The 144,179-nt window shown below is 43.9% G+C and overlaps 1 protein-coding gene across 2 annotated transcripts; it reads left to right on the forward strand.

Moving 5' to 3' along the window:
* The first annotated feature begins 5,110 nt into the window (after positions 1–5,110).
* pitpnbl (phosphatidylinositol transfer protein, beta, like) lies at positions 5,111–93,762 on the forward strand. 2 transcript variants are annotated; one of them, XM_080524391.1, is made up of 10 exons: positions 5,111–5,199; positions 27,985–28,015; positions 56,008–56,153; positions 75,634–75,739; positions 81,494–81,562; positions 84,623–84,706; positions 86,676–86,753; positions 87,700–87,807; positions 89,300–89,422; positions 93,065–93,762. In XM_080524391.1, the coding sequence occupies exons 1-10, from the start codon at positions 5,180–5,182 to the stop codon at positions 93,110–93,112; spliced, it is 813 nt and encodes a 270-aa protein (XP_080380517.1). In that variant the 5' UTR covers positions 5,111–5,179; the 3' UTR covers positions 93,113–93,762. The 2 variants fall into 2 exon arrangements, with proteins under 2 accessions (XP_080380517.1, XP_080380518.1); XM_080524392.1 differs by lacking the exon at positions 27,985–28,015 and having other exon boundaries at positions 5,115–5,199; positions 75,634–75,725; positions 81,488–81,562.
* Positions 93,763–144,179: the final 50,417 nt, after the last annotated feature.

Raw genomic sequence — 144,179 nt, forward strand, 5'->3', positions numbered from 1 at the left:
GTTTAGGACATGAAACTCTGCGAAGTGACAGGCCAACAAAACAGTTAACTAGTTCCCACTCTGAGATGCTGAATGGTTAGCGACCCGTGAGACTACCCGTCTCTACATCACGGTGCTTAGTTGATTAGCTAGCTAGCTACATCGATAGTAATCAGTGAACATTTGCTCTGTCGGTAATTGCACTGTCAAATCAAGTTTCCGAGCTGACTCATTATTTGGAGTAATGTTAAACTAGCTCAAGCGTTGGATAGCATCTAGCGAGGTAGCTAGTAGCAAACAAGTTAGGACGTTCTATGAATGATCTGTCCAACTAACCTCACCTGTACAATTTGATTGTCCATGTTTTCCTCCAGAGCTCCTGTTATAGACGTATTCATTCTCAGGAATGTTTTCAAAGTAGTGATGTTACGCTCGACGCAGTAGTCACGACACAGCGTCGATCTTCCGACACAATGTGAGTCGATACAAATGTATCGATGCTTGTATCAAATTGGCAAAAACTACGTGACTACTCGAACGAAGCGTCGTACGTCACACGAGCACCTCTGACCGGTGTGTCAATCATTCCGCAGACGAGGCAGTGTTCCAAGTGTCGTACTGCATACAATGTATATCCAGCTGCAGACATCAAATCCATCACCCAGAAACGTGATGGATCATACGTCATCATACCGCGCCTGCATATTTGCATAGACTACGTCATCGCCTTACTACGGTGGAAACTACGGTGGAAACCATGAACACATTTCCAGCAATGGATTTGGTCACAGACAGAATTTGTGTTATTTTAGCTGTTTACCAAAACATCTTAGTTACAGTCATACACAAGTTACAGTCATATAATGCATATGAATGAATCTTTATTTCGAACATGATTTAAAAATAAAAATAATAAATAACTAATAACTAATGTAGAGTACAGTCCTATCAATTGTTCGAAAAGGAGTAGGAAGTAGGGATACGCTCGACGCAGTAGTCACGACACGGCGTCTATCTTCCGACGCAATGTGCGTCGATACAAATGTATCGATGCTTGTGTCAAATTGGCAAAAACCACGTGACTACTCGAAGAAAGATTCGTACGTCACACACGCACATCTGACGCGTGTGTCAATCGTTCCGCAGACGAGGCAGTGTTCCAAGTTTCGTGCTGCATAAAATGACGTGAAACTCTCTCATATTCGAGGGTTGTAGACAGAGTGGAGACATACGGAAGCTAGACAGAATTTATTGACAGAGACAGAGATAGAGATAGAAATAGACAGGAGATTGCTAGATATTGATAGATAGATATAGAACATACAAAGATAGTCGTAGATTCATAATTGCAACACATAGGCTAACCAGATAGATACACATACATACATAAAATCTGTGGAGAAAATCGTTTTCCTGAATAAAAATGTGTAGACTAATCTGTCCCACACAACCATGTCCCACACATGTCCCTCCCACACTTTGCCTGTTCATGTACACAAGCAATACATCTTTTATTGTTCACATAAGCACATGTCTGTCCAGTTCCCACAATATAGCCTTGTTTTGCACTCTTTCCCTGTTCCACAAGCACATCCCAACACTGTGGCCCCTGTTATGCCATGTTGACCATCTATATCTGCCCCAATTATCAAACAGCCATGTCCCACACATGCCTAAATGTCGTTCAGATTTGTATCTTTACATAGAAATCAGAAATGGAAACATTTGCATTTATTTATTTATTCATTCATATATATTTATTATAGTCTACTAGACACATCAACATTTAAGATCGTATATGGCCACATACACATTGACACAGTTTATCACAGCACCTTTATTGAACAAGATATCACAGATGACTTGACTTGTGAATCAGTCGATACAGCCGCCATACCATGACCAGCAGATGTCATTGTGGAGCTGCTGTACCACGACCTGACCAGCAGATGGCAGTATAGGCAGTACCATGACCTGACCAGCAGATGGCAGTATGGAGTTGCTGTATCGACTGCATCGATAGATCGACACTTTTTCCGACACAATTGTATCGACCTGTCAATTGCGTCGAAAGCTTCGTTTCCCCCATCACTAGTAGGAAGAACCCTGTCCTACCCCTGTTTATACTTAACAATTATGTCTAGAGTAAAATAAGGGCCTAGGGTAGAGTGCACAATGTACAGGTGTGTTGCAACACAAATGCCCAAAAAAGTGTACAAGGGATCAAATCAATTCAAGTTTTATTTGTATAGCGCATTTCTTACAAGATGCGACTCAATGCGCTTCACGTAATGACAGATGTTCAGTGTCCAGTGTAGTGTAGTGTTCAGTGTTGTGTCCAGTGTCCAGTGTAGTGTTCAGTGTTGTGTCCAGTGTCCAGTGTAGTGTAGTGTTCAGTGTTGTGTCCAGTGTCCAGTGTAGTGTTCAGTGTTGTGTCCAGTGTCCAGTAGTGTTCAGTGTTGTGTCCAGTGTCCAGTGTAGTGTTCAGTGTTGTGTCCAGTGTCCAGTGTAGTGTAGTGTAGTGTTCAGTGTTGTGTCCAGTGTCCAGTGTAGTGTAGTGTTCAGTGTTGTGTCCAGTGTCCAGTGTAGTGTAGTGTTCAGTGTTGTGTCCAACCCCCAGTGGTCAGACACGGACAGCTCCGTTGGTGGCCAGTCATCCCTCTGCTCGGGACCACAGCTCGGCACCTGCAAAACGTCAGCTCTCAAAAACAAGAAAACAAGCAATAAAAATAGGGGGATAAGTAATCGGTAGACATCTGAGAATGTAGCTATTGTGAACTTTTAAATTACATTAAGTGGTTGAAGACAACGCGGCGTTTTTTAGCCCTACCAGCTGTACATCATTATCTTTGTTTTGTCACTATTTGCACTTCTGGTTATATGCATAACTGCATTTTGTTGTTGGTACCAGGGTTTCCGTTAGAAAAATTTGCCGCCGGACATCGTGTCCGGGAAGATTTCGAATTACCGGACAAACGTGATATATTCCGGTCATCATATTAAAATATAATATATTTTTTTTTTTTCAAAATCATATTTTTTTTTCTCCAAATCTAATATAGCTGTTTGTCGCGGTGATTACTGTTGTGTAGCGGCCTATATATGCCATTTAATGTCTATTTCTCATCCGATACGATTAGATGCGAGCTATATAATATATAATAATATAACATGATTCGCATGCGCGCTATGCCATTATGTCCAGCGCTGAACGGGCGCCTCACTGGGAACTGAACAGACAGCATCGATCAATGAACGGACTCCACATTACGTTAACTGAAGTTTGTTAAATTGTTTGGGATTAATGTGAGTTTTCTATTTTCTCTTTCCAGTTTTACCCTTTTTTTTAATCAATAAAACAACGTCATTTCTATAACCAGGGGGGTATTCCATCAACATCGCTAAAAGAAAATCCAGGTTTAGTCTGACAAAGTCTCGCGAGGGTTCCTAAAAATATACAGGCATATTCCGATAAATCTCGCGAGAGTTATCAAAAATAAGCCAGGATTTTCCTTTAGCGACGTTGATGGAATACCCCCCAGGTCTCGCTGGTTGGGAAGGCATTTCGTTTAGCTGCCTGTCAAATCATACTTAATCGGACTCGGGAGTATGACAATGAGGAGAACATAACTGTTTTTGTATGTCGTCCTGAAGACCGGCTGTTAGATCATATCGCTGAAGTTTGTCTCCATAGTGTAAATGTTGTCCGTTTCGTTTGTTATCCGCTCCGCTTCGGGACACCATTTTCAGCTGAGCACCAAACACACACACACAACACTGCCCGAGAGAGAAGGACCCGCCCCCTTTAGTTAGCCTATAGGCTATAGGCTAACTAAAGGGGGCGGGTCCTTCTCTCTCGGGCAGGCTAACTAAAGGGGGCGGGTCCTTCTCTCTCGGGCAGGCTAACTAAAGGGGGCGGGTCCTTCTCTCTCGGGCAGTGTTGTGCGTGTATGAGTGTGTGTGTGTTTGGTGCTCAGCTGAAAATGGTGGCCCGAAGCCAAATTGTGCTTAGAGGGAATTATTTTCACCGGACATTATGTCCGACGAGTTTTCAATTTGTCGGATTTCAACACATTTTACCGGACAAAGACCGGTAATTACCGGTTAACGGAAACCCTGGTACACATGCTATATTTCGGTTAACCTACACAATGTTTTTACTTGATTCCAGCTAATTTGTGAATGAATACGTTTTTGTTTGTGTATGGTCAATCCATTTTTATGTAAATATGGTTTCATGCTGTATTGATTTACAATAAATTCATTGCATTTCATTAAATCGTGTTGCTTTACTACAAAAAACACATCTGATTGAGGAAGACTACAAAACATTGAGAAAGGATTTGGTAAACCAAGTATTTCATGCGTCATATGGTAAGAAGAGGGGTGTGGCCATAGTAATTAATACATCTCTACCATTCTCTGAAGAGAAAGTGATAAAAGATAATAGGATAAGATATGTAATGGTTGACCCTATTACATTAACCATAGCTAAAGGTAATGCATCTTTTTTTCATTTCATACCTATTAGTTTACTCTAACGAATTAAAATGGTTAACAAGCATAATGGCACAGAGAATGCAGAGATGTGTATATATACAAAGGGTTGAAATATATGTTATTATTATTATTATTATTACTTTATTATCACATAACAGCTATTTGAAGCAAACTATGGAAAATGTATAACTGAGTAGTGAAATACTCAGAAATAGTGAAATACATTCTTAGAAATGTCTACCGTGTCATGATTACTTGAACACACACACTGTGACACATTGGTCACACGCGCGGGCACACACGCGCGCACGCGCGATGCGCGCGAAACACACACACAACACACAGTTTCAGATCTACTAACGGGTCTTCGTTGTCATCGTTGTCATCGCGAATCATAGCGAATCATAGCGCTACCTATGGCCGGAAAGGGCTGAACCTATGACCGGATCTGGTAGGGTCGGAAAAACCTCGCGGGTCGGAAATTCCGGTACTTACACCTGTACTAACACCGTCGCAGGGATCCCGTTTAACAGCTACCTCGGAAAAACATGACCTGGAAGTGATTGTTTGGCTTGGCTGCTGGTGTTCTTCCCTGACCCAGAAGTGATTGTTCGGCTTGGCTGCTGGTGTTCTGCCCTGCCGGTGGTCGAGCTGTGTTATTGAATGTAGCCAGCCAGCTACTATTCTACCCAGATTCGGGATGGTACTGATAAAGGAATAGTGAGTACATCTTGCACGCAAATTCTATTTAAATAATTGCGCTCATTATGACTCTTCCACATTTCCACCCAACACAGAGATCGGTTAGATATTAAGCTGGCTAATGCAGAATAACGCATGGTTCAATAAGAGAGCAATGCGAAGCAGTGATTTACGATAGGGGGCTAGTTGGCTATCGTTAGCCAGATACGTGAACGAGCGAGAGAGGTATATTTCAGTGATCTACATTCAATAATCAACTCTGTGTCTAACAAAGCCGGTAGACCCTCGTCAATGTAATCAAACACACGGCTAGTTTGACATGACTTCCATATTATATCTCGTCGTGATACGATCAATTCGCCATATAGCAAAGAAAACAGTGGCGCTGTCTTATGCCAATAAGGTCCAGTAGGTTAAGCTAACGTTAGATTGACAGGTTGTTGATGTTAGCCAGAACATAATAGCTTCTATTCCACCATACATGAGGTCCAGTAAGACATCCTAGCCCTGGCTGGACGTCAACCCTACGAGAGGGTCTCTGGCGGGTCACAGAGACATCGCTGCATTACTAGAAACCTGCGCCAAGACCTTAATATCCTCCATGTTCTGTTATGTTGTTCTTTCTTGCGGGAACTTGAGATGAAGTCAAAAGCTACTTTGTTCATGAGGCGGTGGTGTATTCATCGTGCCGTCTAATGCCAAGTGCACCCTTTCCCTTCCATGTGCATGTCAGAATAAGAGTCCTGCCCGTCACTGTCTGCCAGTGTTAGAACGATGCTTGATGCTAAGACTCTTATTTTGATAGCCGGTACCCATAACTATTATTTTGGTCGATTATTCCACCCCATTAATAATACCAATTGGTATTGTATTTTATATCGTTGGAAAGCCTGATTAGTCACCTTTACAACGAGGTACAACTTGTAAGGATCATGCATTCGTGGAAGAAGCAACACAGCTAAACGTGTGGGTAGCGGCCCAAAAATATTTGCCAAAATCCCCAGCAATATTCTTCTGTTGGTATTCACTCTCGTTTTCAGTTGCTTGGTGGATTGGATGATTGCACTCTCCCACAGTAATAAGGAAAAAACAACACATATTGGCTATTTTTACACTTTATTCATTTTACACTGTCAGGGACCTCAGTAGCGTGTGGAAGATCCATACACAGTCACAACAACTTGGCACCTCCTCCTCATGCTGGTCACCAGCCTGGTCACACACTGCTGTGGGATGACATCCCATTCCTCAACCAGGATTTGACTCAAGTCAGCCAACATGGTTGCGTTGGTCACTCTGGCACATACAGCACGCCCAAGCTGATCCCACAAGTGTTCAGTTGGGTTGAGGTCTGGATTCACGGCAGGCCATTCCATCCTCTCCACTCCCAAATTCTGGAGGTACTCTGTGATGATCCTGGCTCTGTGAGGGCGAGCGTTGTCATCCTGGAGAATGGAGTTAGTTCCGCATTCCACGAATGCATGATCCTTACAAGTTGTACCTCGTTGTAAAGGTGACTAATCAGACTTTCCAATGATATAAAATACAATACCAATTGGTATTATTAAAGGGGAGGAATAATCGACCAAAATAACGTTTCCAAACTTTTTTGGAGGAGTTAATAAACAAATAGATAATGAAACTTTCTTCAAGATAAGAACAATCGAACAAACAAATGAGGATGTCTTGAAGCAGGTTTATATTCAGTGATAAGAGAGTCAGTGTGTTTTCCTGTTTCAGTCAGTGGGCTGGAATGTGCCTCCACTAAACATCTGTGTTTTAATCTACTTCCATCAGCCGGCCAACTCTAATCAGCGATATTGTGGTACTAAAGTAGCAAGTAGCTTTCTACTATGAAAAGCCCAACAATATCTAGCTCTCGTCCAAGGTGCTGAGCCTTCTGTTCTGCCCTGTTAAGCCCAATGCACACAGCGTGCGATTTTGTCACACCGCAAAATTCCATTTTCAACTCACACCATTGAAGTCTGAGAAAATCATAAAAAATCGCATCCCAATGCACACGGCGTGCGATGCAATTTCTGTTGCACCTCAACATTCCATTCACAATTGTTACGTAGTCGGACCAGGCAGGCTGATTACAATAGGCTCTACCAATATTGCTTGCCTTGCTTCCACAATTTCTACAAGATACAACTGGACATATTGTGATAAAATATGTGGGTCCCCTGATTTAGGGGTATTGGTAAAATGTCAGGAGAGGGAGCGCACAAAACACACAGCCAGAAAGGTGTATTATAAAAGCCACTTTATTATTATGGGCGATGATCAGGCAGACATAGATTCGGAGGACTGAGACAGTCCAACATCTAGCTATTCGCCCCTAGGACTCAACTTCCACAACTGATCATGCATCTCAATTAATCATCATAAATATACAGTAGTACAAATTAATCTCATTCAAATAATCATAGGCCTATAAATAAGACAAACATTGGACATATTGGCTGAATAGTAAATAATTAAAAGGGCACGTAACTCGCCGGGTATTTGAGACCCCCCCGTGGGGTCTGAGCGGTGCACTGCCAACCGATGAGGCTCAATATGTAAGTCCGTCTGGCTGACGATTGTTCCTGCGTTCACGCTACAATATTGTGCCTACATGCTCGATTGTTATTATTATGTAATATAGGCGTCTTGTATGTGAAAAAAAAGACACAGATGTAGCCGCCCACTTTCAACTACTTCCGTATAATGTCACATGGTAGTTTAGGACCAATACGGAACGTTAATTCAATTAGCCAGAGCATCTGCTTAGACCCTCCCCTTTTTACCTAATATGAACTCCGGCAGGCAGGCGTGAATCTGCTTCCAACTTCAGCCCTAGACTAAAAACATAGCTTTTTTTAGTAGGGCTAAGTTGTAGAATTACCATAAGAAATATAAGTACCCATGACCTAGGGCTAGGCTATGTGCAAGGTGGTAAAAGGGAAGGGAAGGGTCTGGTTACGAACCCTGGTTAGGGTAAGGATGAGTGAGTCTTCCTATAATCAAATAGAGAAAAAAAGAAAAGGGAATAATCATAAAGCATGTGCGTGTGCTTGCGGGTGTTTCAAAGTGGCTCGGTCTGGCTGGCTAGATTAGATACCCAACTTTTCAACAAGTTATGCAACTTTTCAACCGCGAAATCGCAAAAAAGGAGACAGTCAAAAATGTATGCTCCAGTCTCTCTCCCCGTTATGAGTGACTCAATTAATTTAGATAGACCAGTTGAAGTTTTCCCAATTGTCCCATTGTGATGCAATAATCCGTCGCACCACAAACCTTTACAACATTTGCAAAATTTGACAGTGCGACAAAACTCGCACGCCGTGTGCTTTGTCCCATTCGAAATGAATGGAATCGAATTTTCGCCGTGCGATTAAAATCGGGGCCGTGTGCGTTGGGATGCGATGTTCTCATAGACTTCCATTCAAACTTCAAAATGGAATGTTGTCGTGCAACAGAAATCGCACGCTGTGTGCATTGGGCTTTAGACTGGAAACCTTGACTGGCTCATGTCTTTCCCTGGTCTGTTGTTCAGTGACTTTGCTTCAATATCCTTGTGTTACTCACCAAAGTAGATATGTTGCAGGAGAGTGCTAATACCCTGTTCAACCAGTCTGATTCCTCTAAAATGTGAACTAAAAGACAATCTCAGCACTTTTGTTTACCATGTTACCATGAGTCAGGTGGTCAGAGCAGGACAGCCCACAGCCATATTTTCAACTCCAAAAATACTAGGCCTACCTCTAGACAATACTAGGCCTACCTCTAGACAAAAATGCTCAGGTTGCTTTTTGTTTTATAGAAATTATAAACCTGTCCAAGGTGATACAAAAATAGAAAGTAACAAAATCACATAAAATGGATCACAAAATGTGATACTCCATATTGCAGAGATTTAAAAGAGTCCAAAAAAGCAGCACTATTGTAAATGGTCAGTCCGTGTTTCCCATTAATTACCTAGACTGTGACATCCTGTCTTATTTGTTCCACCACAGTTTCACCGAAACATAAATTTTTTACACTCATAATAACATAACAGATCCCTAACGTTGTGTTTTGCGCCGTTGCTTCAGCAAAGCATCTCTTACTCCCACCCCGCGTCTGGAAGCTTGCTCGTTCACACACTTTGTTTACTGATGTATTGCCATGCAATCAACTTGTAAGTACATTTTTCGGGACTTTGGTATTTTTGCTCTAGGCACAGGGTCCAGGCACAGGGCCATATGTGGTGTCTCTGGAGCCACTAGACTACTTCTATATTTCAGCGCTGTTGCGGGAAAGTGTTGGAGCAGGTTTGTGGCAAGGCCGGTGTTGTGTTATTTTTGTTTGTTTTTTAATATGTCGTCCACCCACAACAGTCTCACAAAACCCTATGGGAAACACTGGGTCAGTAGAGGCTTTCGCACATGAATGTGTGGCAATCCCTGGTACCGGCCGGGGGAGAAGCACACACCCAGTTCAGAGAACGACACACAGACCGGGGTACGTTTCAGCCACGCTGGGCGTATTTAATAAAACAAAGGGATAATCTGTATGCAACTGAGGTTCTTCCTCGTCTTGAGGGTAAAAGGGAGAGAGAGACCCAGTTATGGTTCTGGTAGGCCAGGTAGGCATCTGTATTAGGGATGCACCGAAATGAAAATTCTTGGCCGAAGCCGAATTTAAGGAAACACTTGGCCGAATACCGAATACCGAATGTGTATCGGCAGTTTTTAATTTTATCATTGCATAAACTAAATACATTTTGCTTTTTATTCATGCTTCTCAAAGAAAGAAATTGAGATTGAAAAAAAATAACTTTTATTGAACATTCCAGCAGACATCAGTCTATACCAACAAAGCACAATAAATAAAATAAATCAGTCAAATTAAATGTTTTTGTTTTCCCTGAATAGCTGCTGAAAGAAAATCTTTCATCAATGTAGGCCGAAGCTTTATTCATGACTTGTGTTAACAAGAATGATGTGCCATGATAATATTATTACAAAATACTTTGGAAGATTGCAAGTTAACTAATTAGGTGAACTCTCTTTAAAGAGATGCTACAGGATTTTGATAATGCTGTATGTTGTGGCTTAAGTATTGATGTCCGTATGGTTCAATGACATAGTGTTACGGCTGGGCCTTCACACACCCTCCCCCGCCCCCACACACCCTCCCCCGCCCCCACACACCCTCCCCCGCCCCCACACACCCTCCCCCGCCCCCACAGCTCGAGCACAGCGTGCTCTCCGCCGCAGCTGAGGCTTGTCCCCGCTAATTAGATCTTCAGCCAAACCTGCACACCTGTCTCCACTCCCAATCAACCCTCTGTCTCCACTCCCAATCAACCCTCTGTCTACATCTACCCTGGACTTCCCTTCACTCATCGTCAGTTCTTCCCTAATGACCTGGCAAGTATCATCAAAACACGGCCACTATTCGGTGGTAAACATTCGGTGTTTTCACACATTCGGCCGAATACCGAATGTGCTTTATTTTGCGATATTCGGCCGAATACATTCGGTGGCCGAATGTTCGGTGCATCCCTAATCTGTATGGATCCGTTGTTGGGGCGGCTGTGGCGCAGGAGGTAGAGCCGCCGTCTAATCATCGCAAGGTTGGCGGTTCAAGCCTAGGGCTGCACGATTTGGGGAAAAAAAATCTAATTGCGATTATTTGGACAGATATTGCGATTTAATTTGCGATTCTTTTTTTTTTTAAAGCGACCCAACAGAAGTTTTTGTAAAGTGTGGCCATATCTCCGGCTAGGAAGGTCGTATCAACGTGCAGTTTGTTTGTACGTCTTCAGGGGACTTAGGATAATTGGCTCCCTCCTCTAGCAGCCCCACAGCCCGAGCTACGAGTGGAAGAACTAAACTTACATTGGGTTGCTTTAAAGTTGGGTTGCTTTAAAGTCAAGCTTCAGATTAAAACATGTGATGGAGCATTACTAACCTGACTCAGATGGTTTGTTACACACAACCATCTAGGAAAGCTTCATTGGAAGCTGTTTGGAAAAGGGCAGGTACTTTCAAAAATACTTGGCAGGTGATTGGATGAATCTGTATGACTATCACCTTCTATCATGGGCTAATTTCATAGAGAATTACCACATGATACCATCAAACTGTTAACTGCTCTAATTCTAATGCAAGGATGATAACTTAAAAGATATTAATTGGAACAACATATTTATGTATGGGTTTTTTAAACAGCTGCCATTTTGTTTCTCTCAACAAGTATCACATTTTTTTAACAATTCCAATATGAAAATAAAATAGGACCTTTCTACAAACAAGGTTATTTAATTATGGCTCAGGAGCAGCATCTAAATATTGCACATACTGCAATCAAGTTAAATAAAGTGATAATACAAATGTCCAGTAAAAAAGAATAGGTGCTTTCTGTAAACATTGAAATAGATAAAGCAGGAAAGTATACCGTTTGCCGGCAACTCTTCAACTCGTCGTCGTAATGTATGAAGTGCACGGTGAGATTGAGACACGGCTCGGTCGACCTGCTCGACCGCAGATCGGTTGTTGTTGCATAGTACTCGTCATTTTTCAGCTCCGTCTCAAGTATCTTCCTACATTCCGCGTACATTTCTGGGATGGCCGCATGACTAAAGTACGTGCGGGATGGAATCACATTATCTTTTATCCAGCGTTTGGATGAGTTTTTTTAAACCCTTCGTTGCTCAGTGTTAATAGACACCATGTCTTTAGCGAGGTAGTGCGTGATGGAATTGGTTATTTCACGGTGCCTTCTTGAGCCCTTTTCATACGGAGCAAACGACTCTAAAACTCTAGTTTGCTTAACGTTAGACTGGGCTACGGGACTTTCACTTAACTCTCCGTTTCTGACCGTACATTCGTCATAGAGCTGCCCGTGGTACTTTTTCAAGTGCTGATACAGGTTTGTGGCGTTGCCTCTGGATGTAGCGATTGTTCCACGACAGGTTGTGCGCAACACCTGCTTTTGTTGCACATCTGTCCTCCTAAACCCGAAATACTTACAACAGAAGTGCTGTTTTTCGGGACTAAATCGTTGCTTCTGGCTCTGCTGAAGCCATTTATCCACACCATGAATGTTGCTAGCTACTGAAACGTCTTCACAGATTCACACCTGGGCGTTTCACGTGCAGTGTTGTTCTTGGGTGTGTGCGTTCATTGACGTTGAATCCGACGCGCTGTATAATGTACCGTATATTCCGCACTATAAGGCGCACTTAAAAGCCTTTAATTTTCAAAAAAACCGACAGTGCGCCTTATAATCCGGAGCGCCTTATATATGGATCAATTGGTTAATTGGTTGATCCATACTGGTTGTACACGGCGCTCAAGGCGCTCTGTCAAAATGTTTCAGTACGACTGGTAAACTACAAAGCCGCACCGCTTGCAGCATTACGGTAATCAGTAAACACCGGTACTGATGTGCTTACTCACAGTCCCACACCACAAGACCCCAAGTAAAGAAGACTAAACAGAGTTTCCGAGGGAACAAAGCGAGATGGCCACAGTTAGAGGACAAACTCGAACAGTGGGTTGTTGAACAGAGAGCAGCAAGTAGAAGCGTCTCTACAGTCACTATTCGAATGAAGGCAACAGCGCTAGCACGGGACATGAACATCGATGAATTTCGAGGCGGTCCTTCTTGGTGCTTTCAACTTGAAGTTTTAAAGTACCCACTCGATATAATAAACAACAGTTTAACGATCACTAAACACTTATAATTTGTATATTGGATTCATTATTCTCGTTTGCCGGAGGCTACCGGTAAAGGAGGGTTGACTTGTAAACATACTTTCGTTTTAGCTCGTGTTCAAAAGCAAGAACTGTGTGTTCATCTAGTTATGTGTAGTTATGTGTTTTTAGCATGTCGATGTTCTCCCAGTATGTTGTCATGTTATTAAAATACCGTTTAGACTTTCGTAGCGATGTGTTTTGTTAGCAGCGTTCGTAGCTGTGGCTGCGTTCATAGCTGGGGCTGTGTTCAGAGTCACTTTTCTCCCATTCAGTGTTTGAGGTGAACCAACATTCAAATACACCTGTCGTGTTCAATCTTTCTCTGATTTGAATGTATGACACATCATTTGAAAGCTTACAATCTGTAGTTTAAGCATGTGAAAAATATAAGGCGCACCGGATTATAAGGCGCACCTTCAATGAATGGCCTATTTTAGAACTGTTTTCATATACAGGGTGCACCGGATTATAAGGCGCATAGAATAGAAGATACTGCAGTCAAACGTTTGACTGGGGTTGCGTTACGCCCAAGCTCCACCTACTGCGTTGCGTCACCTCTCCATCGGTGTTGTGTCAACTTCCCGTTGTCCATGCTCCACCTGAGCGTTGTCACCGTCAACGTTCTACCTGCTCCACTGTCAAAAATATATATTTTTCCACCTCAAGTATCAGCCGTTCGTCATCCATTTTTGCAACAAGAGTCAAGGACCTGCGGTGATTCACAGCTGACTCGCGTGAATAGCAATTCGCAATAGCTGCGACCACGAGATATAGAGTAGTTAGCTACAAGCATTTTCAATCTGGTATTATCTCTATTAGTGGATTAACCGCTGTGGTGATTTAACAGCTGATAAAAATACATAAAGTAGACTACAAACAGAGCAAAACAAGAAAACAACACCAGAAAACAACCAATAGGCTATACAATTATAACCAACAACCAATATGTGACAGCTCCTGGTGAAATGTGCAACGTAATTTTTCAGTTTTTACACATGCTTAAACTACAGATTGTAAGCTTTCAAATGATGTGTCATACATTCAAATCAGAGAAAGATTGAACACGACAGGCGTATTTGAATGTTGGTTCACCTCAAACACTGAATGGGAGAAAAGTGACTCTGAACGCAGCCACAGCTACGAACGCTGCTAACAAAACACATCGCTACGAAGGTCTAAACTGTATTTTAATAACATCACAACATACTGGGAGAACATCGACATGCTAAAAACACATAACTACACATAACTAGATGAACACACAGTTCTTGCTTTTGAACACGAGCTAAAACGAAAGTATGTTTACAAGTCAACCCTCCCTTACCGGTAGCCTCCGGCAAACGAGAATAATGAATCCAATACACAAATTATAAGTGTTTACTGATCGTTAAACTGTTGTTTATTATATCGAGTGGGTACTTTAAAACTTCAAGTTGAAAGCACCAAGAAGGACCGCCTCGAAATTCATCGATGTTCATGTCCCGTGCTAGCTCTGTTGCCTTCATTCGAATAGTGACTGTAGAGACGCTTCTACTTGCTCCTCTCTGTTCAACAACCCACTTTTGGAGTTTGTCCTCTAACTCAGTGTTTTTCAACCACTGTGCCGCCGTTCAACACTAGTGTGCCGTGAGAGATCATCAGATGTGCCGTGGGAAATTATCAAATTCCACTTACCGTATTGACCCGAATATAAGACGGGGTTTTTTCCCCGGAAAAAAGTCTGAAAAAGTCGCATCGTCTTATATTCGCGCCCTAGACTTTTACACGTCAATATTAATTCACAACAACGTATGGCGCCAAAAGACTGTTCCCCACGCGAGCCACCGTGTTTCTCCCTCTCACACACACCCCAGTGACGGTGCCTGGAGAGATGGAGACACACTCACACACACACACCCGCGGAGAGACACTCACACACACACCCGCGGAGACACACTCACACACACACCTGCAGAGACACACTCACACACACACCCGCGGAGACACACTCACACACACACCCGCGGAGACACACTCACACACACACCCGCGGAGACACACTCACACACACCCGCGGAGACACACTCACACACACACCCGCGGAGACACACTCACACACACACCCGCGGAGAGACACCGCAGAGACACACTCGGACCAGCTCGAAAAAAGTGGCTCAAGTGGTTGGTCAAGTTAACAAACAACAGAGGAGGAGTTACGATGCCAATTTTAAGACCATGGTGGCCAATGAAGCAGAGGCATCAAACAACTGTCGAGGAGCCAAGAAATATGATATTACAGAGTGTAATGTTAGAAGTTGACGAGCACAAAAAGATCGGCTTAAGAATGGTAACAGTCAGAGAAAAGCGTATCGCCGCCCTCAAAGCGTCCTCTTCCAGGTGATTGACAGGAGGGTGTGTGAATATGTGACTGAAAAACCTAACGATTGTATGCCCATACCCCAAGATGATAAAAATAACCTACATTGTTTCATTCATTCATTAAGACGATTGCCAGACGCATTGATGACATGTCTGCAGACATCGAAAATGTTGTTTTGGAGAAGATACGTGGCAGTGGGCAGTTTGCTTTGCAACTTGAGTCTTGGCTCAACTCTTGGCCAATGCACGCTTTGTGGATGGAGACACAATCACAGAAAATGTCTTTTTTGCAAGACATTGCATAAAAAAAAAAAACAGGGGAAGACTTCAGTGGGACAGCTGCGTAAGTGTCTGCACTGATGGAGCAAGCAGCTATGTTGCCGAGACTTTACCAGCGGAGATAGCTGTTGTTCGTATGGTAAACTTTGTAAAAACAAGACCTCTGAAAAGCCGCTTATATGCAGCATTATGTGAAGAGATGGGAGCCCAGCATAAGACGTTATTGCTCCATACGCCGATGATTGTCCCGCGGAAAAGTGCCGCCCGCGTGTTTGAGTTACGGGAGGAGCTGAAAACCGTTTGAACTGATGAGAAGTGTGATGACGCAAAGCTGCTTGCAAGTGACAAATCGTGCGCAAGGCTCGCATACATGGCCAACATACAGGGCCAGGCTTCGCACTGAGTGAGTATAACGACAAGTTCATATAATGTTACCTATATGATAGGCTACTATGTATCATTTTGTAGCATTTGGGATGGCGGTGTGCCGTGGGATTTTTTCAAGGTAAGAAATGTGCCGTGGCACAAAAAAGGTTGAAAAACACTGCTCTAACTGATCTAACTGTGTCTAACTGTGTAACTCTAACTGTGGCCATCTCGCTTTGTTCCCTCGGAAACTCTGTTTAGTCTTCTTTACTTGGGGTCTTTATACACACACAAGTGGTGTGGGACTGTGAGTAAGCACAGTACCGGTGTTTACTGATTACCGTAATGCTGCAAGCGGTGCGGCTTTGTAGTTTACCAGTCGTACTGAAACATTTTGACAGAGCGCCTTGAGCGCCGTGTACAACCAGTATGGATCAACCAATTAACCAATTGATCCATATATAAGGTGCTCCGGATTATAAGGCGCACTGTCGTTTTTTTTGAAAATTAAAGGCTTTTAAGTGCGCCTTATAGTGCGGAAAATACGGTACTCAGCTATTGCGAATTGCTATTCACGCGAGTCAGCTGTCAATCACCACAGGTGCTTGAAAGCTTGTTGCAGGAATGGACGACGAACGGCTGATCCTTGAGGTCGAAAAATATTATTTTTTATATGCGACTAGTTGTTGCTGTTGATAATGTAACTAGATTTATGGTTAAGGATAGGGTTAGATTTAAGGTTAGGGCAAGGTTTAGGATTAGTGGTTAGTTAGTTGAAATGTTGTTGACAGTTAGTTGAACATCTACTGAACTAACAACTATCTATTTGGGAATATGTAGATAAAATATTACCCTGATTGGAAAATGTTCTGTATGATGTTGTTATTGTTGTGGACATATTGCAGTCAAGGGTGAAATTACTCCCGTATACAACAAATGCCAGTGGAGCTAGAGTAGAACGTTGACGTTGACGCAACGTTGACGCAACGCAGCAGGTGGAGCTTGGACAACGGGAAGTTGACGCAACGCCGATGGCGAGTTGACGCAACGCAGCAGGTGGAGCTTGGCCGTAAGCAGCCATTTGGCACTAGTTTCTGTAAAAGTTCTATAAAACTTTTGGTTCTTTAAAAGTCTTTATTTTTGTATTGACTGATGCACTTTATTTATTTATTTTTTGATATTTTATTTATGCATTTTCCATTTACAGGGATAGACAAGATGCACTTTATTTTTGATCTAATTACTCTTAGGTGAGCCTTTTTTGTTTTCATAAAAGGAGGCCAGATCTTGGCTAAAAAAAGCATTGTGCACTGTCTATAACAGATTCTGTTTGTTAGAGGAAATAATAAATGAACATTTGAAGAGTCAGAAGTGTTCTCTTTGTTGTGTTAACAATAGTGATGTAAGTTAGATTTGGTGAGATCACTATGGAATATTAAATCATCAATCTTTGCTCACTACAAAGCCTTTCTTACCTTCAGGTGTGCATGAACTACAGGTTATCAACTGTGAAATTATATCGGTTATCATATCGGTTATCGGCCACGAGAAGCGGGTAAACATCGGTATCGGTATCGGTTGGGAAAAAATGCATATCGTGCATCCCTAGTTTCTATCCATGGTAGCCTGTAGGGCAGGGGAGAAGGCCTCTATCCATGGTAGCCTGTAGGGCAGGGGAGAAGGCCTCTATCCATGGTAGCCTTCAGGGCAGGGGAGAAGGCCTCTATCCATGGTAGCCTTCAGGGCAGGGGAGAAGGCCTCTATCCATGGTAGCCTGTAGGGCAGGGGAGAAGGCCTCTATCCATGGTAGCCTTCAGGGCAGGGGAGAAGGCCTCTATCCATGGTAGCCTTCAGGGCAGGGGAGAAGGCCTCTATCCATGGTAGCCTGTAGGGCAGGGGAGAAGGCCTCTATCCATGGTAGCCTGTAGGGCAGGGGAGAAGGCCTCTATCCATGGTAGCCTGTAGGGCAGGGGAGAAGGCCTCTATCCATGGTAGCCTGTAGGGCAGGGGAGAAGGCCTCTATCCATGGTAGCCTGTAGGGCAGGGGAGAAGGCCTCTATCCATGGTAGCCTGTAGGGCAGGGGAGAAGGCCTCTATCCATGGTAGCCTGTAGGGCAGGGGAGAAGGCCTCTATCCATGGTAGCCTGTAGGGCAGGGGAGAAGGCCTCTATCCATGGTAGCCTGTAGGGCAGGGGAGAAGGCCTCTATCCATGGTAGCCTGTAGGGCAGGGGAGAAGGCCTCTATCCATGGTAGCCTGTAGGGCAGGGGAGAAGGCCTCTATCCATGGTAGCCTGTAGGGCAGGGGAGAAGGCCTCTATCCATGGTAGCCTGTAGGGCAGGGGAGAAGGCCTCTATCCATGGTAGCCTTCAGGGCAGGGGAGAAGGCCTGTAGGGCAACCATCCTCCTGGAGAGCCACCCTCAGTAGGTATACTATATCCTAAACCCTCAGTAGGTATACTATATCCTAAACCCTCAGTAGGTATACTATATCCTAAAGCGAAGATACCACTCAAAAAAACTACTAAACGTATCACTGTTCCCCAAAAACATTCTACCACCTAGGAGATTTGTGTGACTGGACCTTCACAAATTGTACTTGTGAGTACCCCTGTTACTGCAGTCTCCATCTCCAACACAAGGCATCTTGGGATATACCCCTCCTATAGGCCTATAGCTTGTGGGAAGTCCAGTGGAATGTACAGTGCCTTTTCTTTTTCCATATTTTGTTGCGTTTTTTATGGATTAAATGTAAAATAATTGAGTACGTTTTTTTAAAACAATTTAAATACATGTACATAAGTATTCAGACCCTTTGCTATGACACTCTTAAAATGAGATAAAAAATGTTGGCAACAAATTCTGTTGAATTGAGTAGCAGATCAGCTCATGAAGAACAGAGGCGAAGAGAAGGAATTGTTTAAATATCAACAAATAACTTGGATCAACTCAAAAATGTCTCTGATATCTTCTTATCCCCCTGTACTGTTTTTCCTAGGTCATACCCCCCCCCTAAACATCTGTATCTATTCACACTGTTTGTTTTGGTCATCAAGCATTCTCTCTACTGTCTCAATGAAGCTTTTTATCTGTCAAATTTAAACAGCCAGTTTTATATTTACACCACAGAGAAGCGGGTATTATTATTTTTTTATTTTTATTATTTTTTTTAAATATTTGTGGTTTGACAGGCAGTAGGGGTTAAGTGTACATATTAAGCCCCCCCCCCCCAAAAAAAGTGTTTTTTTGCCGTTTAATATCTCAACATATCAATGTCTCAATATTTCACCAATCCATCCATGGACCCTGTGCCTGTGACCCTGTGCTAGAGCAAACTAATACATGTTGTACTCTATGCAATGACAAAAAAAGTTGAATCTAGCCTAATGAAAAAGAAAAGGAAATCTAATCTGCTTGTGACGTCCACGTCAGATTTGTTGTTATTAAGTTATGGACGTTCATTTGCTCCAACTTCCTGGTGGTGATTTTAGAACTTGCAGGAAAACGTCCTGTAGTTGCGACATGTGGTGTGAGTGTTAGTTTTATGAACTATCTATTTGGCAATAAATTATATAATAATAATAATAACTTTTTATTTGTATAGGACTTTTCCTGCAAACGTTGCAGCTCAAAGTGCTCCAATCATTATATAATCATAATTGAATTATTTACGGCAATATTAAAAAGATGGGTTTTTAGTCTTGACTTGAACATATTTGCTGAGGTTGCATCCCTAATGTAAACTGGCAGTGCATTCCACAATTTGGGTGCATAAAATGAGAATGCAGCCTCACCAAATGTCTTCTTTTGTACATGTGGTACACAGAGAAAACCAGCGTCAGAAGACCTGAGAGCATATATGAAACATTCAAGTAACCTGGTAATATGCATGTATGAAAACAGTAATCTGTTAATGAAAAATTAAGTACAAAACAAGTACATAACATAGGCTAATTAAAAATGTATCTTCTAGCCCCGCGGTGGTGCAGCGGTCTAAGCATTAGCCTCTAGTGCAAGCTGCCCACCGGGGACTGGGATCGAATCCCGGTCTCGCCAGATCCAGATATGGCCGGGGCCCACAGGGAGCGGCATATTGAGCGGCCGCTCCCAAGGGGGGTATAGGACTATTTCCGGACAAGGATCCGTCGCGCAACACAGCCCCCGGGGTGCCGGAATAACGGTGTTGGGCTCGAGGAGCCAGACAGCTAGTCTGCCTGGCTATCTCCTCTGAGGCTGCCGGCCACGGGGTCGTGCGGCGGATCCTACGCAATAGGCAGGGGATAATTGGATACTAGGTTGGGTGCAATTGGATACCAAATTGGGTGAAAAAGGGATAACATCTGAATTTTTTTTTTTTTTACCACCAGGATGTTGGAGTATGAATTCTAGACACTTACCCTAGGCCTATTTGTGACTGTCTGAAGATTCACAATGACAACTCAAAGAAAAGAGGCATGCTTAGGGGTTTGGGTTGGATTGGGGGTAAGACCCTGCGACATATCATGTCCACGGAGTTTACTTGTACATCGAGCCGCCTCACGCTATGGAAACAGGAGATAGGCTCCTGCCCTAAGGGCCATTAGGCTACTTTTACTGTATTTCATGGGGTGTCCTAATTTTTTCACATTACTGTATGCTACCTATTATGATTCACGGCTCTAGATCAGTGTTTCTCAAACTTTTTCAGACCAAGGACCACTTACCCAATAAAAAAAAACTTGCGGACCACCTATCTAAAAAGCCCCGGAACAACTGTTGTTTATTATCTCTATACTTGCGTAGAATCTGTTTTCTGTCAATACAATACAATTTTTTTTTATTTTTGTCGCCAGACCCACAGCGTGGGAATACGAAGCGTGCGGATGAGAGACAAAAAAATAAGTGCACACTTATTAAGAAAACAGATTTTTTTTTGCCACGTGAAACGATACGATAATCGCTGTATCAATATTTTGTCCCACCCCTAAACAGTATATCATAAAAATTGCAGCCAGTTTTATATAGCACAGCTTACTCACCCGCCATCCTCTGACTTAGTGGGAAGAATGGTACTGCTTCTGCTGAGACATGAGCAAAGTGATGTGGCTCCAAACTGCAGAGTTTCAGTCTCATATCTGGCTCCACGTTGATCCGGTTGCGCTGCTTTGTTTTCAGACCAACAAGTGTGGAAAATCCAGCTTTTCCACAGTTATAGGTGGTTGGAAACGGCATCAATACTTTCAGAGCAGAGCCAGCCAGCTCAGGATGCTCAGGTTGGACATGAACCCAAAAGTCTGTCAAACATTTCTCTCTGAAAGTCGTCTTCAGAGTCCCATCCAGGGTTTCCGTTAACCGGTAATTACCGGTCTTTGTCCGGTAAAATCTATTGAAGTCCGACAAATTGAAACCTCTTCGGTCATAATGTCCGGTGAAAATAATTCCCTCTAAGCACAATTTGAATACAATTCGCTAAAGTTGAATTGTCACATTCTGATTCCTTCTATATTAAAAAAGACGAATATATTATATTTCTTTTATTATTATATGATTTGACGCCGGCATGATGATGACTCCGCGAAACAGCGGTGGCAGGGTTGCCAGATGGGATTTTACAGCCTAACCAGTCTATTACCGCTAAACCCAGTAGCCCATTCGGCGATAACCCGGCCCATCTGGCAACCCTGCTTTTAACCTGCAAACGTTGCAGCTCAAAGTGCACCGAGCGAGAGGTAAACATGGCAAGACAAAGTAAGCTTAACAATGACTTCATGAAACCAAGCTACAATGAGTCTGAGGAGAAGTCTGACTCTGAAGAGATGGAGGTAGTCGCTCCTCCAGCCAGAAAGTCTTGAGGGTTCCGAGTTGAATGGAAAGAAGATTTCCCCTGGCTGCGTTTAGATGGGGAAGGAAAAATGTTCTGCTCACCGTGCAAAAAGTCGGGGAGGAATAACGGATTCACGAGAGGAGAAACGAATATGAGAATGTCGGCTCTCACTCATCACATGCGGTGCAGTGAGCACATATCGGCGGTCAGGCCACTGTGAGCAGGCTAATGAAACGGCTAACAATAAGCTGCACTCTCAGCTACAAGTTGCATTTCACATGGCAAAAAATGGCATCGCATGTCATCAGTATGTGGGACTGACTGAGCCACTGAAAGCAGTTCATTTAAAGCCTATTTATTTTCAAAGACTTTTATTCTATTTTATTTTATCTGATAAAAGGCATATGAACGGAAATTAGGTTAGCCTATGTGTCACGCCAGAAGCCTACATGTAACCTCTTGCACTTTTCAATAAAATGTAATAAATCTAGACATTGTGGTATTTCTTTATATACGTATCCCAGCCTGCCTATCAATTGTTTCTCAATAAACAGTTATGTTCTCCTCATTGTCATACTCCAGAGTCCGATTAAGTATGATTTGACAGGCAGCTGAACTAAATGCCTTCCCAACCAGCGAGACCTGGTTATAGAAATGACGTTGTTTTATTGATAAAAAAGGGTAAAACTGGAAAGAGAAAATAGAAAACTCACATTAATCCCAAACAATTTAACAGACTTCAGTTAACGTAATGTGGAGTCCGTTCATTGATCGATGCAGTCTGTTCAGTTCCCAGTGAGGCGTGCGTTCAGCGCTGGACATAATATTATGGCATAGCGCATGCGAATCATGAAAGCCTATATTATATAGCTCGCATCTAATCGCATCGGATGAGAAATAGACATTAAACGGCATATACTGTATAGGCTACACAACAGTAATCACCGCGACAAACAGCTATATTATATTTTAATATGATGACCGGAATTTCTCACGTTTGTCCGGTAAATTTAAATCTTCCCGGACACGTTGACCGGCACACATTTTTTCTAACGGAAACCCTGGTCCCATCTGATGTGATGTCCACAAGGCTGTCAGCCTCTCTGGGTGGACGCATGGAGCAGACATGATTGATGTGTGCTTCGTCTCCGAATGGACTTTTGATCCACTCATGGCCTGCATCTAACTCTGGGAAATATCTTCCCAACTGCGAGTGAAGGCCTTGCAGATGTTCCTTGAAGGCTGCAACAGTGTCGCCATCCAGGTTCTCTTCGGCGGTAAGAAGAAAATCTGCGAGCGTCGGAAAACAGTCATATTCCTGCCGATCGAGACGGGCACACCACAGTTCCATCTTGAGGCGTGCAGCTTTGATTTTGTCCTGGACATTGAAAACTGTGACAGCTTTTCCTTGCAGCGCTAAGTTCAAAGCATTGAGAGTGCTGAAAACATCAGCCAGGTAGGCCAATTTTGCCAGCCACTGGAAATCGTGCACTTGGTCATACATTTCATCACTATGATGTAGGAATAACGTCACCTCGTCGCGCAATTCAAATAAACGGGTGAGGACTTTGCCACGGGACAGCCAGCGAACTTCCGTATGAAAAATAAGTTTTGTATGTTCACATCTCATTTCTTCACACAAAGCTTTAAAAAGACTTGTGTTCAGAGCTTTTCCTTTGATTGTATTAACCATTTTCACAGACTGGTCCAGTACTGTTTTGAGACACGGGGGCATCCTCTTGACAGCCAGCTGTTCTCTGTGAATGCAACAATGTGTTGCCGTGGCCGATGGTGCTAATGCGCGTACACCCGCTATTAGTCCCCTATGTTTTCCAGTCATCGCAGTTGCACCGTCTGTACAGATGCCAACGCTTCTTGTCCAGTCCAGGTTATTCTGTATAATGAAATCATTGAGTGAGTCAAAAATAGCCTCTCCTGTTGTGTTGGTCGGCAGGGAACGACAAAAAAGAAAATCATCATGCACTTCTGCATAAATGTACCTTACATAACAGAGCAGATTTGCCTCAGTCGCGATGTCGGTGGACTTGTCCAGTTGTAATGAAAAAAACAGGCTATGACGGATGCGTGTTAACAGCTGATCTTCTACGTTTTGAGCCATAGAGTGTATTCGCTGCTGGATTGTGTCACTAGACAGCGGTACTTTGTTAAATTCATCACTTGCTTTCCTTCCTAACAAAATATCAGCCATGACCTTCGCAGCTGGTTTAACACATTTTTCACCAATCGAATGAGGTTTCCCTTTTTTTCGCGATCAACAGGGATACCTTGTATGAAGCCTCTGTAGTCTTCGCATTTTCACCGGCAAAAAAACCCATTGAGGGCTCCTTCGTCATCTGTTGCTGGAGTTCATTACGTTTCCTCTCAAAAAATCCTATAGGTTTCCTCATGTACTCCTGCTTTCAAAATGCCGCTTGAGTTTAGCAGGTTTCATGCATTCATTAGCGAACGATTTATAGCACAAAACACAATGTGGTTTAGGATCCTCCTCGTCCCCAATCCAATGATGTAGTCACTGTGGTATTTTCGTTTTACCTTAGCAGTGGATTTTTCATGTTCAGGTCGAGTTGGTTGAGGGTTGTTGCTTGACGGCGGCAAACTTGCACCATTAGCATCCACGGCATCCTCGTTGCCCACTGCGGCTGAATCATCTCGCCGTTGCACCTTCTCCTTGGTTGTGTCAGAGGGTTTTTCATTAGATTTTATTTTTATTGTCCCCGTCTTAAGCCACCGATCCATGATTTTGCCTGTTGGCTCGTTAATAGATTAGGCTACTGTACTGTAGATTAGGCTACTATGCAAATGATCACAATTTACTCGCAGCCGTCGTGGACCAGTACGGGGGCACTTTGAGAAAGGCTGCTCTAGATGGTAGGACATGGTCATGGAAAAGTGTTTAATTGCTCCAGTTCCCCCTTCTAATCTCAACCAGTCAACAAGAATTAAAATTAGGGATGCACTGCATTTGTGAAAAGACCGAATGTTTACCGCCGAATGGTAGCAGGACAAAAGACAAAACAGGGAACCAGCCGACCAGCCAGCAACATGTTGCGCCCTGGCCTTGTGCACACGTCACTTTGTCAACTGTCAGAATAGTCTTTTAGGTCAACGTTATTTCATATAAAAAATCCTGGAAGTCACATTAGTTGGCTTGCTGTTTCATTTTCCAGAATGACAAGTTGAGCCTATACTAGCGTTAGTCGGTGCTCTTTTTAATGTATTATTTGCGAAATGATCAGTTTTGAAGTCTATCAGGTTTTTCAATCCCTGAAAAGTTCTATTGATCAGACAGTCAACAATAGGTTTTGGACTGGCTATTTTGGTATAGCCTAATGTCTGCTGGAATGTTCAATAAAAGTGATCAATAAAAGTTTTCACATTTTCGTTCTTTGAAAAGCATGAACAAAAAGCATTTATTTCATTTATGCAATGGTACAAAAATAAATGTAAAAACTGCCGGTACACATTCGGTATTCGGTAGGGATGTCCCGATCCCATTTTTTCACTACCGATACCTGGGCTTCAGGTATCTGCGATACCTGGGCTTCAGGTATCTGCGATACCGATATCAATCCGATATTTGTATTTATTGTTTTACTCCTGAAGAATGACAAATACTTCCCCAGAATAGTCCACAAGAACAGTTGGCTATTAAAGACTGCCAGCCTTTATTCAAGCAACAAAACAGTACTCTGCAGTACTCAGTGACCAACTGGTTTAAAGTTAAAACAATTTAAACAGCAGCATTCAGCATTGTAGTGACGCCTTCTGGTGAGAGCAGAAACCAGTTGGGGTGTCAACAATATCTGGTTTTCGTTTTTTTCATAACAGGCAAATTGAAGTACCCACTCGATATAATATACAACAGTTTAACGATCACTAAATACTTATAATCTGTGGGTTGGATTCACTGTCCTCTTACCGGAGGCTACCGTTAAGTGATACATGGCTTGTAAACATACTTTCGTTTTAGAACGAAACGTTAGCCGCTAGCTGTTAGCAGCGTTTTTAGCAGTCACCATTCTTGAGCTGTACAAACATGCAAATACTCGTGTCGTCTTGAATTTTTTTCCGATTTCAATGTATGACGCATCATTTGAAAGCTTACCATCTGTAGTTTCAGACTATGTAAACAACCGAAAAATTACGTAAGCAAATGGTTTATGATTTCACCAGCTGGCATCATGACATTGTCAGACTCATTAAACACAGGTAGCTACTGTCATGCACGCGACCACTGACTACTACTGTTGTCATCACGTGAGTGACACGCCAGATCGCGAGCCCCATATCGCTGCCTATTTTTTTTCTGGTGCGATCTGCGATCCAGCATTCAGGACCAATATCGCAGCGATATCAATATCGGATCGGGACATCCCTAGTATTCGGCATTCGGCCAAATGTTTCCTTCAATTCGGCTTCGGCCAAGGTGAATCCCTAATTAAAATAACATATTTCACTGTTCATTAATGGATTTAAAATACTGTTCTTTCAGTCCACTATTTTTAGTTTATATGTTACAGTAGGCTTTTAGTAGTAAAACAGCTTGTTGAAAACTTGCAAGGCGGAAAAAGAAGAGTGCTTTATTGGATCGGCACTTGGTATTGGCCGGTAGGCCTACTCAACTCGGAATTGTTTTCGACAATGAAAAAGTGGTATCGCTTTATCTACCATTTCCTCATATGTTCAACATAATAAATGTTGTGCAGACAAGTACGAACAGCTTCTCTAATCCATTTCTCACAAAATTCACAACATACAATGGGATTATACCACATACAATCATATGTGTTTAGGGGGATTCAGACAAACTGCATTTTGACAGCACGCTTCACCTCCTTATTTGTTCCTCCACCTTCACAGTGTACATGGCTACACTGAGCCCAGTCCACACAGGCTACACTGAGCCCAGTCCACATGGCTACACTGAGCCCAGTCCACATGGCTACATCTCTGGCTACGCTACACTGCTGCTACCTATATCACACTGCTGCTACCTATATCACACTGCTGCTACCTATATCACACTGCTGCTACCTATATCACACTGCTGCTACCTATATCACACTGCAGCTACCTATATCACACTGCAGCTACCTATATCACACTGCTGCTGCCTATATCACACTGCAGCTACCTATATCACACTGCAGCTGCCTATATCACACTGCTGCTGCCTATATCACACTGCAGCTGCCTATATCACACTGCTGCTGCCTATATCACACTGCTGCTGCCTATATCACACTGCTGCTACCTATATCACACTGCTGCTGCCTATATCACACTGCAGCTACCTATATCACACTGCAGCTTCCTATATCACACTGCTGCTGCCTATATCACACTGCAGCTACCTATATCACACTGCAGCTGCCTATATCACACTGCTGCTGCCTATATCACACTGCTGCTGCCTATAGCACACTGCTGCTGCCTATATCACACTGCTGCTGCCTATATCACACTGCTGCTGCCTATATCACACTGCTGCTGCCTATATCACACTGCTGCTGCCTATAGCACACTGCAGCTACCTATATCACACTGCTGCTACCTATATCACACTGCTGCTTTCTATATCACACTGCAGCTGCCTATATCACACTGCTGCTACCTATATCACACTGCTGCTGCCTATATCACACTGCTGCTGCCTATATCACACTGCTGCTGCCTATATCACACTGCTGCTACCTATATCACACTGCTGCTGCCTATATCACACTGCTGCTGCCTATAGCACACTGCAGCTACCTATATCACACTGCTGCTACCTATATCACACTGCTGCTGCCTATATCACACTGCTGCTGCCTATATCACACTGCTGCTACCTATATCACACTGCTGCTGCCTATATCACACTGCTGCTACCTATATCACACTGCAGCTACCTATATCACACTGCTGCTGCCTATATCACACTGCTGCTACCTATATCACACTGCTGCTTCCTATATCACACTGCTGCTGCCTATATCAGATTTGTTTTGCATATCTGGTACAGATCTGATTATTTTCTAACTGTCTAAAAAATCCCCCCAAAAACTTAACCTTTAGTCAAGTCTGCCAAAATTCCCCAGATATGACAACAAGATCAGATTTGGTCACTGTGCTCGCAGTGTAACTGTAGCCTAAGTGATAGCCTATCTTTGTGTCTAGCTGGTGAAATCTGTTGTTGATCATATTGTATTAGTAAGCTAACTTCTATCTCCTTCCTTCTTGCCCTCTCTTTCCATGCTAGCCAAGTGCTTTTGCCGTGTTCAGTTGAAGAGGTAAGAGCATGGTCATATTTCTATGATTTCTTCGTAGCTGCTAACCTATGCCTAGGGGTCAGTCCAATTTGTGGAATGAAATGGGAACGTTGTTTTACTACTTACAAATGAAAAGTTTCATGCTTGCATTTCTTTTTCTTCTGTATCGGGAGCTTCTGATCAGTAAGGACATACAGTGTATTGTGTCATTAATGGGAATGTGAAGCATTTATTGCTTCTTTTGGTTCTACACTCCCTCACACAACCTGCAAGGTTAAAATAGAGATTTGTTGCTTTCATTTGGTTATATTTGTGTACATATTGGTTTCACCATATAGAAATTACAACAATTTTACAGCCTGTCAGCTGTGTTCCGTCACATCAGTTGTCCAGGCGTAAGAGAGCTGTCAATGTCTAGTATTGATTCCAGGCTTTGCCTTTGAATTTGGAGTCTGCTATTGATGTTGTGGTATCCCTCTCACTATGACCAGGGGGGATTTGCACACACAAGCTAGAGAGACCAGGAGACAGTAGGTTTCTTTAGCCTTGTCAGCATATTTATTCCTAACTTAAAAGGATGGCGGGTGCCGCCCACTCTAAAGGACTGCTCTGCCGTAATGTTTGACACAGAAAAAGGGATTAACTGAAGATCCCTCCGCCGGAGGGACGCGTCGGGGAGGGTCGGCTGGCCCCGTGGGGATTAGGCGGCGTCCCGCCTCGCTCTCCATAGTCCGGGGGGTACTCCGTACCTCTCGCCGGGTAGTTCGGGGTTATCCGTCTCTGTCTCTTGAGCTCGGGTATCCCGGGGCTCTCCGTTCTGCTCCCGCCGGTCTGATGGAACAGACAGCCGTTATTACTAGGGATGCACGATATGCATTTTTTCCCTACCGATACCGATATTTACCCACTTCTCGTGGCCGATAACCGATATGAGAACAGATATAATTTCACAGTTGATAACCTGTAGTTCATGCACACCTGAAGGTAAGAAAGGCTATGTAGTGAGCAAAGATTGATGATTTAATATTCCATAGTGATCTCACCAATTTTTTTATTTTATTTTTTTAAGTTATTTTTTCTGAGTGGGGCAGTCCCACTCATATTTTTCATTTTATTTGACAGATACAGTGAAGATTTAGACAGGAGGGATGGGTGAGAGAGAGAGGAGGGATGACATGCAGGATATGTCCCCGGCCGGATTCGAACCAGGGACCCTGCGGTTACATGGTCGACGCTTAACCCGCTACGCCACCTAAGCGCCCCAGTGATCTCACCAAATCTAACTTACATCACTATTGTTAACACAACAAAGAGAACACTTCTGACTCTTCAAATGTTCATTTATTATTTCCTCTAACAAACAGAATCTGTTATAGACAGTGCACAATGCTTTTTTTAGCCAAGATCTGGCCTCCTTTTATGAAAACAAAAAAGGCTCACCTAAGAGTAATTACCGTATTTTCCGGACTATAAGTCGCGGTTTTTTTCATACTTTGGCTGGTCCTGCGACTTATAGTCAGGTGCGACTTATATATCAATAATTCATAATCTCTGACTGACATGAACTGACATACGGTAATCTCTGACTGACATGAACCAAGGAGTAAATCCGCTAGCGCCTCATACACGATAGAATAGCCATTATACTTGACAATGTGGACATTAAACACGACAATGTGGACATTAAACATGATGTTATGGACCTTATACACAATGTTATGGACGTTAGAAACGATATTAAAGTCATTTATTCCTTCCAGAGGCTGTTTAACGTTGCAATGTTGTACCCGCGAGTAGCATTTTGCTACTTCCGGTAGCGCTTCATACGCGATAGAATAGCCATTATACTCGACAATGTGGACATTAAACACGACAATGTGGACATTAAACATGATGTTATGGACCTTATACACAATGTTATGGACGTTAGAAACGATATTAAAGTCATTTATTCCTTCCAGAGGCTGTTTAACGTTGCAATGTTGTACCCGCGAGTAGCATTCTGCTACTTCCGGTAGCGCTTCATACGCGATAGAATAGCCATTATACTCGACAATGTGGACATTAAACACGACAATGTGGACATTAAACATGATGTTATGGACCTTATACACAATGTTATGGACGTTAGAAACGATATTAAAGTCATTTATTACCTTTTAGAGGCTGTTCAAAGTTTCATTTTTCCTCCGCGACGCCATGTTGTTAGCCCCGCGCTAGCTAGCGGACTTTACACTCGATAATACAAGTATTCCTTAACCTTTCAGAAGAAGTTTCAACGTGAATTATGTCCTTCCTGGGCTTACAAATCCTCTCATGTCTCTTCACAGTGCCAGACTAGAGTCAAGCTCAACAGGGTCTTCTTTCCCCGCTGATTCCGCCAAGCCCGTTCCCTTGAACCATGCGACTTATAGTCCAGTGCGACTTATATGTGGTTTTTTCCTCTTCATGGCCCATTTTTGGCCTGCTGCGACTTATACTCGGGTGCGACTTATAGTCCGGAAAATACGGTAGATCAAAAAAGTGTCAAAAATAAAGTGCATCTTGTCTATCCCTGTAAATTGAAAATGCATAAATAAAATATCAAAAAATAAATAAATAAAGTGCATCAGTCAATACAAAAATAAATACTTTTATAGAACCAAAAGTTTTATAGAACTTTTACAGAAACTAGTGCCAAATGGCTGCTTAGTCTGCAGATAAACAGAATGACACAAGGCACATAAAGCAACTGAAAAGGGCTGGGCTATGCTACTTTTAGTGCATGAGGATGAGGTAGGTTGTGATAAAACGTATCTGGCTTACGCTAGTATCGATCAGACTATGGATGTGTGTGGCGACTGTATCATACAGAGCAGGCAGGCACACGTCTGCAAAATAGCGGCGGCTTGGGGTGTATACCGGGGCTCTAAATGTGAAATTAGCTGGCGAAATCCTTTATCTTCTACTACAGAGAAAGGCTGGTCGTCGAGGGCCATAAACTCCATTATTTGTTCATTGATTGCTTGAGCCTTTGAGCTGTCTGCTGTCTTCCTGCAGTTTTCAAATGCGTGTTCAATAGGCACCGCGGCTAGGCTACCTTCTGCTACTAGTGCTTGATGTTCCTTCCATACTGCGTGCTTGCAATGGAGAATCTTAAGGTGACTTATGAGATTCGTTGTGTTGTAACTCGTAGACCTTTGCCCTCCTCTCCGAACTTTTGTCGAACATGTGTTGCAAATTGCAAACGCTGAACCTGCACTATCTGCCTCAGAAACTCTGAAGAATGTCCACACCGGGGAAGACACGTTTCGCTCTCGTCTGTACGCAGGCGCAGCATCATGAGCGCGGAAACCGGAAGCAGAAATATTTCCGGCTTCATATTATCGGCTCTATATCGGCAAACATTTTATAAAACCGATAAAAACCGATAAACATTAATTTCCCATTATCGGGCCGATAAATATCGGTGCCGATAATATCGTGCATCCCTAGTTATTACATTCATGTTTAAAAGGCTAACTCTCACTGCTCGGCACTCTGATCCGTAGGGCCTTGTTCGGGGTTTGTCCTTTGGACTCTGGCTCTGGGGTTGGGGGGTATTCCGTCCTTCCCCCTCGGTGCTCTGGTCCGTAGGCTGCAGTCGGGCTCCGTCTCCGGCTCCGTAATGTTGGGGGGTTCCTCCCACTCCAGGGTATCCCAGCTCTCTCTCTCTCGGTCGTTCGCGGTCTGTTGGACTCTGGCTCTGTGGCTCTGGGGTTGGGTATTCCGTCCCACCCCCTCGGTGCTCTGGTCTGTTACCTAAATGACATCCGTTACTATGACAGGCATAAAATGTTGGCGTGGGCACAGCTGCCTCGCATCCGCATGATGAACCCGCGGTCTGTGCTGCGCTGGTTAGCGAATGCGGGACAGCTGGGCGAATAGCCAGTATCTGCCTAGGGGTCTGTGGTGCTCTCCCTGGTCCTGACGCCCCGGCTAATGAGTGACAGTGAGAGGGATGCCACAATGTCTGTCAACATAAGGACCAAAGAAGTCAATGGAAGTCAAGGAAACCATTATTAGGCAGAAACAATCAGAAACATAACCAAAACCTAAAAAGCCAAAGTCTGGAACGTCATTAAAAGAAACTCAAACTCTGTTGAGCTCTGCAATCGCAAATGACAAAACAAAATCAACATCAATCTGACATCAACATCCGAAGGTATTTCCGGGTACCTTCCTGTTCCATGTTATTTATTGTTACCCAAATATGGTGAAGTACTTTTAGTTGCATTCACTCACAGCATTACACACATTGTAATACGTGTCTCGGTCCAAAATATCTTTTTCAAGACCTCTGTAGGCTTTTTAGGTACTTTTTAGTAACCTGTTGGTAACCTGTTGCCTGTAACTTGTTGGTAACGGTAACCTGTTGGTTTGTGACATACAGTATATAGTATACAGTATATACTGTAGTATGCCTGTGGGGCGGCTGTGGCCCAGGAGGTAGAGCCGCCGTCTAATGATCACAAGGTTGGCAGATCGGTGGTTCGAGGCCCGGCTGGCCACATGTCGAAGTGTCCTTGGGCAACACACTGAACCCCAAATTGCTCCCAGTGAGCGGGCCGGCACCTTGCATGGTAGCTTGCCTACCTCGCCATTGGTGTGTGAATGTGTGTGTGAATGGGTGAATGAGAGGCTGCTGTAAAGCGCTTTGGATAAAGGCACTATATAAGTGCATCCATTTACCAGTCCATCTTTGCCTACCTGGAGAGTTTCTTATCTGTGGGACAGTTTTGGGGGGTTTTCTTTCCAGTCATCCACTGTAGACGTTTTCTTTGGCCTTACCAGGCTGTTTGGCCTTACCAGGCTGTTTGGCCTTACCAGGCTGTTTGGCCTGACCAGGCTGTTTGGCCTGACCAGGCTGTTTGGCCTGACCAGGGGGGTATTCCACGAAGCTCGATAAAGTTCTAAGCCTCGATAAAGTTCTAAGCCTCGAAAATGTTAGCTTGCGTTCGGTGCCATCAATGTGGCTCAAATAATTCGCTGCTTGGTTGAGCTCCTTCTGAGTCAGATATAATTAGCCTGGTCGCGACCAGGCTAAAACACAGGCTATGGTAAGACGCGCGTCAAAAAAGGCTCACAGGCGGAAACTACATCCCGAACGACAGTTCCTCTTTTAGGAAATATTAGTTCCCACTTCACACGAGATAGATAGATGGATAGGTTGACTGTGTGATAGATAGATAATTTGATATTTTGAAAGTGTGATCGATCGATAGATTGTGTGATAGATAACTTGATATTTTGAAAGTGTGATAGATAGATCGATAGATCAATAAAGAAAAGAGTGTAAAAAAAAAAGTAATTGTCTCAACTTGCATTGCTGTCATCACAGCGGTCTGGCTGGCGTAGTGGTTAAGGCAGCCGGCTGGAGTTCCAAAGGTTGCGTGTTCGAGACTTGACTAAGTGATTCTTTTTTTCTTTTTTTTTACATTAAACCGAAGATTTCATGCAAAGGCTTCAAACACCATTGTAGTCGTGTCAGTTCTTGTAAATTAGCCTGCACCATAATTTTATAGCCTACATACTTTTTTAGATTAGATTTGAGATTAGATTCAGACAACGAAATGCAGTAAAAAGTGCGTCTGAAGAGGGATTTGAACCACCGATATAAAATGACGAATAAATCCTGTGGCAGCGGTCGATACCACTAGGCCATTGTGGTGATATGACGGTTTGTAGCCTGCTGCGGATATCACCACAGTAGTAATATTCATTTATTAAAATATGAACATATAACAATAACTGGGGCTAGTATGACCTACGCATTTAATCGGTCAGCAATTTCTTGCCAAACCATTTCCCTCGCCTTGTTAATTGCGGCAGTATTGCACTATTTTACATCTTATTTTTCCGTCTTCATAAAAATCAATAATTCGGAATGCTGCGCAAATGTAGTACCCCTGCAGAGTGGAGTATCTTCATTTCGACAGATCGACTCTTCGGGGCTCTTTATGTCTCTAATCACCTGAGGCTTGAATTCCAATCTCGAGTTGCCTGAGCGCCGCATTTATTTATATCGCCGCTATACTGATCCACCTTTAGTGGAATGGCCCCCAGGCTGTTTGGCCTGACCAAGCTGTTTGGCCTTACCAGGCTGTTTGGCCTCACCAGGCTGTTTGGCCTCACCAGGCTGTTTGGCCTTACCAGGCTGTTTGGCCTTACCAGGCTGTTTGCGATTGCTGAGCTAACGACTGCTTTCTTTCTTTTTTTAATGATGTTCCAAAGTTCCAAACTGTTGTTTTTGGGAAGTCTAAGGTGTTGGCTATGTTTCTAATTGCTTTCTTTATATATATTTCAGCCTCATAATGGATTCTTTGACTTTAATTGATGTCTCTTTGGACCTCATGTTGACAGACACCCATAGCAGACTCCATAGAGAAACACAAAGCCTAGAGTCAATCCTAGACATGGACAGCTGTCTGATGCCTTCACAAATGATGTGACAGAACACACTTGACGAACCAAGAAGTACCTGTCAAACTATTTGTCCCATTACTTTTGGTGCCCCGAAATAAGGGGACTGTGTATAAAAGAGTGTTGCTGAAATCAATATGTACACATATCTAATAATAATAATAATAATAATAATAGTAATAATACATAAGCCTCACAGTAGGTGTTACTGATGATAGGTGGCTGGTATAGAGTCAGAAGAAGAAAAAATGCTTCAGTGTCCCAATACTTCCACAGGGCACTGTATCCAGCCTGCTGTAATCTGCTTTTCTATCTAGTCTGAATTCCACTGAAACCCAATGAATCTGTTCCATCGCTCACAGCTCTCAACCGTGGTAACCGCTAACTGACATGACATAGCGTACCTCAACGATGTAGTTCTGTTTGCTCACTAATACTTTTAATGGAAATAATCTCCAAGTAGCCTACAGCACATTACAACTAATTGAGATGTATTGAAACATCCCAATGAAAGAGCAAACATACTTATTCTGATGAGTGAAAGTGTGTGCCCTGCTCCTTGACTCCTCATTAAAAAAAATCACAATGTGTTATAAACGCCCCTATCTAAGAGTGGTACAGTTGTATGGAAGCATATAGTGGACTTATTTCAAATGTTAATGCAATTTGAGATTGCAATTGCATGTTCCACTTTTGCATGCATTCTTTCAGTCAATATTCAAATTCAAATGCGATCATATGTACCTGGCACATTCGCTGTCAATATTACAATGATAATGCAACGCCATTTGACATTTCAGTTTCAAAGTCATGCGCTGCTTTGTAACTGACAAAATTCAAAAGTTCATTCTAAAGTGAAAATTACTATGCAATCCCACAATAGCATTTTCATTTTGCACTTTTGCCTGCATTATTTGAGTCAATATGACAATTGTAATGCAATAATGTGATTAGTGTTTGCATTTCCATGTTCTAGTAAATCCACTTCGTAGCTGACAAAATTCAAACGTTAACCATTTCATGCAATAATGGCATTGCATGAACCCGCTTAGGCCTATAGGCTAATATTCTAATATATTATTCAAATTATCCCATTCTCATGTTCTACCGGCCTGTCAGTCATTCTCTGGGGGCAGGACAATGTGGCAGGGCTAGCGCAAGTCATTTGGGATTTCGCAGATCAGATCGACAGCAATTTGATTCCCTGGTCAGATGCTCATGACAGAATAGAACTAATAATTGAAAATGTAGCTGAATTCTCTGCGATCACGAATAATAATAATCAGACGACATCAGTGATGCCGGTAACGCGTTACTAAGTAACGCGTTACTCTAATCTGAATACTTTTCCCAGTAACGAGTATTCTAACGCGATACTATTTACAAATCAGTAATCGGATTAAAGTTACTTATTCAAGTGGCTGTGCGTTACTATTGCGTTACTACCTCATAACTTAGGCTAAATGCAGTATTTCTTTGTAATGTTCGATAGTAAACAAACATTTCTCGCGTCTTGGGGAGTGACGTCAGTGCTCACGTTTTCAACACAAGGTTACTATGGAAGGCCATGCCCGCAAAAAACGGCTCGACTATCGCGAGATTGCAGCAGAATCGCTCACGTGTATCACCACGCTGATTGCACAGTGTAAACAGAAGCGTAGCCTACACAATGGAGCGAGAACAGAGATATGCGTTAAATAGCTGGAAATATAAGGATTATTTTGAGTTTGTGTCAGCAAAGGATGACAAGAACATAAATGTTGATCATTGATAAACTCAGACTCACCCAGTTTAGGATTAGGATTATATTAGGATCATATCTGAATGGTCAGGGTAGGTTTTAGGTTTTGTGAAACCACTCCTTGCTAGTTACTGTTAAATAAAGATTATATTTATTTTATTGTTTAAAAACAAGTATTTATGTTGGGTGAGGCAAAGAAAGACTCTTTATTTTGTTGTTTTAAGTTATTGTTTAAAGTTTAATTATGTAATTTAAGTTACTGTTAAAATAAAGTGAGTTTTGGCAAAACCAGTTTTCATTTTTATGTTGCGGGGGGGGGTCGGGTGCCTAGGCAGCTGCCAATAGTAACTAAAAAAGTAACTACCGTAGTAATCTAACTTAGTTACTTTTAAAATCAAGTAATCAGTAAAGTAACTAGATTACTTTTTAAAGGAGTAATCAGTAATCAGTAATCAGAATACTTTTTCGAAGTAACTGTGGCAACACTGGACGACATGGACAATCACTTCCACGTTCTACCAATACGGCTCGTTAGCTTCCACCAGCTGTTTACAGGAGCTCCACAAAGTGTTGTGTCACAGTTGTGGTAGTGTTTTTTTTTTTTTACTGATTATTATAATATAGATTTTTTGCCATAGTGAGCAATTAGGGGTTAAGTGCCTTGCTCAAGGCCACATGAAGCTCCCTCCTGAGGCGGGGATCGAACCAGAGACCTTCCGATTGCTAGCCGGCCTCTCTAACCTTTAGGCTACCGCTGCCCCCTAGTGTTGTCAGAATACCGTCCGGTACTAGCTTAAATATGACTTTGATTCTGAAAGGATACCGCAGGAAAAAAGAAAAGCGTCAGGCAAAGTAGAAGCATAACCTATGAACTAACACAGGGGTCGGCAACCTTTACCACTCAAAGAGCCATTTGGACCCGTTTCCCACAGTAAAGAAAACACTGGGAGCCACAAAACCCTTTTGACATTTAAACTGAAATAAAACTGCATATAACATAGTTTTTTTTGCCTTTATGCTATGTATAAACAAACTATAACGTGTTGCATTTATGAAATCAATGAACGACTGCAGAGAAAACGAAATTACATTTCTGCATGCAACAAAAACATTTTGAACTCCGAAAAAAAGACGTTGGGTTGAAGGTTACTTTCAAGTAAAATACTCAATGTCTATTTGAGTCCTTCTTGTATTTATGAACTCAAATTATCCACCGGCAGCAAACCAAAAACGCTGTCCTCTCTCTGTGTGCCGTCATCCTTTTACTGGCGCGTGCAGTCCGCTGTCAACCTGAATAATAAAAGGACGATTTCACTGAACAATGAACAAATATGAATATATGCAAAATAATAGGCAATTAAAATATGTATCTTACTTGGTTAATGTGATTTCTGCTCCTGAACCTCAGCGCACAGCGTCTGCACATCAGGGCTGTAGGCCGTCACCTTCATCTTTACACAGGATCGTAAGCTGTCATCTGTGAGGCGTGCGCGATGTTTGCTTTTAATAAAGTTCATGTTGGAGAACACCTGCTCACATACATATGTGGATCCAAAGATCGACAGGACTCCAAGTGCATACTTTTTCATGTTCACATAAACGTCGGGGATAGCATTCCAAGTTTCGAACACAAGTTTGTCCGGTTTGGGGAGGTTTTCAATATCACGCCATTTGTGATTCTGAGCAAGAACGGCCTTCTGACGGGCAACATCTTCAAGGTCTGCTGTCAAGCGTTTAAACTTGGACACCCATATGTCTTTGTCGGCTATGTCGGCCAGTTCCATCTCAAGATCAGGTTGACTCACACCTGCAATTGCAGTCGTATTCAGCAGGGATGGATCGAGGCTTAGGGGAGTGACAGGGAAGGATAATGTGTTTTTTTCCTCTCTGAACTCACAGAATCGTTTCCCAAACGATGTTTGCATTGCGATGATTGCAGAATGTAAATACTCCGAATTTATCATGTGAGCTTCTTTGAACTCTCTCAAATTGGGGAAGTGTGACAGTGTACCTCTCTGTAAATCTCTGGCAAGCACTGTCAACTTGCGCTCGAATGCCAAAACCTCCTCCAACATGTGCAGGGCTGTGCGTCCTTTCCCCTGAAGAGCTGTGTTCAGGTGCGCTGTCATGTCTACCATGAAGTGTAGCTTTTCCAGCCACTCTGGCTGTTCCAGCTCAGGAAATGTGAGCCCTTTGCTGCCCAGGAAAGTTTTCACTTCTTCCAGACACGCGGAAAAGCGTTTCAGCACCTCCCCCCTGGACAGCCACCGGACTTTGTTGTGCAGCTGGAGATCAGAACATGTGCTTTCCAGTTCCTCCAGTAACGAACGGAACTGACGGTGATTTAAACCTTTTGCCATTATTTTATTGACAATCTGAATGACAACATTCATTACTTCTGTGCATTCCGGAGGAAATGTTTGAGTACACAGTGCCTCTTGGTGCAGGATGCAGTGAAAAGTCAGCAGCTTTCTGTCCAGCGACTTCTGCAGTAAAGCCAGGGCTTGACGCTTACCTTTTCCCCAGGTAGCACTGTGCTACCATGTTGAAATATTTAGTAGCACACCAAGAATTTCAGTAGCACAATGAAAATTGTGCAATTTTCGTCAACAACGACAACAAATTATCATAATCATAACATATCAAAATGATCATAACCGGCTCTTGGCCGTAATAAAAATGGAGACTCACACAATGTAAAGGGGAAGTAAGAATATTAATTTCAGTTGGCCCACGGTTCGGTATGAACCTCGGTTTTTGGGTCACGGTTCGTGTTTATTTTTATTTTTTAAATGCTACTATTTATTTACAAACTTACTTTATTTTGCTTATACTTATGGAACTTTAACATTTAGACACATTCCAGAATATGACTGGTAAATTGTATCATATAAATATATATAAACAAAACACTTTCAAATGTAAAAAAATTACATAAACACTTTCAAATGTGACGTGTTGTGGATTGGAACTACGGATCATAAGCTTTCAAATGATGTGTCATACATTGAAATCCGAAAAAAGATTAAGTTAGAGTCATTTGAATGTTGTTAGACGTCAGGCACATATAGGGTTAACCTCTTTGTAATGAAACCGGAAGCAGACGCTGCTAGCAGCTAGCGGCTAACAAAACACAGCGCTACGAACTATGAGAGCTGTATCCCATATACCCCTTATGCGCATTTTAAGCGCATATAGGACTCGCGTGAAGCATTTCTGCGACACGCGTTTCTGTTCACTGTTTTCATTCCCTCATCGCTTATACACATAAGTTTGACTGCGCATGACAGTAGTTCAGCTGTCTTTTAGTCGCACTGGTGCGATTGAATGTATTTCCAAGTCGCACAGAAATATATTCACTCGCAAATGCGACCAAAACAGTCGTACTGTCGAGCCCTGAAAGCCACAAAGCCCTTCTGCGCTCCTGTCATACTTGGTGCCCCATCAGTAGCCACTGACACCAGGTGGGTGGTGTTTATTCCCTTGGCTCTTAAACAATTCAAGACAGCCTCACAGATGTCCTCCCCCCGTGTTTGGCCTTTTAGTGGTATTAACTCAATAATTTCTTCCTGTGGCCCAGCAGAGTTTACATACCGGCAGAACAGCGCTATTTGTTCAATATCACCGTTGTCTTTAGATTCATCACAGGCAATTGAGTAGGCCACAGCTGAATTAATGTCTTTAATTTGCTGTCTGGTGATGTCTTCTGCCATTTTTATGGTTCTGTCTTTGACAGTCTTTGCAGAGAGGGGCATATCCCTGATTTTCTGCACAATCTCACTCTTGTTTTTAAAGTCTGTGAATAGATGTTCTGAAATCTTAATGAAAGATTATTTTAGATATTCTCCATCTGTGAACGGCTTCCTGTGCCTGACTATTTCCTGAGCGGCTACAAAACTAGCATATGTACTTGAATTTGCAGACTTCATCCACTTCCTGAAGTGATTTTTGCTCAGATCAACCTTCCGCATCAGTTCCGAAACGGCTTTTTTTCTCTCATCTCCATCCGGATATTTTTGAGCAAAGGCTGCGTGTTTATTCTGGAAATGTCTTGCGACATTTGACTTTTTGTTGTTTCCTAGTTTCTCATTACATATTAAGCATACTGGTAAACCAGTCTCGTCAGCAGTGAAAGCAAATGAATCTGCCCACGTACCATTGAATGTTCTGTTTTCTTCAGACACTTTTCTTTTCTTAGAATTCTCCATAGTTAGCCTACCTGGGATTCGAAAAGCCCGTGCGCTGGCGGGTGTCGCACATTGGCGGTTGGCATAGTAACAGCGGCAACATTTTTTTACACGTTTTATTTAGATGTTACAAGATCACCATAATCTTCAAATTTAGAATTAGCCTACATTTTAAAAACGTACAAACTAAAATAAAATACTTTTTATTTTTTTATTATTATTTTCAAAAGCCACAGGGAGCCGCATCAGAGGGATGAAAGAGCCGCATGCGGCTCCGGAGCCGCGGGTTGCCGACCCCTGAACTAACAGATCATGGAACTTGAAATGCATAGGCCTACTGTGTCTGTCAAACCATAGCCACGATGTTAACCATTCAAGCATGGCAGGCAATGGAAGGTATGTTCTCCTATCCTGAATTGACGATTTTTCTGTCCAGTTCCAATGCCGCTACCACCCAAAATACTCACTAGTGTTTAGGCACTTCTCCCTGTAATCTCTAATTGTAAATAGCTTTGGATAAAAGCGTCTGCTAAATGGTTAAAATGTAAACTCGTCATGAAAACTCCTCACTTTATTCTGTACTTCATAGCATTTTGTTGTGATGGCACATGTGGCACCTATCAGGGCCGGCGTGAGGTGATTGGCCGCCCTAGGCAAACAAAAACAGTGCGCCCCAAATGCTAAATAGCAAAGCAAGACAACTTATTGCGGCTGACTATCGATCCAATCGTAAAAACAGCCGCGGTGGGCTAAGTAGGGTAAACTGTGCATTCATTTACGCGCACAACAAAAACCGAGTCCAAGTCCGACGTTTGCTACAAACCAATTTATTGTCCATATCACATCGCTTGTTCCATACCATTTAGCGAGTGCAAGGTTAATTAGGCCATGTTAAGCAGTGCGGTCTGTCTCGGTCCGTTAGTGTGTTAATTGCGGTAAACAAATTGTGTGTCCTTTACCCCTGGCTCACCCCACCATTACAAGCCACAAACCAACCAGGCACACATGCAACTAGTAGCCCCCAACCCGAGCACACACCCACTGCCACACCCACAACCAACAAACAACCCCCCATGGCTCCTACACAACTGTTTGGAAATGAGATAATAGGACTACATTTATTTTTAACCAGTAAGGCAACTGTTAAAATCATCATATTAATATTCATATAATTGTCTATAGCCTATGTATTCTCATGCCACAGCGCAGCTGGCTCTCTCTCACACACACTGATCGAAATGACACTGTAGGCTAAACAACACACTGCAAGCCTACAATGGGAAAGGGGGAAAGAACGAAAGAAAGATTCAGGGCCTAGGCCATCGTTTCTCAACGGGGGCGTTCAGACAACATCGGGGGGCGCTGGAACAAATATTTTTAAAAGGGGGGCGTTGAGGTGTTCTTGGGGGGCGGTGACGCATAAAGTATTTTTCTCATGAAAAACAGCTGTCAGCGGTGTTATTACGGGTACGTTCGTAAATGCACGAACGGTCAGTTCGCTTGGACAAACCGTCTTTTCAAAGGTAGTATGGGTAGATCGCATGGCATTGAACAAAACCCAAAAGGAAAAGAAAAAAAAAAAAGTTCGCCTACCATCCATCCTCACTATGGCTTTTGCCACTTGATTGACATACAGGTAAGCCAGTCTGCGATCTGATCTTTTCACCTAACACACGGTTCACCACGCATGCGCAGTCAACAGCGCCAACTACAAAATACTAAATACCGGCGAGACTAATTAACTAGTTAGCCTTCCAATTTCTACTATATAATACTAAAGAAAGGGTATACAAATGAGTGGGGAAGCTGGACCAAGTAAGAAACCAATAACGTACAACTTCCATCCAGAATGGGAGGAGGACTTTTTTACACAATGTGATATTGGAAGTGCGTCTGTCTGATCTGCAAATCTACGATGGCTGTTTCGAAGAAGGGAAATGTGGCAAAAGAGTGAAAACGTACGGCTGTAACGATAGCTTCTTATCGCGTCAGTCACGTTCTTGTTAAACACAAGAAGAAAACAAAGACGGCGAAATTGTGAAAAAAGCGTTTCTCGAGGCTGCAGATTGCCTTTTCGATGACAGATCCACAGTGGCTGATGACACCTTGCAGCCTGCCTACGCCTTGCAACCAGCTCCTACAGCCCTGACTACTAGAAACTAGCTGCCTCCTCCCAGTGCCAGGTCTCCCACTAAGGTAGAGAAATTACTTTATTTCCTCCTTTCAAACTAGGGAACTACCTGTTTTGTATCTGGTTTACTTTTCTGTTTGTTGGATCAGTAATTGGCTATGGTACTGCAGACTGGCTGTCAGTGTGTGAGTGAGAGAAAGTGACTGTGTGTGTGTGTGTGTGTGTGTGTGTGTGTGTGTGTGTGTGTGTGTGTGTGTGTGTGTGTGTGTGTGTGTGTGTGTGAGTGAGAATAGCAAAGAGGGAGGGTTTGTGATGGTCTTCTCCTGTGTGGCTGTGTGACAGAGAGAGAGAAAGTGTATTGTACTATGCAGGCTGGGAACTGTGTGTGTGTGTGTGTGTGTGTGTGTGTGTGTGTGTGTGTGTGTGTGTTTGTAGTACGTGCGTGTACGTTTGCGATGTTTAAACTAGACTGGTAGATCTTGGCAGACTGGCTACTTGAAAAGTAGATCTTGGTTCAAAAAAGTGTGGGCACCCCTGCCTTATACCATACCACCATAGCAGAACATCACAGCAGGAACAACCTATCTCAAAAAAGCGATCGTATTGTAATAAACCAGTCCTGAAAGTTCTCTGTCGCTTACCAATAATCTAACCTGGAGAAATCAGCTACGAATGTCCCTTCCCCTCGCAGGTTCATCACAGTATATTACATAAATGTATTACTGTTAAGTGTTGTTTTGGATGTTATCCCTAGTGCCATTCTGAGGTTAGCATTGCGATGTGTTTGTCTTAACAAACTAAAATATACGATCGCTTTTTGTGATATGTTGCTCCTCTGATGTCCTGGAAACTAACACATAAGCACTCTGAACAGCTGTCAGCGTCTTTTGTTGCTATAGGAAACCACTACTCTGCTTGCGATTGATCAGCTGTCAGCTGATCAATCGGGTACGTTCGTAAATGCACGAACGGTCAGTTCGCTCGGGCAAAACCGTGTTTTCAGTCAGAGCACCCATCTCTGAGCGCTCCCAGAGCGCAGAGCTCTGAACTTTGGAACTTTGTTATGTTTTGATATGAGAAATTCGAACTAAGTGGTCAGTTTATGAAAATAATACCATAAAATATTAAAATAATAGCCCCCTAGCGTTTGCCGCCATATTGTGACACCCCCCCCCCCCCCCAAAGTCCAATAAAAAATGAATAAATATTAGCATCATAAAACAGCAATTTGGCGAAATGCAACACCAGCACACTTAAAAAACAAACAATGTTAGTTGTAATATACAGTTTTGTAGCCTACTGTTTGTTCTGCACCGGACATGTGTGAAATCGCTGCTGTGTTATTGTTGTTCTGTGATATAACTCAGAATATTAGTCAGCATTAATATTCAGGGAAGAAAATAAGCCTACTTTTTTTTGATGGGGGGGCGGTAAGAGACCTGGATAATGGACAGGGGGGCGCTGGCCCAAAAAAGGTTGAGAACCACTGGCCTAGGCTAATGTTACCAACGTGAAAAGCAAGCAAGAAAAAGTTGTGTTCTGCCAGCACCAGGGACAGCGCCCGGGTCCACACACACACGCGCACACGCACACACACACACACACACACACACACACACACACACACACACACACCAGGGTTTCCGTTAACCGGTAATTACCGGTCTTTATCCGCTAAAATCTGTTGAAGTCCGACATTTTTAAACCTCTTCGGTCATAATGTCCGGTGAAAATAATTCCCTTTAAGCACAATTTGAATACAATTTGCTAAAATTAATTTGTCACATATTCTGATTCCTTCTACATTAAAAAAGACGAATATATAGGCTATATGTTTTCTTTTATTATTAATGTGTAGACTAGCCTACGCGATGACAAACAGCGGCAGGGTTGCCAGATGGGATTGACAATGTACAGCCTAACTAGTCCGCTAAATAACCGCTAAACCCAGTAGCCCATTCGGCGGTAACCCCCCCCATCTGGCAACCCTGTCTCTCAACGGCGCGAGTAGTTTAGTCAGTTAATTTAGTTTGATCTAGTCTAAATAAAACCACTGCAGTGACCGGAGTCAAGGTTATTGTTCTGCGTGTTTTGGATGTGCTAGAGCACAGTGAATGACCACCGAGGGCCGTGAGATGCGGCTAGTAAAGGACGCTAGCGGCCATCTCAACCCCGTTCATTGATTGAGCCTGCCGTGCCCGTTCCAGCCCTGAGTCGGGAGATTCAGAGTATAACATCCCCACCATTAGATTAGGATTGATTAGATTAGGTTGACAATACCACACTACATTTGAGTTTAGGGATATCAATGTTATATATTTGTGTATGTTTTATCTTTATGTATTAAATGTTATAATTGTTCCACATTTGAGACCTGTCTTCCCCCCACTCAGTTATTCAGTCGGTGTCCATCATTTTAGTTCAATTTAGTCTATCTATAGTGTTAGAGTTTAATTTGTGCCACTAAGGTGAAATAGTCCACGGGTGTGTATCCCCCCGATACATCCTCCTCATTCTCATACTCCCGAGTCTGAGTAAGTATGATTTGACAGGCAGCTAGACTTAATGCCTTCCCAATCAGCGAGACGTGGTTATAGATTGATAAAAAGGGTAAAACTGGAAAGAGAATATAGAAAACTTACATTACTGTCGTGAAACTATTTAACACACTTCAGTTAACGTAATGTGGAGTCCGTTCATTGATCGATGCAGTCTGTTCAGTTCTCAGTGTGGCGCGCGTTCAGCGCTGGACATAATGGCATAGCGCGCATGCGAATCATGAAAGCCTATATATTATTATATTTATTATATAGCTCGCATCTAATCGTATCGGATGAGAAATAGACATTAAACGGCATATATAGGCTACACAACAGTAATCACCGCGACAAACAGCTATATTATATTTTAATATGATGACCGGAATATCTCACGTTTGTCCGGTAAATTGAAATCTTCCCGGACACGATGACCGGCGCCAATTTTTTCTAACGGAAACCCTGACACACACACACACACACACAATCACACACACACAGACAGAGAGAGACAGAGAGGGAGAGATATCAGATAAGTTCACACTCACCCGCTTAGAAGTAGACTTTTCTTGCCTTGGCTGCAGCAAAGTCCTCAATAATTTTGGTGCAGTCCAAGTTGCGAGCTATTTTGTGCTCGATTGCTATTTCAGCAAGTCCATTTAGACGGCCTTGAGACATCGTTGAGCGTAGGTAGTTTTTTTAGGAGTTTTAGCTTGGAAAAGCTTCGCTCCCCAGAGGCCACTGTTACTGGCACAGTCAACAATATGCGCAAGGCGATGCTTAGGTTTGGGTACATATCCAAGAGGCCTTCCTTGTAAATGTAACTCAATATGCCAAACGGAGAATCAGGCAAGGCATTGGGATAGCTCCTGACCACTGTGCTGATCTCAAGACACAGGTCAGCAGGCTCTATGTCCTCCATTTCCTCTGCGAAACGTTGACACCTCTCAGGCAGTGTGCTGTTTTCAATAGCTGTCTGCATGTCCTTGGTGCTGAAGAGAAACCCAAACAAAAAAGTGAAGCTGTCCAGCTGTGAAAATCTCTCTCTTAGACTGGATAGGGCCGTATCAATCAGACTGAGAAACACATCTCGCTTGTAGCGCTCCTCGGCTGTCATTTGTGGACCGTCATCTGCGCTTTCATAATCAAACATAGCCCGTTTCTTTCCCCGTCTTTGTTTTGGAAACTCAAATGCCATTTCCTCACCGGCCTTGTCACTGATTGCTTTTGTGATTTCTTCTGCATCTGTGCGAGCAGCACTGAAACCGTTCTCTCTTAAATCTTTTAAAAACTCCTCCACGGCACGCGTTTCATTTCTCAGGGTTTCCATACTGACTGAGGGACTCTGTATCATTTTACTCACGTTATTAATGTGATACAAAACTTTGTGCCACACAATGATGCTCACAGTAAAGGGCGCTGATATAATCTCTTTAGAGAGGCTTTTGGCTTCTGTCGCTGTCATGCCATCTCTTTTCTCCAGTGAATGATCCACAAGTGCTTCCAAAGCAGCGTGCACTTAATGCAGCTGATACCGTAACACTTTCACACTGTCAATGCGAGATTCCCAACGTGTGTCTGAGAGGGGTTTGACGGTCAGCTTAGAGACATTATCTTTCAATATGGACCATCGAGCAGTCGAAGAGCTAAAGATGACATAAACTCTTTGTAGGATTCCAAAGAAAGAGACAGACTGCACTGAGGACTTAGCAGCATCGGAAACAACTAAGTTTAATGTGTGGCTGCCGCACGGCATGTAGAGAGCTTTTTTGTTTAGATCAATGATTCGTTTTTGCACTCCCTGTTTTTTACCTTTCATGTTACTCCCGTTGTCGTAACTTTGGCCTCTACATTCCTTTATGTTGAGACCCAGTTTTTCCAAATGGCCCAAGAAAGTATCGCACAGTGCTTCGCCTGTTGTGGACCCACATTGGATAAATCCAACAAAGTGTTCGGCAATCGAAACGTCAGCAGAGTCACAGTTCACAACGCGTAAAATGACTGACATCTGTATGACCAACATGGCTAACGTCGGGCGTACAGTCCATAATCACAGCATAATATTTTGCACTGTGAACCTTTTCAGTAATGGCCCGAATAACCATTCCTCCAATCTGCACAATCTTAGAGGCAAATCTTTCCGGAGATAAAATGGCAGCAAAAGTAATCAAAAAAGTTAACCATAGAACTAGATTCTTGTACAGGATATCCTCACTTGTCAGTAAAAACACACTGAGGACCCTATCAGGAGCTCTCATTCAATGTCACTTCGACTATGCCGTAACATCATGGTACTATAGAACCACAAAGGCCCTAAAAACAAGACTCCAGACAGCCCAAAATAAACTGGTTAGGCTTCTGCTAGGCCTCAACCCTAGGACACATCTAACCGCTGCTCATTTTTTGAGCCTTGATTGGCTACAAGTAGTTGACAGAGTGCAGCAGCTTGCACTGGGCCTGGTCTTCAAGATACGCTACACCACAAAGACACCCAAGTACCTGTCAACATACTTCCAAAAAGTGAACAACGTCCACACATACAATACCAGAGGAAGCTCCACGAACCACGTTCAACCGCGTTGCACCACAAACAAGGGGTTAAACTCGTTTGCAAACTATGCAGTAAAAATGTGGAACGCCCTTCCTATAATCTTAAAGGAGTGCAAAACACTGCCCACCTTCAAAAACACTCTCAAAAAACATTTACAGGAGGCTGCAATCCGTAACTGGACCCTCTAAATCAAAAATCAAATTAAAAGACTACACCCCCACCTGGACTACCCTCTATATATTCTTGTTGTTTTGATGTTATGTCTCCCACCCCCCCCCCCCCCCACACCTGAAATACCCTCTGCACATACTAGTTGTTTTGTCCCACCCCCTTACCTGGTCTACACTCTGAGCAAACGCAATGTTATTATGTCGCCCCCCCCCCCCGCCTAAATCTACTGGTGTTTTTGTACCCCCCCCCCCCACCATGACCACACACTGTACATACTTGTTGTTTTGTCCCCCCGCCCGAACTACCCATTGTACATATTATATGTCTGTCCCCCTGCCCGAACTACCCACTGTACATACTTTGTGTTTTGTCCCCCGCCCCCACCTGTGGTGTATGTCCCCACCTGTCCTACCCGCTGTACATACCTTATGTTTTGTTGTATTGTTCTTCCCATGTTGGATGTATGTTTATCTTGTAGATAGTACTACCGTATTTTCCGCACTATAAGGCGCACCGGATTATAAGGCGCACCTTCAATGAATGGCCTATTTCAGAAATTTTTTTCATATACAAGGCGCACCGGATTATAAGGCGCACCGGATTATAAGGCGCACTGTCGTTTTTTTTTTTGACTGGGGTTGCGTTATGCATCCACTAGATGGAGCTGTGCTAAAGGGAATGTCAACACAACAGTCAAATAAAGTCACACTTTATTAAGCGTTCTTAAACGTTGTTCAACGTTCAAACGTTGTTCAAACGTTAATGTGCATATTAACAACATTAACAATATTAACAATAACATATTAACAATATTAACAATATCTCCCAAACAATATAACAACAAGTTCACTCTTCTCCCAAACGTGGAGGGGAAGGTTTCTTTGTCTTTGTAGACCTCAAGCTTCACATTCCAAAGGCATGGGTGTTCTACAATGACATGGAGACATAACAATATTAACAATAACATATTAACAATATTAACAATATAACAAGTTCACTCTTCTCCCAAACGTGGAGGGGAACGTTTCTTTGTAGACCTCAAGCTTCACATTCCAAAGGCATGGGTGTTCTACAATGACATGGAGACAGAGGGATGAGATGTTCATTAATTCAATTCAGTCAAACATTCAAACTTTATTTCAGTAAACACGTAGTAAAAGAAACAGTCTGATACCACTAAATCAAACGTTAGTGCATAACTCAACATTGTTCAGTTATGTATAACACGTAAAGCTCACTTTTTCAGTTCATTCGTCTTCCACGAATCCCTTGAATTCTTCTTCTTCAGTGTCCGAATTGAACAGTTGGGCGAGTACGGGATCCAATATGCCCTGCTCCCTCTCGTCATTATCTGAGTCAGTGTCGCTGCTGTTGAATGAATGAATGAATGAATGAATGAATGGTCTTTATTGTCATTGCTATAGTACAGGTACCAAACAACGAAATTTGGGAGGCGGGGCTCCCCTGGTGCTAGGAAAGAAAAAAAAACAAGAAGGGAAAGGAGCTGGTTTACATAAATAAAGGCTATGTACACTATCCACTATACTATACTATACCTGTTGCCTGGCAGTTCAGTGATTATTCCTGCCTTCGTGAAAGCTCGGACCACAGTTGAGACTGATATATCAGCCCAGGCATCCACGATCCATTGGCAGATAGTGGCATAAGTCGCCCGGCTCTCTCCCCGTCTTGGTGAACGTGTGTTCGCCTTTTTTGATTGATTGAAAACTTTATTAGAAGATTTGCAGAAGTAGGTACATGAAAATACATATTACATATACTGATTCTCAATTCATCGTTACCTTCTGTCATCCACTGCTCCCACGCAGCTCGCAGTCTAGATTTGAACGCCCTGTTTACACCAATATCTAGCGGCTGGAGTTCTTTAGTTAATCCACCCGGAATGACGGCAAGCTCCGAATTAGTTTGCTTCACTTGTTTTTTGACAGCATCGGTGATATGGGCCCGCATGGAGTCGTAGATCAATAGAGACGGAGCTGTGTGGAAAAAGCCACCCGGTCTCTTGACGTAAATTTCTCTCAGCCACTCGCTCATCTTTTCCTCATCCATCCATCCCTTCGGGTTAACTTTGATGACGACGCCGGCTGGAAAGTTTTCTTTTGGCAAGGTCTTCCTCTTGAAAATAACCATGGGTGGAAGTTTCTGGCCATTAGCCTGGCAGGCGAGAACTACAGTAAAGGATGACTTCTCATTCCCTGTGGTGCGTATAGACACCGTACTGGTTCCCGTTTTCTCCACAGTGCGGTTCACAGGAATATCAAAGGTGAGTGGAACCTGATGAGAGATGAGATGAGATGAGATAACGTTTATTGCCATTTATGCATACACATTAAGCATACACATATAGGAATTTGATTTGGCGTTACAGTAATAGCATTTCTAAATGCAATGCAAACAAAACAACACAGGTCCATATCAACCTCGTCCATGTTGGTGATGTGCTCTGGCAGGATCTTCTTTTCAGTTATCTTCTTTTCGCAGTATGCGCGGAAAGTGACCAGCTTTTCTTTATAATCGTTTGGCAGTTGCTGTGAGACGCTAGTTCTTGCGCGGATGGAGAGTTTACGTCTTTTCATAAATCGAAAGCACCAAGAAGGACCCCCTCGAAAATCCTCGATGTTCATGTCTCGTGCTAGCGCTGTTGCCTTCATTCGAACTGTGACTGTAGAGACGCTTCTACTTGCTGCTCTCTGTTCAATAACCCACTGTTCGAGTTGGTCCTCTAACTGTGGCCATCTCGCTTTGTTCCCTCGGAAACTTTGCTTAGTCTTCTTTACTTGGCGCAGGTCATCTTCTTGCTTCCTCCACTTCCTTACCATTGATTCATTAATGTTGAATTCCCTCGCTGCTGCTCTATTCCCATTTTCTACTGCGTGACTGACAGCCTTGAGCTTAAACTCTGCGTCGTAAGCGTGTCTCTTGACAGGAGCCATTTTGTCGTCTTCTTTATTGGTGTGGGACTGTGAGTAAGCACCGGTGTTTACAGATTACCGTAATGCTGCAAGCGGTGCGGCTTTGCAGTTTACCAGTCGTACTGAAACATTTTATTATTATTAAAAAAAAAATATTGGTCATGTAATTTTTACATTTTGATCCATATATAAGGCGCACCGGCTTATAAGGCGCACTATCGTTTTTTTTTTTTTTTTGGGACTTTTAAGTGCGCCTTATAGTGCGGAAAATACGGTAGTTATTTGTCTGTATTATCTTGTAGATAGTACTAGTGTTTTGTCTGTCTTACATGTAACGATGAATTGAGTATCAAGGACCCCAATTGAAATAAGCCAGTGGCTTTCTTGGGTTTTTATCCTGTTAGTTGACCTTGTATGTAATATGTACTTTCATGTACCTACTTCTGCAAATCTTCTGATAAAGTTTTCAATCAATCAATCAATCAGTTCGTTCTGAATATCCTTGCTTAGGTAATGACTGGTTATTTCATTTCTCTCAATCCGTCTTAAGTGTTCACTCATAACTGGGTCATGTTTAGCCATCAGCTCCACCTGTCCTAAGAAGTGCCCATTGGAGGGCTCGTGCAGTCTGTCTGTTGTCCCACGAAAGGCCATGTTACGTTCAGCTAAATGACAGATGATGCTGATAATTCTGGATAGCACTTCGCTCCAGTATTTTTTCTCTCTCTCAATTAGCTCCATGTGTTGCCAGTCCACAGTTTTCTTTTGGTCCTCATCTTTGCTATCACTCAGTTCCTTCTCCGTCTCCTCTTCAAGCTGTCTCTCTCTGCTGCTATGGCCGCTCTCTGCCTGCTCAATTTCGCCGCCATCCCCGGCAACAACAGGTGTCACGCCACTCTTAAAAAATGCTGTTAATTTTGGATGGGATTCCAATGCCTGTGTCTTTTGAAGCGCACGCCGCCGAAATTGCGCACCGCTGGGTTTTGACCGTTTCATTTTTCGTGTTTCGTTTGTAATCGTTTCTCACTTTTTTCAGTAGGCTAGGATATTTTTCTGGTGAGTTTTGTTGTTGTTTACTCTTGATTTTTTCATTAACCTGTAACCTGAGGGGCGGCGGCCAATGCTCCAGGGCGCCCCTAGCGGCTCGGCGCCCTAGGCAATTGCCTTGTATGCCAAGTGCATGCGCCGGGCCTGGCACCTATTCATGTCAATCCTCTTCTATTAACTTTTTTTTTGAACTTATATTTTTAATGTTGTCATAGAGCGTCTTATGTATGTTTAACATATGCTAGGCAGACACTGATTTTCCCAAACACAGCCGATTCCCCCTGATGAGAGGGTCTCGTACTGCAAGACACATTCTCCACCTCACGCTGGCGTTTTGACACGATGGACAGTGCACAAGCAGACACCATGGTAGCTTTAGCCCCCTTTCACCCTCCCTTTCAATGATTGTTCAATGCCAAGTTTTTTCTTAAATGTCAATTAAATGAAAATTAAAACATGTTCTATAGCTATATAGCTCTATAGCTGCCTATTGTATCAGTATATTCCCCAAAAACAACTTACATTGCGGCATTCTTATATCAACCCGTAGCACTTCTCACACTGCATGAGTAGAAAGAGGTCACAAACAACAAAAAATCGACATGTCAGACTTCAAATCGGACATAACGAGTCTTCTCATAATGTTGTTTGGCCAGCTCATGCTGTGCGAGTCAAGGCGTGAATTTCACAGCAGAGGACGAGGCGTTTACCCGTCCATATGTAGATTTCGTGGTGAGAACTTGGCTTGTGGCAAATTCATGGCTGAAATTGTGTAGTGTGTGCCCAGCTTTATGAATTAAACCATTTAAACACAACCTCTACACTGTTGCACACAAGGTGGTGCTATATTTAGTAACTTGTAGCCTGTAACTTAAATGTAAAATAGAAATGCTACCGCGAGTCACCCATTAAGGATCTGCAGGACGCGCGTTGAATATGCTGAACACTTAGACCGGCGTCCGGTGGTATAAAGATAGACCCAGTCTGAGACTTAGATCTCACTTTAATAAAGATAGACCCAGTCTTAGACTTAGATCTCACTTGAATAAAGATAGACCCAGTCTTAGACTTAGATCTCTCTTTAATAAAGATAGACCCAGTCTTAGACTTAGATCTCACTTTAATAAAGATAGACCCAGTCTTAGACTTAGATCTCACCTTAATAAAGATAGACCCAGTCTTAGACTTAGATCTCACCTTAATAAAGATAGACCCAGTCTTAGATCTCACTTTAATAAAGATAGACCCAGTCTTAGACTTAGATCTCACTTTACTAAAGATAGACCCAGTCTTAGACTGAGATCTCACTTTAATAAAGATAGACCCAGTTTTAGACTTAGATCTCACTTTAATAAAGATAGACCCAGTCTGAGACTTAGATCTCACTTTAATAAAGATAGACCCAGTTTTAGACTTAGATCTCACTTTAATAAAGATAGACCCAGTCTGAGACTTAGATCTCACTTTAATAAAGATTGACCCAGTGTTAGACTTAGATCTCACTTTAATAAGGATAGACCCAGTCTTAGACTTAGATCTCACTTTAAGTCAGTCTTGCGATAGACTCTAACATGTTCCTGTTGCTTAAAGCTCACCTATGAGTGACTAAGGTAAGACTGACTTAGATAGCCTGTCACGCAATGCATTCTAGGTAAAATAAGACACATCACACAGCTACACCTAGCGACGGAATATATGAGAGATAAACTCAATGTTCTTCCTCTGAAAACTTATGTATATTGGAGGAATATAATGTGGAGAAGTGTACTGCTTAGCAGTTTTAACCAGTGAACTAGTTTACCGCGCTCAAGTTAGTGTTAGCTAGCTACTAGCCCTGACTCGTTCCCATAGCAACACAGCTCTTAATTCAAGCTTAGCCAGGGGGGAAGGTGGCTAGCTTTCTAACCTCAAAATAAGTCAGCCTTATTTTTTATGCAACAGGCAGTCTTAATTACACTGGTCTAACCTGAGAATATAAGACTAGTCTAAGGATTAGACCGGTCTTAATCTATGTTTATGAGAATATAAAACTAGTCTAAGGGTTAGACCAGTCTTAATCTATCTTTATGAGAATATAAGACTAGTCTAAGGGTTAGACCAGTCTTAATCTATCTTTATGAGAATATAAGACTAGTCTAAGGCTTAGACCAGTCTTAATCTATCTTTATGAGAATATAAGGCCCAATCCCGATTCTCTTTTTTACCACTTCGGCTCGTTTGGGTCACTCGTTTTGGAGCCATCGCCGTAGTGGTTCCCCGGGGGAAATGGGACAACCCTTCATGACGTCATCCGTAGTGTAATGAATGGGTTAATTCATAGTCAGGACGGCGCATGCGCCTTAGAGAGAGTTTGTGATATACCAGTAGGTGATTGACAGGTGTCGAGAGAACCGAAGTAAACTGGTTATACCTTTGTTGAACCCAGACTCAAGTGTCTTATTATTCTATGTCCAAGTGACATTACACGTAGTATCGTAGAAAAGCATTGACGCTAGCGATTCATTCACAACTTGAATGAACTTGAACGCTATCAATCGATCAAACAAGTCATAAAATAAAAAAGAACAATGCTTCATTATCAGACCATGACAGAATAAGCTCTAACCTGTATGAAACCTGTGCTCCAGTGGTGTAGTATACCCACTAGGAAAGGCCAAGGATTTCCGTATACCCACTTAAAAACGTGTGAGGATACGTAACGGCGTTTTGTGACAGAACTTTCACTTTCATTCATAAAATTCACCCCGTCTGTGTTACGAAGCGCTTGACTTTTGGACCATTGGGACTGACTATAGCGTCATATACCATCAACGGGCGGAAACATGAAATATGTCAAAATGCAGCACTATCATGCGCAGATCAGCCTTATAACATGTAATTTATATATATATATATAACAGCACAGATATATTTTTATGGGGAAGGCTGTGACGATTCCATTGGACTGACGCCGGGCAGAGGAACAGGTGTTTGCCCTGTGACAAACGCGCAGATATCTCCGGTGTCCTGCTTTGATAGTCTAATGCAGCGGATCCCAACCTTTTTGGACTCACGGCCCACTTTACAAATCTCTACAGTATTCGCGGCCCACCTAGTGCGCGAAGCGTGTAAAGAAAAGGTCTATAATGCATTGAAATGACATTAGTCCATCAAACATTAGACATTAGACATCAGACATGGAAATATGTCAATGCGCGGCTGTCATGCACAAATCAGCTTGTAACGTTAGACACACAGCACATCGGCATAATAACGTTTTGTTGTTGTTGTGCTTGTTATAAAGAAAAGGTCTATAATGCATTTAAATGAATGATACAACCCATTAATAATATTACCTATAACAACTGCTCGGATTAGATTGCGGGTGGAAATAGGTCAAAATGCGCATCATGTACAAGTCAGACGAACGTTTGATAGATAACTTTACATATGTGTACCATCATCCGCTGTCAAACGCCACAGGTAATAATTGATTTATGATTGTACATCTCTGAAATGCTCGACTGTCATGCAGCGTTGCGTTACTGTAACGTTAGACACAGCACCGACATAAAAGCGATATTTTGGTTATGCTTGTTATAAATAAAAGGTCTATAATGCATTGTAATGACATTGAACTAAGATAATTCGATGGTTATCATAATTTTTCAAGTCTTTAATTACAAGTAATTCCAGAAAAAGTAAATGACATTTCAGGCTCGCTTCCGTATTACGAGAGCGAAAAGAACATTTCTGTAGATGTTTCGCAATGCATGCCGGAAGGGAGTCTCATGGCTCCGAATCGAACGAGTGTCAAGATTTTCTCCGAACGGAGCCAACCCTAACCCTAACCCTAAATGAGTAATGAATTGGGACGCCACTACGGCTACACGTGAACGCGCAAAACGGAGATTAGGGGTGAAAACGGAGCCGGAGTGGTGAATTGGGGTTCACCCTAAGACTAGTCTAAGGCTTAGACCAGTCTTAATCTATCTTTATGAGAATACAAGACTAGTCTAAGGCTTAGACCAGTCTTAATCTATGTTTATGAGAATATGAGACTAGTCTAAGGCTTAGACCAGTCTTAATCTATGTTTATGCAACCAGCCGCGGGTTTGACTCCAATAGCCTCGGGAAAAGGTTCCATTTTATACACATGATCCAATGTCATACTGAGAGTGTCCTGCATATCCTAATTTCACTGTGAAATAACAAACTTTGTAGCAGGTTACTTTACGTGTAGCTACCATGTATGTTTTCTCCAGATAATCCCCTCACGTTATGTTACGTTCCAGTATCAGGTTGGCCAGCTCTTCTCGGTGGCCGAGGCCAGTAAATTTAACACAGGAGGAGGAGAGGGGATCGAGGTGGTTCAGAACGAACCGTATGATGAGAATGGAGAGAAAGGACAGTACACCCACAAGATCTACCACATACACAGGTGAGTTCATCTGGAAAACCTTTCTTCTGTTTGTTTGACTCATGAGTCCAGTCAGGCCATGTGGACCTGCACAGTGCAATAATAAGGGCTTACCACCATGTTCAGGTTAGGGTCCAAACAACCTGAAATCATTTACAGCGCAGATAGCAAACAGGGCTTTTGGTTAAGCACTATCAGGGGGGAGATAACGGGTTCCAACATAGCGTTCAATTATGGCTAAGCTTAGTTTAGCTTTTAGCAAGCGATAGATACCGGTACCTTTTGAGGTGCAGTGAGTTTCGAACTAATGTAATTTGGTGTTCCTCGTGACAAGAGCTCAGTGATGACCGCTGTGGAATCGGAATCTACCCTACAACTGCTCCACGCTCACTCTGCCCTCACGTGTAATTGAAGAGATTAAATACGATTTTAGATTAGATTAGATTTAGATTAGATTCAACTTTATTATCATTGCAGAGTACAGGTACCAGACAATAAAATCCAGTTTAGCATCTAACCAGAAGTGCAAATAGTGATATAAAAACATGATAGTGATGGGTACAGAATGGCAAGTATGGTAGTTTAGAGGTATATACAGTTATGAGCTATGTATAGTTAAGGTAGCGTATGTACAGTATGTAATGTACATATGTTATATCAAAGAGGTATGTGCAATGTGCAAAAAAATGAAATAACTACTCAAGTGATTTAGAAGTTATTCTTGTGATAAGGATCATATACTGTATATAAGTCTACTAGTCCATATGTTTATATGTTTATAACAGTACACAGTTACATGCTAATTCCCCCCTGTCTATATACCCCTCTGTGAATAGGCCATATACAGTATATCTCAAAAGTGAGTAGGGCTGCCACAAACGATTATTTTCATAGTCGATTAGTCACCGATTATTTAAACGATTAGTCGACTAATCAGATCATAAATTACAGCTTATCGCACAATTACTCAATCGCTCTTATTTAGCTATCATCTTCTAAATCGGCTTCTAAATTTAGCTTGAAGTTGTTAGTTGTTGTTGTAGGCATGTGCTAACTAAAAATAAAGACAATTAAAATGATTGTTCACTCAAAAATAGATCTTTTAATGAAGCAGCATATTTATTTCTGGCATCACTTGCATGTAATGTAATGTAATAGTGCAAAACAAAGGTGTGCATCTTCTCAGGCATCAATTTTATCACAATACATCATTTTTAAAATGTAGTACTCAGCAGTTTGCACTCTACTACATTTAAAAATTGTGTTTGATGCCTGAGAAGATGCACTATACCCTTTGTTTTTGCATCTCCCTCTCTCTCCCCCCCCCCCTCTCTCTCTCTCTCTCTCCCCCCCCCCTCTATCTCTCTCTCTCCCTCCCTCTCTCTCCCCCTCCCTCTCTCCCTCCCCCTCCCTCTCTCCCTCCCTCTCTCTCTCTCTCTCTCTCTCTCTCTTACACACACACATTTAATATCTTTATTTGCGTTCACATTTTACAATAAAATTCTTGAACACAAACAGTATTAGTTGCACCAGCATAGGACACTCGATAATTCAAGCTTTACAATCTGTCTATGGGTACAGGTAGCAGCGTCTCCTCCATATGTGGCGGCTGCCTGACGACTAGTCTGTGGACATTACCAAGGCTTCCAAATATAAACACTAATAATTTACATTTGTACCCAAGCTGTACAATGGCATAGAGATCCGTGTCCACTGACAGTCCGTTCAGGTGCGCCAGGGAAGGGTCTAAGGCATTCTCCGGTAGTCTATAGACTCTCCCGCTGAGCAGCGCCCGCTTGAACGCGAGCCTCAATACGGTGATAAAAAGCATTGATGTCAAAGCAAGTTTTCCAAGCACTGGTTGCATCTTCTACATTAACGATGGCAGTTACAACGGGTGTGCGTGTGGGCAGATGTTAATAAAACGTTATTTAGGTTTAGATGTCGAAAACCTCTCAAACAACTTTCACGAGCTGTGCGGCAACCGGCCCGCTCCCCAGCTGCTGCTGCACACGCACTAGAGTGCAGATCAGACAGACGCACTTCCAATATCACATCGTGTAAAAAAGTCCTCCTCCCATTCTGGATGGAAGTTGTACGTTATTGGTTTCTTACTTGGTCCAGCTTCCCCACTCATTTGTATACCCTTTCTTTAGTATTATATAGTAAATAGTAGAAATTGGAAGGCTAACTAGTTAATTAGTCTCGCCGGTATTGTAGTTGGCGCTGTTGACTGCGCATGCGTGGTGAACCGTGTGTTAGGTGAAAAGATCAGATCTCAGACTGGCTTACCTGTACGTCAATCAAGTGGCAAAAGCCATAGTGAGGATGGATGATAGGCGAACGCTAGCCAGTGGCAGCTTCAAGGAAGAAAAACGAATGCTTATCGCTTATTTCAGCTCCAAAAAAACATGCGATGACGTCGATTACCAAATATGTCGGCGACGATTTTGGTAATCGACGTCGTCGCGACTAGTCGACTAATCGTGGCAGCCCTAAAAGTGAGTACACCCTTTAGATTTTTGCAAATATTCTGTCATATCCTTTCAGGGGATAACACTATCTTAATGAAACTTTGATATAACTTAAAGTAGTCAGTGTGCTGCTTGAATAACAGTATAGATTTATTGTCCATTGAAAATTACTCAGTACACAGCTGTTAATGTCTAAACAGCTGGCAACAAAAGTGAGTACACCCCATAGTGAACATGTCTAAATTGTGCCCAAAGTGTCAATATGTTGTGTGACCACCATTGTTATCTAGCACTGCTTTAACCCTCCTGGGCATGAAATTCACCAGAGCTACACAGGTTGCTTCTGGAATCTTCTTCCACTCCTCCATGACGACATCACGGAGCCCATGGATGTTGGACACCTTGCACTCCTCCACCTTCCTCTTGAGGATGCCCCACATGTGCTCAATTGGGTTTAGGTCTGGAGACATACTTGGCCAGTCCATCACCTTAACCTTCAGCTTCTTCAGCAAGGCCGTTGTCATCTTGGAGGTGTGTTTAGGGTCATTATCATGTTGGAAAACTGCCCTACGGACCAGTTTCCGAAGAGAGGGGATCATGCTCTGCTGCAGGATGTCACACTATATATTGGAATTCATGTGTCCCTCAATGAAATGCAGCTCCCCAGTGCCGGCAGCACTCATGCAGCCCCAGACCATGATGCTGCCACCACCATGCTTGACTGTAGGCAAAACACATTTGTCTTGGTACTCCTCACCAGGGTGCCGCCACACACGCCGGACACCATCTGACCCAAACAGGTTTATTTTGGTCTCATCAGACCACAGGACATGGTTCCAGTAACTCATGTTCTTGGATTCATTGTCTTCAGCAAACTGTTTGCGGGCTTTCTTATGCATCGGTTTCAGAAGAGGCTTCTGTCTGGGGCGACGGCCATACAAACCGATTTGATGCAGTGTGCGGCGTATGGTCTGGGCACTGACAGGCTGACATCCCACTTCTGCAACCTCTGCAACAATGCTGGAAGCACTCGCACGTCTATTTTTGGAAACCAACCTCTCGATATGACGCTGAGCACGTGGACTCAACTTCTTTGGTCGACCCTGGCGAGGCCTGTTCCGAGTGGAACCTGTCCTGGAAAACCGCTGTATGATCTTAGCCACTGTGCTGCAACTCATTTTCAGGGTGTTGGCAATCTTCTTATAGCCAAGGCCATCTTTGTGAAGCGCAATGACATTTTTTTCAGCCGCTCAGAGAGTTCCTTGCCATGAGGTGCCATGTTGTCCAGCATTCAGAGAGAATTGTGCCCAAAACACAAAATTTAACAGCCCTGCTTATCATTTACACCTGAATCCTTGTAACACTAACGAGTCACATGACACCAGGGCGGGAAAACAACATCATTGGGCACAATTAGGACATGTTCACTATGGGGTGTACTCACTTTTGTTGCCAGCTGTTTAGACATTAACAGCTGTGTACTGAGTAATTTTCAAAGGACAATAAATCTATACTGTTATTCAAGCAGCACACTGACTACTTTAAGTTATATCAAAGTTTCAGTAGGATAATGTTATCCCCTGAAAGGATATAACAGAATATTTGCAAAAATCTAAAGGGTGTACTCACTTTTGAGATATACTGTAGTGTATAAGCATAGAAGTGAACATAATAGATACATTTTCAGATGTCTACCGATCACTTATCCCCCTATTTTTATTTATATCCCCCCCTATTTATGTCTCATTCTTGTTTTTTTTATTATCTTAGGACAGTGTTATTTGTTAGCACCTAGGGTTTGCATTTGAATTTCCTTGTACCTGTTACAATGACAATAAAGATCATTCATTCATTCGAAAACTTCATCAGAGTACTCTCATCTCCTCGACTTCATGAATTCCAGAGATCTCATCAATATGTCCCTTTCACTTCCACAATGCCGAAAATTACGGATGGAATCACAGAATTCACACGTAAAATGTTGAATTAGACAATAAAAATGCTTTGAAATTGTAAGGATGAATGAATTAATGCTCTTAAAAGTCATTGTATGGGTACAACGAAATTAAAATGCAAACCCTAGGTGCTAACAATCAACACTGTCCTAAGATAATAAAACACAGTCCTAAAATAATAAAACACTGTCCTAAGATCAGGGATTAAAGTTCTCCGTCGCTACGACGGATTTCCGTAAAATTTTTCCAAGTCACGACGGATTTCCGTCAATTGGCTACGGCGCGGGGGAATAAAAAAAAAATTAAAATAAAAAAATCTAACTGCAATTGCGGCATTGCGCCGACGTGGTGGCGGGGGCGCTGTTACGAAAGTTAGCTTTCGTGTTTGCTAGCGAAACAGCTGATAGTTGATGTTGACTGCTCAAGGAGAATACATATTTGAAAGTACAGAATGCCTGAGAGCCTTATATTGCATTATATTACATTATATTTTGAATGGTCATCTGGTGCCTGAATATTGTTTTTTCCTTTACATATACAGGTGCTGGTCATATAATTAGAATATCATCAAAAAGTTGATTTATTTCAGTAATTCCATTCAAAAAGTGAAACTTGTATAATGTATACATTCATTCCACATAGACTGATATATTTCAAGTGTTTATTGCTTTTAATTTTGATGATTATTACTGACAACTAATGAAAACCCCAAATTTAGTATCTCAGAAAATTAGAATATTGTGAAAAGGTTCAATATTGAAGACCCCTGGTGCCACACTCTAATCAGCTAATTAACTAAAAACACCTGCAAACGCCTTTAAATGGTCCCTCAGTCCAGTTCTGTAGGCTACACAATCATGGGGAAGACTGCTGACCTGACAGTTGTCCAAAAGATGACCATTGACACCTTGCACAAGGAGGGCAAGACACAAAAGGTCATTGCTAAAGAGGCAACAGATGGTAACATGGACAGGATCCTTAATGTTCTTGTAAGGTACTTCGATGAGGATATGGGGAAAGTGTTGACCCAGCATCTGGCCTCAAGGATAGTTAACATCGCAGATGCCTCAACCCTCACACACACACGGACAGATATCCTCCAGTCATACAACCTGAACTGGAATCAGGTTGTTGCTATACTGCTGGATAACTGCAATGTGATGAGAGGGAAAAGGTCTGGAGTGGAGACACAAATCCGAAAAGAAAATCCATCACTCCTGGACATCAGCGGAGACACGGTTCACAAATGCAACCAAGGCCCTTTTGAAGCCTTTCCAGGGATTTGTGGATGAATTTTGCTCTGATGTCTACTATGATGTAGAAAAATTCCCCAAACAGAAGGAGCTTTTTGGCGAGTTTCAGTCCTTGCTCCATTTGGAGAAGAAGAGCTTGATCCGTCCCATCAGCAGCAGGTTCCTCCAAATGCTGGATGTGTGCAACAGAATACGGGAGCTTATGGATCCATTGATTGTGCACTTCTACAGCTTCCTGTCTCCTCAAGATCAGCACAAATACAGGTACAATAGCATTAGCATTCTCTTTTTATGTCTGTTTTCTCTGTACTAGCAGGCCCAATTTGCAAAATCTAATTAAATAAATCAGAGCAAATATAGCATTCCTGTTCCCCCAACTGTATAATTATATGCTTTTTGTGATGCAGATGGCTCCTGAACCAGGTTCTTGATCAGCATGCAGTTACATCTGATGAGAAGGCAAGGATCACGGTTCTGCAACTGCAAATGGCAAAATCTGCAGGGACCGGAACTGATGTCAACCAAAACCGGAAGACACGCATCTGTATGCTTTTCTCAGAGTTCAACAAGCTCACAGCCTTGACTGATTTAAACAGAGGTATGTTCTCGGGCTGGGTGATATTGGAAAAAACTGACATTGCAATATTCTTTTTCACTGCAATATATAGGCCTATTGTGATACATAAAAGAAAACTGGCATGCAGGCACGTGTTACAGATTTACTTATCTAACTTAAGATCAGTAAATCTGATTGGCTGACCTGGCATGTAGGAGCAGCCCTTATTGTGCAGCCCTAGCTCAGTCACTTTTGAAGTGGAAAGAAATATACAGAGATGTCTTATCGATTTATTTATTGTTGCATATTTTTCCTGTAATGGAATCTGAGTATGTTACATTACTATGTTTGTGATCAGGAAAGAATAGTAAAACATATTCAGCGACTTTTCTAATCAGGCTTAATTGTGATTTTCAGGTGTACTTCCAACTTTCCAGGTGTTCCTGAAAAAATTGCAGCATGAAAAGCCCATGCTCCACGCACTGCATGCCGAAATGATGCTACTGGTCCGGGAACTTCTTTCCAAGTTCATGAAGCCTGTTCACATCCCCCTGAGTATGAAGGGCTTGTTGAAGCTTGATGTTCAGAAGAGAGACCTGCAGTACCCTGACCAAAGTTGTCTGTGGGGAGATTCAGCTTCTCTACCTTAAACAAGGCTAGAGTGGAGAAAAGGCCCTGGGTGCAGAACGTCTACAGCTCTCTCAGAGAAGGCTACATCAATGCAGCAACATACCTCCTGAAAAACCTTCCCCTCAACAACCACATCATCACCTCTTTGTCTGTGCTGACACCATCATTGATTCTCCACGAATCGGTCCAAGGGGCATTCAACACCTTAGCCAAGGCCTTGCCAAATGCAGTGAAATCTGAGGAGCTTGGTCAACTGAATGAAGAGGTGCGAGCCTACCAGATTGACGCAGATTTAGGAGCACAGGCCAAACACTTTGAGGAGAATACCGAACGAATCGATGTTGACTGGTGGAGTAGGATCTTGGCCAAGAAGACGCCAGAGGGAGGGATGAGATTCCCCATCTTAGGGAAGTTGGTGAAGGCCCTTCTGTCACTGTCATTGTTCACTGGCCCTCTTGTCGAAGGATCATTTAACATCATGGATGACATCATAGAAAAAGACAGGGTCAGGCTGAACATTGAGACATATGAAGGCTTAGCCATTATCAAGTCCCACATGAAGGCAACAGGGAAAACGGCCTCCAAAATGGAAATAATAATAATAATAATAATAATTTATTCGATTTATATAGCGCTTTTCCGAGGCTCAAAGACGCTGACAATATGGGAAAAACGGAAAACACAGAAACAACAAGCAACAGATAACATGAGCACATAGAACACAGAGTTAACGAACGGGGAAGGGGAGGTTGTATGCATGTCCATGGGGGGAGGGGGGTGGCAGGGTTAGGGGAGATGGTTAGGGGTAGGGGAGGTTGTATGCATGTCCAGGGGGGGCGGGGGTGGCAGGGATGGGGGAGATGGCTAGGGGTAGGGGAGGCTGTAGGCATGGGAGAACAGGTAGGTTTTGAGGTGGGATTTAAAAGTGAGGAGTGAGGGTGAGTCTCTGAGTGGTTGAGGGAGAGAGTTCCAGAGGCGGGGTGCGGCTCGTGAAAAGGCACGGTGACCGAAGCCTTTGAGTTTTGAGGGTGGGACAGTGAGGGGAACAATGGATGAGGATCGGAGGGTACGGGTAGGGCGGTGGGGGAGAAGGAGGTCAGTCAGGTAAGGGGGGGGCCAGGCTATGGAGGGCTTTGTATGTGAGGATGAGGACTTTGAATTGTATACGTTCTTTAATGGGGAGCCAGTGGAGAGAGTGGAGGACAGGAGTGATGTGGTCACGGGAGCGGGTGTTTGAGAGGAGGCGTGCAGCAGAGTTTTGGACCATCTGGAGTCTATGGAGGGAGCGGGAGGTGATGCCGGTGAGTAGGGAGTTGCAGTAGTCGAGGCGGGAGGAGATGAAGGCGTGGATGAGGGATTCAGCAGCGGGGGGGGAGAGGCAGTGTCTGATTTTTGCAATGTTTCGGAGGTGGAAGTAGGATGTCTTGACAATGGAACTGACGTGGGGATCGAATGAGAGGGTGGGGTCCAGAATGAAGCCGAGGTTGCGAGCCAGGGGGGAGGGGGTGATGGTAGTGTCGTCAATGGTGAGTGTGATGGGTCCGGTTTTATTGAGGGTGGATTTGGTGCCGATGAGGATGACTTCGGTCTTTTCACTGTTCAGTTTGAGGAAATTGTGTGTGAGCCAGGTTTTTATTGCGGAGATGCAGGTTTCGATGTGAGTGAGGGGTGGGTTCTGGGTGGAGTTTGTGGTGATGTAAATCTGTGTGTCATCGGCATAGCAGTGGAAGTCCAGGTTGAATTGGCGGATGATGTGACCGAGGGGGAGTGTGTAGCAGAGGAAGAGCAGGGGGCCGAGGACTGAGCCTTGTGGGACCCCCTGTGTGACAGAGGAGGAGGAGGAGGTGTGACCGGAGAGGGAGATGAACTAGTGTCTGTTGGTGAGGTAGGAGGTGAGCCAGTCCAGGGCGGTGCCCTCAACACCTAGTTGGCGCAGCCTTTGAAGGAGGATGGAGTGGGACACTGTGTCGAAGGCTGCGCTCAGGTCTAGTAGAACTAGGATGTTGAGGGCACCTGAGTCTGCAGAGGTGAGGAGATCGTTGATTACTTTGACCAGGGCTGTTTCAGTGCTGTGATGTGGGCGGAAGCCAGATTGATGGGGTTCATACAGTTTGTTGGATTGGAGGTGGGAGTGAAGTTGGGCAGCGACAACGCGCTCTAGGGTTTTGGAAAGGAATGGTAGGTTGGAGATGGGGCGGTAGTTGGAGAGATTGGCTGGGTCAAGAGTGGGCTTTTTGAGAATGGGGGTGACAGCGGCAAGTTTGAAGCTTGAGGGAACGTGGCCTTGGGATAGTGACTGATTGAAGAGGGCAGTGAGGTGGGGGATGAGGGCAGGGAGGCAAGCCTTGGTCAGGGTGGTAGGGAGGGGGTCGAGGGAGCAGGTGGTTGTTTTGGAGGCGGTGATGATAGTAGTGATGAGGGAGGAGTCAACAGGGGAGAAAGTAGTGAGAGGAGTAGGGGGAGGGTAGTCAGGAGGGGGGAAGATGACAGCAGGGGGGGCGGGGGTGGTGGAGTTGGAGATGGAGGCAGTCAGTGAGCTATTGATGTGGGAGATCTTGCTGTTGAAGGCGTGGAGAAAGGAGTTGCAGAGGTCAGGGGAGGAAGTTGTGTTATTGTCCGGGGGTTGGAGTAGTGTCTTGACAGTGGAGAAGAGGGTGCGGGGGTTTCGATTGGAGGTGTTGATGAGGGTGGAGTAGTAGGCAGATTTGGCAGCTTGGAGTGCGTCACGGTAGGAGGAGATATGTTGCTTGTAGACTTCAGCATGGACAGTGAGGTGGGTTCTATTGTATAGTCGTTCAAGTTGGCGGCCGGTCTGTTTCATGGTGCGTAGTTCAGGGGTGTACCAGGGGGAGGAGGTGGTGAAGGAGACAGTGATGGTTTTCAAGGGGGCCAGTGAGTCAAGGGAGTCAGAGAGAATGGAGTTGAGTAAGGTGGCATAGTCTTCGGGGTTGGTGGGAGTGGAGTCAGTGGGGAGGGCAGAAGATATGGACTGGGATAGAGTGAGTGGGTTGACAGATTTTATGTTACGGAAAGAGATGGTGCGTTTGATGGGGTGGCGCGGTAGGGGCAGGGGGGCAGAGAAGAGGATGCAGTGGTGGTCAGAGAGTGGGAAAGGAAAAGGGTGGGGGTTGGATATGGGCAGGGAGGCAGAGCAGACAAGGTCGAGTGTGTGGCCTTTTACATGGGTGGGGAAGTTGATGTGCTGGGTGAGGTGGAAACAATCAAGGAGAGAGAGGAAATCAGAGGTGAGGTTGGAGTTGGGTTGGTTGACATGGATATTGAAGTCACCGGTGAGTAGGAGACGGGAAGAAAGGGAAGAGGCAATGGTGAGGAGTTCAGAGAGATCAGACAGAAAAGAGGGGTGTGGCTTCGGTGGGCGGTAGAGTAGGAGTGCAGTTATGGAATTGGGGAGTGAAAAGGCGAGGTATTCGAAGGATGACATGGGTGGGAGGTTGAGGTCCAGTACAGTGACAGTTAGGGTGAGTTTGTGGAGAGCAGCGAGACCACCCCCTCGCTTGGAGAGGCGGGGTTTAGCGATGTAGGTGTAATTAGGGGGGGTGGCCTGGTTGAGTGAGTAGTAGTCCGAGGGTTGTTGCCAGGTTTCAGTGAGGAGAAGTATGTCCAGGTTGTTGTCCAGTATCAGTTCAGATATGACAGGGGATTTGTTGGAGAGAGAGCGAGTGTTCAACAGTGCAAGGGAGATAGATGGGGGAGCAGGAGGGAGAGAGCGGAGGTTTGAGGGGTCAGCGGTGCGGTGTGGGGTGATGACAGGTGAGCGAGAGTTAGTCCAGAATGAGGGGATGTTTGTGCCTTCAGGGTGGTGTAGAGTCCGGTGTCGGTGTTGCTGGGAGCCTCGGTGGATGTAGCGGCGGCGGCGAAGAATGCCTGCCTTGGTGGCGGCGGTGGCAGCAGCAGCAGTGAGGCGATGGTTATGGTTCAGTGAGTGAAGGTCAGTGGCAGTATAGGTGAGTATGATGGGCGGGGGTCCAGGGCAAAACGATAGGAGCAGCAGGAGGGTGAGTCCAAGTTGGAGATGAAACCAGAGTACAGGTGGGAGTAGTTCAGTGGATAGGTTGGGAGTGACTAGTAGTTGGTGGGCAGTGAGTTGTGTAAACATGGCAGTGGACCAGAGTGACAGCGTGGTGTTGTTGTTGTTGTTGTCATTTGTGTTGCTAGCTTGGGACTGAACCCGCGCGGCCAGCCAGCCTAACCGTGCCATGCCAGCGACCAAATCCTGCAGTAGTGAGTGAAGGCCGGGAAGGACTGACACTCACCTGCGGAGATGGCAACCCCCGAACCGGGGAGGGAGTGGTGGCTACCTCCCGGGACGGGCGTAGTAGCACAGCACAGCCGGGCTAGCGATGTCTGAGAGCGGCGCGCAGCGGGTCGGTCAGCAACACAAAGCCGGGGGACAGGAACGATGAGGCGGTGAACACTGCAGTCCGGTAGTGGAGGCGATGGATACTGTAGTCCGGTAGTGGAGGCGATGGGTACTGTAGTCCGGTAGTGGAGGCGATGGGTACTGTAGTCCGGTAGTGGAGGCAGTGAGAGGCGGGAGGTGGCGGGGGGGGAGAGCAGCAGAGGTCGGCGAAAAGTAAAAAAATAAAAAGCGGAGACCTCCGGGGGAAGACGGGCACACAAAACAAGGTAGACGCCAAAAACAAGAAACCAGGACAGGATACAAAAAGACAGGATACAAGAAGACAGGACCGGGAGACAGAAGCGGCAGTCACAGCGCTTGACGCCAGCGTGCTCTGAACCCGGAAACAGCAAACCGCAAACAGCTACGGCAAACGCAACAGGACAATTGCAAACGCTCAGCAAACGCACGCACCCTGCCGCCGCCACCGCCGTTCTCAGCATCGACGAGGAGGAGGAGTGAAATCAGCCCTGCACTGAGGAGCTTGTGCCTGTCTTCTTATGAGAGATACCAAAGTCATCTGAAGAAGCAGAAGGAGAACATTGACAAGCAAAAGGAAAGGAAACTGATGGAAGCTGTGAAAGTCCTCTCAGCAGTTAGGGTAAGAAAAGTAACCGAAAAGTTAAAGAAAGGTTCCACCTCTTCTGCTCCTGCAAGAGCCTCCTCCTCCACTCTTGGAGTCACAGCCATTTCACCTGTTAGAGCCTCCACCTCCTCCTCCTCCTCCACTCCTGGTGTCAGAGCCACTGCATCTACTACAGCCTCCTCCTGCTCCTCCTCCTCCTCCACTCCTGGAGTAAGAGCCACTGCACCTGCTACAGCCTCAAAATCCTCCTCCTCCACTCCTGGAGTAAGAGCCACTGCACCTGCTACAGCCTTTAAATCCTCCTCCTCCACTCCTTGAGTCAGAGCTACTGCATCTACTACAGCCTCAAAATCCTCCTCCTCCACTCCTCGAGTCAGAGCTACTGCATCTACTACAGCCTCAAAATCCTCCTCCTCCACTCCTGGAGTCAGAGCTACTGCATCTACTACAGCCTCAAAATACTCCTTCTCCATCCCTGGAGTCAGAGCCACTGCATCATATTCTAGAGCCTCCTCCTCCTCCTCCTCCTCCACTCCTGGAGTCAAAGCCACTTCACCTGCTACAGCCTCAAAATCCTCCTCCTCCACTCCTGGAGTCAGAGCCACTTCATCTAGAGCCTCCTCCTCCTCCTCCTCCCCCTCCTCCACTCCTGGAGTCAAAGCTGGTCCCACAGAAGAAACCCTGAAACGGACGTCAGGTGTAGCCAAGCTTCAGGCATATCACTTACATTTTGAAACCTAAAGCAGTGGACTCATCTCTTTGCATTCTGAGTAAGTAAGACTACTCTACTTAACCTGGACTACTTATAGTGGATACCTGTGTTGTTTATTAAGTTTAATAGTTTAAAGTTGTAAGTTGTTTAGTAAGTGGTAGTGTTGTAACTGTCTATTTTAAAAGACAAAGCCTGGCAGAATAAGTCTAGTGAAACCACCAACCCCCCTGAGTAGGTGCTAATCTGCAAGTAGGAGGAGCCTCTGTCCTGTATATATGGAATAGCCCAGGGGACATTTGACTCATACATTTTGAAACCTAAAGCAGTGGACTCATCTCTTTGCATTCTGAGTAAGTAAGACTACTCTACTTAACCTGGACTACTTATAGTGGATACCTGTGTTGTTTATTAAGTTTAATAGTTTAAAGTTGTAAGTTGTTTAGTAAGTGATAGTGTTGTAACTGTCTATTTTAAAAGACAAAGCCTGGCAGAATAAGTCTAGTGAAACCACCAACCCCCCTGAGTAGGTGCTAATCTGCAAGTAGGAGGAGCCTCTGTCCTGTATATATGGAATAGCCCAGGGGACATTTGACTCATACATGCGACTAGTGAGAACACCTGTCAGTCGTTGGCATTAGTGGTCGTTAGTGGGAGGGGCTACAAGCCTGCTAGTTGTTAGCAATTACTGAGTCTCCATTCAAATCTGGCCTGTCTGAGAGCGACAGCCTCTGCGACAGCCTCCTGACACTAAGACTCCTGACACTAAGACGGGAGTCTATCTGTGGGAGTCCATCAAGGAAGGCCTGAGAGGAAGCCAGGGTACTAAGTACCTTCTCTTCCGGCTGTTTGTAGTGTTGCTGTCTTCTCTAGTCACTCCGGTCTACTGAGTGCGCTTAGCTACTCCTAGTTCTGTTGGTTCCTTAGCCCTCTTCCCCTCTACAGACTTTTGTCACAATGTGCTTTCTCCCTATCCCTGTTCTCCTGACACTCAGGAGGACACCTAGATGCTACATCCCCCCTCGCAAACCTTCCAATCTCATCTACCCACCTCTTTCTACTGACCATGACTTTATCGCCGCAGGCGGTCTCTGGAATTGCCAGTCGGCGGTCCGGAAAGCTGACGCTATCTCAGCTTATGCATCTCTTATGGCCCTCAATTTCCTTGCTCTCACTGAAACCTGGATCACACCAGAAAACACTGTTACACCGGCAGCCCTCTCTGCCGCCTACTCCTTTTCTCATTCCCCTAGACCCTCTGGTCGAGGGGGAGGCACAGGACTCCTCATCTCGCCCAAGTGGTCACACACTGTCCTTCCCCTGGCACACTTGTCTACATCCTCCTTTGAATTTCATGCTGCTTTTGTCTCCTCCCCGGTCAAACTCCACATTGTCGTCATCTATCGCCCCCCAGGCCAGCTCGGTGACTTCCTAGGCGAGATGGATGGCCTTCTCAGCTCCTTCCCTGATGATGGCACTCCGCTCGTACTATTAGGTGACTTCAATTTCCAATCTGAGAAGCTTCTCTCATCTGGACTACTTGACCTTCTCCTCTCCTTCGGCCTTACCCTGTCCCCCTCTCCTCCGACTCATAAGGCAGGCAATCAACTCGACCTTGTCTTCACCAGATCTTCCCACACTTCCAACCTTACCGTTACCCCTCTCCCAGTTTCTGATCACCACTTTATATCCTTCTCCCTTCCCCTCAAAACTTCCTCTTCCCTCTCAGCCTCTAACCACTTAAGACCCTCTCGTCGTAACCTACGTACCCTGTCCCCCATCACCCTCTCTTCTTCTGTCCTATCCTCCCTACCCTCTGTCGAATCCTTCTCCCTTCTATCCACTGATGCGGCATCATCAACCCTCCTGTCCGCTCTCACCTCATCCTTCGACACCCTCTGTCCACTAACCTTGAAGCCAGCTCGATCCTCTCCTCGAGCTCCCTGGCTCTCTGAAACGCTACATGCTTGTAGACTAGAGCTCAGAGCAGCTGAGAGGAAATGGAGAAAAACTGGCCTTTCTGAGGACCTTAACCTCTATCACTCTCTCCTTGCCAACTACGCCTCCTCGGCATCAGCTGCTAAAACATCCGACTATCATTCAAAAATACATTCTTCTGCCTCTAATCCTAGAAAACTGTTCTCCACTTTCTCTTCACTCCTGAATCCACCTCCTCCCCCTCCTCCTTCCTCCCTGTCCGCCGATGACTTTGTCACCTACTTTGAAAAAAAGGTGGACGACATCAGCAGCACCTTTGTCCCCCCACCGCTCCCTCCTCCCACTAACAATGCTAACACTGTTCCCACTAACAATGCTAACACCCCTTCCAAACTCTCCCCTCGACACTCGATCTCTGGATTGTCATCTTTTTCCCCCCTCTCCCCCGATGAGATTCTCACACTTATCACATCAAAGCGGGCAACCACATGCCCTCTTGACCCCATCCCCACCCCCCTTCTCCAATCCATTTCCGCCGACATCCTTCCTTACCTTACCACCCTAATCAACTCCTCCCTATCCACTGGATCTGTCCCAGCGGCCTTCAAAATAGCCAGAGTCAAGCCTCTCCTCAAGAAACCTACCCTTGACCCATCATCTGTCCACAACTACAGACCTGTATCCCTTCTCTCCTTCCCTTCCAAAACCCTTGAACGCGCGGCATCTAAACAACTGACTGACTATCTCCGGAAGATGGATCACTTAGACCCCCACCAATCCGGCTTCAAGGCTGGGCATTCCACTGAGACTGCGCTCCTTGCTGTCACGGAAGCCCTCCACTCTGCCCAAGCTTCCTCCCTCTCCTCTGTTCTCATTCTCCTTGACCTGTCTGCTGCCTTCGACACAGTCAATCACCAGATCCTTCTCTCCATCCTCTCAGACCTGGGCATCTCTGGGCATCTCTGGGCATCTCTGGGCATCTCCTGGTTTTCTTCCTACCTGGCGGGCCGCTCCTACCAGGTGACCTGGAGAGAATCGCTATCTTCTCCACGAACCCTCTCCACTGGAGTTCCCCAGGGTTCCGTCCTAGGGCCCCTACTCTTCTCCCTCTACACCAAGTCTCTTGGCTCGGTAATCTCTTCACATGGGCTCTCCTACCACAGCTACGCAGACGACACTCAACTCTTCCTGTCCTTCCCCCCGTCTGATGTACACGTGGCAACCCGTATCTCAGCATGTCTCGCTGACATTTCAACTTGGATGGCTGACCACCATCTCAAGCTCAATCTTAATAAGACAGAGCTCCTCTTCATCCCCGGGAAAGCCTGCCCTCTCCAAGACTTCTCCATCACAGTGGAAAACTCTACTGTAACCCCCTCCCTGACAGCCAAGAACCTTGGAGTGATCCTGGATAACCGACTATCCTGTGCGGAGAACATTGCAGCAACGGCTCGCTCCTGCAGATTCGTCCTCTACAACATCAGAAGGATACGACCATTCCTTACCAGAGAGGCAGCGCAACTCTTGATCCAGGCACTGGTCATCTCCCGCCTGGATTACTGCAATGTACTCCTGGCTGGGCTCCCCGCTTCAGCCATTAGACCTCTGCAGCTCATCCAGAATGCTGCTGCCCGGCTGGTATTCAACCTCCCCAAATACTCGCATGTTACCCCTCTCCTTCGCACCCTGCACTGGCTCCCGATAGCAGCTCGCATCAGATTCAAGACCCTGGTGCTTGCATACCAGGCAGCTAAAGGGACAGCCCCTGCCTACCTGAAGGAAATGGTAACCCCCCAAACCCCTGCCCGCTCACTCCGCTCCTCCACCTCGGCTGGCCGACTGGCCCCACCTCCTCTACACAGCAGTCGGGCTGCCCGATCACGTCTCTTCACAACACTGGCTCCCCGCTGGTGGAATGAGCTCCCCACGGCTGTCAGAACGGCAGAGTCACTACCCATCTTCCGTCGTAGACTGAAGACCCATCTCTTCAGGTTACATCTTAACTGCTCCTCCTGAGACATCTTCTGACCCTCACCACTACGTCTCCTAAAGACACCCGCTTTCCCCTCTACTGTGTCCCTAAGAACTTCTATTGCCCCCCTTGTACTGTTTCTCAGTTTCTCCAGTAATAAAAAAAAATAAAAAAATATTTTAGTAGAAGGCGATAATAGGGAGAAGGTTTTTCCTTCTATCAGTGGCCCCGGGCCCGAGCTAGAGTACTCTTCCTGCAACGAATGGTGGACTGCTGATTCACATGCTTAGTATTCAAATGTATTGATTGTAAGTCGCTTTGGAATAAGGCGTCTGCTAAATGCCAAAAATGTAAATGTAAATATCACTTCACTGCCAAAAAGCAGAAAAAAGTGAAAAGCACTATAGTAAGTATTACACTTATTATTATTTAATGCTGTTTTGGTCTTTTTCAGTGATCGCTCACTTCAAAACAAAAACTGTGTTTGTTTGGTGTTATACTAGACAGCTGCCATCTCAAGGTGGGTCTTACTATTAACCTGAAAAAAATGTCAGTATGCATACAGTATGCATCTAAATTTCGTTGTTTGGTACCTGTACTGTAGCAATGACAAATAAAGTCCATTCCATTCCATACAGTAGCATTGCATAGTCTTAACATCATATGTTTCTTTTACCTGCACAGAAACTGGCTGATTGCAGACACCAAAGACTAGAGGAACCTCTGGATGCAGAAGATGTGTGGATTAAGTGCAATACAAGACACATTCAGTTCATGTGTTTTTTTGTGTTTTTAGTTCCTTGTTCAAGTTGTAAGCTTGCTCCGTTGGCACAATGTAAATAAAAAACTTGCACTAAGAAAGTTATGTAGATGGTTGATGATTTGTATGTCAGAGTCAACCCTTGCAATAAGTATCAATTTTATTTCATGAATTGAAAACAGCATTGATATCACATAAAAGCAAACTGGCAATAGAAAAGCTGTTCAAAAGAATCTTCTTCCCTTAAAACGCTAACGTTATAAAATACAAACATATAGTGGAGGTTAAAATGAGAATATGACTTGGCTTGAACACATTTTCAGTCAGGAGATTATGTTTTGCTTTAATCCCTGTAAGATAATAAAACACCATCCATAGGTAATAAAACACTCTCCTAAGATAATAAAACACTGTCCTAAGATATTAAAACACAGTCCTAAGATATTAAAACACAGTCCTAAGATAATAAAACACTGTCCTAAGATAATAAGACAATGTCCTAAAGCGGGGTACACACAAGGAATTTCAAAATCTTAACAGAAATCTTATCTGAGACAGACCCCACACATGAAGAAACAAAATCTTGGATTTGAACAGCCTTGATCGTGTTTTGTGTGGTGTGCGCCAATTTCCCCATTTCAGCACCCCACAGACACAGATTTTCGTTACTCCAAACTCTCTAGTCTCGTTCCCCTCACTTCTTGATTGGCGAGCAGGGTTGCCAGATGGGAATGACATTTTCCACCCTAACCACAGTCTAAAACCGCTAATTTTACCAAACAATCTGGCAACCCTATGGTTTCTGGTCGGAAGTATTGAACGCATTTCACATTTACGATTGCCGGCCACGCCCATTTTCCGAGCAGGTTGCCGGGAGAGTTGATTGCACAATTGAAGAGAATTGACTCTTAACACACCTCACACCACAGGATTTTGTTATTGGAAAATGTTAAGATCCATCTGATAACCGGGCGTTTTCTGTCGTTTTCAGACAAACCGAAAATCCTTGTGTGTACCCCGCATTAGATAATAAAACACTGTCCTAAGATATTAAAACAGTCCTAAGATAATAAAACACTGTCCTAAGATAATAAGACACTGTCCTAAGATAATAAAACACTGTCCTAAGATAATAAAACACTGTCCTAAGATAATAAGACACTGTCCTAAGATAATAAGACACTGTCCTAAGATAATAAAGCACTGTCCTAAGATATTAAAACACTGTCCTAAGATAATAAAACACAGTCCTAAGATAATAAAAAACAAGAATGAGACATGAATAGCCGTAAATAGGGGGATATACCGAAAAGTAATCAGTAGGAAACTTATATACACTATATGGCCTATTCACAGGGGTCGTTTATAGACAGGGGGGTGTTAGCATGTAACTATGTAGTTTTATAAACATATAAACATATGAACTAGTAAACTTATATACAGTATATGTTAACCTAAACACAAGAATGTAAACGTATTGCACAGTTATAGAACATTGCACTATTCCCTAAGGAGTATGCAAAGCCATCCAAGGCAAGCCTTTATTGCTAGTACAGGACTGTCCCTCAGGGGCCACCACCTCTCTGCTGCCCTCTAGTGGTGGCTGAACCACCACACCCACACCTCTCTTCTGCCCTCTAGTGGTGGCTGAACCACCACACCTCTCTGCTGCCCTCTAGTGGTGGCTGAACCACCACACCCACACCTCTTTGCTGCCCTCTAGTGGTGGCTGAACCACCACACCCACACCTCTCTGCTGCCCTCTAGTGGTGGCTGAACCACCACACCCACACCTCTTTGCTGCCCTCTAGTGGTGGCTGAACCACCACACCCACACCTCTCTGCTGCCCTCTAGTGGTGGCTGAACCACCACACCCACAGCTTCTCCCTCCAGCCTGAGAGCTCCCATCACTCCCTTCACTTGGGTTTAGTTTTTTCGGATTATGTTGAAGGTTGATCCAATGCTGTTTATGAAGCTAATCCTGAGTGCACCGATCTTTACAATGTTCCCCATGTTTCTGTCATGCTTGTGTCATAAAGTCCATGGTTATTTCAGCTCTCCGCTGGACTTCTTTGGGGTTTCTTGTCGTATCAGCTGCAGAATGTCTACCTACACCTTATTTTGATTTCACTAACTTTTCTTAGTTTTTGGGGAGCGGCTGCACACCTACTGCAATCTAAATAACTCTGTGAATAACTAAATAACTCTATTCATGCTGTCACGTCTACCAATTCCTCCCCCTTACAGCAAGATACCCAGTTTCATCCAAATCTTTGCTCCAGAGGGAGCCTTGGTCTTCCACGAGAAAGCTTGGAATGCCTATCCCTACTGTCGCACCAGTGAGTGTACATGTGTGTGTGTGTGTGTGTGTGTGTGTGTGTGTGTGTGTGTGTGTGTTTGGGGGATGGGGGTGGGGGGGCAATGGCAATGTAAAGCCATGTCAAGACCCATATATGATTTTTTTCTTTATATCCAAATTCAGATCTAATTTTTTACTAGCTTTCTGAAAGCAAGAAAACACTTGGAAACACATGAATTATGACCTTGTGTTTGTGGTATGGGTACACAGCTACATTTAATATAGACAGACACATTTCATATAGACAGCTACATTTCATATAGACAGCTACATATCATATAGACAGCTACATGTCATATAGACAGCTACATGTCATATAGACAGCTACATTTAATATAGACAGCTACATGTCATATAGACAGCTACATGTCATATAGACAGCTAGATTTCATATAGCCAGTGAGCTACAACTGGACCATGAAGTGCTAGGACTGGTATTCTAAGCTTCATCCAAACGTAGTTGGCTGGGAACAAAATCTCGGCTATGTTTTGCAAGCTTTCAAAGTTTTTATACTCTTTTTACCTGAGGTAATACCTCTGAACTGTGGTATAGGCATACATTAGGTCCTTCATTATATGGAACATAGCTCTGGTTTATGAAACAAAGACATAAACTCTAAAATACTTTTTGGATCCTTTTTCCTCCGTCGCAAACACAGTGCCGTCTCCTTGACAACCAACATTAAGTCTTGAAGGGACAGTCACAGAAAGTTTTCATTGCCTTTCAGACAGAATGCGACTTCTGTCTAAACGTCCGTATCGAATATTGGGCTAATATGCTAAATGGCTAAAATATCAGACATGATAACTAGATTGGAATTGGGTTTGTTGTTGTGTAAACTTAGGCCTGGACTACACGTATATGGATATTTTTCTAAACGCAAATTATTTTGTACAATTGGGCCTCTCAACCATACGAACACGGCATTTTCACTCACATAAACAGAGATTTCTCTAAACGGATAAAAAAGTCAAGAAATTAAAAAAATATCCGATTCAGTGGATCAGTGTGGTTATGTTAAACGGAGCTGGTGTTGGTGTCAAGCCGTTCACACATGCGCATTGAAGCAAAACGATTGTCAACAGCAACAATGCAGTGTTTCCTCCAGGACTTTTAGCATTGGTGGCGGATAGCCCTGACCGCGCGCGTAGCGGGCGCGATTTTTTTCGCGTGCACGCGCATGAAACGCGCACGCGCGCTCAAAACAAAGTTTTTAGTTTTTTTGTTGTTGTTTTTTTTCAAAACAACGCGCGCTCAAAACACAGCCAAAACTAGAGGATGGCCCAAAAAAATAATATGAATATACAGAATATAAACTTGTGACTGACAGTCACATACACACACACAAAGATCATCAGCTATAATATAATACGAAGTAGGCCTACATGAGCACAAAAGCGGCTAACGTTACTGATTAACTGTTTACTGTAGTGCAGAGAGATGGTAGTCGTAGGCGGCGTATCAAATGACAAAGCTAAACGTTTAATGAAGGACATGAACGATTGTCAACAACACACTCAAGCAGTAAATAGAACAGTCTAAACAACTTGGGTACTACGCAATCAACTGCGGACGGAACAATACTCTCAACCTATAGTTCCGTGCGTGAATTATGTCAACCCATCACATTACAGAAGTAAAATCACAGTCAGATGGAGCATTCGGTAAACAGCTGAGTATCAGCTGAGTTAAAGAAAACAAACTCTTACCTTTGATGAGACCCACATGAGCCCTGTTTTCCCGTACTTCTCCCGTGTGTCTCTTATTGTCCAAATGTTCCCTGAATTTTAGCTGCATGTTTTTCCAGCATGTAATTCCGTTGTCAATAAAAAAATCGTCTCCCCTTCTTTTCCCCTTGACAATACTGTGTCGTTGCTAAAGTGACGGCATATAAGAATCGTTTTTTGACTTGCTAATGTCTGCTAACGTAGCACTTGAAACTGGCGCCGTTCTCTGGACTGCAGCTGCTCCCGCGTTAGCATTAGCATCCATCTTTTCTTCTCCCTTCTCACCGTCACGAGCTCAAATGACACTTGTCGGCCGATCTAACTCTTAACACTCACTTACAGGACTTCTGACACCATGTCGTGTTATTCTATTAAACATACACGTGAGTCCTTCTGTATTTCAATGTAAGTGTCTTTATTTTAACTCGCTCTGTAAGCTCTACAATACCGGTCTCTTGTTGTCTCGTCGTAACCTGCCCACCTGACCTGGGGGGTATTCCATCAACGTCGCTAAAGGAAAATCCTGGCTTATTTTTGATAACTCTCGCGAGACCTATCAGAATATGCCTGGATATTTTTAAGAACTCTCGCGAGATTTATTAGACTAAACCTGGATTTTCCCTTTAGCGATGTTGATGGAATACCCCCCTGATGTCACTACGGTGGCCTGTACACAATAACAATAATACCACAGTTCACATTTAGACCAATCAGGAGCCCTTGTGTCACGTCGTCAACTGAATGTCATTAATCTGATTTTGGATCAGCGGTTAGAGAGAGATGGGCGTGGATTTAGGTGCACTTTTAGTCAACATCCATTATAGCGCTGATCTAGGATCAGATATATTTTAATCAGCTAAAATGTTCAGATTTTTTTTTTTTTTTTTTTTGAGAACTTTTTTTTTTTTTTTTTGTGGACTGAATCAATTCGTGGCGGAGGAAATTCATTCGTGGCAGCCCGCCACCAATAAATACATGTAGAGGAAACACTGCAATGGCTCAACTTCATAGTCGGTCCACACAAAATAATCAGTTTTTGCTTTCTTCTTGGTCGCCATAACTTGCTTTTCTGTCTGTTTTGTACTTTTCTTTTCTGTCTGTTTCAAAGAGTTTGATCTGTTTACGTTTTCAGTCACTGCCGCCGTTTGATTACAACTGACTGCGCATGCCCATAACGTTCTTCTACGGTATTTGAAAATATCCTTATACGTGTAGTCCAGGCCTTAGATTCTCTATTATGATGTAACTTAGTCTATTAGGATGTAACTTAGTCTTCTTTTCTCTTTTCTTCTGTTTACCTGCTTCGCCTGGCTATAAATCTGCAACCATGCAGTTGTGACTGTAAGTGTTTTTTTCTTTGGAATATTTAAAACTTAGCATGAAGTATGCTGTGCACATGCATCATTCCACAGGCGGGCCAAGTATTGCATTGAGATTACTTTTGATGCAAATATCTTTTTAATATACATAATTTCACATTAGTAGTTACAGGAAAACACACAAGCGAACATGCAATATTATGCAGTAATTATACAACAGACGTGTGTGTATGTGCTCTCGCGCTTTCTCTCCCACACACACACACACACACACACAGGACTCTGGTGCAATGAATCGCTTATTGGTGCATCAAGAAATCACTCACTGATACATTTTAAGCTTTCAGAAAACAACAGATGTCAACATCACTTAATCTCAAGGATCTTGAATCAATGGTTATTATGATGTAGCTGTCTTCACAACGTAAAAATAAGGCATCAAACTATTCAGGGAACATGACTAAAGCCTGGTACACACATAAAGATTTTCTAAATCTTAACAATTTTGGGATAAAACAGTTTTGATCGTATTGTGTGTGGTGTGCTCCAATATTCCGAAGACAGCACACCACATACATAAAAATCTGTCCTACGACAGTCTAGACTCGAGTCTCATCCCCCAAGCCAGAAATCTTACGTGATCAAAGGTGATCTAACGTAGTACCCTGACTGACCTGTACGAGGCTGCCATGTGCGACAGGACAAATAAAGTGCAGAAGAACGAAAAGAAGAAGTCAGCTCGCTTCTTGATTGGCTACATTCCATTCAACGTCACAATCGGACTTGGGAGTTGTCAGTTTTGCCCACACACACGAGGACTTTTGATCGTAAATATTGAACACGTTTAATATTTACAATCGGCGGCCCAGACCATTTTCTGAGCAGATTGTCGTGAGAAATTGAATCTTAACACACCTCACACCACAGGATAATCTTGTAGGATAATCTTTAGAGCCATTCGATAATCGGGCGTTTGCCGTCCTTGGTCGGAAGGGGGGAAATCGGGCCAAAATCGGCCAGATTATCTTAATGTGCAGTGTTTCCTCCAGGATTTTTCACATTAGTGGCGGAGCACTCATTTTTCACGTGCACGCGCATAAAACGCGCACTGGCGCTCAAAACAAAGACGTAACTTCACCAAAAACTAGAGGGTGGCAACAATTATAATTTCTTAAATAGCGGTTAAGTCATTAAAGCCGAGCAGGTGATTTTATATAGAAGGTGATAAAATACCAATATATCCTACAGCTGCAGCGGAACATGCGAAACGCGCATTACACACACACACACACACAGAAAGATCAATACGAAGTAGGCCTACATGAGAGTACACGCACAAAACCTGCTAATGTTACTCATTAACTGTTTACACAAGTAAAATCACAGTGTGACAGTCAGATGGAGCATTCGGTAAACAACAACAGCAAGGTAATGCTATCAGTTGAGTTAAAGAAAACCAACTCTTACCTTTGAGGACACCAACATGAGCCCTGCTTACCCGTACCTCCGCCGTTCTGTTCGTGGTGATTTTAGAGGCAATAGATTATTTTTGCCCCGCGCATATTGCTATGAATAGTTCGAAGCTAGGTGCTTGCACGTTAGGTGCGAGAATGCTCGGTTAACCCATTAGCGGGAACATTATTTGTTTCACAAAATAGGCTGATTTAATTGACCATGAACATCAGAGACATACATTACGAATGTTCATTTAAAATACTCTATACTGAGCACTGGTATAAGAACATGAACCAGAGAACAGCAGTAAATGCAATAACCCACAGTCGTCGCTGATGATGTTGCATTTTCGATTAGGATACGTTCACGGGATTAAAGGGACCGGCGACGGGCGAAGAGAGAAATCCAAATGTCCCGCTAAATTCGGACCAATCACAAAACTGTTTTGAAAGCGCGTCGCCTCGCGCCGCGCGCCTGTTGAGAGCGATTCAGTCTCGATTGCAGTGCGAACACAAACGACGAGGTTAATTGCAACATTGTAACATATTGTAACTAACTACGCCCTAAATCGTAATGAAATGTAGGTCTGGAAGCGGCCTAAATCTAGCTTCAATCTGCTTTTTTCTGTTCTCCGGTCATAATAACTCGCTGCCTTTCTGCGCAGCCTGAATCAAAGTGGACTGTCTGAATCAATTAGTGGCGGAGGAAATTCATTCGTGGCGGCCCGCCACGAATAAATGCATATAGAGGAAACACTGATGTGTGTACCAGGCATTATGTTGGTAAAAAAATCTGATTAAAAGCCGCATTCGTAAATTCGCCAGAGCACACACTGAGTTCGAAGTCATAAAGGGACCAAGTCATTTGATTGGACAAGAAGCAGTCACGTGGACTCTCTGGCACTAAAAGCTAATTTACGAACGTGGCCTTAGACTGCAAGACATAAGCAAAGGAAGCAAAAGTATGCAAAAGTGAACAAAGGAAGGCTATGTCACACACTTTTTACTCAATCTTTCAAGACACCATACATTACAATAAATTGGTTTAAAATTAATTCACACGACTTTGAGTATTGGTATATTTATCGTTTGTATGTAAATGTAAACAAACAGAATGTACACACACACTACTATCAATGACTTGATGTCTAACAAGACTTCACTGGTCGCTTTTGTATGGAATGACCCACATGCTTGATGTGCATCAAGAAATTAACAGCTTTTTACATTTTATTTCACAGAACGAGTACATGAAGGACGACTTTTTCATTAAGATTGAGACCTGGCACAAATCAGACATGGGAACAACAGAAAATGTGAGAATATGTCTCTATTGTTATTTCTCAAGAATGTCAAATATCTCTATTTTTGGTAAGATGTAAGATGACGGTAATGTCAAATGCAAACATTTTGTCAATGTTTAGCATTTGGAAGTTAACTCCAAGAAGTTAAATTCTGACTGCGTAGCTTGAGACTTTTTTACTCAGCAAATTAAGAGATTCTAATCTTATTCAGAAATCATCAAAACTAAGAGATAATAAAGTAAAAAAAAAAATCTTGATTCCTCTAACCAGTTTGTCAAGCATTTCTTTATTCCAACACCACATGATTTTGTTTTATCTGTCCTAAAAATGTAAGTAAATACTATTTATTAGTAATTAGTAATCATGATTAATCTGAATCATTGTGATTAACTTGAAATTTGTAATCGATTGACAGCACAATATTAATATAAATCACGTATTACATTATACCAATCTGACTAGCTAATGGGTGAGCTATTAGCTAGTTAATTATGACACTGGTCTGTGCTATTTCCTAATTGGCTAAATAAAGACAAATAGCAACGTTCTTGAGAAGCTTCTTGGCAACAGATGACACTGGTCTGTGCCATTTCCTGATTGGCTGAAGAGAAATACCAACATTCTTGAGAATCTGGACATTCTAAAACTCCCCGTGGTAATTCGACAAGTCTTTGGAGACGCCTATTGCAGATGCGATGACCGGTAACTCAGACAGCTGCAACTAGAAACTGGACGGTTTAAAACCGTCTTGTTGCATCGCGGATCTTAGATCTGAACTGGCCTTTCGACTTGAAAGACTTTTTTTATTAAATATTAGCATTTCTTCTAGATATTGAGAAGTTATGTTTTGTTTTGAAACACGATTGGGTGATTTCTAGTGCAATGTGCGTCACCTGTTACCTGGCAACCTACTGGACGCAGCAAACCAGTGGAGGCTAATGGACGAAGCAGCTATTTATCAGAGCAACGCATCCGAGTACTTTACCCTCTGTCATGTCCACGCCCCTTTTTGGGTGGTAGAAGTGGTAGAAGTTTGACTGGCCGTCAATGCAAATTTCTGGTCTTTGCTACTTTAATCCGATAAAATAAGAAAACCGTATTGCTTTTTAGATATTAGGAGCCCAAATCCAATGGTCAGTTAGCAGGGTTTCCGTTAGAAAAAATTGGCACCGGTCATCGTGTCCGGGAAGATTTCAATTTACCGGACAAACGTGAGATATTCCGGTCATCATATTAAAATATAATATAGCTGTTTGTCGCGGTGATTACTGTTGTGTAGCCTATATATGCCGTTTAATGTCTATTTCTCATCCGATACGATTAGATGCGAGCTATATAATACATATAATAATATATAGGCTTTCATGATTCGCATGCGCGCTATGCCATTATGTCCAGCGCTGAACGCGCGCCACACTGGGAACTGAACAGACTGCATCGATCAATGAACGACTAGCAGACTAGATATGTGAGATGAAATCACTTGCTTTTGGAGAACAACCAAAAGCACATACACATACAGTATATACACAGAGGAATCTGATACAGCACCTGTTGAATACACAGAAAAAGAGTTTTGCGAATGTAAAAAACATTTGAATACAAAACAAACGTTGTTCCAAAAAGGCAACAAAAGCAACGCACATTTCGATACAAGATATATTCAATAATAATAATAATCACAACACTATATATATATATATATATATTTCATCTCACATATATATATATATATATATATATATATATATATATATATAATAACAATAATAATAACACAGATGGTTTATCTCCCTGAGGGTTTTCATTATCCTAGGCTACTTACATAAGCATTATAAATACAGTATCCACATTACGTTAACTGAAGTGTGTTAAATAGTTTCACGACAGTAATGTACGTTTTCTATATTCTCTTTCCAGTTTTACCCTTTTTATCAATAAAACAACGTCATTTCTATAACCACGTCTCGCTGATTGGGAAGGCATTAAGTCTAGCTGCCTGTCAAATCATACTTACTCGGACTCGGGAGTATGAGAATGGGGAGGATGTATCGGGGGGATACACACCCGTGGACTATTTCAATTTAGTGGCACAAATTAAACTCTAACACTATAGATAGACTAAATTGAACTAAAATGATGGACACCGACTGAATAACTGAGTGGGGGGAAGACAGGTCTCAAATGTGGAACAATTATAACATTTAATACATAAAGATGATCATTGATCGGCAACGACACTATATAATTGTTTGCCTGAATGGTCATCGTATTTGAGATCCTAATATCTAAAAAGCAATAAGGTTTTCTTATTTTATCGGATTAAAGTAGCAAAGACCACAAATTGACATTGACCGCCAGTCAAACCGCTACACTTCTACCACCCAAAAGTGGTTGTGGTCGTTCTGATGACAGGAAGATGACGGGTGACATGATGAATCATGTAGTGGGGCTGGACCGTAATTACATTTGGATTCAAGGATTATTTTGTTGATGACGGTAGTAAGAGGAGAACAGCGGTATGCTGCAAGTCTGCAGCTCAAAATCAGTGACACGACCACCACAATATCCAACTTCATGCGTCACTACAAACCCACAAAGAAAGGTAGCTACGTGAATGTGTTCTTTTAGCTAACTTATTGGCTGTTCAAACGTTAGCTAGAAAGCTAACGTTAAGTTGAAGCTATGTTATGTTTGGGCCACGAAGAGGCAAACCCTTCCCTCTTTGTTCAAGGTGGCGGTGAGAGTTACGGCAGTACCTTACTCTCCTCCTGACAGCCCCATGGTCTTTACCAGAACCTTCTCTCATGTCCTCTCCTCCTGACAGCCCCATGGTCCTTACCAGAACATTCTCTCATGTCCTCTCCTCCTGACAGCCCCATGGTCTTTACCAGAACCTTCTCTCATGTCCTCTCCTCCTGACAGCCCCATGGTCTTTACCAGAACCTTCTCTCATGTCCTCTCCTCCTGACAGCCCCATGGTCTTTACCAGAACATTCTCTCATGTCCTCTCCTCCTGACAGCCTCATGGTCTTTACCAGAACCTTCTCTCATGTCCTCTCCTCCTGACAGCCCCATGGTCTTTCCCCAGAAGAGTGGGAGGAGACAGAGGTTGTGCCGATCGACATCGCAGACCGATCACAAGTTGATGATGTGGTATGGATATGAATATGTAATATATGAACGTGATATTAGTTTCAGACCTTCCTAATGAAGCCCTACATGTGATACAGTTATTTTTGCTCTGAGGTAAATTAATACATTTCCTTTCAATATCTGGACTCAACATAATTATTCTGAAAGAAAAGCCGAAATTTGAATTTAGGCTCTGTACTTCAAATGTTAAATGTGAGGCAAAGAATGTCGTCCTTTATGTGAATGTGTTATCATATACATCTATTATGCTACCATATCAAAAGATGCTAACCCCTTATCAGCAGGGAAGGTGGAACCCCTTATTATTCATAATCGTAGCAGCTCAGAACAAATGTAGAAGTGTTCTGAAATATAATTTCTGCTCACGTAAAGGGAGGGTCTGGCATATGAGGGTTGAAGATAGGTGATGAGGTCATCCAACAGACAGAGAGGAGGGAGAGGAGGGGGGTTGAGGAGGGTGATGAGGTCATCCAACAGACAGAGAGGAGGGAGAGGAGGGGGGTTGAAGATAGGTGATGAGGTCATCCAACAGACAGAGAGGAGGGAGAGGAGGGGGGTTGAGGAGGGTGATGAGGTCATCCAACAGACAGAGAGGAGGGAGAGGAGGGGGGTTGAAGATAGGTGATGAGGTCATCCAACAGACAGAGAGGAGGGAGAGGAGGGGTGTTGAGGAGGAAAATATGGAGAACAATTCCTCAAGTTCCGCCGTGATGGATTTTCCGCCATTTTGACGTTTGTGAAAACCACAGAATGACTTTTACAGTTATTGACCTATCTGCACCAAACTTGGTCTGTAGCATCAATGGACTGAGGTGCTCACGGGATCCATTTTAACAAAGAAACACAAATATGGCTGCTAATAACCAATCAGTTGTCCAGAGGGCGTGGCCTATTTTGTTGCCATGATGGTTCACCAACTGTCTTTGGTACACATGCCCTGGCCAATATCTTAAACATGGTCATGATTGCCCAGAGGGCTACCCTGTCTCTATCCACCTGGTAGACATCTCTAATACAAGGGAGTGGTAACATAGAATTAAACAAAAAAGAAATAGAATGACAAGAATCCAGTAGAAATACAAAATTCCCATAGACCTTCCACTCCCCCCCTTCCCCTTCCCAATCTCCCTTTGCCCCAACAGTCCCCCTCCTCCCCCACCTCCCCCTCCTCCCCCACCTCCCCCTCCTCCCACACCTCTCCCACCTCCCACACCTCTCCCACCTCCCACACCTCTCCCACCTCCCACACCTCTCCCACCTCCCCCTCCTCTCCCACCTCCCCCTCCTCCCACACCTCTCCCACCTCCCCCTCCCCCACCTCCCCTCCTCCCACAAAGGTCCTCAAGGCTCTCCTTTGACCATTCTCAGACAGACGTTCCATCCTGTGACCTTGCCGTGACCTTGCCGTGACCTTGCCGTGAGGTCATGAAAGTTGCTTCTCAAACAACTTACTGCAAAAGGCATAAAGTGCACCAGTGTAAAACACAGTGTACCATCCATAATTGACATTCAATCCAACATGTTTATTTGTTTCTACAAATGGGGGGGACATGTATTTCTTAATGTTAAAATGTTTGTATGAAAATACAACCCTCTTCTGCCTCTCATTCATCATTTGATCTGGAATCCAAATTGCTCAAGTAAAGATTCAACATTAACCTTTTACACTTGACTGTATATATATATTTTTTAACGTATGGAGGTCGGCTGTGGAGCAGGAGGTAGAGCCGCCATCTAATGATCGCAAGATCGGCAGATCGGTGGTTCGAGCCCCGGCTGGCCACATATCGAAGTGTCCTTGGGCAAGACACTGAACCCAAAATTGCTCCCAGTGAGCGGGCCGGCGCCTTGCATGGTAGCTTGCCGCCATTGGTGTGTGAATGTATGGGTGAATGAGAGGCCGTTGTAAAGCGCTTTGGATAAAGGCGCTATATAAGTCAGTCTGTTTACTGTGTCTTCCCACACTCAGGACTACAAGGCAGAGGAAGACCCGGCCATCTTTCACTCTGAAAAGACCGGCAGAGGCCCTCTGGGACCAGGATGGAAGGTATGCCCAAACATCACACATGTATACTGCTTTAACCAGTTACCTAATGACCCAAACATCACACCTGCATACTGCTTTAACCAGTTACTTAATGACCCAAACATCACACCTGCATACTGCTTTAACCAGTTACTTAATAACCTAAACATCACACCTGCATACTGCTTTAACCAGTTACTTAATGACCCAAACATCACACATGCATACTGCTTTAACCAGTTACTTAATGACCCAAACATCACACATGCATACTGCATTAACCAGTTACTTAATGACCCAAACATCACACATGCATACTGCTTTAACCAGTTACCCACGGGTCCTTGAAATCCTTAAAAGTTTTTGAAAATAGACATGGGTCATTGAAAGTGCTTGAATTCCCCTCTCTCTCTCTCTCTCTCTCTCTCTCTCTCTCTCTCTCTCTCTCTCTCTCTCTCTCTCTCTCTCTCTCTCTCTCTCTCTCTCTCTCTCTCTCTAAAAAAAATAATATATATATATTCAAAAATGTTTTACTTAGCTTCTCCTCTCTGTATTACTTAACTTTACACATATTTCACAATATATTGTTTTGCTGTGCTGTGGTAGAGAAGGCAAGAGACCATCTAGTGTTCACACATTCAAGCCTCTCTTTTTAATTGTTGTCTGTGAGCGGATAGTTCCTCTTATATAAATTCTCATCTAGATCTGTCTCAAACTATGCCGTGTTGGGTCCTTGAATTTGAGGGAATTGAGTCTTGAAAGTCATTGAAAGGTGCTTGAATTTGATGTTTCAGAAGGTGTGGGAACCCTGTGTGTGTACCAGCATGTATTGTACCTCATGACAGCATGAGATTCAACTTGTGTGGGTCTTCTCAGTGTATCTGCCCTGTGTTGGATGTTTTTGGGGAATTAGGTCCCAATTTCGCTCTTATCTATTTTTCCCCAATCTCTTTTTGTAATTGTCTAGAAGGAGCTCCACGACAGTAACTGTCCCTATATGACTGCTTATAAGCTTGTAACAGTACATTTCCGCTGGTGGGGACTTCAGGGACGAGTGGAGAGCTTTATACACCAGGTAAGTGGCCCAAATAACCAAATAACGTTTTTTACATTTTTATTATTGTGCTACACTATCAGTATCAGCAGCACAGGATTATAGTGGCAATAATATGGAATGGTTTCCAGCTGAACATGTTGACAAATGGGTCACCTCTCTGCTTTTCTTGTTGATAAATATGTTACATGATTGATTGACAGTTAAACGAGATTGATTAATAAGTTACATACTTGATTGACAGTTAAAAGAGATTGATTAATACGTTACATACTAGGTATGGGGTAGATGCAGGTTAGAATGGGTAGAACTGCAGGTTCCAGAATGCCTTTCAGCAAGACGTCATATAAGTTGACAGTTAGTTTGTTGTTTTTTGAGAAATGCAAATTGTACATGTATACAGAATTGAAAGTGAGTATCTAATAGCTTGTTTTATGTCCCCACCTCCCTCCCTGTGTCACCCTCCCTGTGTCTCCACCTCCCTCCCTGTGTCACCCTCCCTGTGTCTCCACCTCCCTCCCTGTGTCTCCCTCCCTGTGTCTCCACCTTCCTCCCTGTGTCTCCACCTCCCTCCCTGTGTCTCCACCTTCCTCCCTGTGTCCCCGTCTCCCTCCCTGTGTCTCCCTCCCTGTGTCCCCACCTCCCTCCCTGTGTCCCCACCTCCCTCCCTGTGTCCCCACCTCCCTCCCTGTGTCTCCACCTCCCTCCCTGTGTCTCCACCTCCCTCCCTGTGTCCCCGTCTCCCTCCCTGTGTCTCCCTCCCTGTGTCCCCACCTCCCTCCCTGTGTCTCCACCTCCCTCCCTGTGTCCCCGTCTCCCTCCCTGTGTCTCCCTCCCTGTGTCCCCACCTCCCTCCCTGTGTCCCCACCTCCCTCCCTGTGTCTCCACCTCCCTCCCTGTGTCTCCCTCCCTCCCTGTGTCTCCCTCCCTGTGTCCCCACCTCCCTCCCTGTGTCTCCACCTCCCTCCCTGTGTCTCCACCTCCCTCCCTGTGTCCCCGTCTCCCTCCCTGTGTCTCCCTCCCTGTGTCCCCACCTCCCTCCCTGTGTCTCCACCTCCCTCCCTGTGTCCCCGTCTCCCTCCCTGTGTCTCCCTCCCTGTGTCCCCACCTCCCTCCCTGTGTCCCCACCTCCCTCCCTGTGTCTCCACCTCCCTCCCTGTGTCTCCCTCCCTCCCTGTGTCTCCCTCCCTGTGTCCCCACCTCCCTCCCTGTGTCTCCCTCCCTGTGTCCCCACCTCCCTCCCTGTGTCTCCACCTCCCTCCCTGTGTCTCCCTCCCTCCCTGTGTCTCCCTCCCTGTGTCCCCACCTCCCTCCCTGTGTCTCCCTCCCTGTGTCTCCCTCCCTGTGTCCCCACCTCCCTCCCTGTGTCTCCACCTCCCTCCCTGTGTCTCCCTCCCTGTGTCTCCACCTCCCTCCCTGTGTCTCCACCCTCCTCCCTGTTTGCCCCCCCTCCTCCCTGTTTGCCCCCCCCCCCCCTCCCTGTTTGCCCCCCCTCCTCCCTGCACCTGAGCAGCAAGAGAAGCGCCTCTTCACCAACTTCCACCGGCAGCTGTTCTGCTGGCTGGACCGCTGGGTGGACCTGACCATGGACGACATCCGCCGGATAGAGGAGGAGACCCAGAGGGAGCTGGACCAGGTACACACTCCCCATGGTCCACTGGACTGTACCCAGCACTGGGTCTCCTAACACACCTGCTTTTACCCTATACTATGCACTGGGTCTCCTAAGACACCTGCTTTTACCCTATACTATGCACTGGGTCTCCTAAGACACCTGCTTTTACCCTATACTATGCACTGTGTCTCCTAAGACACCTGCTTTTACCCTATACTATGCCTCCTAACACACCTGCTTTTACCCTATACTATGCCTCCTAAGACTTCAACGGCCCCCCTTGCTCCAGTATATTAATAGTGTCTATTAATTTAAAAATATATATATTTATATCTTTCTTTCTTTCTTCTTCTATCACGACGACTGCCAATGGCCCCGGGCCTGAGCTAGATTACTCTTCCTGCTAGAACTGGTGAATTGATGATTCACTTGCTTAGTCAAATGTATCGATTTGTAAGTCGCTTTCGAATAAGGTGTCTGCTGAATGCCAAAAATGTAAATGTCTACTTTGACAATGACTCTCAGTTATCCCCCCACCCTGAGATACAATGACAATACTATGATGGCTGCACATCCCTGGTTAACACTTAATCAGCCATGCGGGGTCATTTGACCCTCCTTTCATGACTTTTCCTAGATATGTGCGTTCTACCACCCACTATCCTTACATTTTCTAAATCACATCAGAATAAGCTAGTATATAAAGCTATTTTGCAGTTTTTCTTTGTAGGAAGCAGGCTAATTTACAAGCGGCCAACTAGTGGTCATTGTGTGTAAGTAGCAGCTTGAGCATGTGTCTCTTTTAGTAGGTAAAAAAGGCACGGCTGTTCAAAAAATGTTAGACTGTACTGTACTGTACTGTACCAGCAGGCTACAGAACAGCGTCTTTCACAGAACTATCACTCTGATAAACTACCCCCCCCCCCCCTACTTTGACAATGACTCTCAGTATCCCCCCACCCTGAGATACAATGACAATACTGTGATGGTTGCACATCCCTGGTTAATGTGATCACTCTTTAACCTTTACACTACTGATGTTTACAATACTGCCTTTGCACATACTGTATGTTGCACATACCTCTTTGATATAGCCTCTTTTTATACATCTGCACATTACATACTGTACATAAACTACCTTAACTGTACATAGATCATAACTATATATACCTCTAAACTACCATACATGCCTTACTGTACCTATCACTATCATTGTCATGTTTTATTTATATCATGTCAAATCACTATTTGCACTTCTGGTTAGGTGCTTAACTGCATTTCGTTGTCTAGTACCTGTACTCTTCAATGATAATAAAGTTGAATCTAATCTAAATTGATGATAAGTACTGTGTCAATAGATTTAACATTTTAATCAAGTTAATCACAATAATAGGCTGTGATTAATCATGATTATCTGTAAAATGCTGTCTGGTACATGATGCCATTACCCAGTCAGTGTGTCATGTTGTAGAGGCAGGATAACTCATGTTACTACTCAGTGTGTCATGTTGTAGAGGCAGGATAACTCATGTTACTACTCAGTGTGTCATGTTATAGAGGCATGATAACTCATGTTACTACTCAGTGTGTCATGTTATAGAGGCAGGATAACTCATGTTACTACTCAGTGTGTCATGTTATAGAGGCAGGATAACTCATGTTACTACTCAGTGTGTCATGTTATAGAGGCAGGATAACTCATGTTACTACTCAGTGTGTCATGTTGTAGAGGCAGGATAACTCATGTTACTACTCAGTGTGTCATGTTGTAGAGGCAGGATAACTCTTGTTACTACTCAGTGTGTCATGTTATAGAGGCAGGATAACTCATGTTACTACTCAGTGTGTCATGTTGTAGAGGCAGGATAACTCATGTTACTACTCAGTGTGTCATGTTATAGAGGCAGGATAACTCATGTTACTCAGTGTGTCATGTTATAGAGGCAGGATAACTCATGTTACTACTCAGTGTGTCATGTTGTAGAGGCAGGATAACTCATGTTACTACTCAGTGTGTCATGTTATAGAGGCAGGATAACTCATGTTACTACTCAGTGTGTCATGTTATAGAGGCAGGATAACTCATGTTACTACTCAGTGTGTCATGTTGTAGAGGCAGGATAACTCATGTTACTACTCAGTGTGTCATGTTGTAGAGGCAGGATAACTCTTGTTACTACTCAGTGTGTCATGTTATAGAGGCAGGATAACTCATGTTACTACTCAGTGTGTCATGTTGTAGAGGCAGGATAACTCATGTTACTACTCAGTGTGTCATGTTATAGAGGCATGATAACTCATGTTACTCAGTGTGTCATGTTATAGAGGCAGGATAACTCATGTTACTACTCAGTGTGTCATGTTGTAGAGGCAGGATAACTCATGTTACTACTCAGTGTGTCATGTTATAGAGGCAGGATAACTCATGTTACTACTCAGTGTGTCATGTTATAGAGGCAGGATAACTCATGTTACTACTCAGTGTGTCATGTTGTAGAGGCAGGATAACTCATGTTACTCAGTGTGTCATGTTATAGAGGCAGGATAACTCATGTTACTACTCAGTGTGTCATGTTATAGAGGCAGGATAACTCATGTTACTACTCAGTGTGTCATGTTGTAGAGGCAGGATAACTCATGTTACTACTCAGTGTGTCATGTTATAGAGGCAGGATAACTCATGTTACTACTCAGTGTGTCATGTTGTAGAGGCAGGATAACTCATGTTACTACTCAGTGTGTCATGTTGTAGAGGCAGGATAACTCATGTTACTCAGTGTGTCATGTTATAGAGGCAGGATAACTCATGTTACTACTCAGTGTGTCATGTTATAGAGGCAGGATAACTCATGTTACTCAGTGTGTCATGTTATAGAGGTATGATAACTCATGTTACTACTCAGTGTGTCATGTTGTAGAGGCAGGATAACTCATGTTACTACTCAGTGTGTCATGTTGTAGAGGCAGGATAACTCATGTTACTACTCAGTGTGTCATGTTATAGAGGCAGGATAACTCATGTTACTCAGTGTGTCATGTTGTAGAGGCAGGATAACTCATGTTACTACTCAGTGTGTCATGTTATAGAGGCAGGATAACTCATGTTACTACTCAGTGTGTCATGTTATAGAGGCAGGATAACTCATGTTACTCAGTGTGTCATGTTGTAGAGGCAGGATAACTCATGTTACTACTCAGTGTGTCATGTTATAGAGGCAGGATAACTCATGTTACTACTCAGTGTGTCATGTTGTAGAGGCAGGATAACTCATGTTACTACTCAGTGTGTCATGTTGTAGAGGCAGGATAACTCATGTTACTACTCAGTGTGTCATGTTATAGAGGCAGGATAACTCATGTTACTACTCAGTGTGTCATGTTATAGAGGCAGGATAACTCATGTTACTCAGTGTGTCATGTTATAGAGGCAGGATAACTCTTGTTACTACTCAGTGTGTCATGTTATAGAGGCAGGATAACTCATGTTATAGAGGCAGGATAACTCATGTTTTAGAGGCAGGATAACTCATGTTATAGAGGCAGGATAACTCATGTTTTAGAGGCAGGATAACTCATGTTATAGAGGCAGGATAACTCATGTTTTAGAGGCAGGATAACTCATGTTATAGAGGCATGATAACTCATGTTCTTTGTGTTTCTCAGATGCGGAACGAGGGATCTGTCAGAGGGATGAAAGCAGGGGAAGACTAGAGAGAAAGAGGGAGGGAGAAAGAGAGGAATGGAAAAGCGGGATCCGGGGCTACGTTCGATGACTTCAACCTCCTCCAGTCCTCCATTACCAATGACCACACCATGCCCTTCCACACAGGACCTGTCATCCCTCATCCAGGATTTGCTTTGTGTTATGTGTGAGACTATGGTTTTTATTTGAGAATGGACATTGTTGTTGAGTATTTGTCGGTCTGTGTCATTGTTTTGGTGCTTGTTTTTTCGTTGGGTTCAGTCTCATCATTTGCTACCAAATTATTTGTTTTTTTACAGAAAAGCATTTGAGTAATGGCAACATTTCTTTTTTTATATATTAGGCATTATAACTGTCATATTATCTTGGGTTCTTTTTTGCAACGATAAACTAATGACTATTACTGTACCAGTGGGTCACATAAGACCCAGCCCACTGTTAAGATTAACGGAGCAGTCCTCTTAATTCATACATGTATCTCAATGATGATAACCAAGTAATGACCTATTTTAACAGCGGTAGCTTCTGTTTGAAGAGAACGGTCTCTGATTTTTTGTGAGACCAATGAACCAGTCCTTGTTGAGACGGTTGAGCGGATGACATGCGTTTCTAACTGAAGTGGAACAGTGGAACCCCTCCCACCCACGCCCAGGCCACTCCACTGAGAAGTGGGATTGGCCAGAACTTTTTGAAAGTTATGTCTGATTTACAATAATAATAATAATAAAATATTGACTATCATAAAACATGGGGAGTACTGTGAATCTGTGGAGAACCATTTTGTTTCCAAATTTGCTCGGTTATCACTTTATCTTTGGCAGTTGTATTACTCTAGGTGCCAATCTAATGACTGGGTCTCTTGACATGTCATATTTCTCTGGTCATGTGTGTGTGTGTCTCAGGCCTGTGCTTCTTGATATGCTAACCAGGTTGTGAATGGAACTGTTTGAAATTCAAGGTAAAGAAAATGTGGGGCATTTTCTACGTCCCATGTCCTGGAGTGGACAATGTAGTGGATGAGGAATATGAATAATGGCCTAATTTGCAGTTCTATAAATAAGCATGTTCTCTTTTGCTGATGTGACGAAGGTTAGGATGAATTTCTTTGTAGAGTACTGGAATATCAGGTTCTCCTATCAGCTTGGGCTGTTGTGTAATCACCCATAGAGTTAACAACATGTGACTTCACTTAGTTATTAAATGTAGTGGGGGCCTAATCTGGATATATATATATATATATATATATATATATATATATATATATGTTATGGTACATACAGTGGGGCAAAAAAGTATTTAGTCAGCCACCAATTGTGCAGGTTCTCCCATTTAAAAAGATGAGGCCTGTAATGTTCATCATAGGTACACTTCAACTATGAGAGACAGAATGGGGGGAAAGAATCCAGGAAATCACATTGTCAGAGTTTTTATGAATTAATTGGTAAAATCCTCTGTAAAATAAGTATTTGGTCACCTACAAACAAGCAAGAATTCTGGCTCTCACAGACCTGTAACTTCTTCTTTAAGAGGCTCCTCTGTCCTCCACTTGTTACCTGTATTAATGGCACCTGTTTGAACTCGTTATCAGTATAAAAGACACCTGTCCACAACCTCAAACAGTCACACTCCAAACTCCACTATGGCCAAGACCAAAGAGCTGTCAAAGGACACCAGAAACAAAATTGTAGACCTGCACCAGGCTGGGAAGACTGAATCTGCAATAGGTAAGCAGCTTGGTGTGAAGAAATCAACTGTGGGAGCAATTATTAGAAAATGGAAGACATACAAGACCACTGTAGTGCGGTGGCTTAACACTTAATCAGCCGTGAGGTGTTAAACAGCACCAGTGAGTACAAAAAAAAATCTACCTTTGCACTCGATCAAATTTCAGGACCCTCCTTTCATGACTTTTCCTAGATATGTGCGTTCTACCACCCAGCATCTTTACATTTTCAAAATCGAGTTAGTATAAAGCGATTTTGCAGTATTTCTGTGTGTGTCTGTGTATTTGCCTTGGGATTCGGCTGCCATCTTTTTCTCCAAGGCTGCAATTCTCTTTTATATCAGCAGAGGTAGCAAGGGGACACACACTGTGCTCAACCTTCAGGCTTCAGTGCTGAATTAGATACAGTGGATAAAACTGATATTTGTAACATAATGTGTTTATATATATAGGCTATATATAGCAATAGTGATACATAAGATATGTATATGTACAGACAGTTATGAAAATGATAAACTGTACAGTATGTCTCCCAATCCCTTCAGATTTGTTGGAGCTGAGGGTTTTTTTTCACAGCGGGTTTACCCAAGTTCCATGCAATAGTGATAAGATATTATGATATGTGTAGCCTATGTACAGTTATGAATGATACACTGCACAGTATGTACCTATCAAGCTGTGTGGTATTACATAGGTACCACAGCAAAGTAGTTCATCAACGAATATTATATAACAAACGGATATTTATAATATTGTATATAATGTCTTTTTTGTATATCACTGTAGACCACGTTGTAGTAGTAGCCAATTGCAGAGTGTATTCATTATTTTGTTTGTTTGAATCCTCACTGTGTTAATGTTTTGCAGTGAACAAACAATTGTTGGGTGAATAAACTGTCTCTTGCCGTGAAATGTGTACATCAAATAAAATGATGTCGGCGATGATTATGCCTGTAAAGCGCTGTAAATTTTCAAATAATGCTATAGGCTATATATATCTATCTACCCTCCCTCCACCCCCACCCAGAGAGCTTTGGACTGTCTGGATATGAACACTTGAACACTTGATCTCTGCACTTTATATTTATATTAATTATGACTCTTGCACTTTGATGTTGGTTTGCACTGTCTTGTCCTGTCTTGCACCTGTCCTGCTGTAAACCGTGCTCCATTGTTCCAAACCAAATTCCTAACATGTTTACATGTCATGGCAATAAAAGTCTTCTGATTCTGATTCTGATTCTGATATGAATGTTCAGTTGTGATATGAAGTAGCCAACAATTCTCATGTCGACCATGATAATAATAGGCTACAACAAGGTTGTACATAGATATAATAAATATAAGATAATGACTTCTATTTGAGTAGCCTACAGTTATCGTCTCATTAGGACGGCCAATGTAACGCGTTGTTTTTTGGATTTTGCATTCCTTGTTTTGTGGTAAACGAATCTCTTTCTGATCGTCCCGTTCACAAAAAACGAAGGTGATAAGTCACTTAATATGGCGAAATAAATGTTCGTTCAGACAATATTTATAATATTGTATATAATGTATTTTTTGTGTATCACTGTAGACCACGTTGTAGTAGTAGCCAATTGCAGAGTGTATTAATTATTTTGTTTGTTTGAATCCTCACTGTGTTCATGTTGTGCAGTGAACAAACAATTGTTGGGAGAATAAACTGTCTCTTGCCGTGAAATGTGTACATCAAATAAAATGATGTCGGCGATGATTATGCCTGTAATCATCAACGATATAACGAACGGATATTTCTGAGTGGGGCAGTCCCAGATATAGTGAAGACAGACAGGAAAGTAAGGGGAAGAAGGGAGAGAGTATTGACAATTGATAATAAGATATTGATAATGTAGGAATAAGTGTGTTCATATGCAAACATATTCAATGGCATGTAATTAGTAGGCAATTGTTTATCACAGATGAATCCTGACAATTGATGGTTGATGCATGGGGGAGGGTCATCTTATTCTCAATGATCTCTTTCTGATCGTTTCCGATCACCACACAAAGGATGCCTCCAACAAGCCCTTCAAACCATCCCCCACCAGAAAGGTTGTACTCAGTTGTACTCAACTCTCTCAACCACGGCAGGTTCAACCACGGCAGTTTCTCGCGCCTGTCCCGTTGCAGAGTGTATTAATTATTTTGTTTGTTTGAATCCTCACTGTGTTCATGTTGTGCAGTGAACAAACAATTGTTGGGGTGAACAAACAATTGTTGGGAGAATAAACTGTCTCTTGCCGTGAAATGTGTACATCAAATAAAATGATGTCGGCGATGATTATGCCTGTAATCATCAACGATATAACGAACGGCAGAGCATGTATTTGACAAATAAACGTGTAGGCTAAGAACTAGTTTCTAAAGTGAGTTACAATCACTTGATACAATGGTTGATGCACGGGGGAGGGTAATCTTATTGATCGTTTCCCATCAGCAAACAATAGCTGCCAATTCATGAGCGAGCCAAGCGGGTTTCAAAGCTGCCAAGCGGGTTTCAAAGCTGCCAAGCAGGTTTCAAAGCTTACAAGCTTACAGCAGTCACTGTGAAGCTCATAACTATGATAACACAATATTGCAATATTTATTACTATTATTTTTGTATAATAATAATCAACCATCATTCGTTAGTAATGAAAACTCCCGCAGTTCCAATCAATCTCTTCTCCACTTTACACATTACATAACCAAGATCTCTTTTGACATCACAACAATGTCAACACAATCACAACAGAATCTTATTTTATCCAACCAGGTTTTATATTTTGATTATGACATCATGTCTTTAAACATTGTCACACTTTCCATTACACACATTAGCGGCATCAAAAATGATGGGCTGGGCGTGCGAGGGAGCGTGCTTATTCTGGCAGATTGTGAAATATTAAAACCAATAACATTCTGAATGATTTATCATTCTGTACTCTTTCTCTCCTTTCTTTCATGTATTTTCTTTTCTTTTTCTCAATTAGTAGTCTCCTAATCTCGCTACAGTTTGAGCGAGACTGTAACTGTCATTGTTTGAATGAATGAATGAATGGTCTTTATTTGTCATTGATATAGTACAGGTACCAAACAACGAAATTTGGGAGGGGGGGCTCCCCTGGTGCTAGGAAACTAGGTGCTAGGAACTGGTGCTATAACTGTGTTCATGTAATAATGTTTAGTGAACGAACAATTGTTGGGTGTTTGCCACAAATCGGAATTCTCTTGCCGTGAAATGTGTACATCAAATAACATGATGTGGGAGGGTTGATGGCTCTCCGATCAATGAACAAAGAGATCGGGTTTCCCCCGCGGTGTGTTCCTGTTGCGTGTTCACGCTTCTTGCGTGACATCGCCATCCAGCGATTTTTGTGGATCAGTACACACTGCCCCATTGTGAATAGTGGTCATGTGAATCCACACCTCGTCGCGCTTTAGTAGGTAAAAAAACGTCGCGCCTGTAGTGTTAAGACCATATTTAATAATGGGGACGCGCCGGACAAAAGCACAATTTTTTTTTTTTACATCACCATGTGCTTTACATCACCATAGCTTTCAATTTTTGGTGGGAGCCACTTCATCAAGATGGCCGATGGCGGCCATCTTGGATTTCCAAGGTGGCCGCCATGTAAAATCTATAAGTGCAAATATCTCGGCTTCCAAGCCACTTAGAAGGTCAATCTTGGTGTCAAAATATACATTTTCTGGGTCAGGGAATGCATTAAAGCTATTGCGAATATCATTATGTTTTTTTTTTTTTTTTTTTTTACCACTGCACTGACTGAGGCTGGTATCGCATCCTCTGGCACAGCTGACTCTTTCCTCAAAGCATCCCACCTCACTAGGACAAGACATGCCCACCAAGTGAGCGCTCTGGCACTGGGGAAGCTGCAGCAGGATGCCTTCTTGGACATGGTGACTGAGGGACCACGTGATGAGAGGATCAAAGAAGCTTGGAGACAAGATATGATCACCAAGAGTCCAACATTCCAGTACTGGGATACCATCCTCAACTTGGAAATAATGGGTCTGATATTTGTACGTGCCCACAGAGAACAGGATTTCCCCCTCTATGTGGAGTCACTGAAGGCTCTCGTCCCATGGTTCTTTGCCCTTGATCACCAGAACTATGCCAGATGGATTCCTGTCCACATCCGCGACATGGAAAGCTTGCCCACGTCCATTCACAATGAATTTGAAGAACATGGTCACTGGGTTATTCCCAAGACCACAAACATATTCTCAAGCATACCGATAGACCAGGCTCATGAGCAGAATAATGATCTGGTGAAGGGTTCTGGGGGTGCAGTGGGACTCACCGAGAATCCCTCAGCATTGAAGAAGTGGATAATCGCAGGGCCTGAACAAGCACGACTCCTAAAAGAGTTTGAGCAGGAGTATATTTCAGAAGAAGGCAATAAACAACAACACCATGAAGAAGTAATGTCTACACAGAAGACATTCAAAGAACAAGCACTAGTTCTGGTGCACACCATCACTGGGATGAGCAATCCATTCCTAGATGATACCCCCGAGCTTCTAATGCTGGACACACGAAATATAACTGACGAGTCTGTGGTTAACACTGTCCGCAATGTGGAATCAGTGGGCAGAGATCAGTACAACAAGTACCATTAGAGAGTGATCAGGAACCGCACACACTCCATTCACGAGCCCATCAAAAATAACTCACTGCCTCTCTTCAGATGCCCAACACCCAAGACCAAGACCAAGCAGGCAGGGCAGATCTCAATGTTGAAGGATGATGTTGCACTCTTCTCCCAATTATATAGCCATGCAACACAGAGAGGGTGACATGAGCACCTTTTTTAAGCACGAAAACCATCCATACCCTCCCTCCCTATCTGACAGAGGGAAACTACGCTTGGGAAAGAAGTCAGATCTGCTAATTGTTCTGACAGAGAAGACACAACAGGAACCTCCAGGTACTTTTTTTTTACAAACAAGTTGTAATCAGTCATTGGCATTAAGTAATATCAGTAATAATCAGAAAAAAGCATATCATTCTCTTCAAGGTCTGTAGAGAGTCCTTATTTACAGTTTGTTTTTCGTTTTTTAACTAACTTTCTTTTTTACCTCCAGGGACTTTTGATGTCAAAGTACTCGACGGTGCTGCTGTTGTGCACTTCCTGTCCACCACCAACATTACCACATTCGACGAATATGCCAGTTGTGTCTTTGCTCCCCACATCATGAAGCACTTGGAGACCTCTGCAAGAGTTGATGTGGTCTGGGATACTTACATCACCAGCAGCATAAAAGAGTCAACAAGGGAGAAGCGAGGCAAAGGGATATACGACGGAAGGTGGCTGGTCAGAACAAGCTGCCAGGGAATTGGCCAGATTTCCTGCGTGACCCTATGAACAAGCAGGAACTCTTCACCTTCCTCTCCAGGAAGATTGCATCCATTGCCTGGCCAGATGGTAAGCAGGTCTTCATTACATCTGGCACCAGAGTGGTCGGCACAGACACCAGCCACTTCATACTGCCATGTAACCATGAAGAGGCCGACCAGGATACTGATTCATCTGCTTGATGCCCTGGAGCATCGCTCTTCTACCTGCTTGGTACGCACTGTGGATACAGATGTTGTCGTTATCCTCATCGGCAAGTTCCATGCCCTGCTCACCAAGTATCCAGCTGCAGACATCTGGGTCGCTTTTGGCACTGGCAAGAACTACAGATATCTTCATATGAATAACATCTGCCATACTCTGGGCAAAGGTAAGTCCACAGCACTTCCAGTCTTCCACTGTTTCACAGGCTGTGACACAACCTCAGCATTCTGTGGGAAGGGGAAGAAGTCAGCATCGGAGGCTTGGAAGTCCTACCCCGAGGTCACCCAGGCCTTCAACTACATGGCAGCGAATCCGCACACTCCTGTGACCATAGATGCCCAGCAATTTAAACTTCTGGAGCGCTACACAATCGTCCTTTACGACAAGACGAGTGATGTGGAATCTATTAATGAAGCACGGAGATAGTTGTTCTGCCAGAAGAACAGAACGATGGAACACATTCCACCAACACAAGATTCCCTTCTGCAGCACTTGAAGCAAGTTGCCTACCAGTCTGGGATCTGGGCAACATCTGAACTGGCTCAGCAGCCGACACCCAGTCCAGAAGGATGTGGATGGACATTGGATAGAGACAGCCAGGTCTGGCTTCCTGTGAGGAGCATTCTACCAATGGCTTCGAAAGCCTGCACTGAACTGGTCAAATGTGGCTGTAAAAGCGCAAGTGGCTGTGGTGCAAAGTGCTCATGCAAGAAAGCACACTGGAAATGCACAGAGCTTTGCAGTTGTAAATGTGAACGATAATTTGATGATATAAAATGCTTTGTTATGTTAAAAAATGAAGCACATAAAGTTCAATTCAATTAATGCATGTTGTCCATTTTTCAATATACATGCCATTGAAAACATACATATAATATATACATAATATACTGTATGTCCAGCTGCTTAGGAACCGAGTTGAAAATTATGGATACATTGCCAGAATGAACATATTTATTTGATCTCGGCACAAATAATCATCTCGTGATATTCTCAATAGCTTTAATGCATTCCTTGACCCAGAAAATGTATATTTTGACACCAAGATTGACCTTCTATGTGGCTTGGAAGCCGAGATATTTGCACTTTACATGGCGGCCACCTTGGAAATCCAAGATGGCCGCCATCGACCATCTTGATGAAGTGGCTCCCACCAAAAATTGAAAGCTATGGTGATGTAGAGCACATGGAAAACATTTGGTGCTTTTGTCCGGCGTGTCCCCATTATTTTGCTAAGCTGCCGCACTATGATAATCTCCCTCGATCTGGGGCTCCACGCAAGATCTCACCCCGTGGGGTCAAAATTATCACAAGAACGGTGAGCAAAAATCCCAGAACCACACGGGGGGCCCTAGTGAATGACCTGCAGAGAGCTGGGACCAAAGTAACAAAGGCTACCATCAGTAACACACTACGCCGCCAGGTACTCAAATCCTGCAGTGCCAGACGTGTCCCCCTGCTTAAGCCAGTACATGTCCAGGCCCGTCTGAAGTTTGCTAGAGAGCATTTGGATGATCCAGAAGAGGATTGGGAGAATGTCATATGGTCAGATGAAACCAAAATATAACTTTTTGGTAAAAACTCAACTCGTTGTGTTTGGAGGAGAAAGAATGCTGAGTTGCATCCAAAGAACACCATACCTACTGTGAAGCATGGGGGTGGACACATCATGCTTTGGGGCTGTTTTTCTGCAAAGGGACCAGGACGACTGATCCGTGTAAAGGAAAGAATGAATGGGGCCATGTATCGTGATATTTTGAGTGAAAACCTCCTTCCATCAGCAAGGGCATTGAAGATGAAACGTGGCTGGGTCTTTCAGCATGACAATGATCCCAAACACACCGCCCGGGCAACGAAGGAGTGGCTTCGTAAGAAGCATTTCAAGGTCCTGGAGTGGCCAGCCAGTCTCCAGATCTCAACCCCATAGAAAATCTTTGGAGGGAGTTGAAAGTCTGTGTTGCCCAGCGACAGCCCCAAAACATCACTGCTCTAGAGGAGATCAGCATGGAGGAATGGGCCAAAATACCAGCAACAGTGTGTGAAAACCTTGTGAAGACTTACAGAAAACGTTTGACCTCTGTCATTGCCAACAAAGGGTATATAACAAAGTATTGAGATGAACTTTTGTTATTGACCAAATACTTATTTTCCACCATCATTTGCATATAAATTCTTTAAAAATCAGACAATGTGATTTTCTGGATTATTTTTTCTCATTTTGTCTCTCATAGTTTAAGTGTACCTATGATGAAAATTACAGGCCTCTCTCATCTCTTTAAGTGGGAGAACTTGCACAATTGGTTGCTGACTAAATACTTTTTTGCCCCACTGTATACGAATACGGTACATGTGGGAAAACTAGGGTTAGGCTTAGGTGCTAGGGTGCTACGGTTAGGGTTAGGGTTAGACATGCCAGCATGTACCAAGTCAACGTAGCACCTAACCCTAACCCTAATTTTCCCACATGTACCGTATTCCCACATGTACCGTAACATAAATATATACAGTATATATATACACACAAACACACACGGTATATACTGTAGTGCCCTGTGTAAGTAATGGGACAGTGAAGTATATTTTCTTCTTTTGGCTCTATACACTAAAGGTTTAGATTTTAAACACTTCAATCCCATTCAGTGCACCAAAAGTATTGGGACTTATTCATATAATCGTTAATGATGCAGTAAGCCTTGGATGGCGGCCATCTTGGATTTCCAAGGTGGCCGCCATGTAAAATCTATAAGTGCAAATATCTCGGCTTCCAAGCCACTTAGAAGGTCAATCTTGGTGTCAAAATATACATTTTCTGGGTCAGGGAATGCATTAAAGCTATTGCGAATATCATTATGTTTTTTTTTTTTTTTTTTTTTACCACTGCACTGACTGAGGCTGGTATCGCATCCTCTGGCACAGCTGACTCTTTCCTCAAAGCATCCCACCTCACTAGGACAAGACATGCCCACCAAGTGAGCGCTCTGGCACTGGGAAAGCTGCAGCAGGATGCCTTCTTGGACATGGTGACTGAGGGACCACGTGATGAGAGGATCAAAGAAGCTTGGAGACAAGATATGATCACCAAGAGTCCAACATTCCAGTACTGGGATACCATCCTCAACTTGGAAATAATGGGTCTGATATTTGTACGTGCCCACAGAGAACAGGATTTCCCCCTCTATGTGGAGTCACTGAAGGCTCTCGTCCCATGGTTCTTTGCCCTTGATCACCAGAACTATGCCAGATGGATTCCTGTCCACATCCGCGACATGGAAAGCTTGCCCACGTCCATTCACAATGAATTTGAAGAACATGGTCACTGGGTTATTCCCAAGACCACAAACATATTCTCAAGCATACCGATAGACCAGGCTCATGAGCAGAATAATGATCTGGTGAAGGGTTCTGGGGGTGCAGTGGGACTCACCGAGAATCCCTCAGCATTGAAGAAGTGGATAATCGCAGGGCCTGAACAAGCACGACTCCTAAAAGAGTTTGAGCAGGAGTATATTTCAGAAGAAGGCAATAAACAACAACACCATGAAGAAGTAATGTCTACACAGAAGACATTCAAAGAACAAGCACTAGTTCTGGTGCACACCATCACTGGGATGAGCAATCCATTCCTAGATGATACCCCCGAGCTTCTAATGCTGGACACACGAAATATAACTGACGAGTCTGTGGTTAACACTGTCCGCAATGTGGAATCAGTGGGCAGAGATCAGTACAACAAGTACCATTAGAGAGTGATCAGGAACCGCACACACTCCATTCACGAGCCCATCAAAAATAACTCACTGCCTCTCTTCAGATGCCCAACACCCAAGACCAAGACCAAGCAGGCAGGGCAGATCTCAATGTTGAAGGATGATGTTGCACTCTTCTCCCAATTATATAGCCATGCAACACAGAGAGGGTGACATGAGCACCTTTTTTAAGCACGAAAACCATCCATACCCTCCCTCCCTATCTGACAGAGGGAAACTACGCTTGGGAAAGAAGTCAGATCTGCTAATTGTTCTGACAGAGAAGACACAACAGGAACCTCCAGGTACTTTTTTTTTACAAACAAGTTGTAATCAGTCATTGGCATTAAGTAATATCAGTAATAATCAGAAAAAAGCATATCATTCTCTTCAAGGTCTGTAGAGAGTCCTTATTTACAGTTTGTTTTTCGTTTTTTAACTAACTTTCTTTTTTACCTCCAGGGACTTTTGATGTCAAAGTACTCGACGGTGCTGCTGTTGTGCACTTCCTGTCCACCACCAACATTACCACATTCGACGAATATGCCAGTTGTGTCTTTGCTCCCCACATCATGAAGCACTTGGAGACCTCTGCAAGAGTTGATGTGGTCTGGGATACTTACATCACCAGCAGCATAAAAGAGTCAACAAGGGAGAAGCGAGGCAAAGGGATATACGACGGAAGGTGGCTGGTCAGAACAAGCTGCCAGGGAATTGGCCAGATTTCCTGCGTGACCCTATGAACAAGCAGGAACTCTTCACCTTCCTCTCCAGGAAGATTGCATCCATTGCCTGGCCAGATGGTAAGCAGGTCTTCATTACATCTGGCACCAGAGTGGTCGGCACAGACACCAGCCACTTCATACTGCCATGTAACCATGAAGAGGCCGACCAGGATACTGATTCATCTGCTTGATGCCCTGGAGCATCGCTCTTCTACCTGCTTGGTACGCACTGTGGATACAGATGTTGTCGTTATCCTCATCGGCAAGTTCCATGCCCTGCTCACCAAGTATCCAGCTGCAGACATCTGGGTCGCTTTTGGCACTGGCAAGAACTACAGATATCTTCATATGAATAACATCTGCCATACTCTGGGCAAAGGTAAGTCCACAGCACTTCCAGTCTTCCACTGTTTCACAGGCTGTGACACAACCTCAGCATTCTGTGGGAAGGGGAAGAAGTCAGCATCGGAGGCTTGGAAGTCCTACCCCGAGGTCACCCAGGCCTTCAACTACATGGCAGCGAATCCGCACACTCCTGTGACCATAGATGCCCAGCAATTTAAACTTCTGGAGCGCTACACAATCGTCCTTTACGACAAGACGAGTGATGTGGAATCTATTAATGAAGCACGGAGATAGTTGTTCTGCCAGAAGAACAGAACGATGGAACACATTCCACCAACACAAGATTCCCTTCTGCAGCACTTGAAGCAAGTTGCCTACCAGTCTGGGATCTGGGCAACATCTGAACTGGCTCAGCAGCCGACACCCAGTCCAGAAGGATGTGGATGGACATTGGATAGAGACAGCCAGGTCTGGCTTCCTGTGAGGAGCATTCTACCAATGGCTTCGAAAGCCTGCACTGAACTGGTCAAATGTGGCTGTAAAAGCGCAAGTGGCTGTGGTGCAAAGTGCTCATGCAAGAAAGCACACTGGAAATGCACAGAGCTTTGCAGTTGTAAATGTGAACGATAATTTGATGATATAAAATGCTTTGTTATGTTAAAAAATGAAGCACATAAAGTTCAATTCAATTAATGCATGTTGTCCATTTTTCAATATACATGCCATTGAAAACATACATATAATATATACATAATATACAGTATGTCCAGCTGCTTAGGAACCGAGTTGAAAATTATGGATACATTGCCAGAATGAACATATTTATTTGATCTCGGCACAAATAATCATCTCGTGATATTCTCATTAGCTTTAATGCATTCCTTGACCCAGAAAATGTATATTTTGACACCAAGATTGACCTTCTATGTGGCTTGGAAGCCGAGATATTTGCACTTTACATGGCGGCCACCTTGGAAATCCAAGATGGCCGCCATCGACCATCTTGATGAAGTGGCTCCCACCAAAAATTGAAAGCTATGGTGATGTAGAGCACATGGAAAACATTTGGTGCTTTTGTCCGGCGTGTCCCCATTATTTTGCTAAGCTGCCGCACTATGATAATCTCCCTCGATCTGGGGCTCCACGCAAGATCTCACCCCGTGGGGTCAAAATTATCACAAGAACGGTGAGCAAAAATCCCAGAACCACACGGGGGGCCCTAGTGAATGACCTGCAGAGAGCTGGGACCAAAGTAACAAAGGCTACCATCAGTAACACACTACGCCGCCAGGTACTCAAATCCTGCAGTGCCAGACGTGTCCCCCTGCTTAAGCCAGTACATGTCCAGGCCCGTCTGAAGTTTGCTAGAGAGCATTTGGATGATCCAGAAGAGGATTGGGAGAATGTCATATGGTCAGATGAAACCAAAATATAACTTTTTGGTAAAAACTCAACTCGTTGTGTTTGGAGGAGAAAGAATGCTGAGTTGCATCCAAAGAACACCATACCTACTGTGAAGCATGGGGGTGGACACATCATGCTTTGGGGCTGTTTTTCTGCAAAGGGACCAGGACGACTGATCCGTGTAAAGGAAAGAATGAATGGGGCCATGTATCGTGATATTTTGAGTGAAAACCTCCTTCCATCAGCAAGGGCATTGAAGATGAAACGTGGCTGGGTCTTTCAGCATGACAATGATCCCAAACACACCGCCCGGGCAACGAAGGAGTGGCTTCGTAAGAAGCATTTCAAGGTCCTGGAGTGGCCAGCCAGTCTCCAGATCTCAACCCCATAGAAAATCTTTGGAGGGAGTTGAAAGTCTGTGTTGCCCAGCGACAGCCCCAAAACATCACTGCTCTAGAGGAGATCAGCATGGAGGAATGGGCCAAAATACCAGCAACAGTGTGTGAAAACCTTGTGAAGACTTACAGAAAACGTTTGACCTCTGTCATTGCCAACAAAGGGTATATAACAAAGTATTGAGATGAACTTTTGTTATTGACCAAATACTTATTTTCCACCATCATTTGCATATAAATTCTTTAAAAATCAGACAATGTGATTTTCTGGATTATTTTTTCTCATTTTGTCTCTCATAGTTTAAGTGTACCTATGATGAAAATTACAGGCCTCTCTCATCTCTTTAAGTGGGAGAACTTGCACAATTGGTTGCTGACTAAATACTTTTTTGCCCCACTGTATACGAATACGGTACATGTGGGAAAACTAGGGTTAGGCTTAGGTGCTAGGGTGCTACGGTTAGGGTTAGGGTTAGACATGCCAGCATGTACCAAGTCAACGTAGCACCTAACCCTAACCCTAATTTTCCCACATGTACCGTATTCCCACATGTACCGTAACATAAATATATACAGTATATATATACACACAAACACACACGGTATATACTGTAGTGCCCTGTGTAAGTAATGGGACAGTGAAGTATATTTTCTTCTTTTGGCTCTATACACTAAAGGTTTAGATTTTAAACACTTCAATCCCATTCAGTGCACCAAAAGTATTGGGACTTATTCATATAATCGTTAATGATGCAGTAAGCCTTGGATAGGTCCTTATTACTCCAAACTTTCCTTTTGCAATCATTCTGGTACATTCTGGTACAACAATATTTCTCTCATCTGTTCACAAGACCTTTCTCCATGTGACGGTCGGGATTATTACCGCCGCCTTGTAGGGGTTACAAAGTACTTAGTCTGGGGAGGACTGAGTGGGACAGGATCTAGGTCCCCCACACCCAATACCTATGGCCTCAATGTTCAGGTGAGTGAGCAAGTTGTTTCCTGTTTAGTAGCTTGGGTTAACGTCAACCTCTTAGACGGGGTAAAGTGGGCTTTAGTAGGTGGCCGTGAAAAGTGTGTGCAGTGTGTGCGAGGTAAGTGCCGAACTGACCTGACACTACCCCCTACTTTACCTAGGTCTATCTAAACAGGTGAGGCGCCCCTACCCCCAGGGAAGTAAATGAAATGGGAAATTACAGCTGTTATTCCCTTCAAATGTTTACTCAAGAATAAACACAGAGCTTATGGAAACGTATTCAAACACAAAACGGTTAACATTTGGGTCAAGAAATTCAATATGGTATGGTTTCATTAATACACTGGTCACTAGCAAGAAATCACATGAAAGGCAAATCAATGCATACAATACATCTGTTCTAATTCACCATCCAACCCTGAATGCTTGAAATGTACACTTAATAAACCATACCCTTTAAATGCAACATCATCAACTTAACTGAATGCAGATAAACTCAAAACAGGCATTTCACTCTTACTTTCACATTGACATTTAACACATCTCAGTCTGAATGAGCAGTCCTTTTCCTCCAGTGTGGGTTTGTGTATGCGTGTGTGTGTGTGTGTGTGTGTTTGTGTGTGTGTTCTGCAGGTGTCAGTTACCAGCGCCGTTGCTGTACAGTTCAGTTCAGTTCAGTGGGCGTTGTTAACAGTTGTGTGCGTGTACTTCCAGTGCGGGGTGTGGGTGTGTGTGTGTGCGCGTGCGAGCGTTAGTCCGTTCAGTTCACAGTTCTGTTCGTCTGCGCACGGTATGCGTGGTTGGCCAGTGCTAATGGCAAGGTGTAGTGCAGAGATTACCCATACAGCAGAGATCGCACGTCAAGGGTGTCTGATGGCTGGCAGGGCAAACTTCGAGAAACCTCGCTGAACCCACGCCTCACTGGCGTACGCTTCTCCTCTGTACAGGACAACGAACACCAACCACGAGTAGCTCCTTTCTCTCGCAGTTCACATACGGGGTGGGGGAGGGGTGAGCTGGCACACGCTTCTCCTCTCGATACTGACGACGTTCAGGCCTGCTCTTCCCAAATAAAACACTCGCAAATCAACGTATCCCTCTTAGCGACCTAGACGATCTAGATAACAGCACTAGACCCACACTTGAATGCTTTTCCAGCCATCCTCATCCATGTAGCCTATCTGTGCATCGCCATGTAGCTCCAGCTAATAGCAAACGCTAATTCCAGTTCAATGAAGCCCGACTTCGGCACTCGCACTATCAAATGAAACGAAAAACACAAACGTAACCGCGTTACTGATTCAAAGCGTGTCACTTTGTATGACCACTCGGTAATATCTTCTTATCAAAACTATATACTTGTAAAGAGCCCACACTGTTACCGCTCCGTCCACGCTGCTCGTTCCAACTCACTGATTCTCTCTCAAGCACACCTGCGCAAGCACACCTGCGCGTTCATGTGAGCTCGTCTTAAAGGCGCAGCATATATTTGTACCCGCTACATTCCCCCCTGCGAAACCCTGCCATGCCATCCAACATCCAAATGACGATGCGATCTCTGTAAAAGAAGAAATAAAAATACAACATGTCACTCCATACGACAGTACCCACAGGTAGGTTCACAACACAGGTAACATTTCAACCAGTACATAAGGATGCCTCAGAAGAGCTGAAAACAATAAAACACGGCATCATAACACTTCACTCCTCAATACCTAAAAACATGGACATGCATGAAGGTAAGTATAAAACATTTGCAATTGCACAAATTATTTCAAAACATAATCACTCCTGAATCTACAGGGAATTCTACCCCTGGTCTGTCTTTGAGACCGTCTGGGTTCAGCCACTCTCTCACTTTCACTCCCTGCATCTGACTCACCCATAGTTCCCAGCTCCTCATGTATGGGCCTAGCAACTTCACCTATGGCCCCATCATCAATCTGACCCTCATCATTTGAATGCTCCTCGACTACTTCTCTAATACCCAGGCCTGTGTTTGTGTGGGGCATGTGTGTAGTGGCAGGGATGCATATGAAGTCAGGGCAGCCTGTGTCAATGTCAGGGTCGGTGTCCTTACTGGACGGGTGCCTCTCCGTAGGCGAGGCGAGCCCTCTCCGTAGACGAGGCGAACCCTCTCCGTAGGCGAGGCGAGCCCTCTCCGTAGGCGAGGCGAACCCTCTCCGTAGGCGAGGCGAGCCCTCTCCGTAGGCGAGGCGAACCCTCTCCGTAGGCGAGGCGAGCCCTCTCCGTAGGCGAGGCGAGCCCTCTCCGTAGGCGAGGCGAACCCTCTCCGTAGGCGAGGCGAGCCCTCTCCGTAGGCGAGGCGAGCCCTCTCCGTAGACGAGGCGAGCCCTCTCCGTAGGCGAGGCGAGCCCTCTCCGTAGGCGAGGCGAACCCTCTCCGTAGGCGAGGCGAGCCCTCTCCGTAGTCGAGGCGAACCCTCTCCGTAGGCGAGGCCTCTCCGTAGGCGAGGCGAGCCCTCTCCGTAGGCGAGGCGAGCCCTCTCCGTAGGCGAGGCGAGCCCTCTCCGTAGACGAGGCGAGCCCTTTCCGTAGGCGAGGCGAGCCCTCTCCGTAGGCGAGGCGAACCCTCTCCGTAGGCGAGGTGAGCCCTCTCCGTAGGCGAGGCGAGCCCTCTCCGTAGGCGAGGCGAACCCTCTCCGTAGGCGAGGCGAGCCCTCTCCGTAGGCGAGGCGAGCCCTCTCCGTAGTCGAGGCGAACCCTCTCCGTAGGCGAGGCGAGCCCTCTCCGTAGGCGAGGCGAGCCCTCTCCGTAGGCGAGGCGAGCCCTCTCCGTAGTCGAGGCGAAGCCTCCAGGATGCGCTCGCTGAGTGGGGGAATGATGACTGTCTCTCTGCCTGCCACTTTAACATATCCTATTCGGTCACTCTGTCCGAGGGACCCTGCCTCTTTTCTGATGTTCGCTAGCACCCTGTGGACCTTAGCCTCTGTTTCCCGATACTTATTCATCTTCTTCATGCCGTCCGTGGCAACGAAAAGATCCTTCAGTTCACTTAGAACATTCATTCCCAGGATACCTGGGAGGCCTCTCATCTCTTCCACATCTGGGCTTTCATCTTTAAGGACAAAGACACACTTCCTGCCAACGGTCTTCCCCATGAACTCTACCTCCGCCTCCAGGCATCCAAGGACGGGAATTTCGAGGCCATTGGCAGCGGCGAGCTGGACCCAGTTGGCTGAGGACAACGCCGACTTCCCAAAGTACTCTCTGAAGTAAGATTCCCGGATTGTGGTCACCTCTGAGCCTGTGTCCAACAGGCAGTCAGTCTTCACGCCTGCTATCTTCACTTCAACGACCAAGCAGTTTCCAAAGGCACTTACACTTGAGGCTTGAGAAGTGTTACAGGGCTGCCTTGCCAGGTGACTTCTAATTGCAGGGTTACCTGGACTCTGGCGCATCGCCCCTCCGGGGTCGTTTCCTGCAGGCCCAGATGGCCCATCCCTTCTGAGTGGAGGACGTGCTATGCCCATAGCTCCCCTGTTCAGAGGACAGTGTCTGCTGATATGTCCTGGCTCATTGCACATGTAGCAGATGAACTGCCCATCTTCGTTTTTCAAAGGGGGGCTTCTTGCCTTCACGCCTTTCCCTTGTGTCATGCCAGTGCCACTGTGGCCCATCATCTGGAACATTTCATCTTGACGGATGGCTAACTTTTGTATTGCTTCATGCAACATCTCCATTGTCAACTGCGAAGCAGGTTCGTCGGTAGCCCTGGTAGCATTAATGGCACCTTTGGCCCGGGAACTGCTTTGCGCACTATCAGACCCCTGAACCTCTTCCTCCTCAGACCATGAGATGGCGTCTTGCATTAGCTCAGCAAAAGTAAGACTCTCCTTTTCCTTCAGTCTCCTCTTGATGTCTCTTCTTAAGATATCATCTCGAAGCCCAAGAGCAAGCTGTTCTTTCAGCATTCCGTCTGAATCAGGGACACGCTTGGCATCTCTACGACGAATTCGCATTAGCTTTTCTTGAAGGTCATAGGCGTAAGAATGTATGGTCTCTCCTGCCAACTGCTTGCGGTCATAGAATTCTTTGAGCCGGGTGCCTAAAGGGACTTTGTCACCATAAGTCTTACGCAGTGCTTCAAATATGGTCTCTGCATCCTTAGCTTTGTCTGCCATATACTTGACTGTGAGTTTGGCTTCGTTTTGAAGATGCTGCTTGATGAACTCGGCTTGGTCCTCTATAGGGACCTTCATGATTTGAAGGGCAGATTTAATTGATGTGATCCATTCTTCAATATCTACATCACCTTGTTTACCACTGAAATCTGAAATCTTGCGGTCTCTGGGGATATACACAATAGATGCAGGGGGCTTTTCTTTCTGCTGATCTATGACTGCTTTAGCTAATGCCAGAGCTTCTCTATGCTCGCTTCTAGCTTGTATCAGGGCCTCGGCTTGGTCATTGAACCTCTCCATCATCCCCTCAAATTGCTTCTTAAGTTCCTCTAATTCTGCCATGGCTTTCACTTAAAAATGGTTGCTTATTCTATCCTGTTCGTGACGCCAATTGTGACGGTCGGGATTATTACCGCCGCCTTGTAGGGGTTACAAAGTACTTAGTCTGGGGAGGACTGAGTGGGACAGGATCTAGGTCCCCCACACCCAATACCTATGGCCTCAATGTTCAGGTGAGTGAGCAAGTTGTTTCCTGTTTAGTAGCTTGGGTTAACGTCAACCTCTTAGACGGGGTAAAGTGGGCTTTAGTAGGTGGCCGTGAAAAGTGTGTGCAGTGTGTGCGAGGTAAGTGCCGAACTGACCTGACACTACCCCCTACTTTACCTAGGTCTATCTAAACAGGTGAGGCGCCCCTACCCCCAGGGAAGTAAATGAAATGGGAAATTACAGCTGTTATTCCCTTCAAATGTTTACTCAAGAATAAACACAGAGCTTATGGAAACGTATTCAAACACAAAACGGTTAACATTTGGGTCAAGAAATTCAATATGGTATGGTTTCATTAATACACTGGTCACTAGCAAGAAATCACATGAAAGGCAAATCAATGCATACAATACATCTGTTCTAATTCACCATCCAACCCTGAATGCTTGAAATGTACACTTAATAAACCATACCCTTTAAATGCAACATCATCAACTTAACTGAATGCAGATAAACTCAAAACAGGCATTTCACTCTTACTTTCACATTGACATTTAACACATCTCAGTCTGAATGAGCAGTCCTTTTCCTCCAGTGTGGGTTTGTGTATGCGTGTGTGTGTGTGTGTGTGTGTGTGTGTGTTCTGCAGGTGTCAGTTACCAGCGCCGTTGCTGTACAGTTCAGTTCAGTTCAGTGGGCGTTGTTAACAGTTGTGTGCGTGTACTTCCAGTGCGGGGTGTGGGTGTGTGTGTGTGCGCGTGCGAGCGTTAGTCCGTTCAGTTCACAGTTCTGTTCGTCTGCGCACGGTATGCGTGGTTGGCCAGTGCTAATGGCAAGGTGTAGTGCAGAGATTACCCATACAGCAGAGATCGCACGTCAAGGGTGTCTGATGGCTGGCAGGGCAAACTTCGAGAAACCTCGCTGAACCCACGCCTCACTGGCGTACGCTTCTCCTCTGTACAGGACAACGAACACCAACCACGAGTAGCTCCTTTCTCTCGCAGTTCACATACGGGGTGGGGGAGGGGTGAGCTGGCACACGCTTCTCCTCTCGATACTGACGACGTTCAGGCCTGCTCTTCCCAAATAAAACACTCGCAAATCAACGTATCCCTCTTAGCGACCTATACGATCTAGATAACAGCACTAGACCCACACTTGAATGCTTTTCCAGCCATCCTCATCCATGTAGCCTATCTGTGCATCGCCATGTAGCTCCAGCTAATAGCAAACGCTAATTCCAGTTCAATGAAGCCCGACTTCGGCACTCGCACTATCAAATGAAACGAAAAACACAAACGTAACCGCGTTACTGATTCAAAGCGTGTCACTTTGTATGACCACTCGGTAATATCTTCTTATCAAAACTATATACTTGTAAAGAGCCCACACTGTTACCGCTCCGTCCACGTTGCTCGTTCCAGCTCACTGATTCTCTCTCAAGCACACCTGCGCAAGCACACCTGCGCGTTCATGTGAGCTCGTCTTAAAGGCGCAGCATATATTTGTACCCGCTACATCCAGAACTTCTCCAGGTACTTTCTACCAAACGGTAACTTGACCATCCTTTTTGAGGAGAACTAGTGGCACCTTGCAGTGACTCCTCTATAGGTGATGTATTTTGTGAATTGTAGTTTCAGATACTATACTATACAGTTAGGTCCATATATATTTGGACACAGACAGAATTTACCAAAACATCTTCAAGTTACAGTTATATAATTAATATGGGCTTAAAGTGCAGACTCTCAGCTTTAGGGTAAGGGTATTCACATCCAAATTGAAGATACTTTAATATGGAGCTCCCTCTTTTTCAAGGGACCAAAAGTAATTGGACAATTAACTCAAAAGCTGTTTCATGGGCCAGTGTGGGCTATTCCTTCATTATTTCTTTATCAATTAAGCAGGTAAAAGGTCTGAGTTGATTCCAAGTGTAGCATTTGCATTTGGAAGCTGTTGCTGTATACGCACAACATGCAGTCAACAGACCTCTCAATGCTAATGAAACAGGCCATCCTTAGGCTGCAAAAACAAACAAAAGATCCATCAGAGAGATAGCGGGAACATTAGTGGCCAAATGAACTGTTTGGTACATTCTGGGGAAAAAAGACTGCACTGGTGAGCTCAGCACCACAAAAACATCTGGACGTCCATGGAAGACAACAGTGGTGGATGATCACAGGATCCTTTACATGTTAAGAAAAACCCCTTCACAACATCCAGCCAAGTGAAGAACAGTCTCCAGGAGGTAGGCATATCATTATCCAAGTGTACCATGAAGGGAAGACTTCACACAAACAAATACAGAGGGTTCACCACAAGGTGCAAGCCATTCATAAGCCTCAAGAATAGAAAGGCCAGATAAGACAAAAAACATTTTTTAAAAAGCCAGCCCTGTTCTGGAACAGCATTCTTTGAACAGATGAAACTAAGATCAGCCTGTACCAGAATGATGGGAAGAAAAAAGTATGGAGAAGGCTTGGAATGGCTCATGATCCGATGCATACCACATCATCTAAAAAAACGTGGAGGTAGTGTGATGACATGGACATGCATGGCTTCCAATGGCACTGGGTCACTCGTGTTTATTGATGATGTGACAGAAGACAGAAGCAGACGGATTTATTCTGAAGTGTTTAGGGATATTCTGACTGCTCAGATTCAGAAAAATTCTGCAAAGTTGATTGGATGGTGTTTCACAATACAGATGGACAATGACCCAAAACATACTGCGTAAGCAACCCAGGATTTTTTAAGGCAAAGATGTGGAATATTCTGCAATGGCCAAGTCAATCACCTGACCGGACAGTTTTTTGGAGGTTTTCTTAATTATGGTGATCATTCTTCGACCATTCACTGTAGAAGTCTTCCTAGGCTTACCAGCCTGGTATCACTGTAGAAGTCTTCCTAGGCTTACCAGCCTGGTATCACTGTAGAGGTCTTCCTTGGCTTACCAGCCTGGTATCACTGTAGAAGTCTTCCGTGGCTTACCAGCCTGGTATCACTGTAGAAGTCTTCCTAGGCTTACCAGACTGGTATCACTGTAGAAGTCTTCCTGTCCCCGCGGTGGCGCAGCGGACTAAGCATTAGCCACTAGTGCCAGCTGCCCACCGGGGACTGGGATCGAATCCCGGTCTCGCCAGACCCGGATATGGCCGGGGCACACACAGGGAGCGGCATATTGAACGGCCGCTCCCAAAGGGGGGTATAGGACTATTTCCGGACAAGGATCCGTCGCGCAACACCGCCCCCGGGGTGCCGGAATAACGGTGTCGGGCTCGAGGAGCCAGACAGCTAATCTGCCTGGCGATCTCCTCTGGGGCTGCCGGCCACGGGGTCGTGTGGCAGATCCTACGCAATAGGCAGGGGATAATTGGATGCTAGGTTGGGTTCAATTGGATACCAAATTGGGTGAAAAAGGGATAAAAAAAAAATAAAATAAAAAAAAAGAAGTCTTCCTAGGCTTACCAGCCAGGTATTACTGTAGAGGTCTTCCTTGGCATACCAGCCTGGTATCACTGTAGAAGCAGTGGCGGCTGGTGCTAAACATTTTGGGTGGGGCACAGGTTATGGGGGCATGCTCCACGGGGAAGAATATCAACTTTAAAATCTGGATTTACAGTCGATTTTAGCATGAGAATAGCTCTACCCCCCTGTACAGACCTCGCTATCCCCTCTACCCCCCTGTACAGACCTCTTCATCCCCTCTACCCCCCTGTACAGACCTCTTCATCCCCTCTACCCACCTCAACAGACCTCTTCATCCCCTCTACCCCCCTGTACAGACCTCTTCATCCCCTCTACCCCCCTGTACAGACCTCTTCATCCCCTCTACCCCCTGTACAGACCCCGTCATCCCCTCTACCCACCTCTACAGACCTCTTCATCCCCTCTACCCACCTCTACAGACCTCTCCATCCCCTCTACCCCCTGTACAGACTTCTTCATCCCCTCTACCCCCCTGTACAGACCTCTCCATCCCCTCTACCCTCCTCTACAGACCTCTTCATCCCCTCTACCCCCCTGTACAGACCTCTTCATCCCCTCTACCCCCCTGTACAGACCTCTTCATCCCCTCTACCCCCCTGTACAGACCTCTTCATCCCCTCTACCCCCCTGTACAGACCCCGTCATCCCCTCTACCCACCTCTACAGACCCCGTCATCCCCTCTACCCCCTGTACAGACCTCTTCATCCCCTGTACAGACCTCTTCATCCCCTCTACCCCCCTGTACAGACCTCTTCATCCCCTCTACCCCCCCTGTACAGACCTCTTCATCACCTCTACCCCCCCAGTTTTCTCTACAATTTCTACAATTTTCTCTCTACAGTTTCTACACGTCAACGTGTACCGAAACACTTGTTTCCAACGTGGTCCTACGTTTCTCCTACACCAAGACACATACAAAGAGCATAGAAACATACAAAGAGCATAGAAACATACAAAGAGCATAGAAGATACAATCAGAATACAGTCTGCCATTCCTTCTCCCAGCATCGATTTGGTTTTCCTATCATGACTGAAGGACAGACGATTCACTTACTTACACTACTGTAAGTCGCTTTGGATAAAGGCGTCTGCTGAAATTCCAAACATGTAAACAAATAAATCATGTAAATGTCGGCTAAGGTGATCAGCTGAGCTTGACTTGGGACTTGACTAAAACAAGTGACACATTTCCCATCTCACACGCTGTTGTTGCACAATGTTATTGTGAGTGAGTGAGTGTGTGTGTGTGTGTGTGTGTGTGTGTGTGTGTGTGTGTGAGTGTGAGTGAGTGAGTGAGTGAGTGAGTGTGTGTGTGTGTGAGTGAGTGAGTGAGTGTGTGTGTGTGTGTGAGTGTGAGTGTGTGAGTGTGTGTGTGAGTGAGTGAGTGTGAGTGTGAGTGTGAGTGTGAGTGTGAGTGAGTGAGTGAGTGAGTGTGTGTGTGTGTGTGAGTGTGAGTGTGTGAGTGTGTGTGTGTGTGAGTGAGTGAGTGAGTGTGAGTGTGAGTGTGAGTGTGAGTGTGAGTGTGAGTGTGAGTGTGAGTGTGAGTGTGAGTGTGTGTGCGTGTGCTGGGTGAATAGATAAACAAACAAGCGAAAAGACGACATTAGAAAACGTACCATGCTGACGATATTACTAAATGTTTGAAGTAGCTTTTATCTTAGCTGACTCTCTTACCTTCAGGCACCGCTGGACTGGCCATACAATCTTTCTGCCCGCTGGCAGATGGGCCGCGCTAGTTTTGGGCCGGTCGGGCCGCCTGAAAAAAACTAGCGCGGCCCAAAATAGCGCGGCATCAACTAGCGCTGAATCAAGCGGCGGCCCCCGTTTATACGAACACATGGGCTGGCCCAATCACATGCTTAGGCCCTGCTGTCCATCGGCCCCCTCCCCCACTCTGATCCCTCGGCCGACAACCCAAGTACAGTGTCATGTTCGTAGATAAGATAGTGAAAGGGGGTGCCCAGAAAATTAGGGAGAAAAAAAGTAAGAAGCTAGCAGAGGATGCCTCAAAATGTCAGAAACTGACAGATATGTTCTCTGCATCGACTGTGGGGGCTAGGCCTACTACAGCTGCGGCTGCCACAGCAACATCTTTACCGCTAACTAACGTTAGCACTGATGTGCCGTTAGCAATTGAGGAGGAGACAGAGGACACAGCTAGAGAGGTAAGCAATGTTGTTACTTGGTTTTACAAAAGCAAAGTTATGTTAGTCGCTTGCATTGGCCAGATTAAGGGAGCAGCAGCAGAGAATGTCTTATGACTTATGCTAACCCGTACAGGCAGCATGATTGCATTGCGCTTCACCAGGACTTGGCTGGAATTCATGCACACACAGTGATCTCTCTCGTGGTGTAACGTTAGTGCTGCTTGGCTGTGGACTCTATAGCTAACGTTAGATGGGGGTGTTCTGCATTTTGTGACTTTCTATTTTGTTGCTAGCAATCATGCAGCCTGTGTGTACATGTAAATGAGAACTTTGCTGATTTTGACAACCAGTTAGTTTACTTCTCTGTCCATGTCTTGTTGAACCAGGTTGAGCTGCTGCTGCCCTCCCCAGAAAAGCAGAGTGTCAGGGAAAGAGAGGAAAAGGAGAGAGAAAAAGATGAAACAGAGGAAACAGAGTGCCACGTTCAGGACTTCAATTACTTTGCCTGTCCTGAGACTTCCATGCTAGATCACTTTTTAGATTACCACCCTCAGCAGAGAACCAAAAATACAGCGGCACAAAAGTATTTCACATGTGCAGATGGCACCAGTAGGAAGTGGCTCACATATTGCGAAGAACAGCATACATTGTTTTGTTTTGTCTGTATGGCATTTGGCAATAGCACTGACCCCAGAACATTTATTACTGGAATGACAGGATGGAGACGTGCGCAACAGAATGTGGAGGAGCATGAAAAGAGTGCTACACACCGAAAGTGTGCTGAAGCCTATTTTCTAAGAAGTAGAAAAGGAGATATCCAGAGCAAGTTTGCTGGCAGTCAGATGTCTGCTCATAGGCAGCAAGTAAGAAAGAAACGCCAGGTTTTGGAGTGTGTTGTGGATGTGGTGAAGGTGATAGGCAAGAGGGGCTTGAGCTACAGGCATGTGGAGAACGAGGCAGCATACAAGTGGGACGACAGTACCCTGGATCATGGCAACTTTTTGGAGCTCATCCTTATAATAGGAAAGTGCAATGTTAGCCTCAAAGAGCATCTTGAGGAGTGCATTAAAAAGAGCAAAGAATTGCATGCATCCAGTGGAACAAAAGGTAGAGGGTCCCTCACTTTTTTCCGTTTGTGTTGGTTGATCTGGAGTTCACAGGCAGCGTTTTGACTTGGTGAGTATACACTATATAGACATGCTGCAAATCAGTTTTTTGATTCCCAGAAGATTCTGATCTGAATCAGTTATGTAATCACTTATCATGTCTTCTCACTCCTTGTCTCTTTATCTCTGCCCCTCCCTCTACTCTGTTCCTCTCACTATCTTTTCGGATATGGCCATTAATTGTCCAGGTGGAGATTGAAAGGGCTGAGCCTTTCGGAACTGGGTGAGTATCCAATCTTTTCAGCTATAGCCATCTTTTACATGTGTTGCTGTACTATGTCTCACATTTCTCTTGTGTGCGTGTGTGTGTGTGTGTGTGTGTGTGTGTGTCTTTCTCTCTCTTCCCTATTGCATTGTCTGCATTTTTTTTACAGTGGTGTTATATTGAGTGATATTTGATATTGTTTGTATTTAAAATGTTAATAAATAATTGTACTACTTAACAGTATTAGAATGTTAATAAATAATTGTAATTATTCCTATGACTGCCGAGCTTTTTGTTATACAACTACTTAACAGTATTGAGTATGGGTATTGTTTGCTCAGCACAGCAGCCATGTCTCATCACCGTGGAGTACGTCAACAGTGAGTGAGTACACTGGTTCACACTTGCATTGGTATACTTGCTGTCCATGTCACTTACTCCGCTCTATAGGGGGTTTTACAAATGGTATATTCAACAGACTGCCAGCATGTTGATCGGCGGTGTCGGACCGATTGTGTTGGGCCGGTCTGAGCCACATGGCAGGGCCTAATTTTTGTTCCAGTCCAGCCCTGCCTTCAGGTCGAGTTTGTGTATTCTGGCTTCGCAAAAGACCAACTGTAGCAGCCTAACAGCCGGTGCGGAGATTGCGACCACAAACGAGATAAGTTTGACTTCGGTAATAGGTCCAGTTGCAATATCCTCAAGTTGGGAACAAAAGATGCCTCCTTCTAATCCATTTGTTCAATTTGTTTACAGAAATAAATCCTCCTTACATTGTAAAAAACTTAATTTGTTAGGAGAGCAGTCGTGCGTGCGTTCAATCCATGCTGCCCCGGAAGTCGGAAGTCCTCAGCATAATGCATTGTCTGCTATACAACCGGATATTCAGGACGCAACTTTTTGCGCCCCGGCCGAGAAATAGGAGACAGCCAATTGGAGCGCTGCTACAGCTCACGTGTAAGCGAAAAGTATTTGGCCTGCGATAGACTTGCATTCGACCGGCGTCCTGACTCCTCCCCCTATGTATTTTAACAGTGAATTTTACACACACACAGATAAAATGTTTATTGTATTGGAGGATTTTTAATGAATGCTGATAGGCGCCGACAGAATATCAGCCGCATTTTGTGAATAAACAATGTTTATTTAAAAAAAAAAACGTTTACAAATCGCAACTAGGAAGTGAAGGTGGGAGCGGCGCCCCAGCGCCCTCTATCAGCCAGCCGCCACTGTGTAGAAGTCTTCCTTGGCTTACCAGCCTGGTATCACTGTAGAGGTCTTCCTTGGCTTACCAGCCTGGTATCACTGTAGAGGTCTTCCTTGGCTTACCAGCCTGGTATCACTGTAGAAGTATTCCTTGGCTTACCAGCCTGGTATCACTGTAGAGGTCTTCCTTGGCTTACCAGCCTGGTATCACTGTAGAGGTCTTCCTTGGCTTACCAGCCTGGTATCACTGTAGAGGTCTTCCTTGGCTTACCAGCCTGGTATCACTGTAGAGGTCTTCCTTGGCTTACCGGCCTGGTATCACTGTAGAAGTCTTCCTTGGCTTACCAGCCTGGTATCACTGTAGAAGTCTTCCTTGGCTTACCAGCCTGGTATCGAAGGTTTTCACTGTAGAAAGGTAAGCTGCATTGTGGAAGAATCTTGACAGTTCATGTACAGTGCATAAATTACTATCCTACTCTATGATAGAAAGAAACCCGGTTCACCCCTCTCCAAACCCGGTTCATTGACCATGGATGCACCATAGCTAATGCTAGCACAAGCCAACTTTCAATGCCCAACTTTTTCTCCAAACCATTACCAGCTAACGTTAAATCGCAAGTCACCGAAAAGTGCATGGATTTCTGTTGCAAAGACATCAGACCATAACAGTGGCTGGACCAGGATTCACTAAGTTAGCACGAGAGCTAATTAACATAGGAGTAACACATCAACAGTTGATGCCATCCTTTTCTTGCATAGCACCCACAAATGAACACGGAGTGGACTAGACTATATAACTGAAAATATTTTTGTCTGTGACTCATACCTGTCAACCCTCCCGTTTTTCCCGGGATTCTCCCGTATTTTACCTTTTTTTCCCGCTGTGCTCCCGTTTTAATATTTTCCCGTAAATCTCCCGTATTTTTAACCTATAATATAATATAATTGAACACTTAATTGTTAGTGCATGCGCACAATCGTTATATCCATGTCGGAGTTGACTTGTTTCCGCTCGTTTGTTGGGCTGCGTTCGTAATTTTGCTCTGAGAGCGCCGGAACGCACACTAGGTGCAACGTCATAAAGAGACCAAGTAATTTGATTGGACAAGAGACATTCCATGAGTGGTGATCAGATTTCCAGAGCGTATTTACGAACGCAGCCTCGGTTATCTCCGTTTTGAAATGATCGCTGGTAGCATTGCGCCGCTCTTTTCCTGGTGTCAAGTAATGTAAATAAATGTGCTGAATTGATATGCCCTTTTGTGTTTTCATGTATATATATGCAGGGATGTTCAAAGTATTTTACTTTCAACCAGGTGTCTGATTCTGATCACCTGTAGTCACGTGCTTAATCATAGGAACTAGTTAACCCAATTATTGTTGCACTGAAGCAGGTGGTTGATTGACTGTGTGTACCCTTGTCTAAATGTAAGGGGTATCCTATGGTTGTCTAGTGGTGATGTTAGGACTGACTGTGTGTACCCTTGTCTAAATGTAAGGGGTATCCTATGGTTGCCTAGTGGTGATGTTAGGATTGACTGTGTGTACCCTTGTCTAAATGTAAGAGGTATCCTATGGTTGCCTAGTGGTGATGTTAGGATTGACTGTGTGTACCCTTGTCTAAATGTAAGGGGTATCCTATGGTTGTCTAGTGGTGATGTTAGGACTGACTGTGTGTACCCTTGTCTAAATGTAAGGGGTATCCTATGGTTGTCTAGTGGTGATGTTAGGACTGACTGTGTGTACCCTTGTCTAAATGGAAGAGGTATCCTATGGTTGTCTAGTGGTGATGTTAGGATTGACTGTGTCTACCCTTGTCTAAATGGAAGGGGTATGGTTTGTGGACGGTGGGGGGGGGGGGGACGGCCCGGGGGTGTGCGGGGGATATCCCTTATTTTTCCTTATTTTTGGGAAAATATCCCTTATTTTCAAATCCCAATGTTGACAGGTATGCTGTGACTGTGATTGTCTTTGGATTCAGCCAGTTGGCGAAGATTTATGAGGAATAGGCTATGTAATTGTTGTTGCTCATCTAACAGCGATACGGTGAGTCTTGTTTAATTTCTATGAGTGTTTTCCTTGTAGGCTATTTTTGAGTGACATATGTTTCAGTTTGTTTTGATACTCAGTCGATGTCGCCGCCAGTGACGTAAGCCTGTAGTGCCAATTACTCACTCCCCGCGTATACACACTCCCTTCTGCGCTAATGCGTTCGCTTCCTTTCAATACAGCTTATTTAATTTACTTCAAATGAGTGCTAATACCATACCACCATACCAGAACATCACAGCAGGAGCAACCTATCACAAAAAAGCGATCGTATTGTAATAAACCAGTCCGGAAAGGCCTCTGTCATTTACCAAGAATCTAACCTAGAGAAATCAGCTACGAATGTCCCCTCCCCTTGCAGGTTCATCACAGTATATTACATACATGTATTACTGTTAAGTGTTGTTGTGGATGTTATTCCTAGTGCCATTCTGAGGTTAGCATTGCGATGTGTTCGTCTTAACGTTTACAAACTAAAATATACGATCGCTTTTTAGTGATATGTTGCTCCTCTTGTGATGTCCTGGAAACTAACGCATAAGCACTCCGAACAGCTGTCAGCGTCTTTCGTTGCTATCGTATAGGAAACCACTACTTTGCTTGCGATTGGTCAGCTGTCAGCAGTGTTATTACGGGTACGTTCGTAAATGCACGAACGGTCAGTTCGCTCGGACAAACCGTCTTTTCAGTCAGAGCGCCCATCTCTGAGCTCCCAGAGCGCAGGGCCAAATACTGTCAGCGTCACCCGGCTCTCTGGGAGAAAGTGAGGCTGCTTCTTCTGGCTTTCCCAACCACCTACCTGGTGGAGCAGGGGTTCGGCCAGGGGTTCGGCCAGGTCAACCACCTACCTGGTGGAGCAGAGGTTCGGCCAGGAGCTCCACATGCAGTCCAACCACCTACCTGGTGGAGCAGGGGTTCGGCCAGGTCAACCACCTACCTGGTGGAGCAGGGGTTCGGTCAGGTCCTCCACATGCAGTCCAAGTACCGCAATCGCTTGAACTTGACGGCCTCAGGTGCACTGCGACTGAAACTAACTTCTCTGCAACCCGCAGTGAAGAAACTGGCAGAGAACCACCAAGCGCAGGGCTCACACTGACCTCCCCCCCCCCCACCGTAATTTGGCGAAATACACCACCACACAAGAAAACACCAGAAAACACCAAAAAAACTAACAATCTTAGTTGTAATGTACAGTTTTGTAGCCTACTGTTTGTTCTGCACCAGACATGTGTGAAATTGCTGCTGTTCCTTAGAATGAATGAATGAATGAATGAATGGTCTTTATTGAATGGTCTTAGCAGTCTGTTTGTATTACATAACGAACGGTATTGTTTGTATTCTCTGATCTTATCTGAGTTTGTTTAACACTCATAAACAGTGAGTGTTAATTCATAGCATTTTAATTCATAAACAGCATTTTAATTCACATTCACTATTTCTTAATTATTTTTATTGATTTTTTAGACATGGACATAGACAATACACATTACCGATTGGGGTGATCGGGTGAGCTGGTTCAGCTTAGACATGAATATCATGAATAACAGCATGTAGGCAACATTATATATATATACATATCTAAACAGTAACAAAAACGTAGAAAATTGAGGGCCAAAACGCGACTCCATCAGCTCCTACACAGCTTAATATCCCTATAGGTGTTTCCCACCCACAGTCCATCATTGATAACAAGAAATAGTACTTAATGGTAATATCCCTGAGAGAAAAGTAATACATTATAAACACAAATAAACACAAACCAACAGCATAACCCCAAACAAACAATAAAATAAAAATCATAATAGGACAATAAGGGTAAGGAGGGGGGGTGGGGGGGGGGGGTGGCATCTAATCATCATCTGGGTGAATGGTGGTCTTACTCAGGTGATCAGCGAAGGGCTTCCAAGTCATGTCAAAGGTTGTGTTGGAATTCCTAAGTGAAAATCTATTTTTTTCTAATTTAATGTGATTCAGGATCTCTTTGATCCAACTATTATGTGAAGGGGGGAGGGTATGCTTCCATTTAAATAAAATAAGTCGTCTTGCAAGTAGGGTTGTAAAAGCAAGGACGTGTCTCTTTGTCAGCGGAAAAATGGGTGTTGTAGGCGGTAGGATTCCGATTCCGAATAGGGCTGTGAGAGGTTCAGGTTCGAGGTTCCTGCCAAAAACTGTCCCGAGTGTATCAAAGACCAGGGGCCTCATTTATAGAAAGTACTCAGATCAAATGTTGATCTTACCCGTGTCGTACGTAGAAAACCACGTCAACGTAGTGATTTATACAATTTCAACGTGAGTCAATTTGACCGTGGAAACGATCATAGCTCTACGTCGAGTATTGACCTTGCGTACGCACATTACCTACTGGTTATGCGGAGTTATTACAGGCATGTGAGCCGCACTGCCTAGTGTAATTCATGCAAGTGGCTCGTAATAAAATTAACAATGTTGTTATCAGCCGAGAAAATGAGTTTAATTCAAGATTTAAAAGGAACTGATGTTTATGATTGTATTTCAGTCTTCTTTATATCCCTCCGGAGCTGTCTATCTCCCCTTCAACATGCTTAATGCGTTCCAAAACGGACCTTGCCCGGCCACGCGCTAAATTATACTGGATTTTCTCCGGTGTCTGGGAGTTCGCAAAGGGAGTGATCAGCCATATAAGAATAAGACCACGACCACCTGATAAGAATAAGACCATAATATTATTACAGTATAAGCAGCACTCGAGTTGATGGCATCCCCCCAGGAATAAAAACTGTCAAAATCGCCCCCCTCTTTCGTCCCCCTCTTTCCATACTTAACACTACAACAGCGACGTTTTTTTACCTACTTTTAGCGCGAAGAGGTGTCGAATCACACGACCACTCTTCACAATGGGGGAGTGTGTACTGAAGCACAAAAATCGGCGATGTCACACAAGAAGAGAAAATGACAAGACACTACCTCTAAAAATGCATAAAGTTCCAGAGAAGCGGAGACAGAGCAGAGAGTCAGCTGAAAAGGAACATATATATATATATATATATAATAACGTATGCATGCCATTGTAGATGTAACGTAAGTGGAGAGGAGATTGATCTAGGAGATTGATCGAGACTGCGGGAGTTTTCATTACTAACGAATGAAAGTTGATTATCATTATTAAAAAAATAACTGTAATATATATTGCAATGTTGTCTCTTTCACACATAGTTCCATGTAATTTCCTTGGAATCCCAAGCTGTGTTGACCAGGTATCTGTAATGTTCACATTTATATATAACAGTAATAAATATAGCAATAAATGACAGCGCTGTAAATAGTGTTATTCTTGCACAATTGCACCCACAACGTGCTATTGCCGTCCGGAGTTGATCAGCTCCAGATTGAACCAAGGTTCTTCGCTACAGAAACATTTTCACACAATGACAAACATGTGATGCGTTTTATATAATATTCTTTGAACAGAACGGGACAGGCGCCAGAAACTGCCATAATATACCATACATATATCTGTCATATATCGTACCTCCGTTTTATATTGAGAAATATGATGATAAATACATATAGGGCGGAGGTATGATATGTGGTGTGTGGCTAGATATTTTCATGTAGCACTGTGACTGTGCCTATCTGTGGATTATTATTTATAAATAGTGGTCTCCTGAGAGGAGCGAGTCTTGATTTTTTTTTATGCAACAAGGAGGAGAAAATGGTTACAGAAACACACCGTTGGGACGTGGTGGAGCGGGGGAAACCCGATGTCTTTGTCTTTGTTGATCGGAAACGATCGAGAGCCATCATCAACCCTCCCCCATCAACCATTAGGCCTACATCAAGTGATTGTAACTCACTTTTTAGAAACGAGTTGTCCCATACAGTGATTTTGTTAGAAGCCTACTTGTTAGAAACAGAGCCTAGTATGTTTATAACCAAGTGCTTTAGTTGGCGAGCGGACAATTGGCTACTACAATGTACAATGTTGCCAAAATCAACTAGGCCTATCTAATGTTCGAATACGAATCTACAAATATTAATCTGCGTATATGGTACAACCGTCTTGCCTGTTGTGTATTATTATCATTGCCGACACAGGTCTATGAACATCTGATTATAAGGTGAAGGGCAGTATTATTCATCTTTACTTTATTTGGTGAATAAACTCAATATGAATGATTGTACAGTTGTCTATAGGCAAGAATGGGCTTTAGTTGGCGAGCGGACATGCCACTTATCATCCCCGTACCTCCATCCCACATGTATTCATCATCATATTTTTCAATATATCTTGTATTGTCTGAACGAACATTTATTTCGCCATATTACGTGACTTAGGCACCTTAGGTTTTTGTGAACGGGACGATCAGAAAGAGATTAGTTGACCACGAAACAAGGAATGCAAAATCAAAAAAACAACGCATTACATTGGCCGTCCTATTGAGATGATAACAGTTTACAGATTGAACTCATTATCACTATTAGGCTACCGAGTCTCGATCTCAAATGGCATTCAATTGTCAGGATTCATCTTTGATAAACAATGGCCTACTAATTACATCCCATTGAGTATGTTTGCATATGAACACACTTATTCCTATGTAGCCTATTGCATTATTTTCATACATAATATGAACAATGCGCAGCTTTCCGAGAGCCCACGGCGCATGAGAGTAATGAGAGTAAAGTTAACGTTTTATATTATATTCTTTGAACAACAGAACGGGACAGGCGCGAGAAACTGCCATAATATATCATACATATATCTGCCATCCCACACCTTACCTCCATCCCACATGTAGCCTATTTATCATAATATGTTTCAATATGCCTCCATAGCAGTCTACACGATTTAGCTAGGCTATATCTATAATTATATTATGAGAACATCAGTATTTTATTATGAGTGGGACTGCTCAGAATAAAAATAATAATACTTTATATACTGTAGGCCTATTATAAATATCCGTTCGTTATATAATATTTGTTGATGATTACATAATCAAATGTAGCCCGCAGCGCAGAGCGCATAATGTCTTATTGAGTCAACACGAGTTGACTCGCTGGAACGAGACAGACTGATACACACCACACCTCTGCCATATCATACATCGGTCCCACATGTATTTATTTACCATCATATTTTTCAATATAAAACGGTATGATATGGCAGATATATATGGTAGCCTACATTGCAGTCGTCCCGCAGTTCTAGTAGATCGCCGACATCATGTTATTTGATGTACACATTTCACGGCAAGAGAATTCCGATTTGTGGCAAACACCCAACAATTGTTCGTTCACTAAACATTATAACATGAACACAGTGAGGATTCAAACAAACAAAATAATTAATACACTCTGCAATTGGCTACTACAATGTTGCCAAAATCAACTAGGCCTATCTAATGTTCGAAAACGAATCTACAAATATTAATCTGTGTATATCTATGGTACAACCGTCTTGCCTGTTGTGTATTATTATCATTGCCGACACAGGTCTATGAACATCTGATAATAAGGTGAAGGGCACTATTATTAATCTTTACTTTATTGGGTGAATAAACTCAATATGAATGATTGTACAGTTGTAAGAATGGGCTGAAACAAAAGTAGTTACAGACTCGCTCAAACTGTAGCGAGATTAGGAGACTACTAATTGTAAATAGTAATCCACAATTATGGTTATTACTGGTGGCCTGAGGTGGTCCAGTGGTCTAGCACCGTGTTCTACAGTGATATACAAAAAATACATTATATACAATATTATAAATATCCGTTTGTTATATAATATTCGTTGATGAGTACATGCATAATCAAACGTAGGCTACTGCAATTACTTTGCTGCGGTAGCTATGCATGCACCACACAACTTGATAGGTACATACTGTGCAGTGTATAATTCATAACTGTACATAGGCTACACATCATAATATCTTATCACTATTGCATGGAACTTGGATAGTACAAACTGTACAGTTTATACAGTTGGATAGTACAAACTGTACAGTTTATCATTTTCATAACTGTCTGTACATATACATATCTTATGTATCCCTATTGCTATATATAGCCTATATATAAACACATTATGTAACATACTTATCAGTCTTATCCACTATATCTAATTCAGCACTAAAGCCTGAAGTTTGAGCACAGTGTGTGCCCCCTTGCTACCTCTGCTGATATAAAAGAGAATTGCAGCCGAATTCCAAGGCAAATACACAGACACACACAGAAATACTGCAAAATCGCTTTATACTAACTCGATTTTTAAAATGTAAAGATGCTGGGTGGTAGAACGCACATATCTAGGAAAAGTCATGAAAGGAGGGTCCTGACATTTGATCGAGTGCAAAGGTAGAATTTTTTTTGTTCTCACTGGTGCCCGATGACACCTCACGGCTTTCCTAGTGTTAATGTCATTTTATCAATGAACGTGGTATTACTGCTATTTCAAGGTGCGAGGGGGCACGCACACATGCAATGACATTTTTACCAAGTTACTGACACTGAGGTCACTGACGCTGAGGGGATGCTAAAATTGTCCTCATATGATAAAATCCACCACCTCCCCTGATTTTCTTTTACAACTTGAGTACTGAGTAAAAGCATGTGCCTGGTTAGTTGTCATGATCAAACGTTATAAATGCAACTTACCGAGAAGCCACCCTTCTCTGCCCTCTCCCGCTTCCAGACGAACGCCTACCCTATATTATAGCACTTGTCTTAATTCAGCCGCTATAATTGAGCCGCTTTCACAGGGCGTTAATACAAACCTCATTCACCTGCGTTCATTTTACCTGCGTTGGTATTTATAGAAGGAAGCACGTACGCAACTTTAAACCATCGCAGCCCGTTTTATAAATAATGCTTACGTCCGTTTAGAAAAATGTGCTTACGTGAAAGTCAAAGATGACGTTCAAGTACTTTTTTATAAATGAGGCCCCTGGCGCCATTTCGGACAAGACCAGAACATGTGGGTATGGTTAGCAGGTGATTGTTTGCATCTGTTGCAAGTGTCGCTGGTGTCCGGATATATTTTTGCCAGTCGAGCATTCATGTAGTGTACTCTGAAGAGGACCTTGCATTGTAATAAGCCGTGTCTAGTACACAAAGAAGTTGAATGGACTAGATCAAGGATTTGATCCCACTGGTCGTCAAGTATCGGCACCCCAATTTCCTGTTACCAGGTCTGTTTCAGGTAGGCTGCTGGAGCCGGGTTGAGGGAGTCAATGGAGTCATACATTATGGAGATAGAGCGTCTCTGAGCGGGCTTTGGACTAAGTAAAGAGTCGAACGAAGACTCGGGTGGATGATTGGGGAAGTGGGGATATTTAGTTTTAATAAAATGTTTGACGAAAAAAGTGAGATTGGGGAAGTTCAAACCTGGATGAGAGCTCTGCAAAGTCTGTAAAAATGCTGTCCTTGTAGAGATCTTTGACACTAACTAAGCCTTTGTCACGCCAGATATGAAAGGTGGGGTCAGAAGAAGAGGGTGGGAATAAATGATTTTCATAGATTGGGGCCAGGGTGGAAGGTTTATCCAGTCCAAAATGTTTACGAAATTGTAGCCAGATCTTAATCGAATTGGTGACAACTGGGTTTTGGGAGATATTGTGAATTTTGAGAGGAAGTTGTGCCGTGAGGAGAGACTGAAGGGAGACCTTTGATGACTGTAGCTCTCTCATGAGGGGGGTGTTTCGGCCCTGTCTTTGAACCAATGACGGAGTTTATCAATATTGCACGCCCAGTAATATTGAATGAAGTTGGGTAAGGCTAAACCGCCAGATTTTTGTAGGATAGCTTTCTTGTAGTTGTAGGATAGCTTTCTTAATACGTGGGGGTTTATTAGCCCATAAGAACGAGGATATCAACTGATCTAGATGACGGAAAAAGGACTTGCTCATAAAGATCGGGACATGCTGGAACAAGTAAAGAAGTTTAGGGAGAACCACCATTTTAACCAGGTTAACTCTGCCCATCAGGGACAGGAAGAGAGAGGACCACCGAGTCATGTCGAGCTTAACCTTATCAATGACAGGGCGGAAGTTTTTTGCGAAGAGGTCGTCAAATGAGATGGTGACGAAAACTCACAGGTATTTAAAACCATCCAGGACAACTCTAAATGGGAGGGAGGACCGGGGTAATTTCTTAGCTGATTTATTGATGGGGAGGAGCTCGCTTTTATTGAAATGTAACTGAAATTTAACCGGAATATCTGCCGAATTGTATTAAGATGTCTTTGACGACTGGGAGGGATGAGACAGGGTTAGAAACATATAATAGCAAGTCATCTATATATATAGATGTATAATGACAGCTTGTGAGTAGTGCCCATCCTGGTGATGCCTTCAACTCTCTCCTCCCCCCGGAGCCAAATGGCCAAGGGTTCGATGGCCAGAGCAAATAGGAGATGGGAGAGGGGGCATCCCTGTCTGGTGCCATGGTGGAGAGCAAAGGGAGGCGACCTCACACCGTTGGTGAGAACACAAGCCATAGGGGATTTGTAGAGCAGCCTGATCCAAGCAATAAAGTCTGAGCTAAAGCCAAACCTATCCATAACATAGAACAGGTACTCCCATTCAACCCTGTCAAATGCTTTTTCAGCATCTAGGGATATTATTACCTCAGGGGCGACAGGGCTGGGGGAGCTAATTATGTTCAGCAGCCGCCTGGTGTTAAAAGAGGAATTCCTCCCGACCATGAAGCCAGTCTGGTCCAATGAAATTAAGGTTGGTAGGGCTTGTTGTAATCGCGAGGCTAAGACCTTAGCCAGGACCTTTTGGTCCACATTGAGGAGGGAGATAGGCCTAAAGTTGCCACAGTCAAGAGGGTCTTTGTCTTTCTTCAATATGAGACATATAGTGGCTTCAGATAGAGTTGGGGGCAGTCGACCATTAACAAAGGATTCGTTGTAAACTTGAACTAAGAGCGGGGAGATTAGATGTGAATATGATTTGTAAAATTCTACAATGTAACCATCCGGGCCAGGGGATTTGCCGTTCTGTAGATGTTTAATTGCCTCTTGTACCTCAGCAGTCGAAATTTATGTTCCTAGTTCATTAGCCAAATTAGCGCTAACCTTGGGAAATGTGATCAGCTCCAGAGGGTTATGGTCTCTCCAGGCCTCAGGTGAGTATTCAGAGGAATAAAGGTCAGAATAAAAGTTTAGGAAGACTTTGTTCACTGCTTTTGGTCCAGAGACAATAGTCCCCTCTGGTGACTTTATCCTGGGGATCACTCTAGAGAGAGCTGCAGATCTGGCCTGATTGGCGAGGAGTTTGCCAGCCTTCTCACCCATTTCAAAATAACGTTGTTTTGATTTCAGCAATTGTCTTTCGATTTTAGCTGTTGATAAAAGGATAAACTCGGCCTGGAGCTTAAGGCGTTGGCTGTAAAGTATAGGGGTGGGGGAGACAGCGTACTGCGTGTCGACCCTTTGGAGTTCATCTGAAATCCCTACCATGCTGGCTGTATCAGCCTTCTTCATTTGTGACGCAAAAGAAATAGCCTGTCCCCTCAAATAGGCCTTACACGCCTCCCACAAGGTGCCTTTCGTAATGCCGGGGGTTTCATTTATCTGAAAAAAAGTTAGTGATCTCTTCAGAAAATAATATTCTGAAACGTGTATTGGTTAATAAAAGAGGAGAGAGTCTCCACTGTCTGGATGGGAGGTTGTGGTTAGGGAAATGTATGTCGATTGAAGTGGGGGCATGATCTGAGATCACAATGCTGTGGTACGTACTGGAGTCAGTCCAATGTAAAAGTCTATTGTCGACGAGAAAGAAATCAATTCTCGAGTATGAACGATGTACGTGGGAGAAACATTTAAAGGCTTTGGTGGATGGGTGAGAGGACCTCCAGGGGTCAGTTAGGCCAAGCCTATCTGTAAATGATTCCAGCGCCATGGCAGATTTAGATAGAGCGGAGGGCTTAGATGACTTGTCAAGATGGGGATCTCGGATAAGAAATTTAAAATAGGGTTAGATAAAAAATTCCAAAGAAATTAAATTGCCTCCCAAAATCGGATAATGGCTATCTATATCGGGGAGGGAAGAAAAAAGGTGAGCAATACATCTGTCATCGTCCCAGACGGGGGCGTACAGGCTTACTAAAATCACTGGGATATCGAAAAGTCTACCTGATACGGCCACAAATCTTCCATTAGGATCTTCTACAGTTTTCAAGGGTTCAAATGACACATTTTTGCCAATTATGATGGCCGTCCCTCTTGCCCTAGCGGAGAATTTGGAGTGAAATACATAACTCATCCAGGGTCTTTTAATACGTGAGACCTCCGAGGATGTGAGATGGGTTTCCTGGAGAAAATAAACATCCCCTCTGAGCTGTTGTAGGTGTGATAATACCTTACCCCTTTTAGTGACTCCATTGACTCCCCTTACTGTACATTCCATGAGACAAACCTGCAGCCCTGACCCTGAGGTGTTGTAGCGCTACACATTACTCACCCACTGTTGTAATGGTGTGTACCTGATGATGATGTGTCGATGCCAAGGACGGGAGGGGGAGGGGGGGGGGGGGGGGGGGGTGCTAGCATAACTAGCGGGGGAGAAAAACAAAACAAAGCACGTTATACAAAAACATAAATAAAAACGAAAACCCACCCTGTTACTAAACCCTTAACAAGCTTCCTGTTCTTTTCCATACTCACGACTCCCTTTCGGCCGCGGTTCCCAAGAGAAACAATGTAACCCTTGAACACGCAGACAGCAATAAATAAATGAAATAAAAACAAAAAAAATCTCCATAAATTATCTGTCTGGAAGTATAGCTTGGGCAGAAAACTTCTGATGAACTCAGACAAGCCATAACAGATAATGGTAATAACAAAAATAGACAAATTGTATTATATATTTACATCTTTCAGGAAAGTATACTTTTTGGTTTAAAAATAAATTAATAATAATAATAATAATAATAATAATAATAATAATGAAAATAAAATTATATATACAGGTATATACAGTATATCTCAAAAGTGAGTACACCCTTTAGATTTTTGCAAATATTCTGTTATATCCTTTCAGGGGATAACATTATCCTACTGAAACTTTGATATAACTTAAAGTAGTCAGTGTGCTGCTTGAATAACAGTATAGATTTATTGTCCTTTGAAAATTACTCAGTACACAGCTGTTAATGTCTAAACAGCTGGCAACAAAAGTGAGTACACCCCATAGTGAACATGTCCTAATTGTGCCCAATGCAGACCCGTCACCAGGGCCCAGTCTTAGGGTGGGCCAATGAACTGCATGGGGGGGCACAATTATTATTAACTATTTTTGATAATGCAATATGCTATGGTATTCGTCATGCAACACTGACATGCATAGGAGGTGGCAGAGGCTAAATTGGACACGTAGCCTACTGATGAAGATTAGACCTTAACTTATCAGAATGCAGCAAATAACATAACACAGGCGAAGCTGGTTTATTACAAACCTGTCATCTATTTTCTGTGTTTTATTTTTTAAACCACCCCTTTATAGCATGGAGAAGCCAAGTTGTGCATTACAATGCACACAGGTCAATAATTGGCACCAACCCGGCCAGGCCCGGGGTGGCTAATCGGGAGGATCTGGAGTTTTCCCGGTGGGCCGGTCTGGTTTTGGGCCGGTCTGGGCCGGTGTTCAGTCGTGGTAGTACTTGCAATCCGACACCGTTCTGGGCGGCTGGGCCGGTACCATTCTGGGCCGATGCCATATAAATAGGGTGACCAGATGTCCCGCTTTGCGCGGCTACGGGGCCAGTGTCCATCGCGCCGCAACAAAGCGCCGCAACCAAGCGCCGACGTGTTCAGTTGCAGCAGAACGTCCAGAATCTATGGGACGTCTTCAGCCTATCAGGAAACAGCATTCATGTTCCCATGGCAACAGCCCCACGTGGATATAGGGAGCTGGCTGAATGTGCTAACCACCCGCTGACTCAAAGGGCTCGTAAAGTGAAACTGTGTCAACAATATCTAGTTTTCGTATTTTTTCAACACCAACTTGAAGTTTTTAAGTACCCACTGGATATAATAAACAACAGTTTAACGATCACTAAATACTGATAATGTGTGCATTGGATTCACTGTTCTCTTTTTGCCGTAGGCTACTGAACATACTGGTAAGGGACCACTTTACTTGTAAACATACTTTTGTTTTAGGACGTGTTCAAAATCAAGGACTGTGTGTTCATCAGTTTATGTGTTTTTAGCATGTTCATGTTCTCAGCATGTTGTGTGATGTTATAAAAACGTATTTAGGCGTTCGTAGCGATGTACCACTGTTAGCCGCTAGCTGTTAACAGCGTTTGTTGCTGCAGCAGAGTGATTTTTCTCCCAGTCAGTCTCTGTCTGAGGTGCACCAACATTCAAATATTCGTGTCGTCTTCAGAAAAAAATCCGATTTCAATGTATGACACATCATTTGAAAGCTTACAATCTGCAGTTTCAGGCTATGTAAAACACTGAAAATGACTTGGGCAATTGGTTTATCCTTTGACCAGCTGGTATCACTGTCATTGTCTGAATGAGTGCAGAGTTAGCCTTGACAGCTATGTCAATCACATAGTCAATCATCTACAGGCCTAACACTGTCAGGCTACTTGTCTTTATTAATATACTAAATTGATACTGCACTTTGACTTCACTTTCTGCTCCATACAGATACTTTATTGTGAGGTTCACATTCAAATAACATATATTTGTTATATATTTGTTAAGTTTTTATCTGCATAGTCTATTATTGGATGCTGCTGAATAAACCAAACAGAATAGGAAACAGAATGGAAATGCATATATATATATTTTTTTAATTGGATAGACATACAGTAGCTCTCAACTCGGCCAGGGGGGGCGGATGCTACCAGGGGCACCTAAAGTTCGGTCCGGGCCCACATTGTCCCACACAAACATACTCCTTGTCTCATTTGGTTTGTTGGGACCTGGTCACCCTAGTGGTGTCCAGCAAGGGATTTCTGCTATCACAGTAGAAGGCACAGGTGAGCTGTTGTACCAGTGTGGGAACAATGAAGCAAACCCATGACATAGCATCCTGTAAATGTAGAGAAGACTGTAGAGAACAGTGAGTCCGCTATTACAGACTCAAATACCACGGTTGTAATTACATGATTTTAATATAGGCTACTGTAATCGGTTGTGAACTAAAGTGGGCCGGTCTGAGGCATGAAACTCCAGAGCTAAAAATGAGTCCCACTCCGACCCTGAACCCGGCACACTTACAAGAGCAATAATTAAATAAAATAACCTACGTAACTAAAATTACGAGACTGGCACGCAATCAGTAAACTTGCAAAAGGTATACAGTATGACCGACCGATCGTGTGATCATCACATTAAACCACCCATCTACAGCAAATAGGATCAGCCAGATACATCAATCCTCATCATTGAACACGTTATACACAAAGCACATTACATAAAGCCTAACCATGCAAACAGCCCATCTCTCCAATTGAAAAAGCTGACGAGAATACAACTAGCAAAACACCACGGCGGGTGCCTACACACACACGCACACACACACACACACACACACACGCACACACACGATATTAACTTACCCTGAATTCGCTGCACTACCCTACATTTCCTGCACGGGTAGCAAATGCGGCGTCCTTTTTCAGAGAATACTAAAGCCCTGTTCCAGCTTGAGGCCAATGATCGTTTTTTGCACCAAACATTCTGACTGGATATTTGCTCAAAATAGCCTGTTTAGGCTGGTCCATTCCAAGGTCATCCGGCTCCACCACTAATCCAACAGGAACAGTAGTCGTCGGGGGGCTAGCAAGGCAAGCAAGGGGCTAACATTAGCAGCAAGGGTCACGTTGCTAGTAGTAGCAGTCGGGGTGCTACTAGTGTCAGGCCCACAGTCGCTACTGCTGGTGCTATCTCTCTGTCCATTGGGGTTGGGTGCAGCTGCACCTTTCGAGGATTTAATCCACTTTCGTATATCCATCTAGGCAGGCCTAACGTTACTACAAAAAGCACTGACTTTGCTCGACTGAGTCGGCTCACACAGCTGAAATGGCGGTAGCAGCAGCATGCAGTAACGTGCAATATTTCAACTTCTTTTCAAATGATTGGTAGAATCCCTTCCAACAAAATGAAAAACACACTATTGTTTCTCAATTTTAATGTCTTAATTTAACATAAAATATAGAAGATTAATAATAATAAAATAAAAATAATAATGTAATATCTGGCCGCCAGTTGGGGGGGCACCAGCACGTCTGTGGGCGGGCCTGGCCCCCTGAGGCCCGCCCATAGTGACGGGCCTGGCCCAATGATGTTGTTTTCCCGCCCTGGTGTCATGTGACTCGTTAGTGTTACAAGGATTCAGGTGTAAATGATAAGCAGGGCTGTTAAATGTGGTGTTTTGGGCACAATTCTCTCTGAATGCTGGACAACATGGCACCTCATGGCAAGGAACTCTCTGAGCGGCTGAAATTTTTTATTATTGCGCTTCACAAAGATGGCCTTGGCTATAAGAAGATTGCCAACACCCTGAAAATGAGTTGCAGAACAGTGGCTAAGATCATACAGCGGTTTTCCAGGACAGGTTCCACTCGGAACAGGCCTCGCCAGGGTCGACCGAAGAAGTTGAGTCCACGTGCTCAGCGTCATATCCAGAGGTTGGTTTCCAAAAATAGACGTGCGAGTGCTTCCAGCATTGCTGCAGAGGTTGCAGAAGTGGGATGTCAGCCTGTCATTGCCCAGACCATACGCAGCACACTGCATCAAATCGGTTTGTATGGCCATCGCCCCAGACAGAAGCCTCTTCTGAAACCGATGCATAAGAAAGCCCGCAAACAGTTTGCTGAAGACAATGAATCCAAGAACATGAGTTACTGGAACCATGTCCTGTGGTCTGATGAGACCAAAATAAACCTGTTTGGGTCAGATGGTGTCCGGCGTGTGTGGCGGCACCCTGGTGAGGAGTACCAAGACAAATGTGTTTTGCCTACAGTCAAGCATGGTGGTGGCAGCATCATGGTCTGGGGCTGCATGAGTGCTGCCGGCACTGGGGAGCTGCATTTCATTGAGGGACACATGAATTCCAATATATACTGTGACATCCTGCAGCAGAGCATGATCCCCTCTCTTCGGAAACTGGGCCGTTTTTTAGGGCAGTTTTCCAACATGATAATGTCCCTAAACACACCTCCAAGATGACAACGGCCTTGCTGAAGAAGCTGAAGGTTAAGGTGATGGACTGGCCAAGTATGTCTCCAGACCTAAACCCAATTGAGAACATGTGGGGCATCCTCAAGAGGAAGGTGGAGGAGTGCAAGGTGTCCAACATCCGTGGGCTCCGTGATGTCGTCATGGAGGAGTGGAAGAAGATTCCAGAAGCAACCTGTGCAGCTCTGGTGAATTCCATGCCCAGGAGGGTTAAAGCAGTGCTAGATAACAATGGTGGTCACACAAAATATTGACACTTTGGGCACAATTTATGTTCACTATGGGGTGTACTCACTTTTGTTGCCAGCTGTTTAGACATTAACAGCTGTGTACTGAGTAATTTTCAATGGACAATAAATCTATACTGTTATTCAAGCAGCACACTGACTACTTTAAGTTATATCAAAGTTTCATTAAGATAGTGTTATCCCCTGAAAGGATATGACAGAATATTTGCCAAAATCTAAAGGGTGTACTCACTTTTGAGATATACTGTACATATGTACATATATGCAGGGGTGCACATAACTTTTGGGGCCAGTGCTCATAGGAGCACCTAGGGATGCTGCTTGGTTCTCCCCGAGCTCGCGAGTCACGACCCGTCCCACAGGATGGATAAAAAAGGGATACATGGATAATTTATTAGCAAAACGACTTTATTCATAAATAAAGATGAACGAACAAATTATTGTGTGCAAAACAAAAGAAACAAATGCAAAATCAAATGACTGCTCTTTAAGCATGAAAGTCTGTCAGACTCCTTTAAACACATTGAAATCAACTGACATCTCTTTAAGCACTAACTGAATGTCTGTTCTTTAAACACACTGAAATAAACGGACATCTCTTTAAGCACTGCTCTGTTCTGTAAACACTGAAATCAACTTTTCAACAAAAAGTTACTGTTACTGTTACTTTTCTTCTAATATAATTCCCAACCATATTCCCTGGGTCAGGGGTCGAGGTGCGATAATGAAGCTGTAAAACAAACGTCTGAACGTTTGAAAGCTTCAGAGAAAAGAAACGTGTCCCTTGGTGTTGTTTCTCCTTTTAGCGACGAGTCGTTCGGGACTGAATTTTCACGTGCCGGCGTGATAACCGTGCGATACGCGATACGCGGAATGAAAGTACGAGTTCTTTTTTTTTTAAAAGACGTCAAGTGTGAACGCCCCCTTACGATACTTTCCGAATGTTTTCGTGAGGGGAGTCGCCGTGGTCGTCGTCGGTCGACTGTTGTGATGGATTACTCGTCGGGCATTCGGCTGAGGGGACGGCAAATAGTTACTTAGTGGGGCTTGCAGTGATGCAGCAGTCAGCAGTTGGATTTTGAGGAAGTAAATTCCTCTCCCAGCGGTTCCAGCTGTTGGTGCGCAAGAGCGCCTTCATGCCACTGATCTGCCGCGCAGCATGCATTTTGGCGACGCATGCGCACTGGCCAGTTATGTGCACCCCTGCATATATGTAAACAGGTTCAGTGCAGATATATGTTATGACGCATTGCTTCTATCCATCGGAAAAGCAGACGATAAAACTGCGTAAATAAAGAGTTAGTGCGGCAGGGCAGTGTTCAGACAGTCCTGTTGCCTGTGAGGCGTTTATAGGAGATGAGGATGGGGATAATCAAGTCCTTCCCCCGCCACCGGGGCACAAGGGGTGTTGTGGTTTCCGCATACATACAAAATGGCAGCGCCCTGAGTAATGTCTGTCGCTAACCAAGTTGCATACCTAAACACTGTTGCATTGCGTCAAGTACTTTCAATCCGATTATTACACAATGTTAACCAAAAGTATAAAAGTATGAAAAATATAAACCAAGAAAACAGGCCCATTTAAGGACCAGGAGATTCGCTGGCGGTTAGACTGTAATATCAGTCAGGCCCATGGTACGGTTAGGCTAGTCAAACTAGACGGTAACAAAACGAATAAACAGCCCTATTAAGTCCAGATAAAGTGATATAAAAACAATTAAGGGAGACCCCAGTGAACAAACAAACGTATTATAAAACATTAACTGAGGTATCGGGTCTAGAAAACTGGACATTGTCCCAATAACAACACAATTATCGGCTATTCAGGGCATTGTGAGGCCTACCGTGTTTTAGCGTTAGCATTATGGCCAGGTTAAAGTGTCCTTAGCATTAACTACAAGGCAGGCCAGGAACTAGGAACTAAGGAAGACGGTGGCTTCCTTGACCGAGGAGAACCGTATCTTGTTGCCATCTTTATCGGTGATTTGGAACCTCGCCGGGTATAGGAGAGCTGGTCGTAGGCCCAGGTTGTATAGCTTGGCCATGACATCGCGGTAGACCGCCCTCTGCTCCAGGACATCGGGACAGTAGTCCTCGTAGATGCGTATCGGTGTGTCCTGGTACTTCAGGTAATTCCTCCGCTTGCGGGCCTCGCGAACAACCTGCTCCTTGGTTTGGTGTCGGTGAAAGCACACGATTACGGGTCTGGGCCTGTCCCCCGGTCGTGGCTTGGCGGCTAGCGTGCGATGGGCACGGTCCAGCTCCGGGGCAGTTTGCAGGACTTGGTACCCCTCAGGTATGCAGGGTCAGGCATGCAGGGTCAGGTATGTCAGGTATGCAGGGTCAGGGTCTCGTATGCAGGGTCAGGGTCAGGTATGCAGGGTCAGGTATGTAGGGTCAGGTATGTCAGGTATGCAGGGTCAGGGTCTCGTATGCAGGGTCAGGGTCAGGTATGCAGGGTCAGGTATGCAGGGTCAAGTATGCAGGGTCAGGTATGCAGGGTCAGGTATGTAGGGTCAGGTATGCAGGGTCAGGTATGCAGGGTCAGGGTCAGGTATGCAGGGTCAGGTATGCAGGGTCAGGTATGCAGGGTCAGGGTCAGGTATGCAGGGTCAGGGTCAGGTATGTAGGGTCAGGTATGCAGGGTCAGGTATGCAGGGTCAGGGTCAGGTATGCAGGGTCAGGTATGCAGGGTCAGGTATGCAGGGTCAGGGTCAGGTATGCAGGGTCAGGGTCAGGTATGCAGGGTCAGGTATGCAGGGTCAGGGTCAGGTATGCAGGGTCAGGTATGGAGGGTCAGGTATGCAGGGTCAGGGTCAGATATGCAGGGTCAGGGTCAGGTATGCAGGGTCAGGTATGCAGGGTCAGGGTCAGGTATGCAGGGTCAGGTATGGAGGGTCAGGGTCAGGTATGCAGGGTTAGGTATGCAACCCTTCAAGACCCTGATACGTCATCAGTAGTATCATAGAAAAGCATGGACGCTCGTGATTCGAACTTATAAATGTCACGCTATCAATCGATCAAACAAGTCAAATATATATCATATATTTGGACTCTGACAGACATTTTGTTATTTTAGCTGTTTACCAAAAACATATTCAGATTACAGTTATATACTGTATGGCTTAAAGTGCAGACTCTCAGCTTTTTTTATCCCAAAAAAATGAACAATGCTTCATTATCAGGCCAGTTCATGACAGAATAGCAGTGCTCTGTAGGCTAGCAACCCGTACTCCTACCCTGCCAGTCTGCACTGATATTAGAGGAGCGGTAATAGGGATGCACCGAACATTCGGCCACCGAATGTATTCGGCCGAATATCGCAAAATAAAGCACATTCGGTATTCGGCCGAATGTGTGAAAACACAGAATGTTTACCACCGAATAGTGGGCGTGTTTTGATGACGCAATACAATTAAATATAACTCTCAACAGGCGCGCGGCACGAGGCGACGCGCTTTCAAAACTGTCTGCGTTCGTAGATTCACTCAAGAAATCCGATCAGCACTCGTGGAATGCCTCTCGTCCAATCAAATGACTCGGTTTCTCTATGACGTCGGGCCCAGTGTGCGCTCCAGCGCTCTCAGAGCGACTTTACGAACAACCTTACACTCATCTAGCTAGTTAGCTTAGCAGTCGTAGCTCAATTTAAAATTGGAGTGAGAAGCAGAGTTGTTGAAAACATATTCAGACTCCCCAGCTGTTCTACACGAGTTTATGACATGCAGCTGTATCATGCGGTGGTTTCTATGCAAACCAGAGACTATAAAAACAAAAGATATTCATTCTGAAATAACATGAACTATTATCCTTACACTCAGGTGGACTCAATTCAACTTGTTGAATGACTTGTTGAAGACATTTAGCATTTGACCTAATTTTAAGAGTGACAAAGGGTCTGAATACTTATGTACATGAGGTATTTCTGTATTTACATTTTAATACATTTGCAAACATTAAAAAACGTTTTTACTTAGATTATGGGGTACTGTGTGTGGATTGATGGCAAATCTATTCAAAAATGTGAAAAAAGTGAAGGGGTCTAAATACTTTCTGAAGCCTATGTAGAGACAAATCATGAATATCATTAACTTGAACCCTGGAAAGCAGTAGAGATTAAATCCCACGATAATTAGTTATAATAAGTTATATATAAAGTTATTTTTTTTCAATCTCAATTTCTTTCTTTGAGAAGCATGAATAAAAAGCAAAATGTATTTAGTTTATGCAATGATAAAATTAAAAACTGCCGATACACATTCGGTATTCGGTATTCGTTATTCGGCCAAGTGTTTCCTTAAATTCGGCTTCGGCCTCGGCCAAGAATTTTCTTTTCGGTGCATCCCTAAGCGGTAACAAGTGCAATGACTTCACTGCTGGACTTAAGTTAAATTTCTTGAGTCATATTATGCCATCAAAGGGGGAAATGAGACAAAGATAAAGAAAAGGTCTATAATACATTGAAATGACATTAAAGTAAGATAGTACGACGGTTATCATAATGTTTACAATGTTTATGAACAAAGAAAATAATGACATTTCTGGTTTTCTTTTGTCACTTGTTGCATTCGCCACTATCTCGCCGATGATTTGCAAGGCATTCTGGGAGATTTCGCATAACACCCCATTTGGAGTGTGCCTCTGAAAAAACACAGTTGGAGGGCGATGTAGCCCTACCACTTCGCCCTACCCCGCTATCCCAACAACACTCGGGACACCCTACCCTTACATATGAATGCGCAAAACAGAGGGGTAGGGCTAAGTGGTAGGGGCAAGAGGTGAAATGGGATTTGGGCTCAAATCCCCTAAGATCACCAATTCAGAAAAAAGGTCAACATTCAGAAATATTATCAACAGCATCCGCCAAGGCTGCCAGCTGCTGGTAAATCCCTTGTACATCTCCATGTTGCCCTATGGTCACATTAATAATGAGCATTGAACATTTCTTGGGGATGGTAATATTGAACAAACATGATGCAGAGTTTATTTTTCACAACTCCCCCCCCGTATTGGTGCACATCACATGGGAACGTTCCAGAACCAGATACAGATAGCGACTTCTCGGTCCACCCCTAGTTCTTCTGTTATTTTTAATCCCAAAATGAGAGTCTTTTAGGACATTTTGCCCTTTGTGAGTCCCATGATAGGGATTACAGAGATGGAACTAATCCCCCTCCACCAGATTATGTCTGCTTGCTGCAGTTTGACTGTTTTGTTGCATCATTCAAAAGTCAATCTTTCAATTGTTCCATGACCTTCCTTGTTCTTACCGTATGAAGCGCCAGCAGACTGGCAACATTGTCCAATAATACTGCTGCTTCTCCAGAGATACACATATTGTACGCACGCACACACACACACACACACACACACACACACACACACACACACACAAACACACACACACACATACACACACACACACACACACACACATGCACACACACACACACACACACACACACACATGCACACACACACACACACACACACACACACACACACACACACACACACACACACACAGAGATCATGGTCCAGTTCTATCATCTGCTTGGATTTACTCTTATGTATGCTTAAGCGCTAAGTGACGTCATCGCCCGTAATCCAACAAATGCATGCACATGTATTGTCTGTATGGTTCAAAGAATGGTTGGCATAGTGGTCTTGGCAGCCCAATGCAAAAACAATGTCAGAATTGTATTTTCTTTATTCCAATATGATCCCATTTCAAGCATACAGTACACGTTTCACAGATAATAGTATTTAAATAATGTTTGCATTCAACATATACAGTGGACTTCCATGTTACCAATAATATAAATGTGTGTATGGGGAGTTTCAAAGG

The sequence above is a fragment of the Nansenia antarctica genome (assembly GCF_963989245.1).
Source record: "Nansenia antarctica genome assembly, chromosome: 2".
Taxonomy (NCBI): Eukaryota; Metazoa; Chordata; class Actinopteri; order Argentiniformes; family Microstomatidae; genus Nansenia; species Nansenia antarctica.

Bases quoted from the DNA above. Each gene is read 5' to 3' on its own strand.
- pitpnbl (XM_080524391.1), top strand. From the start codon at position 5,180: ATGGTACTGATAAAGGAATA. The intron at 5,200-27,984 runs GTGAGTACATCT...TTTCCATGCTAG, and splicing joins ATGGTACTGATAAAGGAATA to CCAAGTGCTTTTGCCGTGTT. The intron at 86,754-87,699 runs GTATGCCCAAAC...GTAATTGTCTAG, and splicing joins CTCTGGGACCAGGATGGAAG to AAGGAGCTCCACGACAGTAA.